At 48.4% G+C, this 142,130-nt stretch overlaps 6 protein-coding genes and 1 pseudogene across 11 annotated transcripts; 3 read left to right on the forward strand and 4 right to left on the reverse strand.

The window, feature by feature from the left end:
* Positions 1-1,107: 1,107 nt before the first annotated feature.
* On the forward strand, positions 1,108-2,880 carry LOC117903674 (protein unc-119 homolog). Its single transcript, XM_034793963.1, has 4 exons — positions 1,108-1,493; positions 1,604-2,278; positions 2,354-2,526; positions 2,713-2,880. The coding sequence occupies exons 2-4, from the start codon at positions 1,761-1,763 to the stop codon at positions 2,829-2,831; spliced, it is 810 nt and encodes a 269-aa protein (XP_034649854.1). The 5' UTR covers positions 1,108-1,493; positions 1,604-1,760; the 3' UTR covers positions 2,832-2,880.
* A 1,078-nt stretch (positions 2,881-3,958) lies between these two features.
* On the reverse strand, positions 3,959-5,279 carry LOC117902751 (protein ABHD11). Its single transcript, XM_034815136.1, has 5 exons — positions 4,949-5,279; positions 4,714-4,887; positions 4,423-4,655; positions 4,215-4,352; positions 3,959-4,155 (listed from the first exon to the last, which is right to left on the reverse strand). The coding sequence occupies exons 1-5, from the start codon at positions 5,213-5,215 to the stop codon at positions 4,008-4,010; spliced, it is 960 nt and encodes a 319-aa protein (XP_034671027.1). The 5' UTR covers positions 5,216-5,279; the 3' UTR covers positions 3,959-4,007.
* Positions 5,280-5,833: 554 nt separating this feature from the next.
* Positions 5,834-11,473, forward strand: LOC117889569 (zinc finger CCCH domain-containing protein 18). 2 transcript variants are annotated; one of them, XM_034806222.1, is made up of 7 exons: positions 5,834-6,233; positions 7,536-8,440; positions 8,511-9,575; positions 9,672-10,209; positions 10,287-10,433; positions 10,501-10,629; positions 10,703-11,473. In XM_034806222.1, exons 2-7 carry the CDS (start codon positions 7,586-7,588, stop codon positions 10,984-10,986), a joined length of 3,018 nt encoding a protein of 1,005 aa, XP_034662113.1. In that variant the 5' UTR covers positions 5,834-6,233; positions 7,536-7,585; the 3' UTR covers positions 10,987-11,473. The 2 variants fall into 2 exon arrangements, with proteins under 2 accessions (XP_034662113.1, XP_034654003.1); XM_034798112.1 differs by having other exon boundaries at positions 8,511-10,209.
* Positions 11,474-11,831: 358 nt separating this feature from the next.
* On the forward strand, positions 11,832-12,594 carry LOC117891392 (annotated as a pseudogene).
* Positions 12,595-18,689: 6,095 nt separating this feature from the next.
* LOC117890098 (thioredoxin domain-containing protein 9-like) lies at positions 18,690-19,825 on the reverse strand. 2 transcript variants are annotated; one of them, XM_034795987.1, is made up of 3 exons: positions 19,568-19,825; positions 19,105-19,507; positions 18,693-19,053 (listed from the first exon to the last, which is right to left on the reverse strand). In XM_034795987.1, the coding sequence occupies exons 1-3, from the start codon at positions 19,742-19,744 to the stop codon at positions 19,034-19,036; spliced, it is 600 nt and encodes a 199-aa protein (XP_034651878.1). In that variant the 5' UTR covers positions 19,745-19,825; the 3' UTR covers positions 18,693-19,033. The 2 variants fall into 2 exon arrangements, with proteins under 2 accessions (XP_034651057.1, XP_034651878.1); XM_034795166.1 differs by having other exon boundaries at positions 18,690-19,507.
* Positions 19,826-30,791: 10,966 nt separating this feature from the next.
* On the reverse strand, positions 30,792-31,833 carry LOC117892230. Its single transcript, XM_034798336.1, has 2 exons — positions 31,208-31,833; positions 30,792-31,171 (listed from the first exon to the last, which is right to left on the reverse strand). The coding sequence occupies exons 1-2, from the start codon at positions 31,533-31,535 to the stop codon at positions 30,846-30,848; spliced, it is 654 nt and encodes a 217-aa protein (XP_034654227.1). The 5' UTR covers positions 31,536-31,833; the 3' UTR covers positions 30,792-30,845.
* Positions 31,834-62,686: 30,853 nt separating this feature from the next.
* Positions 62,687-109,858, reverse strand: LOC117893471 (B-cell lymphoma/leukemia 11A). 4 transcript variants are annotated; one of them, XM_034800123.1, is made up of 6 exons: positions 108,841-109,858; positions 86,642-86,776; positions 70,850-71,299; positions 70,459-70,770; positions 65,180-66,205; positions 62,687-64,786 (listed from the first exon to the last, which is right to left on the reverse strand). In XM_034800123.1, exons 1-6 carry the CDS (start codon positions 108,875-108,877, stop codon positions 63,198-63,200), a joined length of 3,549 nt encoding a protein of 1,182 aa, XP_034656014.1. In that variant the 5' UTR covers positions 108,878-109,858; the 3' UTR covers positions 62,687-63,197. The 4 variants fall into 4 exon arrangements, with proteins under 4 accessions (XP_034656014.1, XP_034655988.1, XP_034656007.1 ...); XM_034800097.1 differs by having other exon boundaries at positions 62,687-66,205; positions 108,841-108,938; positions 109,165-109,180; XM_034800116.1 differs by lacking the exon at positions 86,642-86,776 and having other exon boundaries at positions 62,687-66,205.
* Positions 109,859-142,130: the final 32,272 nt, after the last annotated feature.

Here is a 142,130-nt window from a genome sequence, read left to right on the forward strand (position 1 = left end):
TCATTCTGCGTACATTTTATGACCATATGTACACATGTATTTACATATGCTTATAAATAAAAGTATGAGAAAGTGAATATTTCGATGCACAAATTGAAATTTTAGGCATCCCTCAAGTATTTACAAATATTAGTAAACCATTTTTAAAGCATTTGAATCAAAGTAAAGGTTAGAAAGTACATGACGGGGACTGTTTAGTTTTTTACTTTGTTTTGTGCTCCAAACTTCAATACACGCTGTTTTTGCTATATCTAAAGGACATGCATGTGTCATAAGTAAGTTCAAATTCAAGGAGCAGCGCGCCCAGCTCGTTTTTTTCCTCGGTATATATACGGAATATTTTGAGAAAGAGAGGCATATTTCGGTATATTTCTGAGGGTTGGCCAAAGTATCTTTGCTTGATACATCCACGATCACACTGGCACTGGAAACAACAGAAGTTTGGATTAGGGTTGTCAAATATTTTAAATATATCATATCAATGATATTTTTTTTTTTAAATATCAAAATGATATTAAATATATTCGATATTTTGATATTTTTTTTCTTGTATGTATTTGCTGAAATTCGATTCCGCGCTGCTGAAATACATAGTTGCCATATAGAAATCAGACCCTTGCATATGTTTATAGCATCTTTTATTCTTATTTCAGTCTGAAAATTGTTTATAAAGTTACCATAGTTCGTCTTACATATACATATAATACTCTCCTAGCTTTTATTCTTTTTCTTTACCTATCAAGGAAGCATCCAAAACTCTTTTTTTAAGGATTTCAAAAACACCCTTTCTTTGATATGCTTATCAGTCATGCGACTGCGCGTGTCACATACCACACAATTAATAGCTGTTTTGGTACTTCAGTTTATGTTGAATATTATAAAAAAGTTACTGACAATTTTGAACTCAAAAATGAGTTGTTTGCCGAGCGAGCGCTAGTATTAGAAATGTTTTTTTTGTTTGAATAACCAAACGTAAAATATCAAAAAATATCAACAAAAAAATATCAATATATTGATATTTCGGCAAAAAAATATCACGATATAAATATATTTTTTTGGATAAAATATCGATATATTGATATTTTGATATATTTTTGACAACCCTAGTTTGGATTTTATAAAATAGGAGAAAATGTTTAGAATTTAAAGAACACTAGATAGCTTAATGTGATCATATGCAATGCATATGTTTCTCCACAATAGTTAAAACTTAATCAGCAGCCACGGGGCAGCCGAAGAAGCAACAGCAACAGCAGAAGCAGCAAACTCAAAAGCAACAGCAGCAACACCACAAAGAAAGGAAAACATACACTCACACATAGCCACCGACCCTTGCATGTACGTTCACACACACACACCCACACAGCGCGGAAGAGCAAGGGAAAAGCAAACACAAGCACATAGAACGGAGCTTTTCCAGGAATTGGGTCGCGTTTTTGTGTTGTTGCTTTTGGCAAATGTTATGGCAACTCTCGATGCGTGTATATGTGTTGGTGAGTATTCGCTCACCCCTGCGTGCAGCCAGGGGTTAATTATCCACTAATTAATGCAACTCTCCACCCCCAACCCAACTCCTCTGTAATCCACACTGTTTTGGGTGCAGTTTGAGCGCTGCCCCGCAGGAGCAAAGAGCGTACAGTAGGAGCGACCCCACGAGCAGCCATTCCCCCCCAACCACAATAAGGAGACCATCCAACAGACGACTTTAGCCAGAGCCAGAGCCACAGGCACAGTTGATATCCATCCAGCCGCATCCAGCCATGAGTGTTGTGGGCAAGCAATTGAATCCCGTGCAATCTTCCTCCGCCAGCACAGCCTCTGCCTCTGCTGCTGCAAGTGCCGCTGCGGCGGCCGCTTCTATTTCCGCACCAGGCAACGGAGACGGTAACGGCAGCAGCGGTGGGCAGATGGGTGGTGGCGCGGCTGCTGCTGGCGCCTCGGGTGCCGAGGGCAAGCGCAAGGAGGAGTCCAACGTCAGTCCCGAGGAGGTGCTGAATCTCACAAAGATCACGGACGACTACCTCTGCTCGGCCAATGCCAATGTGTTCGAAATAGACTTTACACGCTTCAAGATACGCGATCTGGAGAGTGGTGCCGTGCTCTTTGAGATCGCCAAGCCGCCCAGTGAGCAATTCCCGGACGGCCTGTCCGTCGAGGAGACAATGCTGGCCGCCGCCGAGGAGCTATCGCTTGACGACACTGCCGATCCCAATGCCGGACGCTATGTGCGCTATCAATTTACTCCGGCATTTCTCAACCTAAAAACTGTTGGCGCCACGTAAGTGTCAACCCACAAAAACGCACATTTCTGGTGTATTCTGTAACCGTTTGTTGTTCCCTTTCCATCCCCCAGGGTGGAGTTCACTGTGGGCAGTCAGCCAGTGAATAATTTTCGAATGATTGAGCGGCACTTCTTCCGTGATCGTTTGCTGAAAACCTTCGACTTTGAGTTTGGCTACTGCATTCCGTACTCGAAGAACACTTGCGAGCACATCTACGAGTTTCCTAATCTTCCACCCGACCTAGGTAAGCGTCCACTTTACATAAGTGCAGGAGGTGTGCCAGCAAAATCTCTTCCCTCGCTCTTCGTGTGTTTGTGGGTCAAGGCTGCAGCATACGGGCGGGCCAGCATTGCTAACTGTGATTTCATCTCGCCTTCTCTCTCTCTCCCTCCCTCCATCCCTCCCTCACTCTGTCTGTCTGTGATTGCAGTTGCTGAAATGATATCGAGCCCCTTTGAGACGCGCTCGGACAGCTTTTACTTTGTGGAGAATCGTCTTGTGATGCACAACAAGGCCGACTACGCCTACGATGGCGGCATTATTGTCTAACCAAACTAAAAACCAAAAAAGAACACAAAAAGATGGCACAAAAAAACACGAAAAAAGAGAGAGAACTAGAGCAAAACTAATAACTAAACAAATAAAAGAAAATGCTAAAAAACCAGCTGTGAGACAAAATCAATGACTTCGCTCTCGCACACACACAACACACACACACACACCTCTCATGTACACATCAAATTTGAAGACATTATCAAAAGCATTTTTAGCCTTAGCACAAAAGTTGATACCCCACCATTCCTGTTTGATGTTTGATGTATTTTGTATCACTCCCGCCCACAAGAACACACACACAACCACACACACCATCGCACGCAGAACTGTGTTCATTTATGGATAATTTGTGTAACCTTTTCGACTATATTATTTGTAAGTGCAATGTGATTTCCCTCCCCCCCTAATTTACATGTATTTATTATTAGTTTGTAAGTGAAAGCACATACAAGAAACAACAACAACAACAACACATATACACACGTATACACGTATATTATATACTTACACAAATGCGGATAAAAGCAAAGACAACAAATTCGAACACTTTTTTTTGGGATGCAGCAAACGGATTGTCTCCACAACGCCCAAAGGCCCGCCCGCCCGGCTTCATGTATCTTCATGGCATTCGTTTCGTGTCTGTGTAATGTATATTTTTTAACAAAAACAAAAACTAAAAAAGCAAAAAACAAACATGAAAATTCTGATCTGAAATTCATACGCCGATGCAGAATGAGAAATTAAATTACATTTTAAATGTAACAAAAAATTAAGCAGAAAAATCTTTGATTTGTTGTGGGTGGGGGAAGAGCAATCTGAGCTGCCAGCGACCCATGGCATGGCAATCCTTAGAGCACAAAGCTCCGTCCGACTGCCAGGCAGCTCAAAAATGACTAAAATTACGATAGAAGAAAGCGACTTCGAACGCATAAAAGCAATGGACAATGGGGCAAACTTCGAGGAGATCGAATCTGAAATGCTGCTGTGTTTGTTGTGCCCAATAAGTGCACTGAGCATGCGTTGTGGCCCTACTTTATGTTGCCATCCCTTTCTATTTGGTGTTTTGGCCGCACGAAGGAGAAGTCCTGTGAAACGATCGTTCAAGAAAACAAGAAATCATTCGTGTGCTTTGGTTGTCTCTTTTTCTATTCGAATCTCTGGCTAGCAATCTCACGAGGCACTCAATGGCCTATTGAGAAATTCTGTAACAATTGAGATGAACTGCTGCGGCTGATCAAAGTGCACGAGATGGTGAGCATCCAGCCAATGGATTTCGGCATTGGGAAACATTTCCAGAACCTGTGGCCAGTCCTCGCGTCTGCAAGAGTTTGAAATGAAGTGGGTTTTGGCATGTGTGGAGTGCAAGCTCAAGCTTACTTCATGTATGGCGACCGAGTGCCGCAAATGAAGGTGGTTGGACCCTTGTACGGTGGCAGTGACGCAAAGTGCGAGCGATAGTCGTGGAAGCGGGGCAGAAATTCGCGCAGCAGCTGCGCATTGCAGGCCCACGAGAACCTGGGGGTGGATCAGAATCAGAGATCAATCAGTCAGCAGTGGACTAATGCAGATTGGCAGCATTACTCACGCTCCTGTTTGTGGATCCTTTCTCAGATTTAGCATGATAAACTCGACAGTTTCATTCGAATCGGTGGCCGCCAGCAGCTGCTGCTTGGCCAGCTTGCGGCCCTCGGACAGGGGCAGTTCCGGCGGCAGGGAGATATTAACCATGGCATCGAATATGCGCTGCATTTCGCCAGTGGTGCGCGGCACGCTAATTGGCGAGATGTCGACGACAATCAGACGTTCCGTCATTTCGGGCTGCAAAGAGATTTCTTTTAGCAATTTTGTCTGCCTGGCACGCCGCCCACATACATACATACTTGTGGGCAAAGTACATCATTGTGCGACCGCCCATGCTGTGGCCCATCAGGCAGGCCCTTGGATGGGCTCGTGTCTCCAGGAAGCGGCGCACATCGCCCGACATGTCCGGCGAGTTGTGGCTGCTGGTATGAGGACTCTCGCCATGATTCCGTGCATCCACCGTGTAGATCTGTGCATGAAAGATTTACATTTGGAAGTGGTACAACCATCGGTGCGTCGGAACCACTCACCTTCCTGTTGGTGCGCTGGACCAGGGCTTTGCTGATGCCGCGCCAATTCTGCTTGGAGCCGAACAGGCCGTGCATCGTGATGAGCGGTGCCTGGCTGGGGTCACTGGTTTGACCCTCAAACAGCTCAAAGCTCATGTCGATGGGGCTGGATGCGTACAGCCGCTGTGTGGCCCCCCAGAGTGGTGGGGCCCGGCTTGTTGCTGGACATTTTGCGTTTAATCTGCAAATTTGCAGAAAACGTAACGTTTTCGTTAGCAGCAGCACCATTGACGGATCGGCGGAGGGGGAACGGAACCAGTGTTTGCAGGCAATAGAGAAGTGGTTTAGATAAATGTATAATTACATAATCCAATCATTATTTGAACAATTAAATAATGTGTAATTTACAGTGAATTTTGTCTATGAATGTGTTATTTTGGCAAATTAATTGTTATTGTGCAAAATGTAAAATGAAAATAGTGCTGTTAGGCGCAAAAAGAGTCAAGCAAGCTTATCGATAGTGGACATTAATATCCGAAAATCTGCGAATAAATAAACAATTTAGCAAATACAAATTCAAAAATTGCACCCATTTCAGTTAATTAAGCCCTCAAATGCTTACATTGTTGTATAAAACATGCATACCATTTCGATTTTCACGAGATAGTATCGATGTGCGGCTATATTCGAAACCATCGATAGTTTCAATGGTGACAAAGATGTGTTCTTGCAGAAGTAGCTATATTTTCGGCATAAGCGGCGGCATTGGACTCGTAACTAGATATTTTTATCAATTAAAACATCAAAATCGATGAAATGGTTTAAGGTTTACGGTATACTTACAGTATATATTGAAAATGCAAGGGTATATTTCCGTGGGTCTGTCGGTATATTTTATCGATAATTCCGCGGTAACACTGCTAGAAGCGGCCATCATTGTGACGAAAAAAAAGTAAATGTGGAATTATATATTCTTGGCTGCCCTTAAGACCACCAAGCCAACGTGCTAACAACTTCAGGTAAAAGTGATAATCAAGCTGCAGCAAATATCTTCAAGTTGCGCAAGGACGGTGGGTAGAAGCCCCATTTCCGATCGGGCCCCGACACACAGCATAGCCATAGCCACACATTGAAGGCGAAAGCGACGCGCGACAGGCGGCAGTCTGACAGTCGGGGCAGACAGATAGAAGAAATTCGTCAACGATTGATTCCCGGTGGCGGTGCTGAAAGAGGTGCCGATCTGGTGGCACATTCGCGTGTCCCTGCCCGCGACCGCTCCTCTCGCCCCAGTCGTCCCCATCCATAGGTAAGCAGCAACAACAATATTGTACATATTGCAACAAAAGGCAACCAACAAATTCATTTCTTTTCAAGTATTCTATTTTTCCCACCCAAAAAAAACCGAAAAAAGATCAAATAAAACTCAAATCAAGTAAAATCAACTGCGTATGTGAAAAGTGGTTTATGCAAAAATAGCAAAATAAATGAGTATATTTGAGAAAAAAATCAAATGAAATATTAAGTGCAAAGTAAACACTTAATGGACCCTTTCTTTTGAGCAGACTCTTCTCCGTCGCGAAAAGTGCGAAAAAAGTCCGGCAGTAAAGTTAAACTCTCTATCTCTCTCACACCTTGTCTCTCTGTGTTAACAGTAACAGTGTCTGTGTTGTGTGTAGGTCTCGTAGTGTCTCTCCCACATGCCATAAAGTATGCGTATGGGAGAGTGTGTGAGTCCGAGTGTCGAGTCGAGTGTATGTGTGTGTGTTTACTTTCATTGGAGCGGGAAGAGAGCAAAAGGCTGTATTTTTCTGACTTTTTTGAAAGTAAAGTATTCCGTTACCCGTTGTTTTGCCCCCCGTAGCCGTACGGGTCGCTGCTGCCTTGCCCTTGCTCTCTCCCTCACTTGCATATCTCCCAATGTTTCGTATCTCACGTTCGCGAAAAGTCTCGAGAAAAACGAAGAACAAACGAAAGAAGCGGCACACAGCACACACATACACGTAAAGAAATTAATATCGAAATGAAAATTAAAGAAAATATAAACATAAACCAAATTAAAAGCGAAATGAAGGTAAGAATTCAACACAAAACGTAAAACTCAAAACAAAACTATTACGAAAAACTCTTAAGCCCCTCTGTACCCCCCAGAACACCCACCACCACCACCACCACCATTCAACATTCAACATTCAACAGCAACGATCCACCAAGCACATTGTTGGGAATCGATATTCATTAAGTAATAGATATTTGTTGGGTGCAATGTTTGCTGCAGGTGGTGACCCTGACCTTGGCCTTGTCCTTGGTTCTGCTTTCGCCGCCCCGATATCTTTCTCCTATCGCATCCCTAGGAGATTATTGTCTGTTTTGTTCCAGCTTAAAAGCCTTTCTTCCGTTCAACCAACCAACAAAATATTCGATTCCGATTGCTCGCTGACCATCATACCCTTCCATCATGCTCCACATTATGCGCGTCGGCCGACAGTCCGACGATTGGCCTATTGACTTGTCGATTAAGATTTATCCATCATATAAATAGAGATAAATTGTGGACGAACACTTTTCCGACTGACTTCCATTAAGCCCTCTCTTATCTCTGCACCTCCAGGAACAAAGCGAACGGAGTTGCTGCTGCCCCACAAGGGATAAGGCTAGCCCATGCACACCATGGAGTCGGATGACTCTCGCGCCAGCTCGAACCCGTCCATCTCAAGCGAGTCACGCTCGAACTCACCCATAAAGGACACGGGTGTTGGTGCGGACGAGGACGCATCTAGCCATGCGGCTGAAACGACATCCAACGACGCTGCATCGGCCGCCGCTGCTGCAATGAACAGATCCCGACGTGCGGACTCCACGAGCAGCTCCTCATCGAACTCAAGCTCCAGCTCGAACCGCAGCCAAAGGTCCAAGTTGCAGAACAAGAGCTCGAGCAGCAGCTCGGGCAGCGTCAGTGATAGCAGCAGCAGCAGCAGTTCCGGCAGCGAGGACGAAGCGGACCCAGAACCAGAACAACAACCAGATCGTGCTGTCAACGAGCTTCCGCGTGACCGAGAGGAGACCGAGACCACCGACTCGAGGCCCGACTCAGTGCCACCGACGGCTGGGGGCAGTGTCGGCTCTCCAAATGCCGCCACCAAATCACCACAAAACTCGCTGCTCTCCTCCGTGAGAAGTCGCAGCAATAGCCCACAGTTGTACAATCAGGCGGCTGTTGATCTCAACATCAGCCACGAGGATTTGAGCGATGTGAGTGAAATTGACACAGACGAGAAGCGGGCGTCGTCGAAGAACTCACTTCATCCCGATGTAGATGATGATGATGATGGGGCCATTTCCAATGACACACTGCCAGGTCTGGGCGATGATGATGAGGATGCCGATGATGCCGATGATGCCGATGCCGCTGCTGCTGCTGCCATTGACGATGGAAATGGCAAACTTAATGGCAAGGCTCCACGGATAAACAGTCCGCTGGAGAGAGGAGGCGGCGACTCACCCACAGAATCAAATGTAAGTTGAATGTCCCTCTCTGTTGTCTTTTTCCCCTGTTCTAATCTTTTCGTTTCGTTTATTTGTGCAGACTGAGGACAGCACTAATGGCAGGGATGTGCCGACAACGGCAAGGCTGCAGGAGGAGGATCTTGTCAAGACACACGACGATGATGCTCTCGACTTTGAGGCGGAGGAGGGCGAGTGTCCAGACATAGCCAGAGATAGGGACCAGGATCAGGATCAGGATCAGGACAATGCCGATGCAAAAGCCAATCAAACAAACGCAACATCAAAGGGAAAGAGAAACTCATTGTCACCCACATCCAATAGGCACTCGGACGATGACGATGGCGAAGTGGATGCCGGCGAAAAGGAGGCCAAAGAGGGTGGCACTGTTGGCGATGACGATAAAAATGGCACACTGGAGGTGGAGAGTGCCGCAGAGATTGCCGCCGCCGCTGCCAAAAAGAAAAAGGACGAGGAGGAGCTGGAGGAGGGCGAGGTGTCCGATGAGGACGAGAAGCGCCCCGAGGAAACCGAACCGAAGCCCATTTGTAGATTTTACACGCGCGGACAGTGCACCTGGGGCATGAGTTGCCGCTTCCTGCATCCCGGTGTCACCGACAAGGGAAATTACACAATGTTCGAGGGTCTCGTTCGATCTGTGCCCATGCAGGGCGGCAGCGGTGGAGGCGGCGGCGCTGGCGGTGGCGGAGGTGGTGGCGGTGCTGGTTCTGGCGGCGGCGGCGGCGGTGGCAGTGGTGGTTCTGCCCCGAGACCCGTCAGTGCGTATGCCCCACATGCTGCAGCGCCTGCGGACTATCACGATTATCGGAATGAGAGGCCGCCGCTGCATCATCGACCGCCGCCGGTGCATCATGCGCCGAGCATGTATGCAAATCATCATGAGGCCAGGCCCGTTCTGCTGCCAGAGGGACCCGTTGTGGTGGAGAATGCCTGGGAGCGGGGACTGCGCACGGCCAAGGAGATGATGCGGAAGGCGAACAAGCGGAAGGAGCAGGACATGGACTTTGAGGACAAGAAAATGAACCTAACCCTCTCGCCTGACGAGCTTGAGAAGGATCCGTACTACCTCAAGGAACGGGGAAACAACAGCAGCCCGTCCGGGCTCAGCTCACCGACACCAGCACCGGTGCGTGAGCAGCAACTTGCACTACCACTACCCATGCATCTACCAGCATCATCTACCGGCAGTCATGCTAATTCCCGCGCTCTCTTCCCCTTGCAGTACCCAATGTACGGTCCACCGGCGCCGGAGCGTTACGGCCGGGCACAGTATATGCCGATGCCGTACGAGGATGTCGATGCGTATGGCAGAATGACCAGATATCGGGAGCTGCCGCCACATCGTATGCCACACTATGAGGACGATCGTCGTCTGCGTCCCGCACGCGAGGTGATCGTACAGCGTGTGGAGTCTGCGGGTGGCAGGGGCGATGAGTGGAGCGATCCCTGGATGAGATCCAAATCGATGGGACGTGGCTCATACGATCGGGACGATCGCCGCAGACGAGACCGCAGGAGCTACACATCCAACACATCATATTCCAGTTCAAACAGTTCTCAGAGCGACTCCAGCTCGGACTCGTCTCGTTCCAGCAGTGCCTCGGACCACAAGCGACGCGGCGGCGGAGGTGGCGGCGCTGGTGGCTACGGCGGTGGCGGCGGTGGCTCGCACAAGGTGCCTGCCTCTGCCAGGCGTCCGGCAGCAGGACGAGCGGTGCGTTCGCCCAGCCAGATACCCCGTCGACGTCGAAACTCGACCAGTAAGTCGTGAATATGCCTTGGGCATGCTTGGGGAAAATGTTGTGCTAATTTCTGTTTCTATTGTGCCCATCCACAGAGGCAAGCCCCTCACCGTCCTACAAGAGAGGAGCTGGCCTGGAAAAGCGTATCAGTCCCGTCTCGAAGCGGAAGAAGGTAACGTCGCCTTCGCCCAAGAAGTTCGACAAGAGGAGACGCGGTCGCAGCTCCACATCATCGGAATCAGGTATTAGTCATGGCAATAGCTACAATCGATGGATTTAATTCGGTTTCTGTTCTGATTTGGTCAATAGATTCCTCGGATACCTCGTATTCAGATTCAGAATCGGGATCTTCATCGTCAACGACATCGTTGGAGTCGCCGCAGAAGCGTGTACGGGCCACAGACAAGGCGCTCAATGAGCGTAAATTAATTAAAAAGCGTAAGTTCAAAGTTACTCAGAGAAAAGTGAAGAATTTACATTATGTTTTGTGTATTTATTTTCATTCGATTAGCCGCTGAACAAGCGACCAAAAAGCGTTCGCCGATTTCCATTGAGATTAAGAAGCCATCGACAATGGTGGGTGTGTCTGCGCTGTTATCGCCAATTCCCTCAGGCGAAACGGACAACAAGCGTGGTCATTCGCCCATCAAGGATAAGATCAAGGAAAAGGATAAGGATAAGGACAAAGACACGGATAAGGATGGCGGCGGCAAACATTCAAGAAGAGAGGAGTTGCTCAAGCAGCTGCGTGCCGTCGAGGATGCGATTGCCAAGAAGCGATCAAAGCTCACCTGATTGCCACTGGCAACACCACCACCACCTATTCTCCTCATTGCACTTATCGTAGTAGTCATCGTTGCCCCACGCATAATTATACTTCCAACAAAAAACCCAAATCCAAATCTGAATTCAAACCGATTCGCTTGTAATCTGCAGCAGGAGCTCCAACATCAGCAGCAGTGGAAGTTCCCACACATGGAAGATTATTATTTACAAGAAATACAACCTAGATGTTATGCAACATTCGCATCGTATTCGTTATTCGATTTGATGGCTGGCCGGTGCCCTATTGGAGCCCAGTTGAGCGCAATTCAAACTACAATACGCATTACAGTGCATTTAGACACACACAAAAAACGAAGAAAAACAAATCACTTTTTCCGCTTTCCCATTATTTTTTTTTGTTTGTTTCTCTCCGCCTTGACTACCACCAAGAAATGATGGAACATTTAATTAATTGTTTATAATAGGTCCTAAATAAAGTCTAACACTTACAATGTTCGTCAATGTTCTCTTCGGAGCTGTCTATGTTTGTGCATCAAACAAAGGAATATTTGAATATAGTTTCCAGCGTCCAGGGCTCTTTCCTGTTATATGTACATCATTGCTGAGTTTTCGGGGTTGCAGTAATACAAAAATATCGAAAAGAGAGCACAGAGTAGGCCATGAAAAAGATTCGAAATTGTATCATATAGTAGGCCAAATGGTTTTAGATTTTAACATATTTTATGACTACAAAGATTCTAGTGGAAAACACGTCAGGCGAGTTGAATCGTTCCAAGTCAAACATCAGATACCTGGTCAATGCGGACTCATCTCTGCGACCAACCAATTTCGCTGTAGCGATTAAATATCAAAAAAATAATAATAGCCATCGGCTCGATATCATTTTAAAGCCAAAATGGACACACCACCAGAGGGTAATGACGTCGACACATCAGGACAGGAGGCCTGGCCAGCTGGCTTGAATTCGACAGAGCGTAAGCAGCATTTGCGGAATACTGTTCAAGCGCTATTTCAAAGCTTTGAAATAGAGGAGCAGTACTACCAGGATAGGCTAAATATGGAGAAGGATTACGAGCTGAGGCGTCACCCTATATTGGAAAAGCGCAAGCAAATCGTCAGCGGGACAGTGGACCCCGCTGGACAGATGCGAAACTGGCAAGAGGCAAAGAAACGTAAAGTAAATGTCGAGAGCTGCACGAAGGGCATACCCAGATTCTGGCTGATTTCCTTCGGTAATACCTCCATGCTGTCGGAATGGGTAGAACCACACGACCAAGCAGCACTCCACAAGCTGACAGATGTGCCAGTGGTACACCAAGACAACATATCCTTCACATTACACTTCCATTTCGATGAGAATCAATTCTTTCGGAACACTGTCCTTACGAAGCGCTTCATCGTAGACTCCAGTGTGTACCCCGATCAGCCATTACCGGTCTTTTCTGTACAAAGCGTTATCCAAAGCGTGGGATGCCAAATTGCCTGGTAGAAGAATATGAACCTAACCGTCGAGACCAACGAGAAGAAGCAGAATCAAAGCTAATCCGCAGCTGTACAAAAATTATAAATTAAACCTAAACAAAAATGCCTTATGCCGTTTGTAATTGAATAAATAGCGAGCGAGTTAGTGTGCAAAACAGGAAAATAATGGACTGGGATGTATATTTATTTGTTGCTTTTTCCACAAAAATATGTTCATATAATATGAAGAAACTCTGGAACTTTCACAAGAAACTATCGTTTTGGGAGGAGCTCTTCAAATCGCCTCGGGGCTGGTTTTTTTAATTGGCTGAAGATACGATATTGCCACCTAGCGGCGACTTCACAACATTCTAATTGGAATTGAATACGTTCCAGTCTGTTACCTCCTACTGGCCACCTAGCGGCGAGTGGCCAAGGCAGCGAGCAATGGAACGTGAAATATTTTTGTTTTCTTCCTTTGCATATGTGAAATCTGCACCAGCTGCATGGCATTTTCTTGGCCATTAGCTTGCCAATGGCCGAGATATTTCCACCCCCCCCTCCTAGACGCTTGTGTGTGTGTAATGTTTGGTAATTTTACACCCGTGTGTGCATGTGTGTGTGAGTGTGGGTGAGTGCTCGGGCAAAAACCTATTTAGATGACGAATCACAGAAATTTGGCCTCATCAATGTCCTGCCCCGCGAATCACAACTCATGCGGCCTCGTGGTGCGTGCGTGTGTGTGCCTTTCAGTGTATTACATTTCAGGGGTTTCGTTTTTTTTATACATGTATTTTTTTCTTGGTGTATACCCTTCCAGAGGGTATTAAGACTATGCCCAGAAGTTTGTGTTGTACATACATTTATTGGTGTTCTTTTTATATCGTTGAAGTATTTACTCAGGGATGATTTTGTTTATTTTTAGGTTCTAGGAAGATTCGTCTAGTATTTAATAGTACTTCGGAAAGTTCTTCTAGCTTTGTTGTACTTTATTGTGAGGCTTGGGAAGTAAGGAAGGCTGAATTCTGGAAATCTACTGAATAGGTCCTAAATCGCACACCATAGATCACATAATGCTTCCAACATGTTTCTTATTGAATTTATGGAAAATTGCATGGAGTGTAGAATATAGAGGTTAATGCATATTCGATAGTTAATTCGTTGTTTATGCATCTGTCAGGGTATCAAAAGCTTCGGCATTTCGTGTTTCATTTTTGTTTTTTTGCAATTTCTTTTTCCCCGTCATCGTGGTTCATTTTTGGCAATCACAGGCGGCCGCAAAAAGCTGTCAGGAGACATTGTCATCATCCAGCGACCGAGTCACACACACAGATGGGTAGGGGTAGGCGTAGTGGTAGGGGTTGTGGGTGTGGGTGGCCGACTGGGAAATCCACCCACCTGGTCACGTCTTCTCATGTGCGTGAAACGACAATACATGTGTCCGTAATCGACTTCGTACTTCGCTGGCTTTTGCCACTGCCACTGCCACTGCCACTTCTTCTCCTTCTGCCGCACACTCACTCTTCGTCCGACTGCCATTCCACACAGACCTCAACCTCCCCCCAGCAGCCACTTCCTCTACTGCAAACATATGTATGTATGTAAATGTATATCCATCTTGGGCCTGAGCCTAGGAAATAGTGTAATAAAGGACAGCTGAAGCTCAATCTGAGGCCTGGCCTGGTCCTTGGGATTAGCGAATTCCGTTGCCATTTTTTTTTCACACACCACAAACCGAGTTGGACACCTCTCAACCACCCACACCACCCCACCCCACCCCACCCCACCCATCTACCCAAACCACCACCCACATGTGTGTGTAAGTGTGGCAAAAGACAGAACAGAACAGAACAGAAAAAAAAACAATCACGAACAGATTTATCGCGTTCATATTCTGCCTGATGCGATATGTGCCCAAGAGGGTGGTCTGAGGGGCGGAATGTGGGAGAAAAAAATGAGTCCAACTCCCCCCACATAGCACCACTTCTTGTGTGCCCCATGCCTGCCCTCCCTCCCAGTGGGTGAAGACCACAAAATGGGATTACATTACTCAAAGAAATTTATTTTGACAGAACTAATATTTTGTCCCAGAGATCAGCCCTGGCCTGGTGACTGGTCTCTGGTCTCTGGTCCTGATGTGGCCGCCTGCTCTGGACTGGTTCGAGCTCTGATTGCGTCCTTAGAGAAGAAACAACAGGAGGAGTGGGAGAAGTAGTAGGCGGAGGCTGTGGCTGAGGCCGAGCAGGAGGCACAAGTTGGGGTTGCGGTTTGGAGCAAATGCGAGGGTGGGGCCTTCGCTTCTGTGATCTGTGGGTTTTACGAAAATTAAACGAATATGTTGAAGGCATGTCAGTAAATTTCAGGATCTTAAGATCCTAGTCCGAGTGTCCGCTCTCTTATGGGAAATTTCTATAGCCAGCAGACGTCATTTGACATCATTCTATGAATGTGCTTTGGTGGATCTTTGGGACAGTTCTTTTTGCTTTTTTGCTTAAATCTGCAAACGGCTGAAGTTCGGATCATAATCCTCCGGTGGGATCATCTCTGGTCAGAGCTTCATTTCGCAGCTATAGAGTTTGATCCACTCAAAGAAGCCGAGCGAATATTTAGATTCAATTCTTTGCGCTTTCATTTGGTTTATATTTATTTGGGTTAGATTGGCCAGGAGACTGGGGACTGGGCTTATGGCAGCTGGGGTAGATCGAAATGGCAGCCAATTTCCGAGTCCTGACTTGATAAACGCCAAAACGAATTTGGGGTTTTTGCTGTTGTGGTTGGGAGGCGGAGGGCTGGAGCCTTATTTGCATGGATACCCCAAGAATATTTATGTACATATTTATGTATGTATGTAAATGTAGCTGGGCATATCCTTTGGCGTTGTCCTGTCCGTTTCGAAGACCACTTTTAACTTTCTTTTTTTTCATTTTTGTATTTTGTTGCTATTTGCATTGCGACTGCGTGTGGTCCATGTGTGAGTGTATGGCATGTGTGTGTTGTGTATGTGTGTGTGTGTGTGTGTTGGCGGGACTTTTCTTGCTTTATTTTTCCAACAGTAGAAAACTTTTCTTTGATGCAATATGTACAAACGACCCCGGGACCAGCTAACGGCCACCAAAAAGGACCAAAATGCGAATAGATGTTGGTCCCCCGCCATACCCCACCATACCCCTCTCTCTACATGTGTGTGTGTGTGCTCCAACGTGCCCAACCATCCACCCAGCCACCCACCACACCCCTCGTCATTCGCGTCCACGACTCGACGACGACTCTGCTCGACCCTCACGTACGAACTTTGGCCATAACAACAACTGTGGCCATTACGATGCTGTGGCACACACATGTAGCGTCGGCAGCGGCGGGTCCCTTGGTCCTTTTGGACATTCCGTGCAGAGGCTCAACCGTTAGCAACCGCCTGCTACCTTGCTCGACCAACCCCCACCAACCCGCCAACCCACCACCACCGCCACAAACGCTGGCAGCATCAGCAGAAGCAGCAGCAGCCGCCATCAAAAAAGGCTTTCAATGGTAGACGAGGGCCTGCCCAGCCCAGCCCAGCCCAGCCCACTCCATCCCATTCCACCCACTGCCACCACTCCAGCCAGCCACTGCTCGACCAGCTCTGTGTCCGTGTCCCCGTCCATGTCCTCTCCTTGTCCTGTTGTCCGTTCCGTTGCCATGTCGGACAGCAATGGCGATATTTGCTTTCCCTTTGCTGGCGCTTTCCGCCATGCAACGAAATGAAACAAGTGGGCAAATGCTGAGCACGATGTAACGACCAAGGGATACTGCTTACCAAAATATATATCTTCTAGCTATCAGCATTACTTTTAGGCATTTAAGGGTTAGGTAAGTAAAGTTTGAATGTAATTTTACTGGATATTATACGGAAATACTATCATTTAGATGGATTTATATTTTTAAACCAAATAATATCCACAACTAACTCGTTTTCTCTTCTTCAATCACTAATAAAAACATGCCTTCGCGTAGTTAGTTTTATTTTCTTGTATTTAATCTTTCAATTGTGTTTAGCTCGAATTTTCTTCGAAGTTTTTAGTTATTTATTATTTTAATTTAATTTATTTTTTCTGCATACCTGCATATAAATATTATAATACTTCCAATTTATTACCTTTAGAACCCATGAACCCATATACACTTCTTTATTATGCCAGTGCAGGGTAGATGCGAAATGAAAGGCATGGCAAAACAGTGTGTGGATGAGCGGGGGAGGGGCGGAGGAAATGGAAAGACGACCGACGGTCGACAGTGAACGGTGGACTGTCCTCCCAGTCACCTCACCCTCTCCTCCTTGACTGTGTGTGTGCGTCCGTGAAAGGTGGAAGGGGGGTGGGTGGGTGGTTGGGTGTTTAGTATGTCCTGTCCTCGCCGCATGTGCGGGGTGGATTTTTCGCCATTATTGTAACAATTTTGATCAATGGCCCTATTTTTGGGGGACGCTGTCCGCCAACCCAAAAGCGACTTGCAGGACTACAATCATTCGAGGATTCGCATGGTGTATCCATTGGACTTGGTTCGGTTTCGGGTTTTTGGTTTCGGTATCGGCATCGGCATCGGCATCGGGTCCCGGGTTTGTCCTTCCACTCCTTCAGTGGGCCCTGCTGGCCTTGCTGCTCGCTCTGGCACTTTTAATAAATAAATAAAAGTACACAAAAGCGTATTTATTGTATAATTTTCTTCGCTTTTTTCACTACTATTTTTATGACCGACAAATCAAGTAAATTAACAAGAATTTTGCGAAGATTTTGCTATGCCAATTGGTTGCCAATTTTATGAAAATTTGATCGAATATTTTAGTATTGGTCTTGGAAAATATTAATATAAAATATCCGAAATTAATTTAGCTCATTGAAATCTTAATTGAATTCAGCCTTCTGCCTCTTGTGTAAATTCTATAGAGCATCCATCTAGTCGCATCCCATGAAGGTCTTCCCTCTAGTAGCAACTTCTTCGTGGCTTTATTTTTCATGTTTTCTTTTTTATTATTTTATATTTTAATATTTATTTTTGCTGCGTCTGCTACTTTTTGCCTAGGGAGTGGGTGCTGGGTGGCACAACGACGCGTGACTGTTATTATTTGTGCTTTGGCCTTATGACCACACTCGCACATGGAGACTAGACCTCTCACCACTGCCCGCCTCCCCAAATGGCCACCCCCCTGTGCCACACTGCCACTCCCCCGTCCGGGTGGGGTGGCACATATGTGCGACCACAGGCCATGACAACATTTTGGGCTAATCGAAGTTAACCCTTGGCTGCCAGTCCACGTCCACGTCCACGACCATGTGTGCCTCATCCTTTGCCTTGGCTTTGGCAATTTTTTATGCATGGCTCCCGTTTGCCATTCAATTCGTTTCGATTCCTTTTCGATGTCTCTCCTTTGTTGTTGCTGCTACCCATTAAATTTACGACACAAAACGCAGTCGAGCAAACAAACAAACAGACAAACAAACAAACAGACACACAGACGGACGGACAGACAGACGGACAGAGAAAAACAAATCGCCGCGTAGGCAAACAAACAAACCGAAAGGGCAAACATTTTTATAAAGTCGCCAACGATGCCAATGAGTGGAGGCAGAAGAAAGTATATAAAGGAGGCAGCTGTAGCCCCACCCATCCCACCCCCACAAAGGCGGCAAAGAAAATAAAAGAGTTGCTGGGGTTCGCAAAGGGGAGGGGAGGGAGCGGCGCGGTGCGGCGCGGCGCTTGTTGGAGCATCTCTAAAATGGAGGCAACTGGAACTGAGACTGAAACTTGGGACTGGGCCACATGTTTGTGGACATTTATGCAAACTTTTTCCATAATTTTTGTTCTGCTTGGGTGATGTGTGGGGGGAGGGGCAGGAGCAGGGCTTGGGTCCAGTTAGGGATACTTTTCCTATTTGACAAAGGAGTGTGCGTGTGTGTGTGTGTATATGTGGGGTTTGAGTGTGTCTATTTGGTGACTTTTACTCAAATTTGATTTGGATTCGATTTTGGGTTTATTGTGGAGAGTGTGAGAAGGGTAATCAGGGGGCGGAACGAGGTTGTGATTGTGACAAGGGGAATATTATATTATATTTATAGAATATTTTAGAGACACGAATATAGTTATATTTGAAGTAGAAAGAGAGTTCAATAAAACAAAAATAAGTGCAGCAAAATGCACTAAATAATTACTGGAATTATGCTTCTCATAAAGAAATTTATCAGACAATTTTCTTTGATATTTCCCCTGAATTTCCTCTCTTTATTTAGGTTTCTATTATTCTTTTACATGAACAATTTCAGAGCGTGTTGCGCCACTCTGGGCTGGGTGCAAGTGACTAGCATAAAACATGTTGAAATTATGCCAAACAGTGTCAAATTGTTGACTGAATTAGCCACTCAAAAGTTGTGGGAATGTGCGGAGCTGGGAGTGCTGGAAATGAGCGATTTAGTAGTGCGTGTGAGTGGCTATAACCCATAAATAAATGACTGTTAAAATGATGACTGATTGGATTAGATACCTGTTCTAGTTGCTGTTGTATCTCTGAGTTTGTGTCTTTTTGTGTGTGTTGCTGGGAGCTTCATAGCTTCTTGGATGACTTCAATCAGTCATCCAACTCGATGTCAGAGTCATCGAAATTGTTGCCATCACGAATTGTCTTCTGTGGCTGGTTGAGGTATGGCTTGCGTTTTCCTTCTGGCGGCTGCATCAGATCGCCGTCGTAGTCAATGGCCCCCGACTGGCTGATGCGCCACTCGAGCATCTCAGTGGAGAAGTCATCACAGTTGCCCAGATCGGTAAAGCCCACAATAAAGTCCTTTACCTTGCTGTCCTTCACCAGGGCAATGGTGGGCATTGCCTCGATACGCAGGCGGTGAGTCAGGAAGGGCGACTTGTCGGCGTTCAACTTGCAGAACTTGGTCTCCACGTGCTTCGAGGCCAATATCTTCAGGTGCATGTCCACAATGCGGCAGCGCTCGTTGCCGTCGCAATAGAAGTGTAGAACGATATTGTTTGACTTCTTGGACGTCTCAAAGAACTCTTTCTCGCCAGCCAGCTCCGTGTAGGTGCCGTGACCCTGCGCAAACAATTGACTCTATCTCCATCGGTTACCCCCTGCCACAGCCGCACTACTCACACATTTGAGCCACTCTTGCTTCTTGTTGTTCAGCTCCCGCATTTCGCGCAAACGCTGCTCGCGCAACACCTTCAGGTCATCACAGTCGAGGTTGTCCAGGTGGTCCAGCTGCTGGTCCAGCTCCATCTCGATCTGCTTGGCCGTATTGAGCAAATGATGCTGCAAAGGACTTGCCATGGCTGCTGACAACAACAAAAAATTCCGAATTTATCTCAAACTTATTCAAGCGCTGGCTTGTTGAACTGAATACGCCGTAAAGTATTGTGACTAAAGATTGACAGAGTGCTTGATCGATAGCAAATCAAGATCTACTTTTACTGGAAAGGCTTTAATGAAGCTAACGGCAATGAAAATTTGAATTTGTGCACAAGTGTTTCTCGTTCTTGACATCCTAATTACCAGATAAGTAAACCCTTTAGCTTCAGCTTCTTCCACCTACCAACCAGCATAAAAATACCCCAGCCTAGCCCCTACCTTTGGGCGACTCATCAATGAACCAAGATCGCCAAAGAACAGATGTGGCCAGCTGTATAAAAAACGAGAACAAAACAAATGAAAACAAATAAAAATGGCCCAACAAGGTGCAAATTAAATGAATTTGTGGTTGGCGACACTGACGGGAGTGTCCCATGCCCGCATAGGGGGTACAGGGGGAGTCCGAGGTAGAGCGACGAAGGGGACGAGCACACATATTGGATAGGGAAAAATACGCAGATGTCTTCAAAAGCGACTTTTTCATATTAAACACACACGCACACACACATGCAGACGAATGAGCCGACCAAGCGAGTCCTGTTCGTCGCCATCCTATCTGTCCATTTGTAGGTGAGAATTCTGCTTGGAGGCACATTCGCTAGCTCAAGGCTTTGGGCAAATGAACTGTTAATGTGAGCAGGATTTGGGGGAAGTTCTCTTAGCGGAGTTTTCTTTGCTAAGGGAAACAAAAATCTCCAGAGACTTTACATAAATCTCAGCAGTCAAGCGCCTTTTGGTCATTAATGCAATCAATTTCTTACTTTTTTCACATTAGCTTCATATAAAAATGTTTCATATAATATTGTGCCTAACATTGCCATATGTATCTACATATTTACTTACTTACTTTTTGTCATCTTTATAGTCTTATATCCATAGGGACAGCCTCCATCTATCTATCTATCGGATACTGCCCATTCTTATGTATAAATAAATATACAAATTTCAGTGTATCTGAACCTTCGTTGTGGCTGGAGTTGCTGCTGGCTGCCCTGCTTGTTTTTTGAATAAATGAAAAATTTGTAAACGTTCGCGATCTCATATGACGAAACGGGACATGCAAACTACAAAGGAAACAGCAACAACAGCAGCCGTGTGGCAGGAACATGAGGGCCATTTCCACTACACCACGTGCGTGCCTCTGCCTCTGCCTCTGCCTCTCTGTCTGTGTGTGTGTGTGTGTGCCAACAGATTGCCGCAAGGTAGACAAAAAAGTGCACACAAAAATCAACGCGACGCGACGCGCCTGGTCCTTATAGTATCTCCTATGTCCTGTATGTGCCCATGTCCTGTGCCGTGTGTGTGCGTACGAGCATTTCATTCTTCTGCTTCTGCTCCTTTTTTAAACATTTTTTGCATATCACAGAGAGAGATAGCGAGGTAGAGAGGGTTGGGGTGCGGCGGTGCGCGGTGCGCGAGGGGTTGGAATCATCATTTGAATAATTCGACATTTGCGGCGGCCGTCGAGTCCCCTTGGCCTAGTCCCCGAGTCCCGCTTCCACCTTTGATTTCCACCTTTCCACGCGCCACAGCCGCGCATCGAATGACGAAAATTTCGTAATAAATAAATAATCCTTTTCCCTGTGTGTGTGTGCGAGTGTGCGTGTGCGTGTGCGTGTGTGTGTGCGGAAAAACTATGCCACGAAGCAAACATCAAGCGGAGAGCGCGAGCGGGGGGGAAAATTTGCTCGCAATTTCAAAATTATGGATGAAAAGAAATGAGGCCATGCAAATGTATGTAGATACAATATGGGTATTAAGGGGTTGCCTTGTGCTTGGGGATGGGAAAGGGACTTTCGACTTGGCACTTGGGAAGGGTAGGGTAGGCGCCAGGGGGTGAAGGTGATCCATGGGCCAATATACATACTGTGTGTGTGTGCGTGTGTGTTTGCCGCGCGGTTTAAGCCGAAACCAAAATCGAAATCGAAATTTATCCAAATGGCAACGGCAACGGCAACACCTGGCCATCATCGGCAATCGATACTCCACGTCCTCGTCCTCATCCACATCCACATCCTTATCCTCATTGAAATATTTCTGGCTTTTGTGGACAGTTGCTATCTGAAGCGGCATCGCATGATGTTCGTTTCTGGGGGAAATTGATTATTCGCGGCAGCAACAAAATGCCTGAGAAAGGTCACCAGGCTGCGGGCTGCAGTTTAGCGGAAAGTTGCAGATTTTCACCATCAGAAGGCATTGATTTGATTAATATTTCATTGATTTTAATGCACTTTTGTGCATTTACTTTATGTCCTCAAATTCTTAAAACTCTTTCAAGATTCTGCTGACCTTCTATACGCATATTTAATTCATCAATTTCTATAAATAAATAGCAGAAATGCAAATCCATGAAAAAATAGTTACAAGTTGTATTTCTAAGTTTTCAATTGCTTTCTTTTATTTTCCTCTAATATCTTCCCATAATTTATTGCCATTTATTTGAGGCTACTGCTAAAGGTCAGTTCAGTGCTTCATTTCTCTCAGTGCATGCCACATTGGCATCGTTAAATTTGTGTATTTGAAAATATTTTTCAAAAAATTAAATTTCCATTCCGCCCATTTGCAGTGCCGTTGCGTTTCTCTTCGTTTCAACCCTTGTGCAAAAAATAAAAAGGAGAGAAAAAAAACCAAATCAGAGAAATTTGCCTGTTGTGCCATTTTTAAATTTTTCGCGTTTTGTTTTTTGTCAGTTGTCATTGTCCTGCCTGCCTGCCGTACTGCGCTCCGGGACAACCCTCTAAGCGCCTTAACCCTTTTTTCATCCATTTTCCACGACCCAGAAGCACACACACACCCCACACACCCCACACACCCTACACCCCACACCTAAAACCAATTTCAAATTGCAATTGCAGTTTCGCCAATGTGCCGGAAAATGCACAGCAGCATCCTCAGCAGAAGGGGGAAAAATCGCAGCAGCCGAAAAACCCAAATCCCGAAATACGAAATCCCAAATCCATCATGAGGTGTGCGTACAGTCATCATATCCTTCCGCGCTCTCAGCTCTCGGCTCTGCTGCTGTTTTGTGTGTCCTTATCCGATCCGATTTCGCTCAACTCATTAACCACTTGACTAATTGCTGATTTTCCTGCTCCGAATCCGAATCCGGATCCGGCTGCGCTCTGTCGTCTGCTGCTGCTGCTTCTGCTGCTCCTGTCTAGAGGATAACTCAAATGTAATTTCCTGTATTTTGCCCTTTTTTTTTGCCCTGCACTTTTGACCCCAAAGTTAGACAGAAAGACACACACACAGAGAGATAGAGATGGAGATAGAGAGTGAGAGAGAGCGATCACAATGGGATAATTGCGAATCGGGGATTGGCGCCTTATCGCATTACACGGGCTCCTCACTCAATTGTCCTCAGAGTCTAATGTTGTGGCATTAATCGCTCGCTTCACACCTTAACAATACCGCAGCATCCCGTGCCACAGAAACAGCAACAAATACACCAAAAAAAAAACACACACATCCTCATATTCACACGCACTTTGAACCCTGCCAACCAGTAGGCAATAGGATTGGACAGAGGATAGAGGACTGAGCACTGAGAGGCTGGACCCTCCCGGTCCACGGGGCCAGCATCCCCTAACCTTTCGCACACACAATTTTTGGTGTAAAAAACCAAGTTTTTGACATTAAACTGCACAACATGATGTTATATAATACACATAATTGCCGCTGGATGTGGAATGGGCAGAGCAACAGGAACAACAGCATCATTCATTGGCTCATTGCGATTTGCGGGGCCCAAGAGTCAAGGACCCTTGAAATTATCTGAAAAATCCCTTTTTTTTTTGTTGGTGTTCCTCTTCTGCTTCTGTGCGTGGATTCTGGGTTCTCGGGTTCCGTGTCTGTCAGAGGGAGAGGGAGATTGTGTGAGACAGAGCGAGAGCATCATTTCAGTGTTTTCATTTATTATTTTTTCCACCAATTTTTGTCCTTTTTTTTTTTGGGTGTTTTGTTGCTCATAAATTGCCGCTAAATGGCTAGATGAGCGACGCCGGGGGGGATGCTGCCTGTCATTGGTTTGTTTAGGGTTTGATGTGTCAATATTTGACAGATCAAATTGATATTTATACGTTTATGGTATAATACTCGACTCCCTCTCCCTCTCTCCCTCTGCCTTTCCCTTTCCCTTTTGTATGGTGTGTGTTTTGGCAGCGACTACTTAGAGCTGACTAATTGGTTGATTAATGAATTGGCTCGAATTAGAGGCGCTTATTACTTGCCGAGTGGACAATGGGGGTCACTACAGGCCTGGGGGTCAATCCACAGTCATTCCAATAGCCAATTGATTGGCGAGGGAGAGGTCAATGACCGATCACCTCGATGGCTCGTTGAATGGCCAGGAATGGAAGTTTTCAAACTCTTTTCGATACTTTGAATATTGGAAATGTCATGCAAGGAACTATAAAACACTTTCAGAACCCGCTTGCACTTCCTTCCTTCAATATTTCTAAACTCTCAAGAGTTTCGCGCAATCTTTTTCGCAGGCCTAAGCCGTTCGTTAGTTCGTTCGTCTTTTGGCCCGATTGTGGATCAATCATCTCGTTAGGGGATTGGGCCATTGTCTGCTCGAGCACTTTTTATCACAGCTGGCGGAGGACCGACCACAGGCAGAGCAAAGGCAGAGACCCCTCGCTGAGGGATGACGCCTCTGTCGCGGTCTACAGCCTCCGTTATCCTTCAAGGATCTGCCCTGCTCTCTGTTCTTTTCGCTGGAAAAGAAGGCGCTCTGTGCTCTGTGCTCTGTCCCGGCAACTGTTACCTTTCCCTTCCTTCCGAACGGTAACTAATCATTATAAATTATGGCTGTGGCCTCGCCAAGGGGTTAACAACTTTCTCACGATCTATACAAAAACTAAAAGAAAACAAAATAATGAAAACGAAAAGGGAAAATGAAAATCCATTAAAATGTTTCCTCTCCGATCGTTTCCGTATGCGCTGGGATGCTGTTTTTTTTTCGTTTTCGTTTTTCTTAGGGTGGTGCAGACGCAGCGCGAATGTCATGTGCAATAATTCTTTTGAAACTTCTTCCTGCTTCCTTTTTTAGGGCCTCGATGTAACGGATTTGTATCTTTGCCCCCTTTCTCAAGACGCAAAAAAAGGATCGACAGATCGCAAGCCATCGGCACAAAATTGTTTCTGTTTCCCGTGTCTGTCACTGGGATTTATGATCGACATTTGGAGAGTGCTCTGTGTGCGCTTTGGTGCGTCTGTAAAGTTGGTTGAGAGATGGGAGAGAGAGAGAAGTGGAGTTGGAAGCCTTTGCCCACAAATATCGGAATGTTTTTCGGTTTGATTTCTGCACTCAGTTTGCTCAGCAACTATTCCTCTTTACATCTGCTTGTTTAACGTATTTATTCCGTCTATTATTACAATTATTATTATTATTGGCATATGTGGTCTGGTCTCTCCCGTGACTCCCTTCCTGCTCCTGCAGTCTGTCTCGTTGTCTTGCTGTTCGGTTGTCTGTGAGTGCAGCATTGGAAAAGTGTACAATTTCATTTATGGTCTGAGTCCTGTGCGGAGCCACCCACAGTGTCCTTGTCCTTGCAGTCGTTTGCCAGAATTTAGTCGCCAATGTAACAAACGCAATGAAGAAAATGAAGGAAAAAATAAAGGGAAGGAGGCGATGGGCGAGGCGGGAGACAGCAGCGGGCAAAAGCCGGAGAAAAGTTCCAAATGAAGACGGACCTGGACCTGAAGAGGAGACCGAACCATGTAATGTGGATAACATTTCAGGAGGAGGCAGGACATCACCAGCAGCGGCAGCAACAACAACTGCAGGAGTAAAAAAGGAGCAGCAGGAGCAGAGGCAGAGGCTGAATCAGAATCAGAAGCAGGAACAGGACTTGGCGATGAAGTTGCTACGGAAATTCGTTATTGTGTTACCACAGGCGATGTGTCTGTGTCCCAATGTTGTTGCCAGTGCTGCCGCATCCTCCACACCCCGCCCCATCCACATCAACATCAACATCCACAGTCCGTTTCAGTTCTAATAACAACAGCGCACAGTGGGCTGAAACAAGAGAAAAGCGCATACAAATCTGTGGCATAATGGAGAGCGAATCGAGAGCTAACTATTACTGTTGGGTAATTTTTTGATGGTCTGCTTATGTTATTTATTGGAAGTTTAATGTATTATCGATAAATGTAACATTAATCGCTTGTTTATCGATAATGGGTTAGCTAATTCGTGTAACAATGCAACTATGACCACAAAAATACGAAAGACACAAGAATGAATCTGTTGACGCAAGTTACATAAAAACAGAATTAATATTTAATTTGAAACGTTAATCCTTCCCAGATGGTACGATGAAGCTGGAGAGTGTTCAGGTACAGCATATCGCTACTCTCTATTAGCTTCTCGGAATGAATTTTCACTACAACAAGATCTTAGATACTTAAGTTATGTGCAAAAAAAGAAGTGCGACCTCTGAAAAAATCTTTGGAAAAATAACAAAATTTCAAAAATTCTTAAAAAAAAGTAAAAGCGTGGTGCTGAGCAGTGCAATCATCCATCCTGGATGGTTAATGCGTTACATTTTGATTGTGGTTCTTTGTTTTCCAGCCACTGTGCAGTGGCAGCGACGCCGGCAGCGAGAAAAGCAGCGCAAAACGCGCGCGACGGCGTCCACCTTTTTTGCCAAGGAATAAGATGGAGCGAGCGACCTTTTGCATACACGACAATATTTTAATATGCAAAATTTCAAATACTACTTACACACACACACACACACGCAGATAGACAGATACATGTATGCATACGCAGGACATGGCACACACACACACACACAGCGATATATAGCAGACATCCTTGCTTGGTGATTCCTTTGGTCATATGCTCGACAGAGGACAAACGATGGCAAGGACCTGTCCGGAGCGCCCGGTAGACTGGGGCTGCCAAGGAGCAAACGACAGAGAGATACAGAGAGAGAGAGAGAGAAATGAGGGGGGAGGGGACGCTCGGTTGGGTGGGTTGAAGGTGGACTCATGGCCGCCCGCTAGGCAGTTGGCAGTTGCCCGGTGCGCGTGGTCGTGGGCGTGGGCGTGGGCGTGGGCGTTCTCTGGTCGCCAGAGAGTATCCAATTCGAAAAATTTTGCAAACCAACCAAGCGGAATTGGCGAGGACGACAACGACTCAGGACGACGCAGGACGCAGGACTCAAAGTCGGAGTCGGAGTCAGAGTCGGGCTGTTGCTGCTGCTTGCCTTTTTTCATTTCCTCTTCCGTTGGGCGATGTCCACCGAAGCGCATCATCAACAAGGCAACAGCTCCGAGAACCCAAGCACACATATGAGCAGAAGCAGGAGGCAGCAGGAGACAGCAGGAGGCAGGAGGAGGCAGGAGGTGGAGCATAAAACGACCCCGGGGGCCCCACAGGAGAGCACCGGTCCGACCCAGGCCCACTGCAGGTGGTACACGGACGGACCCATCCATCCGCCCTGCCGTTCGTCTGTTGCTGGGGAGTTTCTTTCTCGTTTGGTGGCATATTGAAACGTTGTGCAGACTCTCGCTTTCTGCCCCCTTTCTATTTGCATTTGGGTCGAAGACTTAACCCCTCTTGACCAGCTACAGCTGTGGGGATATACAACCAACCAGCCATCCATCTGTACATACGACAGGCAGTCAATCAGAAGCAGCAGCAGCAGCAGATCCTGATTTACGCAGGTAAAGTTGACTCCATTTGAGGCTGTTGTATTTGCATTGTTGTGGTGGCCAGGACAGGCCGATGATGTGGGATACAGGACACGGGGCACGAGATACGGGTGTGTCCTGTGTGTGGCAGGGGCCATAAACCATATATCCCATCGATCCATTCACATTTATTTACATAGGCATCGACCTGTGGTGGATGCGAATCGACAGTTCTGCAGTCGATAATGTGTGTGTCTTGCCTGGACAAATATTGTGTGCGCAGTTGGTCAATGGATGGCTGTGAAGAGTCCATCCTCTCCATCTCCAGCTCCTTCTACTCTCTGCCTGTGTGTCCTGAATCGAAGCCTTTTCGGTGCGCTCCAATGGTGGCCACTAATTGGGGCGGGTCTGGCAAATCGATTGCGTATTGTTCTACGCAGCCAGGTGGGACAACTACAAAGGCAAACGGGAAGTCGCCAGCTTGCAGTTGTCTTTGCCTCATGTGGAGTGTGGAGTGGAGCCAAGGCGCTTGTCACAGGACATTGCGGGGCTGTTGGCGCAGTTTCAGATCCGTTACCAAATTATATGATGCGTGTTCTATATACACACATATGTATATACAGATACATATATACATTCGTATCTATGGGCGTGTGTTCAGGTTGTTTTTTGGAGCGTGCTCGTGTTGTTGTTTTGACAACATGCGAGACAAAAGCGGTCCGCGGACTGCGGACTGCGGACTGTGGACCGTGCGGACTTTTTGGGAATATTTAACAGGAAGAAACCAATAAAACCTAATGATATGAAAAAATGCAATTTTCTGAAACTCGAACGCTCCAACAAACCCACACATACACACACTGACACACACACAGATATTCGCATACAATGGGGCAGTGCCACGTCCTGTCGCGCCTTAAGCTCTGTTTACACTAGCGGCACATCCAGCGAATGGGGGAAAGGAATGAGAGTAAGGACAGGGAAGCGTTACTTGAACTGCTACTTATACTGTTACTTATACTGATACTTATACTGATACTTATTTGATACTTATACAGCTCTTGCTGCTACTTCCAATACTACTTCGATGATACAATTTATTGTTGGGGTTTCTTGTGGCTGTAATTTATTCCTACACTGTGACTGCGACTTATGCTGTTACTGGTTACTGTTCTTGACTATGGCTGCTAGTTATGTTAATCACTGCTCCTAGTAACTGCTCCTGTCTTTTGCTATTGGCTACTGTTCCTCGCTCCTGCTCCTAGCTACAACTCCTGGTCACTGCTCCTGGTCACTGCTCCTTCTGCACAGTCTCGCTGCCTAGTGTGAACGCGTCTTAACTTTGATTTTCCGCTTCAAAAATCACAAACATCCAGAGCAGCGCGCTCATCGTGGTCCAAGTCGTTGCTTCCACTTCCACATCCTGCTCATCCCTTCATCATACACACACACACACACACACATACATAAACACACACATGTACATATATCCATCTTTAGCTCCTCCTCTGCTTTAGGTCCTGCCACGATTGTCCCCGCTGTCATATGTGAAGTTCTGTTGGCGTTTGTGGATTTTATATTACCGACTCGCTTCTCTCCCCTGCCTGCCTGCCTGCCTGCCAGGAACAACAAAGTGGAGCTGAGAAAAAATTGAAACGCGAACTTGGCTTCAAAAGGAAATGTCTCGGGTGAAGAGCCGGTGGGGTCGGAGAAGGAAAGAAAATGAAATGATAGACAACGGGAAAACATAAACATGGCATCCAACACTTGTCCACTGGCCTGGCAAATGGATTGAGGAGCAGTGCCACACGAGTAGGAGCTGCAGCCCACTCCCTACCTACAATACGGTGGAGGGGCATGCATAAATGACAATGTATTACCGCTAAACGGGGATATCCGAAGGGCCAGGGTTGCCAGGGTGGCCGGTGTGGCGTGGTGTGTGGCTGGGCGAACTGGATTGCCAATGGCCGAGAGTCGGGCAGCATGGAAGCAATTTTCCAAAGTACTTAGTCAGCATCTTTTACCCCTTTGACTCGATTTCCCACACTCCCTCTCTCGCTCACTCTCTCTGCCACTCATGTCCTGTGATGTCCTGGTCCGGGGTGACCGTTCGTCACACTCACACACACACATGCACAGTGGCAAGGGGTGGAGGTGACGTTCGCCCACGCATGGCATGGCGCGCCTGAGATACCGAGGGTTATGTTATGTCCTGTCACTGGCTACATCCAAGCGATAAGCCCCCCCACCTCCCAGTACCCCAACTGACTCCGACTACGACTCGAACTCCGACTCATGCCAGCAGCTCCTGCCGCTTGGTCTTGCTGCCTCAACTCCTGCAAAACATTTTTAAACATTTATTTCAATTTTTTGCCATTTTTTTTTCTGCGAACACATATTAAGCCGCAAAAATATAGCCCGGTCCCTGGCTGAAACTGTGTCCTCCTCTTCCTGCGTGTTTTTTTTTGGGTGGTGTTCTAGAATTTGCCAAGACGCAAAAGGCAGGGCTACAGTGAGGGGGTTAGAATCGTCGCTGGTCTTCTAATTCCGTCGATAGCCATTCATTGGAAACGCTTGATTGATGCTCTGCCCTTGTCTGCTGCTTGATGATAAGCGGCGAAGACTAGCCCCGGACCACCATCCCCCACCGCTGAAGCCCTTGAAGCTCGACCACCGCACAGGGAAAAGGGCTGATTTGTACAATTGCCAGGCGATTCAATTTTTCACTTTGCATATTTCTCTGTCGGGCAGAAGGAAATGTTTTTGTGCAATAGATATGGAAAAATGTGTGGGCAAAAAAATAAAAAAACAAGAAACAGAAGCAATTCAGTTAACCCATTGGTGGTGTCCTTGTCCTGCTGTTGGAAAGCATCACTAAGTTGCCATAACAATCGTGGGCCCAATCGAAAGTAATGTCCTTCCTGTCCTTATGGATTCAAATGAGTTTTGCCAAGAGCCATGCAAATGAACCAGCAGAAATTTCAAAATAAATCAAATACAAATCAAATAAGATAAAAATCAAGTAGAATCAAAATATAATTGAATAATTTTTGGGCCAACTGGTGGATGTTTCTTATCCATACAATAATTATGCGAGGACTCGAATCTTGATCCTTAAAGCAACTAGAAATGTATGTCAGATATGCGTAATACAGACAGAGGTCTATCACTTATCACTTATTTCTGTATTTTAACGCTTAAAAGTAAAATTAATATTTTCATAAATCGTTTTCAAATGCAATTAAATTTGCAATTTACTGAGCTGAAATTTTGTACTTAATTATTTTTCAATTTGTACAACAAAATATGTAGAACAATCTTATGTTAAATATGTGTATAGTCCACACCCTTTTTGTTAGGAATAATTTGGAATTTTTACTCAGCTCTGGTGCAACTTTCTGCGCTGCGACTTGCGGCGCACGTGCTCGTGCTGCTGCTGCTGTTGATCGAAGGATAGGAATTTGCGATAGGAATGGGACTTCGATTCGGCTCGTCTTTGGTTGGAGTCCATGTCCCGATACATGGCGTCTGCTGCTCGTTTTGTGGCAACGGCAAGAGAGTCCCGATGTGCATCACGAGTTGCGTCAGAATGTGTGGCAGCGGCTGCACCACGCTGCATGGAAGTGGTGTCCTGCAGTGAGAAGGTTACTTCCCGATGTGTGGGCTGTAGGAATATCGTCTGAGACTTGGTCCTCAACTTCTTCCCAGTCGGCGAGAGCTGACGGCGCTCCCGGCTCCTCCGCTGCCTGCGAACTTCGCTGGTCCTCGTCGACACCGATGAGAGGGATCCCCCCATGGGCATGCCCTGAATGGACGTCTTCTTGGCGATGGCAAGGCCGCCCAGGCTGCGGCTTTCGCTGGGACTCTGGCTGGAGACAATGCCCCGACGCTCCAGCAGCTCCACGAGCTTATCCTCGATCATCTGATTAAGATTTAGCTCGGCCATCACCTCGCTGAGTACCTCCTTGACGGCGCTGCGTATGGGAATGCTCGGCTCCGGATTGGGGCGCAACTTCTCGAGCGCCTCCTCGGTGATCAAGGCAAAGCGCAGCTTCGTTCCATTCGGCATATTTTTGCGGCAGAAAGAAAAAAAACAAACGAGAAATCTTTGGAAATTTGTGTGGACTATGGAATTTGGTTTAGTACTGTGAATTTTGGATGCTTTTAAGCTGCTGATTTCAATTCAAACTGACGGGAGGGACTAAATATGTACGTATACGACAGGGACTACTACTAGCACGAGGGAATTCCCTTTATTATTTGTACTGCTCAGCTACGATTGTTCTGGAGAGTACTTCCGTGTGTCCCGCCTTTTGTTTTGGTGACATGTGACAGGTCGTACTTCCCATTATTGGCACATTGTGCTTTGTCATGCAACTCTCAGCGCTCTCTTTTGGGGTTGGGGGGTAAAACAATGCCAAAGGCTGCTCGCTGCACGCTGCTGTCCGGTGCGCTGCTTGCCACACAAAAGCTTCCTGCACTCTGCACTCTCAATTAATAAAGATGAATAAGTCAGTTAGTTCGCAGTGTGACATGCTCACCTTGATATGCCCTAACCCTACCGCCAGCCGACCCTCTACGCAATTCGCGATCCAACCCTCAAGTGGAACCCAGAACCAAGAACCAAGAACCAAATCTCTGCTTGCATTTCCTTTGCTCTGCTCTCCCTCGTTGACATTTTCGGGTCATTGTTGCGACGGCACTTCAGGCAAACCGAAAGGAAACGTGAAAGCAAAACGATCTTCGGCCAGCGTCTTCGTGAACCCTTTCCCGGGGCTGGTGACCCATCGAGGCGACACTCAACCCCTTGGCAGATGTCAGGCTTCAAGCCTCAGACCCGAGGCTCACTCTCGAATGAAAAATGATAATAATTTCCATTGAGGCAATTATAGTCGTTATGTATGTACAGCGTACCTGAATGCGGGATGGTTTTGTCGGCTCCTCGCTGGCTCTATCTGTGGGATTAACTCGATTTACGAAAGGGTTACGCATGCATCCCCAGGCCCATGCCGCTTCGATCTTGTATGTCCCAATAAAAGAATAACTGAATTCCCATTCCCATAACCAGGTAGCCTGTGTAGCCGTCTCTCCTGTGTACTGTCTGCTGTCTACTGTGTCCTGTGTGTCTCCTGTGTGAGTTATGTATGCAATGAATCCGCACAAAAGCGCGCGCTTTGCTCCTTTGCCTAGCTAATGCGCCATGTGGAGGGTAGGACGCGGGTATGGATGGGTCTGCGGAGCGGGTTAGCGGGGTAGAAAAAGTGCTTACAAATTACGCAAATCTAGCGCGTCACGTTCCCCATTACACAACAAAAACGATCGACAGATCGGCCAAGATCGGACGTCGATTATCACGTCGATTGCCCTTGGTGCGCGTCAAAGATCTTATCGGACATAGGCATCCGAGCATTGTGCTTTTACCAGTCGCAGTCGTAGGGGTTTTTCCGAACTGATCGGACGCACTGATCAAGTCAAGTGGCCGCGACGAAGTGCCATCAATTAGGCCATTCGCATTGTTCTCCAGCGCTTGATCTTTTCGCTGGAAGCTCGAGATCACTTCAGCCAAGTGCCCTGATGGGAGATAGCCAGGAGAGGGACTCATGGGGCGATTACCCATTAACCCTGTTTAGCATCCAAGACAAAACTACAGCAAAATTTTGCACTGGTAACCCCGTTCTGCCGTTTTATGTTTCCCTTTTAAGGTGCAGGAGTCACTCTGTGGCTGCTTTGAGGTAATGCTGCAGTTCTGTGTATACCTTTTAGCGGCAAGATGACATCTCATAAAGCTTAAGATTGATAAACTCATCAAGAGGTAGCAGAATGGTGACCCCGAACCTCACTTTTGGCGTAAGCTTTGAGTGGTGAGACACACAGCCAGCGGCTACAGATCGCCCGCCACAGATTGATAAACTAATCAGAGTGGGAAAAGGTAGATGCGTTCATTATGACCCTGAAAACTGAAGGAACTTTTGCACAACGTGAAGACAACCTCGAAACGGGAGGGGTAACACCGCCGAGCCGCTTTCAGCCCTCAAGTTGGTTGAGTGGTGACATTTGCTCAGTGGTTCAGAGCCGTGGGGCAATTTGTGTATACACTCAGAGATAGAAATTAGCCAACGGATGGTGCCCCCACCGTCTGGTTAACTCTGAGAAGTCTTGGAATTTTCTGTAGTCTTTCCTTTTTATGGTTTTTTTCTGCAGCAATTTAGTTCTGTTTGATATCACGCGAGAGGCGAGTGGCGAGAGAGAGAGAGGCATTTCTGCTCGCACATAAATGTAATTGTGGAACGCCAAGCCAAGTCAAGCCAAGCCAAGGCCATGGTCCAGGCACAGTTTCCGTCCCCATTCACATCCCCGTTCCAGTTTCCCAGTCATAGGGTTGAATGGTAATGGCCGCTTTTGGTCCGCTCTAGAGTCATAGCCATAGCCATAGCCGAAGCTTTTGGTCTCTCTGCTCGCCATTAGGGGTGGACTCTCGGTGCGATTCGATTCAATCGTTATCCAAAAGTATGGCCGGGCGGGCAGTCCAGCCAACGGTGGCTGGGGAGGGGGAGGGAGAGCAAGCGAGAGGCGAGACAAGGTGAAATATGTACAATTTCAATCTACTTCCCGGGCGCTGTGCCGTACCCCCCCACTACACACCAAACTGGCAGCCACTTCAGACCCACTGGCCGTCCATCACCGGGCCACTAACACTAACGACAAGGCAAAGGCAAAGGCAAAGGCAATACAATGTTCTGGTCTTGCTCCTGGTTCTGCCTCTGGTCCTTGTCCAGAGCTGTGCAGAAGACAGAGAGAGAGAGAGAGAGAGAGAGAGAGAGAGAGAGAGGAGGGAGAGGCCCACGTCCGGAGTCCAGTTCTCACTTCTAGTTTCGGTTTTGGTTTTGGGCGCCAACAAAGGGGTCAATACGGGGTGCAGGGGGGGCTGGCTTCCCATCCACCCACTCACACCCCTGCTTTGGGCTGGTCAACCCCCTGCCACAGCCACGGACTGTGTGTGTTCGCATTCAACCCCCTTCAACAGATTGACTTTTATGTTGATAACTCCGATGTCGCTGTGTTTTGCATCGTTCTGTTCCTGCTTCCTGCTGCCTGCTGCCTGTGTTTCCCCTTTTGCCACCCTCCACTACTCCTCCTCTTCCTCCTCCTCCTTCTTTCACCCATCTGTTTTGTGTGTACAAGTTGTCCAGTCCACTAAAAGGACTCTCTCGCTCCAGCATTCCCGTTCGCTCTTTCTCTTTCTCTTTCGCTTGTTTTGTATTATTCAATGTCTCACACCCTCAAGTGGCCATTTTGGATTTTTGGCCATTTCCCTTCACTGTCCCGCCCGTGGATAACAGCCACCTACTCTGGACAGTACTCCGTTTTAGTACTCCCCCACCTGCTGGTAACCGAACAACTGATTGAACAACTCGTCCAGCTAAAACCTGGAAATGGATTAATCTTCTCAGTGCTGACCAGCAGCACTGCCAGTGGTGGCTCTTGAACCATATGAATCCATTCACACGGCAACTCCTTGGCTGGCAAATCCGTAAATTAGTTGCGTCCTTCAATAATATGGGTCTAAGCCCGAGCACAATGGCCCAATCCTCACATGCTACGTACAACTCTATTGCCCAGTCGCCAGCGAGAGAGACTGAGACTGAGACTGAGAGTGAGACAGAGCCTTATCCTTTTGACTTGACGATGTTTTTATGATGCCCACTCCCAAAGAGAAGCTCGTGCTCCTTGTTCGCCTTGGCCGTATTAAGACAAAAGGTTAAATTTAAATTTGAAATTACGACCGGGCCGAAGGTGAGGCGAGGGTTGAGGCACGGCACGGCGCGGCACGGCTCGAGCGAGCATCACGTCCCACATTCACGGCCTGCGTGCTCCATGCGCCCTGGCCATACATTGCAATATGGCTCTAACCGCCGCTCTAACGCTACTAGCTAACCCCCAACCCCAATCCACCTACCCAGAAAATATCCATCCATCCCGGAACACTGCTGGACGTAGACCGACCGGGCTCGGCGCCTTCAACTTTTTGCCACTGAAGCATATTGTTCTCTTGGAATTGGATTGTTGGGTTAGGTGTAAGGTGTAGCAGATGGTGTGGATTTTCCCTCTGACCAAACGTGTGTGTGTGTGTGCTGTCCCCAGTATCTTTCTCTCCTTCTACTTTCCACTTCCACTTCCACTTCTCCTTCTGCGTTTCTGTTTCCATCTCTGTCTGTGGTGCTGGTCGAAATTGAGGCAAAGAGTTGGCTGGTAACCCGAAGACCTCGGTGGGTGGCAAGTTGTCGAGTGCCTCGAATGAAAGAAACTTCTGCCACGGAGTGGGACGGGGCGAAAGGCTAGGTGGATTCGTCGTATGCTAATGGACATTCGAGATTTTGGTTTTGGGTATTTTAAGCAGTTCAACGCCAGTGTTCAGTGTTCAGTGTTCAGGTCTCTTCAGATGCTGTTTAGTCGGGTCTCGGGTTCTCCACTCTCAGTGTGTGTGAGTCTGTCTCTGTCTCCTTGGACTGAGACTGAGACCCAGCTTGGGGAAAAGCCGATAAGTACGCTTTATGCCCTTAGAATGCTACGTGTGGGGCTTGGGCTTGGGCTTGGGTTTGGGCTTCTGGTTCTCGTCGCTCTCGGACTCTGTGCTCATGATACTCATTTTGTGATTGTGTGATGATGGATGGGACATGTGCCAGAGGATTGGGGCATCGGGGTAGGAATGCCGATAGCTGTCGAACTTGCGCCGGGCTGAATGGCTCGATGAATGGGTGAAGAATGGATGCGATGTGTGTGTGGGTGTGTGTGTGGGTGTGGGTGTGGGTAGGCCGCAGGGCAGCCAAGGGCCAGTTGCATTTGTCCTTGTGCTATTGAGCGTGAGCTCTCTCCCTCTCTGTCGCTCCTCTTCTGTTGTTCGCTCAAGTGTGCCGGAAAAAGGATTCGAACGATTTAGCATTCGAAATAAGTTGTCCCGGATCTCGTGTCCTGTGCCCCGTGTGGGTCCTGTGGCTGTGTCTGGCATCTGTTTGTTTGCATTACTCTTACCTGATATCCACGCCCACACCCTGCTCCCTGCTCCCCATCCAAGGTGGCCATTAGATATATAAAATATGCATGCAGGATAAACATAATTCGGGGCATGCGAGTAAATACTTTTGTCAAGATTTGACCATGATTGAGTGAGTGTTTGCTTGCTGACTTCGTTGGGCTTCGTGTGGGTTCCGTTCCCATTTCTCTGGGTTCTTCCTTCACGTTGCTTGGTGTTCCTTGGGGTCTGCTTGGGTGTCACACAAAGGTTAACTAGCCATAATTTATACGCTCGATTGAATTTCGCATATTTCTTTTTGCTTTTCTTTGTTTGCGTCTGTTCGGGGGTCAACTATTTGAATAAATATGTGGCCATAGAGAAAGGGAATAGACGAAGTGCAAACATATGATTTAATGGACACATTTAGTAGATGATTGTAGTATTAGTAGGTTCCACAGATAAGCTGAGAAAAGGTTGCACGAGGGCATTCCCCATAATAAATTAGAGACCCATTTTAGTGCCTTAAAAAGTTGGTTTGAAAAATCGCAAAGACTGCCTTAAGATTGTTGAAGGAATTGTACATTTAGCTTATGGTAACAGTTATCCAAAGATCCTCGAGGACATATCCTAACAGTAAGGGGAATAATTGATTTATTTAATAATATTTAATTATTAATTGTCGCACCTTTACAGATAGCTATGGAAGTATATCCAAGATCGAATAGATGGCTTTTGGCGCAACTGCTGGCAACTGTTCCATTCGTGGCACAGAGGAAATTAATCTGCCACTTTCCCTCTGCGGGGGAACCTAAACGCTCGCATTTCGCAGACAATTTCCCAAGTAATTGGGCCACAAAAAGGCCCCGCGCTGCTGTCAGCGATTTGAATATGAATATGAAAGCGAATATGAATATGAGTCGATGAAGGCTATAGGAGAAATAAAGAATAAATAAAGAGCGCACACCGAAATAATGGCTGTGTCATTTGCCTATTTTTCGAGTGCTATTATTAACCATTTGAAATATCATACCATCATGCGGGATGTGGCATGTGGCAAGAGGCATGTGGCATGAGGCATGAGGCATGAGTGCCTGTTGTGGAAGTGGGGACGAACGCCCAGGAGCATGTGTGTTGTTGCTTGCTTTGTTGTTGCTATTTTTCTGTCCTGGCGCGATATCCATTAGCTAATATTAAAATCATTCTCTTTTTTTTTTGCGCTCGACGTAGACTGAATGGCGCTGGCAGCGCACAGAGTCCCCGCCGCAGGACTCCCACATTGCTGGCCCGGACCCCCAAAAGGAGAGGGCAACAGACAAACCCACACACACACATGCACACACACGCACAATCAACAATCACGCACTCAGCCAGAGAGAGAGAGAGAGAGAGAGAGAGAAAGCCGGACGGACGGATGGGCTGGAGGACGTACGGATGAGATGAATGGGCCTGGCCCAGGATGGCCTGTCCGGGATTCAGCAGCAGGAGTAGCAGCACTGGCAACCAGAGACGGAGCTGGGGCAATGGGCACAAATGTGCCGAGTTGGTCGTCGCATTGTTTAATGAAAGTTCTTTCCCAAAAACTTTCTACGGCTTTTCCCCATGTAACGCAAGCCGCTTACGGGAACGTGTGTGTGTTTGACTCTCCCTCTCTGCACTCTATCTCTAACTGTGTGTGAGTGCGTGTGTGTGTGCCCTGGGACATTGGCCGCACGTATGCAAATGTGGCTGCGGCCTGCGATATCTGGTATGAGCCGGCGGTCGCCTGGCTGGATGGGTGGATGGGTGGCAGGGGGTGTTCGGTGCGACGTGCGATGTCAGACGGCAGTTGACAGCATGTTTATTTGTTTGCCTCAGCCTCCACCTACGCAGCATGCCACATGTGGCAAAGAGCTTCCATGGCGAGTGTCCAGAGAGCTCTTTCAATGGCCTGCCTTCTTTTTCAACCGACCTAATCGAGTGTGTGCGATGCTCTCGATAAGTGAATGCATTCATTCATTAGATGTGTGAATAGTTCCACAAAGCAGTTGCAAAAATACGAGCTGTTAATATGCAAATTGCCGCAAATTGAGTGTTATAAGTGAGTCTATTTATTGGGTGTTGAATCAGTTGAAAGAACTCAATGAAAAGCATTCAGATATATGCCAAGATCTGTCAGAGATCAGTCAATCAGTATCAGTATTCTGTAGCATAAAACCTATTGGAGAATGTGATGACAAATCTGCGTAGATTCACTGCATAACTGAATGTCATTTGAAATCATTTAAATCATCATAGAAACAGGTAGATTAGTAGATATTTGTAACAACAATTCAGAGACAGATTGCAGATTGGAAAATGTATTTCTTCGAAGCGTTCAACGAATATGCAAAGAATTTCTAAGTTGCTGCTCCATTAGCCCATTTCATGTGAGTATTTTGAGGTATTTAAAACTGCACTCATTACCTTGATTGGCCAGCATAAAGGATGTGCAAATGGAGCCATGAATTATTCAGGGTATCTGCATACATATATGACTGCATTGGAATCTCAGATGCCAAAACGAAACGATACTCTCTGGCTGGCAGAGCTCCCCCCGTGGAGTTCAGAATGCAAATGGGCAGAATATCCCCCTACCCGCACCCATCCTTATTCACAGTTGAAGTACGAACAATTCCCGAGTTTCTCTCTTTTGTTGACCTGGCGACGTGGCACAGGGACTACCTCCACGGAGATATCTTGTGGCGCTGCCGCCAACCCGCCTTCACACATGTCCACTCGTTGGTCCGACAAAATGCTGACTACAGGACATGCGCATCCTGCATTCACTCTCATGTGAGTCCATCTGTGTCTCTGCCTGTCTGTGTGTGTGTGTGTGTGTCTGGAATGCGCCTCTAACTGTGTGTGTGAATTGTTGTAGTCAGGACTTTTGGTCCATTTAACATGTCTCATAATAATTGTGATTGGGGTTTATTTTGCATTCATTTGAATATGAATTAGCAACGTTTCGCATTTGAATATCCCAACAAGAATAGTTGTGAATAAGTGTGTCTGTCTGTGTGTGTGTGTGTGTCATGGGTGGGTGGATTGGGGGTGGTTGGGTCATCGTTGAATGGACTGGAATAGAATAGAAATTTTGCCAATTTAGCTAAAAGGGAGAATCTTGTTGCGATGCTATCTGTGGATACGACCAGTGGACACTCACACACACATGCGCAGACAGGACATCCTCGCAGCAGGACATCCTAGGTGTATGTGTGTGTGGCAGCTGGCCACGTGAGTCCTGAGTCTTGAGTCCCTGAGTCCTGACTTGGGTGGTTGACACTCGTTAAGACGCAGAAAAACTATGCAACATTTTTTACTGTCAACCGCCCAACTCCACCTCCCCCATGTCCCTCCTGCTCTTCTGCAGTACAGCAACCCAACAGATTTCCACTCGAAACTTTCCTCAAATTGAAAGGACACGAAACGGCATGGCAGGGACAGGGGCAAAGTCACGGGCAAAGGATTGGTTTGAGACAGCTCTTTCCGCCGTTCTTGCTGTCTTCTCTGTCTCCGTCTCTTGTCTCTTGGTGGTGGAGAGAATTTACTGTTATTAATTAGTGCAAAACGGCCCTTGGGGGCCCCTTTCGGGTTGCCCTTCTTTTCAGTTCAGGGTTCGTGGCTCCGGGCTCCGGGCCAGCCCTATCCCTGTCATGTGGCTTTCCTGATTAAGGATATGCGAGTAGAAGGTGGCAGGCAGGGCGCTCAAAAGATTTTTGCGGAATGTCTGGCCAGCCAAACGGGTGCCACATGAGTTGATTCATCTGTGAATATTATCCACTGTCTATTGATTGTATTCAGCACTTGAGTGAGTGGGATGTACATCAATCAGAATCGAAATTGAATTGCATTTTTGTATTTATTTTTAATGAATTTATCGCTAAAAGAGTTGTACATTTTGTACTGATATTCTGATTCAAAAATATGAGTGTGATTATGAGTTCGATTCACAGGATTTTTACTGGAAAACAAGAGCTCAAATGATGGCCAAGTTTTTGTGTGTTAATCTGCGAGGGTGACGTGGGATCTCCAACGGATTCCAATGAGGGTTTTCTCTCTCCCTCAATGCCGTGCTCTCCCTGTAACCCACTCCAATGTTTAGTACTCTGGCCCCCTGTTGATTCTGTTTCGTTTGTATTGCGGTGAATTGTATCAACAAAATGACAGAAATTGTTTTAAAAAATCGCCCATCGCCCACTGGCAGCAGAAGGTACAAAGGACACACACAGGCCAAATGGCAAATAGAGCGCATAAATATGATGAGAGAACTTGCAATAATTTCAGTGTCTGTTTTTTCGGTGTTGCATTGTGTGTTGTGTGTGAGGCGGACAACGGGATATCAATCCGCAGATACATGCCCTTTCACACTGCATCCTGCATCCCTGCATCCACCTATAACTATCTATATCTATCCTCACCATCCCCTCTCTGACACTATCTGTTCAGGTTGTGCGTTTCCATCATTGGCAACACATTAGATCATAAATAAAATTAGAGCGCGCCGCTTCAGAGGCGACTCCTGTCCATTAGGAGCGCATCGATATCAGATACGCCCGGTGTCTATCTATCTCTCTGTCTCTCTGTCTGTCTGTGTGTGTGTGTGTGTGTGTGTGTGTGAATAGGTTGTGTAATATTGATTAAATTGGTGAAACAGTTTTTTTTTTTTTTTTTTTACTGTAAAATTTCGCACACTCACCCAAAAGGCACGACGAGCCCGGGCAGACAGCGAACTCTGGAGTGGTGGCTGTGCCCATGCCCTGCCATGTGGATGTGTGGATGATATCCCATGTCCGTGTGTCACCCTTTCGGCCATTATCCATTCGATTGCTTGCTTCTGCTGCTGCTAATAATATTGACACAAAGGATACTTTCTGGTCGCGCACTCCACACAAAAAGGTATGACAGGGAAAAAATTGGAAAGCTGCTACAAAAAGGAGCAGGAGCAGAGGCAGGAGCAGGAGGAGGAGAATGAAATGCAACAGCAGAGGCAGAGGAGGAGGAACGGCTTTGATCGGTGAAGTCAATTGTAACATCGAATTGTTCGCATTGATAGATTTTGATTTATTTGCAGTTATTTATAGGCCTTCAACTCTTTCTCTATATCTCCACCCCGACCACCCGACCACCGACCGATTCGCGTGAGTGTGTGTTTTTGGGATGACTCGACGGCTCATTGGACCCGTGAGTGAGTGAGTGAGTGAATGGGAGGTGAGTGGAACTTCAGTTGCGACATAAGATTATCCGTTCTTATCCTCGATTTTTGGTTTTTACCCTTTTAGTCACATTGGACAGCACAGGATTCGATTCGCACAGGCACACGAACATTCGCAGATACAGAGAGAGAGAGAGAGCGAGGGAGAGGGACAGTCAGACACTCAGCATGAACGTGCAGAAAGGATACGGCACCCACCAAGGTGGTCCACCTCACCCGATGCTACGTGATGCACATGGTCCACATGACATCTGCATATTTCTCTTATATCTTCGTTTCTTCAGTCTCTTTTTTGCTTTTTTCCTGCTTTTCTTTTTTGTTGCTTTCCTTCAACTGCAACTCATTGCAGGCACATGACTCGCAGCGTGCGAGGGCTTTTCGTATAGTTTTGAATGGGGAAAACGAATGTTAAAGTGATCTTTGAGTGGCGAATTAATTGCTGCAGAGATTGATCAGAGATCAAAACGATAGTCTCTTAAATGAGGCATTTCTATAATGTATTAATGACTCAATAAATAATAATTAAATTCTACATATAAAACATTCTACAGGCGTTGTTGCAGTTACTCAATGTGTGGATAGTTCTTCCATGAATTTCTGCTTAAACATTCGGTAAATTTTGTGCAAGTAATCAGTCTTGAAAAGATGTTTATGCAGCTAAAATCCATTCAAACATTACTCCAGGTTTAATGCTTTATATGAATTTATTTACTAACAATTTTAATATTAATTTAATTTGAAATAAAAGCTATTCGCTTAGCTGTCTAATGCTTGCCTGTTCCTTGTCTATTATTCGTATTTTGCGTTGTTCAAACCGGAACAAGAGTGTACAAGCATAATCCTTGATGTGCTGCCTAATCCCCTGTGCATGATAATCTTCTTGTGAATTCTTGAGACTTCTCTCGGGCGGCCTCTGCGATGTGCTCACTAATTGAAAATGCTCATGCAGCGCACCGCTCAGCGGCGGTATCTGTATCTGTGAGATGCTTTTTCTGCACTCGTATCTCGTGCATCTTTGTGGCTGTGGCTTTTCATCCTTCAGCCCCCTTCATCGGGGCAGGGACTGAGTCTGGGACTGGGACTGGGACCGGTTCTGGGGCTGCCTTTTACGACTGACTGCTGGGCATGCAATGGAAATAAAAGAGCGGCATGGGCGATGGGCGATGGGTCGTCGTCTGTCCAGCCTCGAAATGGGTTGCTCCTCCTCCTCCTCCATCCGACAACTCGGGAGTTATCTCCACACATCATTCCCAGCTACATCTTCAGCTTACTCTCTTTCTCCCTCTCTCTGTGTATGTGTGTGTGTGTGTGTGTGCTTATTGCATATCCTTAAGGTAATCACATTCACAATATAATAAAACCATGTGGTGGCGTTTCTTTTTGCGTTTCAGCCCAGCCCAGCCCAGTCCCCGGTTCGCCCTTCAGTCACTCTGCACCTTCTGCCGTATGCTTTGGCGTCCCTTTTTGGTCTGCAGCGCATTTGAATGGGTTGTCCTGGCCGAAACGGCCACAGGACTCGCCTGTTGTTTTTGTATTTTCGTTTTGTGTTTTTATGTTTTTTGTATGCGTTGCTCTGCGGTGGTGTTCTCTGCTCCTTGGACCATCTTTTTCTTTTCGTTTCGTTTATTTTTTGGAAAAACTTTGTTGGTATCCCAGCTACAAGTCCCTTGGGCAGCATTTACCACCCCATTCACAGGCGGCCCTTGAAGACAACCCACGCACACACACATACACCGCACACACTCACCTCGTTTGAAATTCTTATTCTCCAAAATGGACATATGGCCACTGGCCCACACTCACACTCACACCCTCCAAATTGGGAGTGGGCCTCGCCCACTGCCTTATCCTCAGGACCAGCTCTCCCATCCCATTCCTGCACCCACATCTATCAGTATCTCTCGCCTCTCTGTGTGTGGGTTTTAAAACCTTAAACAATTTTGGCAACGGCTTGCGAATAGACTGTAAATTGGGAAATTAATGGCCCCGTTACAGCTCGTGTATTGTTTTTTAAAGGGTTCTCCCTTCTGTTTTTTTTTCCCTCTCTCACTCTCTTTTTCTCTGGGTGTGAGGTGTTGGCATGGGGGAGTGAGGCGTGTGTGGCAGGCAATGCCAATACTTGGGGCTTTCTTTAAGATGATCCAATAATACACATGTCGTTGCTTAGGGATTGCTGCCGAGAAATCAGCAAATCTAAAGGCTAACTATGTGGAATCTTAATGATATAATAACTAGAATAAAAATAAAATAATATACAAATAGAGCTCCTACTAATTGGGTCTGATTTTTGGGAAATGAGTTCTCACAGTTCTCTCGAGTTTTCTTAAAAGGAAACGGAACTGATGTGCCTCTTGCTTGACCAATAAAATATGTAACCCAATAAATGGAGTAAAATATTGTGTAAATATCTAAAAATTCAGCAGAATATTTGCTGTAAATATTTGTTAGTTCCGGTGCTTGATTCTGAACACATTTTGAATACAATTGGTAGAAATAAATTTGTTAATTATTATTTCTCCATTTGCAGACGGACTTTAGTTGTGGAAGGACCAATGTCCAAATGTAGAGATAGAGCGAGACATAGCTTATAGCTGTAGATACATAAATTAAGATATGGAAAGTTCCAGAAATAGAAGCAGACATGCAGAAAACATTTTTTAAAAGCAAATGCAAACGCAGGCAGGGGAGGGGCACAAAAAACAGCAAAACATAAAAAAACAAAATAAAAATACAAAAACCGAAAATAAAAATTACAAAAAAAAAGTAAAATAATAACCCAAAGGAAAACAACATTTGCAGATATTTTTCCCCCTTTTTTCTGCCAGCCTCCCCATGGCGGTGATATTGGAACGGGAAATTTGTATGAGATGAGGGGCCGGACAGGGCAGGACAGGACAGGATACGCACACAAACAAACCAACCGACAAGCAAACGAATAAATGAACGTAGATATATACACCAGAGCCCAGTCCCCCAGTCCCCCGGTCCCCCGGTCCCCAGTGCTGTACCCTGGACCCCCATGCCCAGTCCCGAAGCCCGAGCCCGAGCCCAAGTCCAGCCCCAATCCCATAACATTGGCAACATACAAGGCCATAAACTCACCCACACACGTACTCTATATGTGTGTATATGTATTTAGATCGAGTCAGGGTGATACATATTCAGATGCAAAAGAACGGACGATGGGCCCTTGGACCTTCCCTTTTTGGGGGGTGGAACTGCCAAACTGTGAACCGAAAGGATGGGGACAGAGGACAGGACAGGACAGGACGATGCAGGACCTTTTATATTTACATGTCTTAAAATTTTAAAAAGGACTCTGCCACACACACACACACACATACACGCACACTCATAGAGGAGCACCGGCAGTGGGGTTGGTGGCCTTGGCATCTGTTTTGCATGCACCGAGAAAAATAAAGCAAATCTTGTGGCTGATTTCTGCACATTTTAAACAGGAATGAAATATCTATTATTTGAAATTGAGTAGTTATTTCTCATGCACTAACTGCAGCCCAGAAAAAAATGCAAAAATCTAAGAAGAAAACTTCAGAATTGTGGGACTTAATTCTCAAAGAAACTAAAGATTGTGCCTGCTGAGCATTCAAACTACAGTATTTATTCTATGTGGAACCGACGATGTCTTCTTCTTTGCATATCCATCAACTCATCATAATCATGGCTGTATTTTTTCCAGTGTCGCATGAGAACCAGTACGAGTATTCGTGCGGCTTGCCTTTTTCGGGTGTAGTTTTGACAACCAAATTGTTGCCGTTGTTTTTTTTGTTGTTTGTATGGAGGGGCGCTGGGTGGGTGCTACATTGTGTATGCATGTGTTTTGTGGTCCTTTTGGGTGCCACGGTCCAAGGAGTCAAGGGACACAACAAGATAGAGAGCAGAGAGCGAGCGAGTGAGGGGTCCCAGGGTTTGCCTTGGTTCCGTTTCATTAGTTGGACTCTCGCTTTGGTACGTACACGTTTACCTTTTACTCCCAGCCAGCTGGCCTCGCAAAAGGATCCACTCACACATGGGAGAAGGATCCTTGGAGCCGGCTTGCGGCTCCGCCGAATGCCGAATTGGATTTATACGTGTATAATAAAAGTACTTGACGGGAGGGCCAAAACACTAAATGACTATAAAAAGCACTTTGAAGAGGGTCAAATGGAGATAAATTTGTATACACACACACACACCACGCTCATATGTGTGTGTGTGTGTTTGTGTGGGGAGCGGTAAGGGACATGCGACTTTGCGGAAAGGATATTTGCTTGTATCTAATGTGTTTTTATTCTTGAGCTCGTTTTCGTCTTACATTTTTACGATTCGGCCGGTCACTTCGGACGGTTGGTTCGGACGAGGGATAAGCAAACAAACACACACACACACACAGACACACACACAAACACACTCGCATTATCCAAATGTCCATGTCCTTTATGGGGAGGAGAGGGTTGTTCTGTCACTGTGCTTGTGTGTGTGTTTTGGGGGTGTGGGCAGCGGCCGTCGAAGATGGGATATTTTATGGCAACTGTTAAAGCTTTTTGCGGCAACAAGCATTTTCTTTTTCTCCTTCCTTCTTTTTGCCTTTTGATGTCACATGTCGGACCGACGGCGACCAATCCTCTAGATCCCCACCATCGGCTCGGCCTTCCATTCCCATCATTCACTTATTTGAATAGCTGTCCCTGCCCCATCGTCCATTTCCCAATTTGGGTTCATTTCGCCGTATGGGGGGAGATATGCTGGGATGGTCGGGCCGACCATTGAATGCCCTCACCCTAAGAAACTCAAGCCCCCCCCAACCTGTTAATGGGGATATTGGGCTCATTTGGAGACTGATTGAAATGCGACACACATCAGAGTTTTTCGGGGGAATTTGAATATGTAGAATAAGGCACTGACTTGTATTTATAAGGAGGTTCTCTGAGGAACATATAGCACACAGAACGTGTTAAGCGATATTACTTTTTATAGTATTTTATTTATTATTAACTCTGAATATACTTTCCAATATCCAATAATTGATCTGCATTAAAATCGTACTAATTCTGGCATGTATTTTAGTGTCTGTGGTTAAGTAGATACTGAAATGCTGAACCTTTTCACGGAAGCTAACTTATGATTCTGATTAACTCATAAAAGTAGAATAACTCTGCTGCCTATAGCTCTGATTAAGAAGCTTTAACATCTGTTTGCTATCGGTTATAATCAAATATTTATTTAAGTAATAGTTTTAAATAATATTTAACATTTTGAAGTTATATTTCTCACATGTTAAGGCACATTCAATCAACATCGTACCATTCATACTCAGCGTGGAGTTAAAGTTTTAGGGTTATCGACACTCCCAGAGAAATATACTTGGTCAGATGACCAAACGGTTTCCCCACCAGCCCAAATCCATCTGCCAAATAACTCTTTGCCCGCCGAATGCTGTTCAGAGTCCTTCATGGGCATTCCTGAGGTCTCTGGAGCACTCGCGAGAGTGCGAATGAAATTCGATACTTTTTACCATTGGCCATTGGGCTTTTTGCATCGATTTCTAATTGCGATCTGTCAATTATTTGCGAGAGTTATGGCCCAGAAAAGTTTTGGGACCGACCTCCCGCCGGGAATTGAGAGCTGGACGGACAGGCTGTCCTGGCCTGGCCTGGCCGTGGCCCATCTGCCAAATGGGCAGCGTGGAAAATTGTGCAATTTTAATGCTTTTTTATGGCTTATAAAAAAGCAATAACAACATTGACAGCAATCCATTGAGACGGTGTGTCCGGGCGTGGGCATGCCTCATGGCTTATGCGTCTGAAACTCGATACGTTTCGACCCCCCCTCCACTCCACTCTCTCCACCTCTCAGCAGTTTTCCCCCTGTGAATGTTTCCTTTTGTTTTTCCCCTCGTTTGTTACTGTTTTTCGAGGTTGATTTTGACGGACAAACATGATTAATTTTAGCGTTGATTTGGAGAGCATTTGCCAGTTGTCCTTCAAGGAGAAAAGTGATCAATCATTTGCATTTTCCGTCGCCGACTTTTCCGCCGCTAATGAAAAGCCTAATTGGGGTTTTGCCATTTGGCCTTCTGTCCAGACGAGTCGAAAGTGCGTTGCCACTGACCAATGGCCAGGTCAGGTCGGAGAGTGTGTCTCAAGGACCCTCGCGGAACCCGTTTGCCCATCTTGAGGGGTTGATGCCCGTCTTGATTCTGCTCTTTGGGTCAGATGTTGCAAGATCACGTACTCCTGGTCATCTTGATTAGCGCTGAGACAAAGTTCAATTCGATTAGGGGTGAAGTCGATGGCCAGATGACCAGCTGAATGGGAGTGGGGGAAGATCTTGGGGGGTTGCACGGACACATGCCCGACACACACTCGTACTTTCTCCGATTTTTCTTGGCTTGAGATATGCTTTCGAAACGCAAACGCAAACGCAACCCTCACCGCGCAAACGAATTTCCACAACTGAGGTTGTTTCTCAACTCTCCTGCCGATCGCGCAACGATCAGCGATCCGTTTTGACAGTCGCGTCCCGAATATTACCGCCAGTCCACGTTGCCAGGGGTCATGCGGCAGTCAACTCCCCTATTCGATCGAAATGCCGCTTAGCCAATCGCACAGAGTCCCGCCAGAGCTAAGGGTGGCTCGGCGATCCTTGAAGCCGTTCCAGATAATGCCAGACAGAGATGACTATAGAGTGACGCATCTAGGGGGTTGCAGCGAGAGAGCAGCCAATAGATCTGACATTTTAGGTAGAGTTTCATTTGCTGTGAGCATTTACATAATCGGATTATGTTACAGCGCCTGCCACACGATCGTTTGTGCAACATCTGCACTTAATTCGTCAATTCAAATTTACATTCTGAAGAGTTGCAACAACAACAAAAAAACCCAACAGCTAGTTTGGTGTTTGCTAATCGATGGGTAGGCTGGGGGCAGGCATTTAATTGAAATTGAAACCCAGATGAAAAATTGTAAAGTACTTGGAGCAGAGCCTTTTGTGGGGATATCTGAGTAGTCAGAGTAGTATAGGGAAGGATAACGAATCTACTTTCATTCTTGAATGTGATATCCTTGTTTCAACAAAAATTCCATAGCCTATTTTTGTGGGGTGGCGCAAAGAATTCCCCTGCTTCTGGGTATGCCATATCGATGGGAATGAAACCTGAAATCATGCCCAGCATTCATGATATTTGAATATCCTTGAGCTGGGCATCAAAGTGATGTGTGATGTGTGTGTGGGGTGTGTGTGTGTGGAGTGTGGAGTGTGGAGTGTGAGGAAATGGCAAATGTTGTCTAGACCTAAAACAATGAATTGCTGAATATCTGTTTGTGATTTGTTTGGAATACTTTTTCCAACCCAATCCCCGTCCTCATCCCCACACATGCACACTTCCGCCGCCTTGGAGTTGTTATTTAAATATTTTTCAAGTCGTCTCAAATTAATTTACACCCAATGCACACACACACACAGAGATAAAGGCAGACACAGGACACACACATGCATGCCGTGAGTGCCATCAAGTGACAATTAGAAGGCAAAAAACACACACAGCAAGGACTCGCACAAAGACACGAACAGGCGCGGGACGACAAAGTCGAGGCCCCCACCCTTCGCACACACACACACCCAGGACACACACGACACACGAGTGTCGCACACGGACACACATCCTTTTTGCGTGGAGAGACAGAGACACAGCCATGCATGGCCACAGGATGGCTGCTGGGGAAAACGAAAGGTTAAATTCGCTTTCAAATGGTCAGAATCTTTTAATGAGTGTGGGTCTGGGTCCTGGGTCCTGGGTCTGGGTGGATTTGGATTGTCGTGCTCTGCTCTGCTCCTGATGATGGCGGACAGGCAGGCGCACTGAGTGGGTGACCAACACAAAGGCAACGGCTTTTCTTTCTCTCTCTAGCACGCTCACACTCTCGATGTGTGCGTGCGTGTGTGTGTGTGTGAGTCGTCCTGCAAAAGGGTTATTGCTGGCGGCAAGTAAACACCACCGGCTATTCCACAGGCGGACACATGGACACATAGACACACAAAGTGCGGTCCATCGAGCCGTAAATCCACCCGATGCCGCCATTGTGCCTGCCTCTGTTCTTGTCCCAGTGTTGCTTTCTCCCTTACTCTTTGCTCAAGCACTGTACACTGTGGGCTTTCACCCACGAAGCTGAACGGCGATTGTTGAATGACTTTCAAGATGTCCGTTGGCACTGGGATTACCAATAATTAGCCATGGACTTAGCTAATTTGGGATGTATTGTACGCATCCAATTTGAGGGCTTACCGGCAGCAATTGTTCCGATTGGACTGATCTACTTAGAGTCTGTCTCTCTGGATCCCTGAGAACTGTATCACTCAAGCTTCTTACGGAATATATTTCAAGTGAATTAATTGCCTCGAATCCTGAAGGATTTTTACGATATTTGATGGGCCTTCTCCCAGGCAGCGGCTGAGAGCGGCTGTTGTGATTATTCCCAATAGTTTATCTTAAAATTCAATCAAATTTTGACTCATAAACTATCAGCATTAACAGTAAGCAGTAAGTATTAATAAATCGAATATTGAATTGAACTCATTAGCTGGGAGAGGAATGGTTTAAAATTAATAAAAACAAAGATTATAAAAGCGAGAGCTACTGCTAGCAAAATAATTGATTGGCTTCTAAGGTTGGTAGCCTAACTTTATAAATATGTAAAGAGAATGTGTGGATTAAAATACGAGCATATTCATCACCATAGACAGTCGGAAAGGCTTTAGAGCTCTTCTTGCTACGGAATATATTTATTCAATTACATACGGCATATGGAGGCAAACTTTTGCATCTTAAAGGAGTTGCTGTTTATTTTCTGAATGATCTGTGGCATGAGTCCCGCATCGATGATGGCCTGGACTTGTGCCTCGTTGCTGCGGCCTATGTTCGAGAGGAACCAGATCGCCTTCTCTGTTATGTAGAACTTGGGGTGCGAGATCAGGGACTGAATGTAGGACAGCACCCCCAAGCTCCATTGCAATATTCGCTAAAGATTATGTCAATCCCGAAAACCGCCTCAACCTAACCTAACCTAACCTTCTAATGGAAGCCATAAGATAATCATTGGATTACTACTCTTAGTTGGGTTAGATTTTGTGAGCATTGCGTTTGGGGAATACTCGTTGAAAGCTTCCAAATAAATGTGGCACTGGCGATGGCTGCTGCTCTATCTCAAGGTACACAAATGGTATTCCAATATCATTTGGACAGTGGAAAATGTTTCGCTTTGTGCAATTGGAATCGCAGTTGCGATGGGGGTTGGTGCCTCAACTTTATAATGAGAGCAAGGAACACACGCGTGCCTCAAAATATTTACACACAATGGGCCAAGGAAGCGGGCAGGGTAATGCCATCCGACCGATCCGGGGATGGTGGATGCCAGGGGGATGTCGTGGGCTGGCCGTTGGTCGGCTGGCCGGTCATCCAGAATGTTGGCCTTTGGTAATTTGTTGAGCTTCAGCTTTAAATTCAGGACATTTGATGCTTTTTCCGTTTGTCGCCTTTGCAACCCTCGCAGCAAACTTGTTTCTCCAGGGACTCTCGAGTGGGACGGGGACGGGAACGGGGACGGGGACGGGCCCTGTGACTGGCAGGAAGGGAGCGGCTGTCATGGCGGACCAGGCCCAAAAGCAAGGATCAGAGCCAGAACACGACCAGGAAACCAGGCAAAGCGGTGATTGTTTTAAAACATTTCACGTTTCGATCGCCTTCCGTCTTCAGCTGCCAGAATGGGCATAAAGAGAGTCGGAATGGGAATACGCAGGGAAACAGGAACCAGCCATGGCCATGCCATGATAGAGACCAGAGGCCCATGCAGAGGCACAGGCAGAGGCACAGGCACAGGCACGCACGCGAAGATTAAAGGTTACCACTCGTGACCTTGCCGTAGCCTAAACAGAGTCCTGAAACAGGAGGCAGCCAGCAGCAGACAGCAGCGAGCAGCAGAATGTAGCAAGCAGCTTGTGGCATGTACGTGCTCGTTGTCGGAGCCTCTAAGCCGGGGCCAACCCATTTGAGTGAGTCGTAAATCAAAATGAGCTGCATAAATGCCTACAAAATGTTTCAATGTTTTCGATTATGCCACCGCATCCCGATAAACATTTCGATAACGCCATGAACTCTGCTCCGCCATGGGCCGTGCGTTCTGCGATCCGCGATCAGTTTTGTATTTTACAATTTTTACTATTAAGGGGCGGTATTTGTACATATTTATACTTTGTACTTTTATTTCATTATTGCGTCGGAATATGGGCGATATTTGGTGTGAAAAATGGACCGTAACAAGACATGCAATTAAGTTTCCATCATTAGAGGATTCTGTTTCTATTTGGACTGCTTTACAGTTTAATCGAATGGGAATTCTTTGGCCAATTGCTTCATCGTTTTGAGGCTGCATTTGAGTCTTCGTTTTCACTTAGTTTAAGTAGGGGGCCTTCTGTTAGTACATACATGAAGCGTACATCCTGCGAACTTCTACATTATTGTACAAAAAATTAAGCACTCGCATCGAAGTCTATTTTGCCTTTTTGCTTGCCCTTTTCTTTCAGTTTTGTGACCACAAATATTTCTTATTGAATCTTCATGGCATTTACATCAGTGGTACATCAGCAGCATACATCAATGCTTAAAATTTCGCTGGTTTCTGGTTTCCCCCCTGTGCCGCTTTGACTCGTCTGTGAGTTGTTTGTTGATTTTTGCAACTTTTCGGAAAATATTCAAAGCCTCTCCTCAAACCTCAAACCTTCTGCGTACACACATACACACATAAGCTTCTATGTAAAAATATGCATATGTGTGTGGGTGTGTTTGTGTGTGTTTGTGCCAAGGGGCGCATTGCCAACCTAGTCAAATAAAACACTTTCTAAAATTTGACTTGGGCAGAAACCGCATTCATTACTCTTAGCCGAAGTGGCAAGTGGCAAAGGCAAGCCGGCAAGGATGCCCCACAGCCAGGAATTTACCGTTTTTAATCTCATTTCAAAAGTCCCTGCCACACACACACACACACACACACACACAGACTGGGGGTGGGGCGGGGGGAATATGTGTAAATATGAGCATTGTTCCAAGTCGGCTAGTGCGGCAAATGGTTGATGGAAAAATAAGTTCCTGGTCGAGGGACGGGCTGGGCGGCAAGGCGTTCCTTTTGGTGTGGGCGGGGTCTGGCCATGGCTGCGGCTGGGACTGGGGATAGATTGAAAATGATGGTCCGACAGATTTTGGAAATTACCAGCAACGGAGGCCAGAGGGCAGCCGGCAGCAGGCGGCAGTCGACAGCCGTAGACAGGAGAGCCTTCGGGGCAAGTAGCGCTGGCTGCCAAAGGGTAGTAAACGAAACGAGAGGACAGAGCTGGGCAGGACAGGACAGGACAGGACAGGACATCTCCACATCCACATCCATATCCGCATCCACATTCACATCCACATCCAAGTGGCTGGAGCAGCGGCGTTGCTGGTTTTCGTGGGGAAGGCGACCGCAGGACCTGAGCCTTGAGCCGGGTAAATATTTGTGGTTACCGAAAGGATACTTTTAGCTATGCGTAAATTCAGAAAGGCAAATTGGCAACTTCAGAGCTGCTGCCCCAATCTCCGTGTGTGTGCGGGGGTTGTGCTTGTGTGCTGTGTGTGTGTGTGTGTGTGAAGATACAATATCTTCTGGCAGTGCGATTGCGTGGGGCATACAAACAAACACCAGGCAGGCCAGAGACACATGGGGCATGCCCCCTGGGCAGCCAAAAAACCCAAAACCCAAAAACTGAACCGAACCGAAAACGAAGCAGATTGAAATGGTTTCCCGACAATCCCCCGCTTGAACCCTGAACCCAGTTGCCCGTTTGCGTTGCTGATTTCATTAAGACGGTGACCAAATAAAATTTATTAATCCTAAGGCTAATAAATAGTGCGACATTAGCAAAAAGGCATCCAACCGCAGCCAGGCAGCCAGACCCGGCCAACCGGTCCATGTAGGTCCCGCAGGTCCTGTCTCCTGCTTGCTGTGAGTTCTGTGTCCTGTGTCCTGTGTCCTGTATCGTGGTCCAGGCAACAGGGGTTGCTCTGTGCTTTTGCTGTGGAATTTAGCAGATTTTTGATGCTGTTTTTTTGGTGCAATTTGGTGGCAATTGTCCAGCATCAGTGGATAGCGGGGTGACGGGGTAACGGGGTGTCGGGATCAGTGTTTGGGGTCACAGATCAAGCCAATTAACCCCACTGATCTCGGATGCTGCACAATCTCCCCACCCAAAATGGGACAAAAAACAGGATCTCTTTTTTAACATCATTTTGAAGGGGAACTTTTGTTGGCTTTCGGCTCGTTGACCCTTTCATTTCAGGGGCAGGCCACAGCATCCCAACGCTCAACGCCCAACTCCCATTCACATTCACATTTCCATGCCCATCCCAGGGGGTAAGTCGAGTGTGGAATTTAATTAGTGTTCAAGTGCTCGAAGGGCTGGGGGGGGGTTGGCTAATGAGTTCTCAGGTGAGACCCATACCCGTACGTGCCACAATGAAAATCGCAGCTCAAATCCATAAAAATTGTAACATGTGCTGCCGGCAAAGTTAGTGCCATAGGCACGAACCATCCAAGTAAATTCTGTCCAAAATTCAACACTCATTTCGCAATTAGACTTTAATTAAGGCCCGCGACAATTGCTGTGGCCGTTGACAACCCTTTTTTTTGTGTTGTTGTTCCTTTTCTTAATTCCCTCAAATGTTATCTCTTTGGGGGATTTAGTTTAAGTTTTGTTTCGGTATCTTTTCTGTTTCTCTGAGTATCTCCTTCAATCTGAAAAAGTATTCGTGCAACAAAGTGCAACCAGCAGCAGCAGCAGCAGCAGCAGCAGCAACAGTGAAGGCAACAATCCAAGAGTCCAGCAGGCGGCAAAGCTCTGCCGCGGTGTGTGTCTCTCCCACACTCCTTTGACGGCAGGTGGACAAATGGATTTTCCAAATAAGCGAAGCGATGCAGCAGCAGCAGCGATGGGAGGGACAATGGCAAAGCCAACTCCGGGATTGCATTCGCATTCGCGTTTTGTTGGAAAACTCCAAAGAACAACAGCAACACACCTATAAAAGGGCGGGGAGGGGCTTCAAAGAGGCACGGGGAGTTGGGTGTTGCGGGGTGGTTGGGGGTTTGGGGGCTGAAAAAGAATGCAAACAACCGAGTGAAAAGTTAGAGAAGTCATTGAATGTCAGCCATGCAGCAAGTGAACAGAGCGGGCAGGGGGGAGATGGATGCTGGAGCTGGAGCTGGAGCTGGAGTGCCGTGCCATGGAGTGTGGCGTGGGCAGAGGGGCGAAAAGTTGCACTCTCCACTGGCCAGGTTTGCCGATGCTGGCGTGACAAAAAGGGGTTCGAGGGAGCAGAGCTAGACATTCACACAGGAAAATCCCCACACACACACACACACACACACATTCCACTGGCTTAATGATTCTTTTATTCATTATTTCTCTTTTTTGCAACTCCACCTTGCTCGCTCTCCCTCTCTCTCTCTCTCTCTTCCACTCTTTACACTCTCTCTGTGTGTGTGTGCGTGTGTGTGGACAGTGATGCAAAGTTAGCCACTGCCGCTAGTGGCTGGGTAGTGGCAGTGGGGAGGAGGATGCCCTGGGGCAGGTCCTTGCTTTGGGCATTGCCCGGGTAGCGCCTGGGAGCAGCTCCGCTTTGGGGCTCTTATTAACGAACCAGCGAGTGCGCGAACGAGCGTGCCATGTGTCCTGCCTGCTGTGTCCTGCATGTGTGTCCTGTGTGCATGTGTGAGCGGGGCAAAGACAATGGGAGGACAGAGAGTGCACTTGCACTCCCCCCCACACACCCACACACCCACACACACACAGCCAGGCAGACACACAGACAGCAAGACAAAATTTTGCTCGCACCGAAAAGGATGCATTGAAAGGGACCTCGACCATCCGCTCTCTCACTCGCTCGGTCTTCCTGCTCCCCACCCCTCCCCCCTGCCCGCTATCCCGCTTGCACGCTGTTCCTCCCTCGCCACAGCTCCACTCATTCGCTCTTTATAACGCCACAAAGGTTCATGGACAGTATGAGAGTCCTTAGCTGGCACAAAAGAAAGGCTTAAGTTTCCATTTGGTCTCTAGAGCACGATATCCAGCATCAGGACACGCACACACACACACACACACACACACACACACATCCCATGCATGTGCACATATGTACAGTTGTACATAATGGCCATGTGTGTGGCTGTGCCTGTGTCTGTGTCCTGCATGTTTTGGTGGAGCTATTACGTGGCCTCATGTGGAATGAGGGGTGGCCAGGGCCCATTGCCCATTGCCCGAACAGTGGCCGTAGTTAGAGCCAGGACCAGGACCAGGCCTCAGTCCGCGTCTGAGTCCGGGCTTGGGCTTGGATCCGGGTTGCCGCCGCCGCTTCCCTTCTCGCTCTCGCTCTCGCCTCTCATTTTGGTTTTTGGTTGCCTTTTGCTTGTGGTGGCAATGCGCGTGCATCCTTTACGGTTTGTTCATACCCTGCACTCGAGCCAATGCGTAGGTCAAGGGCGTATCGGTTCTTCCTTGCGATACGTGACAGAAACAGTCGGGGCATAATCTGTCATAATACAAAAATTCCTTACTTGTCCTATGCATATCTGTGCAGCGATTCCTCTTGCAGGTTTTTGACTACTTCAAATCATATTTTAGCAATCTACAGCCATAAGGAATGATCTATTCGTTCAGCAATCATAGAAAGTGTAGAGATTCAATCAAAAACTCTTCGCTGATTTACTTTTAATAAATAAAATGTCTAAAACTCCTCCAAGTTGCATTCTCGAATTACTTACAGGGCATCCGATGGTTCGCAATTTTCATTTCAATTACTGGCGAATATGAATGTGCTCTGCCTTTGGAGCCGTAGACATTTGTTCTTTGACTTTCTTTGCTTTCCGGGTTAGACACCCACGTTGCCCATTCCCCCCACTCGAGGCACCGCCTAACCAAGATTCCTCATTCGCGTCTGTGCAGAACTTTGCGGTATCTTTCCAATGGCATTGGGAAGCCAAAGTCAGAGTCAGAGTCAGAGTCAGAGTGAGAGTTGAAGACGAGACTTGTAGCCGTAGACGAAGACTTGTCTCTGAGACTGTTTTTATTGTTTTGTTTAAAAAACGAGCAAAAAAATGGAGAGTAAATGATGAAAACAATGCGAGGGAAGCGTGAAATGTTGTATTCGTTTTTGTTTGTTTGTTTTTTTTTTGAGTACTTGCGTGCTCGTTAGAGCTGAAGCTCTCGGGCATAGGATCTCCTCAGAGGATCTCCTCGGGTAAGCTCAGAGCAACGGGGCATTCACTCGTAGTATTTCTTCTCCCGGTGGATGATGATGAAGACCAAGACGATACCGCCGCCGCCATGTTTGTTCAACTGTACGCTTATTGTCGGTCCCCGGGTGGGTGTCCATGCCAGTGCCAGTGGCAGTGGTCGCACACAGACGCCGCCATTTCCCCCGCTCCGGCAAGGGTTTCAATTAAAACATCACCCGCCCCGCCCGCCACTTTGGAATTATTCAAGTGGTCAGATGGTGTTGTTCATTATTTCTGTAGTTGTTTTTGTAATTGTGCACACTCGATGGGGTTGAAACGAGTTGCAAGGAAGCAAACACACACAGGCAAACGGTAAAGAGAAAAAGAGAAAGAGCTGTACGTCCTGTGCGTCCTGTGGGTCCGGATACCCAGACTCCGGTTCTGGGCAGAAGATATCCTCGCACTCGTACATGGCTGGCTACATCCGCTCGCTCGCTCGCATTCACATTGGTGGCTGGGCTGGCTCGGCTGGCTGTGCTGGCTGCAGGAGTGCTTCAATTCGAACATAATAAATTAATTTATCATCAGAAAAGAATCTCTGCGAGCTAACAGTAAAAGTTTCACCCTTACGGCATGCGGCCACACACACACACTCACACACACGGGACGCATGTGTGCGTTACCCGTTATATATCACACTCACACACGTACTTGAATTAGTCGTTGCAGGAACAAATGTCGCCCATCGCCTTCACACATCCTCCAACCAGGCATCAGGCCAAGAGCCAGCAGCCAGCAGCCTCCTCCACACAGCCCCCACGAACCTCCAGCTGGCAAGAGAAAGCCACAGACCGAATCGCACTCCTTGTTTGGGGATGAGGTTTAAGGTCTGACGCCGGGCCCATGCAAATGGAGAATGAATAATGCGCACCAAGTGGGGTCCGTGTCCGCATTTGGCAAAGGAACTGTTATTAATTGCCCACCTTCAGTCGCTACACAACACTCTGCCAGGGGCCAATACATTCAATACTCTGCTCAACACTGCGCCGTGGTAGATATCCCATAAGACAATGATACAAGTCTGCGAGTAGAGGTAACGAAAGGAAAGTTAAGTTAATTATCGACTTCAATTTAGAATTTCCCACAAGAAGTTGCTCCGAAAAAGTGTCCCAAATTATTAATTATTTACTGCCACTCTATGTTCCGATACACGATAATTTAATTAATATATGACACATTTTTACATAGAATCTTTTAAAAACAGCAGCAAAAATGCAAGAGAAATTATTTCTCTAACGGTATAAATGGATTTTGGGTGTTGGGTTTAAACGAAAGAAAATTAAAAGTTTGTATTTTCCACGGATCCTTATTGTCTAGTACTTAACCTACTTTGGGAATCAACTAAAAGTATGAAATCATAGAACTAAATTGAGGAGTTAATGCACCTTTTTGTTACACTTTGGTACGTATAACATTTAAACATATTTGTATTTATACAGAATATGAATTCTAGTAAATAAATATAAGATAGCAACATGCACAGTGTAAAATGTGTGCAGATGTACACAGCTGACTAACGCGTTGAAAGAATCAGGGAAAAAGTATTCTTGAAATGTCTTTGTAAGAACAATAAATGAGCATGCTTAGTATTAAAAGTAATTTATTTGGACTACGTTTGAAAAGTAACAACTGCAACAAATATTCTTTGAGATATTCTCTTGTATTGTTCACTCTTGCTGTATTTTGTGCATACTTACATCTGTTTTGAAAGTATTTTTAATGCAGTAATAGACAGCATACAGCATACATGTTCAGCAGAATATTTCAGCATCCTCTCTACCAATAGAATGCTTCCCTCTTTTACAACAGACAGACCAATTCGTATTCCCTTTTTGAAACGAAACTTGCTGCAGTCTCTTACCCCACAGTACTTTTGGCTCACATAGACTGTATATCATTCGATGGCAGTTTTTACTGTAAAAAGTTAGTTCAATTTCCATTTTCCTTGTGTTCCATGTTGGGTATCCTTCTAAATCAAGTTGTTTATACAGATAACAACGTCGAAATTGTTGCATTCTGCAGATTTTCGAGGGTATGTGATGCCTGTTACATGAGCTTGCAGGGGTATAGCATACCCTTGCTCCATGCTAGAGTATCGTGTGTGTGGAAGCTATTATTTGCAGACCCCCCCCACACACACATATCCATGTGGACCAACCCACACCACCTTTTGGTCAACTACCCCCTCCTGCCAGCAGGCATTCCTCATGCGAGCAGTTGGCTGCTTGGCTCGATGTCCGTTTGCAACCACCCGCCTGGTGGCGAGGCAGTCGAACATGCTCGACAGCGAACCACTGTCGGTATGTTTCAGCAGGTTCGCACTGCCCACTGGGCTTGTGGGTGGGAGGGTGTGTTGGTGTCTCGGCTTGGTCTTTGCTCTGTCTGCCGCTGTCGTTGGCAGCGCTGTCGGCGCAGCATGTGTGAGGTTCGTTTCAATTCTGCTCGCAATCGTACATACGTACGACTATGGATGCCAATTGAAGTTTCCGCACACATGAGAACTGTGTTGGGGCGGCCAGCGGCGTGGGGATTGGTCAGTGGCGCTGGTCGAGTGTGGCCGGCGTGGGTCAGTGGGGGACAGACTGTGGCCAATGGCGTCAAGATTGGGTCACTCAACTTTCTCTCTATCGCTTTGAGGGCTGTGAGGCGGACACCAGCATGTGTGTGCGTGTGCGTTCAGAGAGCAAACGAACGGAAGTACATATGTATGTATGTATGTGTGCATGCATGAGTGTTTGCGTTTGTTGACAGCGACATCTGGTGGTTGCTTCCCCAGGGTATGCAACCGTTTTCGGTCGATCGCGAACGATCTCTGCTGCTGAGTTCTGCTGCTGCCTACTTTTAGGGTATCTTGCTATAAAGTTTATGGCACCTCACCTGGAAAACTAAGAAAAATAAAAAACACACATCTCGCTTACAGTTTTTGCAATTGTATTTTTGGTTTTTTTTCTGTTTTTGTTTTTTTCGTATTTTTGTAACACAGACAACTATTTTGTAATTATTAAATCTTAAAGTTCTTTGTTTTTTTCCATTTCGTATCCATTATTGTTATGTTCAAAAAATTACACACATTTGAAAAATATTTTTTTTTTTTTTTTTATCGGATTTTCATTTTTGGTTTATAAATTTGACTCCTCGGCTTTCCCATTGCTATTGCTCAGCCAAACTGACAACAACAATAACCCACGAGCTGTTGCTCGGGTTTTTCTTTTTTACTTTCCTCTTAATCGTCTCTTTTTTTTCTATTTTTAGTCGCTTACGTGGTTGTTTTGTTTATTTAGTATAAAGTTTTTTTTTTGTTTGTATGTTTGTTTGGTTTTTTTATAGCTACAATTAATTCTCTAAGATTTAATGATAGTTTTTAGTTTGCTTGCTGCCTATGTTTCGTTTCGTTTCGGTATCGGTTTCCGTTTCAGCTTCATCCCGTTTCTCTCTCTGTGTTTTCTCGTTTCTCTCTGTGGTTCTTTTCGTTTCGTTTTTCTGTGTGTGGAAATCAAATCAAAGTACAAATAAAAAGGATCCATATGCTTCCTGTGCGGTGGAAGGGGGATAGAAAGGGGTGGTTCAAATAAAACATAATTTGTATGGTTTTTTTTAATAGTTTTTCATGGGTTTTTGTTTTTATTCAGTTTTCGCTTCATATACGTTCTATTTATATATCTATAGGTGTACTCGTATATCGGGGTATACTCTTGTCGGCTGTCTCTGAAACACAATGCATTAAACCTGGTTCCTTAAAGTTAGCTCATCTCATCTCATCGTTATCGAATTCCATAAATTGTGCACGGTAAACTTCGTTGAGAATTGCAATGCAGCAAATCCCCGTGTTATTGCAGGGCCTTCGGCGTCCTGTCCTTCACGACTGGGACTCCCAACCATTGGCACTGCAATAGCAGGGGGATTTATTTTCTGTGTGTTTGGGGGAGGGGACTGATGGGGTGGTTTTACGGGACAAACAAAGTGTTTAAACTAATGTCATTTGTTGTTGCCTTTGAATTTTGCTCACAAACATTTTCTTTCTACTAAAAAACAATCAATTAAATATTAATCAAAATTTGGATCTCAATCTTTTCCTTTTCCTTTTTTTGTTTTTGGTTCAATCAAATAACGAAAATCAACAGCAAAAAAACAATTCATAAAAAAATCTCTCTCTCGTCCTCGTCCGTATTCTCTGAGTGTGTGTGTGTGTGTGTGTGTGTGTGTGTGTGTGTGTGTGTGTCGCCGTCCCTCTTCTGTCCGTGTCTTTCCGGTTCCGGTTGACCTTGTCTTTTACAGCACGAAAACGCATCTCATTTCGTTCCTCAGTTCTTCAGTCTTCTAAAATCTAGTTGTTGTTTGTTTGTTGTTGCTTCGGTATTTTCTCGTTAATTGCTTTCCTTTCCTTACTTTTTGTTTTTCTCTTTTTCTTTGCTTTCACTTGAAGTTTTACGTACAAATTTGTGTTCGCCTTTCAATCATTCACATTCACATTCACATTTCTAATTTGCATTTCGCCTCAATTTCTTATGGGGTTTGGGGGTTTCCTTATCGTTTCTCTTGATTTTTCTTGTATGCTTTTCTTATGCTAAAATTGTTTAAAAAAAATTTGTGTTTTACATTTATATTTATTTATGTATGTAAAAAAATTTGATTATTTTTCGTTTTTTGTTTTCTTTAAATTACATTTAATAATAGAATTTATTTCTAGGCGCAAAAAAAGAATTATCGAAAATAAAGTAAACTAGTGGGGCAGGTGGCAGGGTGCAGGGGCAGGGAGACTACTTCTGTTCAACGAAAATCGAATAAAATGAATAAACGACAATCGGGTGTCAGAAGTGGTGGAGGGTCGAAGAGTTTTTACAAGTGCTCGCCCCTTTCGGAGCTCTAGATTTACTACAAAAAATGTACATCGATAAACAAAAAAAAAAACATATCCTTCATTCGTTTCATACACAAACACACACGCATATCGCATATGCGATCTGCTCTATACATATATAGTTATATATATACTATATATTTTATATAATATTCATATTAAGTTAAGTTTTAGAGTATAATTTTTGCTTATTTTTGCGGCTCGCTGGGAGCCTGAATTTTTTGTCGTGGTTGATTTTTTGTTTCTTTTATCGGTTATCCCCGGTGTTCCCCCTTTTTATTTTATTTTTTTAATTTTTCCTTCTTTAAATGTAGTTGTAGTTGTGTTTGCTTTTTTTTGTGGGGTTTTTCAGGGATTTTCTTGGTTTTTGGTTTTTGTTTCTCACCCTTTCTGCTTTTCATGTACAAATCCATTAGCTTAGGCCTAAAAATACACTGGAAAATGTGTGTCCACACGATTACTGGCTACGCGATTATCCTCTCTCTCGCTCTCCTCCGCGATAACTTTCGATTATCCATCGTGAGCGATTCATACATATAAATATACAATAAACTATCGATCTAGTTTTTAAATTACAAGCACAAAAAAATTGGGTGGTAAAAAAAAAGATATTTCTATATATTTAGAGGGTAAGTATTTATGATTTCACTTTCGTTTCGTTTCGTTTCGATTTGTTTTTAGGGATTGGAAAAAAAAAATTGGAATCTTTAAAATTATATTACATAACGGTTATTGCTTTGGTATTAAATGCCTCTGGTCGTGTGTGTGTGTGTGTTGCCTTTTTGTTTTTGTTGTTGTTGTTGTTGTTGTTGTCGCCTTCAAGGAGCTTGGCTGAGTGCAGCTGGCGGTGTCTCTCGGGGAGTGCGGTGGCATGGGGGCAATCTTTTTGTAAAAGTTGCAGGGTATCCGTGGTGGCTGCTGCTGCTGCTGCTGCTAACCGTAACTTGATGTCAACTTGGGGCAAGGGATGGGGAAGGACTCTATATACACAGGACATGCAGTTGTGGACACCTTTAAAAGATGCGCGACATGATGCGACTGCGACTGCTGCTGCTCGCCAGTTGGTGAAGCGTTGGCGGCGGTGCCGTTACCAGCGGACCCTGCAGCGGCAGCTGCGGATGGGGATGCGGATGCGGATGCGAATGCGAGAGCGTTGGATGCTGGTGTGGATGTACCGCATGTAGTGGCAGTTGTTGCAAATGAGGGTGTTGGTGAGGATGCGAGTGTGGGTGTGGGTGCTGGTGTTGGTGTGGGTGTGGCGCGCTGCTCCAGCTGCTAAAAAGTCATGCCTCCTCCTTCAGCGAAATGGGATGAGCGGTGAGGCTGGAGGATGCATTCGAGTCGTTGTCCCCGCTAACGCTGCCCGGCAGCGACAGGTTGTGGCCCCCAACGGAGACGCCGAACTGTGGCGGATAACCGACAACGCCCATGGGGCAGCTGGGCGACAGCTGTGACTGCACGGGCATCTGCTGCTGCTGCGACTGCTGCTGCTGCTGCGACTGTTGGTGCTGCTGCTGCTGTTGGGCGGCCTGGGCATGCTGGGCAGCGGCTTGGAGTTGCTGGGCGGCGGCTTGGGCCGCTTGGGCAGCGGCCACGGCATTGGCAGCGGCTGCCGCCTTGCCCTGGTTCACCACACACTTGCGCATGTGCTTCTCGAGGGTGGAGGGGACGCTGAAGGGCATGTCGCAGAAGCGGCATCGATACACATCCTTGCCGGTGCGTCCGTGCGTCTTCATGTGGCGGGTAAGCTTCGAGCTCTGGGCACAGGCGTAGGAGCAGAGCTCGCACTTGTATGGCTTCTCGCCCGTGTGGCTGCGTCGGTGGACCGTCAGGTTGGAGCAGTTCTTGAACACCTTGCCGCAGAACTCGCAGGTGTCGTTGCGCTGGCGACTCTCCTTCTTGAGCAGCGGTCCCTGGATGAGCGCATTGGCGCCGCCCAGGCCCAGCGGCTTCAGCTTGAGGTTCTCGAAGAGCGCCTCGTTGCGGTGCAGGGCGGACATGCCCCACCAGTCGCCGCCGTCCATCTTCATGCGCTTGCTCAGCTCGAAGGGATTGGGGAAGGGATTGAAGAGCGGCACCTGGCCGGGCCCGTCCTGCGGCTGCTGGAACATGTTGCAGTTCTTGGCGAACTCGTCGCGCAGTCGGAGGGCGGCCACGGGCAGGCCGTTCATCTTGTCAGCGCCACCCGCTCCCGAGCCGGAGCCCGGACCGGAGCTGCCGCCACGATTGTTGTTATCGACGGCGGCCGCGGCGGCTGCTGCGGCGGCGGCAGCTGCCACGGAGGCAGCCTCCTTGCGGCCAGACTCCTGCAGCGCCTGCTTGTACGCCTCGCTGTACTGGGCAATGTTCGAGAGGCCGAACTTGTCCATCAGCTCGCCGACCAGGGAGGTGGCGCCCGAGCTGGTGGTCTTGGGGCTCTGGCTCTTGCCGTCGATGCGGTTGCTCACGCTGAGATCCTCGGCCTTGTAGTCCATGTCCTCGCAGTCATCCAGCTCATCCTCGTCCTCGTCGTCGCCCTCGCCATCCGCATCGGGATCGATGTCACCATCGGGATCATTGTCCCCATCGGCGTCGCCCATCTCCTCCTCGGACTCATCCGGATTGGGGTCCTCATCGTTGTCCGCCTCGTTCGTCTCCAGCGAGTCGGCATTGCTGCCGTCGTCCGGACCATCCTGGCCATCCTGATCGTCGCCAGGACTGCGATGCACCCGCATGTGCTTCATCAGCTTCTGGATGTGCGAGCACTCGAAGTCGCAGGCGGTGCACTTGTACGGCTTCTCGCCCGTGTGCGTCCTCTGGTGGATGATCAGATTGTTCTCGAAGCGGAACTTCTTGTCGCAGTAGCTGCACGCATAGCAGCTGGCCTGCTCCGCTGCGCCCCCTGCAGCTCCTGCGCCTGCTCCTGCTCCTGCTCCCACCTGGCCCAGGTTGAGGCTGCCCTTCGATGGCGGCGTACTGGCCGACCGCGGCGTGCTGGCCAGCGCGAGGCCCAGGCTGCCCAGGCTGCCGTTCTCGGAGCCCGCATCGCCGCCGCTCTTCTCGGGCGGTGTCAGCGAGTGGGGGCGCTGGTGGTGGTGATGCTGCTGCTGCTGCTGGGGTATCTGGGAGGGCGATGGGCTCGCAAAGTGCGGCGATTGCTTCTGTCGAGGACTCGGCGAGCTCGAGTTAACAATGCTGCCAGCTCCAGGGCTTGTTGTGCCCGCAAGCTGACGCAATCGCTGCGAGTAAAAATCCATCTGCTGCGGTTCCAGCTTCAAGGAGCCACTTCCTCCTCCTCCTCCTCCTCCTCCCACCAGACCAGGCGTGGTGGCACCTCCCGCCTGTTGCTGCTGCTGCTGCTGCTGTTGTTGCTGTTGCTGCTGCTGCTGGGAGCTGAGCGACGGCGGTGGCAGGGCGGCGGGTGGCACGGAGCCACGCTGGCTGCCGCTGCTGGAGCTCGAGGGCGGACGCGGCTCGCCACTGGCGACGGTAGGAACATTGGCGGACACCTGCCCGTTGGCATTGAACTGTGCCTGGGCGGCGGCGGCGGCTGCGGCCAGATTGAAGCCGTGATGCCGGAACTGTTCGCTCACCAGCTGCTCCATGCGATAGTGATCGGCGGGCGAGGGGCGGCCATGGCCGAACAGTGGCGCCACGCTAGGAACTACATTGCCCTGGGCCAGCGCCGGTGGCAGGGGCATGCGCAGCAGCTGGAACGGATTGGCATGCATCGCCTCTGGCGGTGCCAGCAGCGGATGATGCCGCATTCCGGCGGCCATTGCCGACGCCAGATTCTCGCGCTGCTGCTGCTGCACTCGCTGCTGTTGCTGCTGCGCCGCCTGCTGCTGCTGCTGCTGTTGCAACTGCAATTGTTGCTGCTGCTGCTGCTGCTGCTGGGGGGACGAGGCGCTGATGCTGACATTGCCGCTGGCGCTGGCGTGGCTGCTGCTGCTGCTGCTGTTGCTGCCGCCGCTCGTGTTGGCCAGCGATGCGGAGGATGTGGAACTGACGGAGGTGGACATGGAGACGGAGGCGACACCCGCTCCAGCGGGGCTGCTGCGCTTCATCGCCGCCTCAGCGGGCTGTGGACTGACGCCAGCCGCGACGGCGGCAGCGGCCGCTGCAGCGGCTGCAGCTGCGGCCAAGGCGCTGTTGTTGAGGGCGGCGGGTGTGGCCACAGTGAGTGTGGCTGTGGCGCCACCAGTGGCCTCCACGTAGATCTTCACGCCGTGCGAGTGCTGGACATGCTGGATGAGGCGCCACGCGGATGTGTAGCGGGTCTTGCATGTGGAGCAAGTGTAATTGCTGGGCTCTGCAACGAGTTGAAGGGGGAGTGCTGTGATTAGTGGCAGAGTCTAGACCGCAGAAATATTTGCAATATTAATTATGTGTAAATTTGGGCAAGGGGTGGGAGGGGGTACATGTGTTGCGGAGATTGCCAATATAGCGGAGGATATTGCCACACCGACACGTGGGGCACGTCCTGTGTGTCCTGCGTGTAGTTTTCGTTGCGGTTTTGTCGCGACATTTGTTAATTTGCCATGCAACATGGGGCACGCTCAGCCACCACCCCCCAGCCGACAGACAGCCCACCATGTCACATCCTGTGGCAAGTGGCAAGTGGCAACTGGCAAGTGGCAAGTGGCATGTCCTGCCAGGGGACGCAACAGATGCGCCGGCGGGCAAAATGAGAATTTATGAAAAATGTAAAAATTTCTAATAAATAAAAATATATAAAAAGCGAAAGGCGCTTCCCAATCGAAGGCGAAATGGAACCACATGTCGCCAGGACATGGCGGTGGACAAGGTGTTAATGCTCAACTATTACCGCAGGAGGAAGGGCAAGGGGGAGGGGAGCTGGATGGGGGATGAGGGCCGCAACTACCCCCGAAGGATGCGCGACGACGTTCTCTGCATCTAAATGACGCTTTAAAACGGTTTGCTGCCAGCGAGAAAAAAGGAAAATTCCCAAAAATATATAAAAAAAAGAAATAGAAAATAAAAATTGAAAGGAAGAGGGGAAGAGGAGTAGAAAGAGGAGTTGGAGTAGGAAAAACGCCTGTCGCGCACGAGACACTGCCACGGGGTTAAGCAGGACACGCATTCTCCACACTTTTCCTTTTTTTTTACTATTATTTTTGTGTGTGTGTTTTTATGACGTTACGCGCGACAGAACGAAGAGGAAGAAGCCAGAGGCAGGAGCCAGCAGGCAGCAGGCAGCAGGCAGCTTCCTCTGTCAAAGGTGAGGCATGTTGAACATGATTTTGTCGCGACCTTTTTTGCGTGTGTGTTGGGCAGAGGGGATCACAGGGATCACGGGGATCGACTGGCCCCGCATGCCTCCTGCCGCACGTAGCGTGGCAGGAAATGCAAATGAATCTGACAGACAATTCATCCTTCGGCTTCATCCCTTTATTATTGTGCCAAGGGGTTGCGCATGATCAGCAGCAGCAGCAGCAGCAGCACACGATCCCTGCTCGCATATACGTGTGTATAAGCCATCATCATTATCATTATCGGCATAAAAAAAGAGGTAAAAGTTGTCGAAAAACATCGGGCATTTGATCCCGATCCCCGATCAGAGCCCTTCCTTCTGTTTGCCAGAAGGAGACCCGCGCAAAGCACGCGCCAAAGAGGATGCGCCGGCCTGGAAGGTGGGAAGGTGATGTGTTCCTTTGTTCGACGAGTGCCACGAGCTCTGATTCTGATTCTGCTGCTGTCAGCTGCTCATCTCAACTCAGAACTGGGAACTCAGAACTCTGAACCAGAGACAATCCCTCGTTGCTTTGTTGCTCGCTTGCTGGCGGGTGGAGGAGAAGGACCGACTCAAGTGACCGTAAGGCGGAAGCTGGTGGCAAACAAAGCCATCAAGTTGCCACAGGAAATGGCAAATTGACCGCCTGCTTGTCCGCTTGGTTGCCTGCCAGCACCCGCTCCCGCGCCCGCTCCACGTTGCGTATGAGTGATGCGCAGGAGCAGCGGGGGGGCGCACGGCCAAAAAAAAAAGGAGAAAAGGAGAAAGAAAGGGTTCCCCTGTAATGGGATAATTGTTGCAGCTTTGCCAACTGTCAGCATCCCGGGGGCCATGAACGCATTTGCATGGCTCTTACTGGGAGATGCGAGGCGAGGCGAGGCGAGTCGAGTTGAGTCGACCTTTTGCTTAAGCCCTTGGCTGTATCCTTTTCCGCTTTTACTCTCTCACTCACTCTCTCTCTCTCTCTCTGTGGCAACACACAGACAAAAGGAGCCAGCAGCTCTAATCCTTTGAGACCAAGGGAAGGACGTGAAATTGCATGAGCTCTGCGCATTAGCCATTGATTCGGAAAGAAAAAAGCAAGCGCAAGGGAGGGGAAAGGTACTCTCTGCATGAGGGGATCCCATATCCCGCGTGTCCTGGGGTCAGTTCTCTCTTTTTTCGTTGTTTAGATGACACTCTGGCTTAGTGCCAGCATGAGTCAATAATTGAATGGCCTGATGCTGTGGTTAAAGCCGCATCCATCTCTCTGACCCTTAACCCTTTTGGCGACCTTCACTCGAGCCACTCCCTCCCACTCCTACAACCATCACTAAGGGGGGTGCCGGGATGAGTGCTGATGGTGTTTCATTGTCATTGCGGTCGCGACATGCTGTGTGCCAGCGAAATTGATAATTAACACTCACACCGCCACTCACTGTGGCACATTCACATTCACATTCACATTTGCTGCTGTGATTCGCTGACAGGTGGAACAGCGTGGAACAGCGTGGAACAGCGTGGAACAGCGTGGCAGAGAGGCAAAACAAGACATGTTGCAGCATTCGCAAACGAATATCCATTTTGTTGACAGTTTGTTCGTTTTATTCATTCACGTTTTTTCGTTGTTTGTTTCGCTTTTTCTTTTGCTGTTGTCCAGGATCAGATCAGACGGACAGATGGATGGATGGATGGATGGATGGGTTGCCTGTTTGCCTGTTCGGTTGCCATGGCATGCCCCTTGGCCTCGCTCACTCTCTCTCTCAGTCTCTTCACGTTTATAATTACCAAATGGCCAACAATGAATGGCCCTGCCAGGGGGGTGGGGGCTCAAAGGAGTTGGGTTGGACAGCCAACACAGCAAAAAGCAAGAAAAAAATCAAAGATAGAGAGAGAGAGAGAGAGAGCGAGCGAGAAAACAATGCGTAATTAACGCGGGGATCCCCCAGTTGTATCCTCTGCACATCCGCGCTTCCCATCACTTCTAGCTGTATCTGTGTGTGTGTGTGTGTGTGTGTGTGTATCTGTGTATCTCTGTGCGTCGAAAGGCTGTCAGTTGTCGTTGGTCGTTTCGCTGCTCCTTCGTCCATTGTCGGAGTCAAACCACTTTGTTGTATTGTCACTGACTTTTGTGTTTTGTTCTGTTCTGTTCTGTTCTGTTCTGTTTTTTTTTGTCGTGTTCGCACAAAAGTTCAAGGGTTAAGCTGCTGCTCGTCTGCTACCAGCTGAAGCTGCGCTGACCGTTGACCGTTGACCACTCTGCCACGCGACCGTTTACCTGTGCATCTCTATGCCTCTGACCTTTGACCCACGCAACGCACACACAAACACAGAGCGCGCGAGCGAGATCATGGCACGTGTCCAGCTGCTAAAAGCTGACCCTTTCCCGCACTGTTCGCTGTGATTCTTCGCCCGCTTTTGTGCGTATGTCAAGTCCAGTGTCCGCAGTGCCGCAGTGCCACATCCTTTGTCCAGTCAAGTGGCTAGCATCCCCCTTCCGCGGCACATTCCTTCGCCTGTCCAGAATGCGCTGCGTCTGAGGCGGCATTCAAATTACCCTCGAGGCACAATCTCACTGCGAGAGAGAGAAGCTTTGTTTTGTCCTCCACTCTCCGCTGCTTTGGTCGTGTATTTTTATTGCTGTCTTTGGCTTTTCATCATCATTTGCATTGAAATGTCAAAGTCAAAGGGTAAGGGCAGGGGCAGGGGCAGGGGCAAGGGCATGGCATGGAAGTTCAACTGCAAATGGAAGATGACAGTGGGGGTTGCCCTTCGGGAAGCTTCGATTGTCCCTGTGTCCCTGTGTCCCTGTGTCCGAGTGTCCCTGCCTCTGCTGCTGCACTCTGCTCTCACTCTCTCTCTCTCTCTCTCTGTCAGAGAGTTGCTGCTGCTGCTGCGCTTTGATGTCCGTCCATCCCAGTGTCCGCATCCGTATCCGCACTGCTTTCTGCTTCCTTTTTTTTCAGTCTCTGTTTTGCTTTTTTGTGTACTTCTCGGACGGACTGCAGCTGCAGCTTATCGCTGAGGGCCCGCGGCCCGATCAGCATTGCGACTTATCCACTGTGCCGCCCCTTTGTGTGGCACACACATCAAACACATTTTTTGCCCAGCTCCGGCACATACAAAAATTGTTCCGCATCTCTCCACTCTACGCTCTGCTCGTGCCCCTGGTCAAAACTGTCGCCCGAAATGACTGCGGACTGGGCTGGACTGGGTGGCACTTTGTGAATTTTAATTTTGCCACCCAAATATGCGGCAAGAATGGGCACGACACGCGCAGGAGGGGGCGGGGCGGGGCGGGGCAGTGTACTTTGTGGCATGAGGACACTCACCTGTGTGGACTGTGTTGGCCTCGGCATCGACCAGCTCCATTTTGGGCCGCTTGGCCAGGGGCTGGCAGTCGGCAGCGGATTGCTCCTGCTCCTGCTGCTGCTGCTGCGATCCTGCGAGATGGGACATGTCCTCGTCGGGGGCATACGGCTCCTGCTTGACCTTGGGCGTGTGTGGATGCTGCTCCTCATCGAGCAGATCGCAGCTGCTGTCGCCGCCCGCCTGCCGCTCAATGGCCGCCGGACTGCCGCGCATCGAGGCCTCGATGGTGGCCGCCGCCTCGCTGCTGTCCTTGGGCGTTGTGTTGTCGTTCTCTGTTGGGGGAAAGAGCGGGAAGGAGCTGCGTCAGTACACAGAAGGAGCTGCAAGAAGGACTCTCCAGTGATGACTCACCGTCAACGAGACGCTTGGGCGTGCTGCTGGCACCGTCGGCCAGCAGATCCGCGGGACTTGGTGGCGGGGTGTGTATCCTGGAGCCGCTGGCTGTGCTGCTGGCTGCCGCCGCTGCAGCTGCTGCTGCGGCAACGGCCGCTGCTGTGGCAGCCGTGGCACCAGGGCCACCGCCACTGCTGACCACCACGGATGGTGCGGACTTGCGGCCTGTGATGGGTATGCCCGAGATCGAGGGCCGGCGGTTGACGAGGCTCAGGGGTCGGCCCTCCTCCGCGTCACGGTCCATTTGGGGACCCTGCGTGGAGCACTGGCCATAGTTCTCCTTGTTGCACTGCAGCACCTTGTGCTGGATGAACTTGACAATGTCCGAGAGGGCGAATGCCTTCTGGCAGGCGCCGCACGTGAGAATGTCCTGTGCGGCAACCGCATCGTTCTCTGTGGAGTCAGAATCTGCAAGGAGGATGGGAGTCGGTTTAATGGTTGCTCTCGCTACACTTTCAGTTCATAAATATTCCCCCAATTCCGCCAATTGGCGACCCGTTTTATGGCCCATCGAATGGTGGGCCATCAATTCTGGCTTAATTCCAGAACGAAGCAAAGGGAAGGGGAGCGAAAGGGAAAGGGAAAGGGAAGGCCCACCAAAAGAGGAAGCCATTTCTGCGGAATGTGGCATGTGGAATTGAATTTACTGTGTCCTGTCTCCGTTCTGGGGTGGTGTGGGGGCAAGGAGTTGTCTCTAATTTAGTTCCTTTGCTGCTTTGCCTCTTCATTTTGTCACTTTTATGGGGCCATGTCCTCTGGCGGCAGTTGCGAGACTTTAATAATCACAAGCACCAATTCTGATGATTTTTACCCACTAATTTGTCGACTGTTCACCGATAACCGATATATTCATCGATAGTTCCCTCTTAACTAATTGCAGCAACTGAAACCATGACAACCCTCCGCCTGCTGCAATTTATTTACATATGGACAGGGGGGGATCGCTCGGCCTCAGATAAGCAGATACTACATGCTGCATGCCGCATGCTGTAAGCAGTAGAAGTGGGAGGGCAGTGCCCCGTGCATGCACTTTAATTTATTTGCCTCTGAGCTGTGTGTCCGCCTTCCGCCCTCCGCCTTCTGCCTAAATGCCACAAACAACAATAAAAACGCTGAACGCTGAGCGGAAGGAGAGGGAACTTCAGCTGATTTCAGGCCGCATTATTTGCATACACATGTGTGTGTGGCAGAAGGGGCACCAACAGTGGTTCAGTTCATAGACTTTGGTGGTGGGACTGATTGTGCCTAGTTTGGCCCATAAATTCCAGTGGCTCAGCCCGAAATTGCTTCCTCCTGCAATTAATTCGAAGCGCAATGAACTGATTCGGCTGCTGTTGTCATGGCGACTTATCTGCCCCAGAAATTAGCAACACCAGCAGCAGCGACAACAACGAAAGTCTCGCAATATATCCTGCGGCTATCCTGCCAACTTTTGTGTGTGTGTTTTCCCCCCTCCTCCCCGCGATTCCTTTTCGTCGATGGAACTTGATTGACCGAACACAAAAACTTCTGGGCAGAGCCACAACCCAAATAGAACGAGGACATCAGCCCCCCGGGGGCCAGCGTCCTTCAAATCGAAATCTCACACAAGTTTTTCCTTCTCCTTTCCTTTCCTTTTTTTGCTGGAGAATATTTTTTATTGTTTCAAGATATATTTTTTGTTTTGTATGCCATAAGCTATGGGTCCATGGGTCTATGATTATAATGAGCTTTAATCTATGTCCAACGGGGAGGGAGCTATCGATGTCACACACTCAATTACCGCATGTCCTGTGTCCCACTGCCAATCAATTAGGAAATATATCTATGAATTATTGACTCCCTGTCGCGCCTGCCACTTGTCCTGCCTCCACCCTCATGGCCCATGCCTCATGCCTCATCCCTTGTCCATTTTTTATGTCCAGTTTGAAGCAATTTGCGGCTTGGCCCGTGGCTGCTCTGGGTTCCCTGGGTTCGCCAAACAATAACTAATGCGCCCTAAGCATTTGATCATCTCTCATGGAACTTTGCCATTGTCCGTGACCGCACACACCGCACATCCTCCTCCTCCTCCTCCTCACTGACTTTTTCCTCTCGCATATATATTTATTTTCCTTCTTTTTTTGTTGCTATCAATTGATTGTTCGTCCTGTGCTCTATCCTGGAGGGGAGCTGCCACGCATACATGTGACACGATGTTGTTTTCGGTAATTTTTGCTGATTGCCTGGGTCTGGCCACAAATTTTCGCTTCATTTCGATTTGATTCGGTTTTCCTTTTTTAGGTTTTTTTTTTGGTAAAAAAAAGAGAATTTGTTTCCCTTTTTTGATGCTGATTATTATTTTATTTATTGATTGGCGATCATTGGCGTGAAATCGATGCGGCCTGCAATTGGCCCAAAAGACAGAGGCAGGGACCCAGCGGCCTACCTGGTTGTCTTTCTACCTGCTTGCCGCACGTAGGCGTGGCCAGAGACAGTGAGATGGACACAGAGGCACAGTGGCACGGTGGCACAGTGGCTGGGGGGGCGTTGCCTGCTATTTGCCTAAGCGATTAGATTAGATGTTTGTCCAGAGATTAGCCCGAAAGTAGGGGTTAAGGGTGGAGTCCATGAGGAGTCCATGAAAGAACAAAGACAGCAAAATACTTATTGACAGCCGCAACAGCAGCGGCAGCGACAGCAGTGGCAGTGGCATGCAATATTGCGCCGCCAGCTGAAGAGGGTAAAGCGTTCGAGCAGCTGGCCAGAGAACAAAAATAAAAGGTGAAAGGGTGGTGCTCGTGGTGGTGGTGTTGCTGCTGCTATTTGTGGAGCTGTCAAATGTCAGACAGCGGTGCTGACAGTCCGCCTGACACAAGTGTCAACAGCACCAGGACTGCCACTGAGAGTGAGAGTTTTTGTCTCTAAGCCAAAGCCAAAGCCAAAGCCGTGGCCAAAAGTCATAAATTGCATTAGCTTTTGGCATCGAGGAAAACGAAAACCCCTTTCTTTTCCATCTCCCTAATCGAAGCCAAAGCCGGCGACCCTTGACCAGATTGAATTGAGAGACGAAACATCAAATATATTTGCAGCAGAGTGTCATAACTGGTGGCTGTCGCGTAAGGATACGCACAAGGATGCGAGTATTTATTGTATTTATTGATGCTGTGTGATGTCATGGGCAAACTGCCTTTCCCCCCTGCTCCTGCCTTCCTTCGGGATATGTGTAATTAATTCATCCACCCTCTCAGCCAGCCATGGGATCCCCCTTTTGGCTGGCTATATTTATAAATTGAAGTGCCGTCGATTTGTTAGCCGCGTCTCTCGGCTTAAGCGAAATATTTACGAGCTGCTACTAGGGCGGGACTGTGACTGGGACCTGGGGGGAGGCCCACTCACTGCACTGGCACTAGATTCTGGACGGAGCAGCAGCCCTCAAAGTAGCACAATTAAGAATTAACATATTAATAGAAGTTTTGCGCAAATTATCAGCGACAAGAAAATATGAATCTCCCCATCGTCAGAGACACTCCGTGGCTCCCTGCCTCCGTGCTCCTTGCTCCTTCCTTCCTGTTTGTGTGTGTATTTTTGTTATTTATAACATTTTCATGTTATTGACTGGCGAGTGGCGAGTAGTTGGAGGCGTGGCAAACAGAAAACAGAAAACAATACGTTGATTGTGCTAATTTATGCCCCCATTCGTGGCACAATCCGGACAGCAAGCCAGCGTCGAAGGATTCGGTTTTATGGCCCAAAGGTTGCGTGGAAGGAGGCCATGGCTGGCGGGGAGTGTGGGTGGGTGGCTCTATTCTAGTGTGTATAACGCCATAAAAACCAGGCAGAGAGCCGCAAGCCACATGCTCGTCGGCGCTGTTTTTAGGTGCTCCTGTCCGCAAGGGAAAGCCAAATGAAAAATGGCGTCACGGCCACAGGGAAAAACTGGACCAACTATCGGGCGGAGTCAGAGAAGGAAAAGGAATCGTAGCTCAAGTTTTGCTCAAGAATCAAACTCGCGCTTTAAAGGCAATACTTTGGAGGCAATCTGAGGGATAAACACCTTGCAACCACTTCAATCACTACACAAATTTTGCCACACACAAAGGCAGCAAAGGAATTGATACCCGCGAATGGGAAACCAATTAAAATACGACGCCAAGTGCTGCTCCACTTCGTTGTCTTTTGGGTTAAATAAAAACACAACAAAAGGCCGTCAGAAATGCTGTGTAAATATTCGAAAAATGGTGCCTGGGCCTGGGCCAGGTTTTTTGTTTTTTGCTGGCCAACTCATTTAAAAAACACCAAAAAAAAAGGTTAAACAAATTCGAAAATTCTATACGTTTTTTTTCTTGACAGATAACAACACACAGTGTCTGCGGGGGCGTTTGTGTGTATGTGTGTGTGTGTGTGTGTCCATTACCCACACAAATAAGCAATAAGTTTATTTTTTGTCTTCTTATATTTTTCGGTTTTTTGACAGTGACAAAGCGACGTCAGCAGCAGCAGCAGCAGCAGAGCCACAGAGCGCGGGGCAGCTGGTAAAGTAAAGTCGACTTAATTTGTTTAAACAAATTACACACACACACACATACACATGTACATGTGAATGTTTGTATGTATTATCAGTGGAATGGAAAGGTGTTTAGCAGCTGAAACTATAACAAACACAGCAGAGCAGAGCAGCGGCGACTCCCCAGTCGCAGTCCCAGCCCCAGTGCCAGTCAAACTCCCACACAAAGTGCTGCCACTGCCCATATCCCGCCACAATGATTCCTGTTGTGTGTTCCTCGCTCTCTCTCCATGTTCTCTCTCTCTTATCAACGGCAAAAGGCCCTTCGCAAAGTGTTTTAGCATACAAAAATTTGGTTTTATTTGCCCAATGTCCGCCCCGAGCTGTTCCGCTCCTCACAGCTGGAGCTCTGGAACTCTGGAACTCTGGCGCTCTGGTGCTGGAGCTGGAGCTGCAGTGGTGCTGCGGTTGAAGCGTTGTGGTCTGCTGTGGTTCAGTAGGGTGGCAAAAGAAGCGGTTAGCCAAAAGCTAGAGCGCTGACTGCTGATAACACCCGCATATGTGCGTTTGCCCCACGATTGCACGATTTGGGGTTTCGGGAGCGAAGAGGGAGAAGTGCGGAGTGCGGAGTGCGGACACAGGGCACACGGGTAAGGTAACGCGTATCTGGACAAACAAACAAGCAAACAAATGAACAGCCAACGGACCCCGAACCCATACCCGTACCCGTACCCGTAACCGTAACCGTGGCTATGGGCATTGGGATATGCCATGCCGCCAGGTTGAGTGAATGAGCCATATGCAAATATGGGCGGCAGCGGTCGCGGCCTGGAATCAGGCATTAACATATACCATATCCATGTGTGTGCGGTGTGTGTGTGTGTGTGTGTGTGTGCGTGGGGCAAAGCTGGACACACATGGCCAACTGATAAGCCCAAAGGAAATGGGAACAAGGCAAAAGACACGACTACAACAATTAGGTATAAAAAACAACCCAAAAGAAACCAAAAGAAATGCTCAATGAAAGTAAGAATAAAAAATAAAAATTACACAAATAAATAGGAAAATGCAATAATTAATCGATGAAACCGATTGAAGATGGATTTCCAAGACAACTCCAAGATAGTTTTATTCAAATTAAAGCGCTGGAAAGCTAAGCCTCAGGACTGTACCGCTCTGGGGTGACGGGAGATTGCCAGAGCAGATTGCAGTCAACGTGCACTGCACCTTTGATGTGGCGACCACTTCACGTACATATCTGTATGCGTATCTGAGAATTCTGTAGCTGCTCTCCGGAGAGTGTTCTGGACATGGGTCTCCCACCAAAAGGAACCGACTGGGCTCTGTTTGCCCAATGCCAATGCCACAGAATGTATCCATTGTTGTGCGTTGTAGCCGTGGTACTCTCATTTTTTCTTTGATAAGACATGTGGCTTGTGTAAGTTTTACTTTTTGTCGCTAAAATATTTGTATTTGTGTTTGTGTTGTGAGGCAAGGTGCTTCGAGGTGGCGGAGTGGGGCAGTGTGTGTGTTTTATTTCCCGAAAGTCAACGACAGCCAGAGCCACAGCCAGAGCCAGAGCCAGAGCTACAGCCACGGACATATGTAAATAGCTGCGATCTATATACGAGTGCGTTTGTGGGTAGGTAAGGTTACCCCTCGCTTCTGCAGTAAGTAGGTCTACGTACTCCCCATCGGCTCAGGCTATGGGACCATGGATATGTGTGGTTGTGGGTGCGGGCGTTGGCTTATTGCTTTTGCTGTTGTTGTTTCGCTTATCAAAAACTGTCCGCACATTTGCCTGTTGTATCTATTTGGGGAACCACAGAGGCAGAGTCAGAGTCAGAGACGTAGCACCGGCAAATGATTAAAGAGAGAGAGAGAGACCAGAACAGAACAGGAAGAAGAACACACGGACCGAGTGGGGGAGTTGGTATGTTCCAAGAAATATTTCCAAGAAATTCTGCGGTTATCTGCGGCTGTGCTGGGGGACACGATACATGCGTTGTATTCTTTTTTTGTCGGTCGCTTATTGGGAAATGTTCTCGGACCGATATGATGGTATCGGACCTCCAACCCCAACGAGCCAATTCTCCACTGGAGCTCGTAGAACCCCCACAAGGTGGGGCTATATTTTGGTGGACACTTACGACTCAGCGAACGGAATCCATGATCCTCACTGATCGACAGCATTTTGTTGTACATTTTGTATGGCGGCTCCTTCTGCTCCACAAAAAAAAAAAAAGCAACGAAGGATTTTCGTTTTGTCTTTTGTTTTTTGTGTTTTTCTTTTTGGATTGCTTTTCGTTTTCTCAACACATCACAAATTGTTTTGTTTTTGGTTTGTTTCAAAAAAATTATTTATTTTTAATAATTGTAAAAAAAAAGTTTTAGTTGGTGAGGCACTGGGGGGGCGGGGGGTTACACACGATCGTAGGTAATCCAAGTGTCCTGCGTGTGGTGGGAGCTTTGAGCGAATGTCTCGTTTCGGGAACACTTTCGCGGGCAGGCGACACGAATCGGTTTCAATCGGTTAACGGCTAACGGTTACGTTTCTGTTTGCCACAAGGATCTCAACTCTCTGTTTTTGCGAAGGAAGCGCATTTGGAAGGGCAGAGCGCGTGTGTTGTTGACCCCTCAGAGGCTTCACGTGGACTGACAATTCGATGTCTTCCTGTGACGGTCGTCCACACGGTCGAGTCGAGGTCTCGGTCTCGGTCTCAGTCCCAGTCCCAGTCCCTCAGGGCACGGTCCTTCCTCTCCCCACACCCCTCCGCTCTGCCCGTATGCGTGTCTGTGTGAGAGGCTGTGCGGTCGACGCTGACGCTGACAGAGGCAGCAGCGGCAGCAGCATACGTTTTTTTATTGCTCTGTTAGTCCGTGGGCATCGGCAGAGGAGAGCGACAAAAAAAAACGTGTGGTAGCCACCACTACACACACGCACACACATGCAGAGGGGTTGCTGCTTGCCACTGCCACCGCTGCTGCTGCCGCTGCCTCGCTGCCTCTCTCTCTCACACTCTCTGGCTGGGCATGTGTGCGTGCTGCGAGTGGACCTCAAGGAAACAGGGGGATGAAAACATCTTTGGACCGACTGGCCGTCGCTGTCAGCGCCAGCGCCAGCAGCAGCAGCGACTTCGACTTCAGCGTCGCTGCCCTGCGTTGGCGCTCTCTCTCTCTCTCTCTGTCTCTATGCTCCCTGACCACCCCCTCTCTCGGGAGTTACTATGCTCTACATATGAGGACTGTCCGTCTCCGTTTCCGTCTCTGTCCGCTGCTAATCGCTGCCCAGAAAATTGAGTTGTTGCTGCAGCCATTAGACGATGGATGGTGGGGGAGCCACAAGAGGGTTAAAAGAACTAGCCCAGAAAAGAGTGATAGAGGCAGACAGAGATAGCAGGGAGGGAGAACGAGTTAAGAGACCAACATGCAATGACCAATGGCAATGGACGGCCACGGGCCAAGCCAAAAGGGCAGTTTTCCCATCCATTGGGGATGGCCAGTGGCCACCCGACAGGAGATGGGGAAAGTCCTTCAATGGCACCCAATGGAACAGGCCCTGGAGCAGCCAAATGAAGGAATCAAATGAATTATATCTAAAGCTCTCCAATTAAATAAATCAGTTTCAAATAATATTTATCGATGGCTTTAAAATTAATATCTTAAGCATCTTTAAAGCATTTTAAGCATTTCTTTAAAGAAAGCGTCTTCTAGATTTACCTTCTGGATACCTCAATCTATCCTCAATCTAAATACAAATAGCACTTGGAGCGTTATCTTATCTCATTGATGGCAGAGTTCGTTATTTGTTCTCATCGATCCAAGTTTTCTAGGACCTCCACTTCAAACTTCTAACTTTGGGATCATATTTTCCCATTCAAGATCATATGATAGCCTCAAAGAGCATCAGATATTTCCAGCATACACGGTTCAGTGAGCTATTTATGGAGACAATGCTCCACACAGATCCTGGACTGCTCTCTCTCTCTGGTTTGCTTGGGATGTGCGCAGCAGCAGCCTCCCCTGGACCCCGGGGATCTTTTGTGTCGAATGCCGCTTCTCGCGTCGCATCGCGGAAGCTGCGTAATAAGTGTGGCGACCAGCCCTTCTCCCTTACTCAGTGCCCCTTCCACAGCTCCTTCTCCCGTTTCCCATTACAGATCTCCTTGCTCTCTTTTCTAAGAATAGATGCTGCCACAGAGAGGGGCAGACAGAGAGTACTAGAGAGCGAAAGAGCTGAACAGACAGAGAGAACGCCAATGTTGCCTCCTGCTTTTCCATTGTGGTGCTGGAAGGTGGCTTCTTCTTTTGCTTCTTTTAATCCTTCTTTTATTACTTCTTGGTCCATCTTTTACTGTTGGTTCCCTTCCATTTATTTTCTCTAATTCTTATCTGCAATAATTCTTCAATTTCTTCTCCGCAAACTTGAATTCTTCATCTCCGGAACATTCCTTCATTTCTACCCTTTCTCTTCCAAGGCTTCCTCTTTCTACAAATTCGAAGCCCAGCTTTTGCTTCTCTCCCTCCCCTTCCACTGCTCTTTCTTCACCCCTTTCCACATCGAATTCTTTCTGCTTCTCGAACCATTTTCTTGTTCTTGTTCTTCGTCAGTATCCTTCCCCTTCAGTGCCTAATCCTTTCCCTTGTCAGGGGGTAAACGGTTTTTTGTGTGTTGTTTTTTCCCCCCTGCATGTCGATCGAGTTTTTTGCGCGCTCATTTGGCTTACCCCCGAGACGGGACGGCGGCGCCTGCGCAGATGCGAAGCGTGTAAAAGGATGCTGCTAATGTCCTGGCACTCCCTGCCGCGAGGAAGGAGCAGAAGGAGGAGAGCCTAGCATCGCGTCTCGGCCTTTGTGTCGCTTAATCAAACGCAATTCATCGCAGGACCAAAGCCGGGAGCTGTAGGGAGGAACCCAGGAGTAGGCCAGGAGGAGGGGGGGTTGGTGCGGGTACGTGACAGTACAGGACAGCACAGCACAGCACAGCGGCCCGCGTTCCTGTCCTGTCGCTTGTCGCTTGTCGCCTTGCAATTATTTTTTATGCAATTTTTACCGATCGGCCGGCCGTTTCCTTAAAGTTTCCTTTTTTTATTTTCGCCTCCTTTTCCCATATTTCCCTTTGTTCTGGCCTTGTTTTTTCTCCTTCTTCCTGCGTGTGTGTGTGATTTTTTTTTTGCAACCCCCGAAGGAGGTCTCGAAGGATCGTCGGGGACGAGTTCCTTGTGTGTTTTGTGTGTGCAAATTGTGCGCCCAGGTAGCCCTCGTCCTCTGACCAAGTCCTGTCCCCCGTGTGTGTGCGTGTGTGCGCGTGTGTGCGCGTGTGTGTGTGTAACGGCATTTTTTTTCTATGCAAATTTGGGTTGTCCCTCCCGTGATATTAATTTTTTATGCCCCTCGTGCAGTCCCGGTTCCGCATCTCCCCCCCACCCCAGAAGACGCATTTTTTTTTTCTTATTGTTGTTTTTTCGGGACCCGTTTTTTGTGTGTCAGTCGGCATTTGGGTTCGTTTTGGGTGGTGGCCAAAAGATTTTCCCAAGATATGAGGCCGCGGGTATGGGGTGCTCGATGTGTCACATGTGTGAGGCAGGCAAAGGAGGGTCCTGGACCGGAATGGGACTTTCGGAGTGGGAAAGCTGATGCTGCCGGCTGCTCTCGTCCTTTCGCATTGATTACCGTCGCTTTTTTAATTCAATTCAAACAATGATTCAAAAGAGGAAGATGGGAAGACAGGACTCACAGCCTCACAGCCACCCCAGACCTAAGACGGGCAATTGTCGTTACCCTTACCCCATGCCATGCGTTTTTTTGTCTCTTGTTTTTCCGTTTTTTTTATGCATATATTTTTTTTGTATTTGTAAGCTGATCGCTGCATAAATTTCACTCTGATATTCACGGCCGTTTTTTTTGGTTCCCTTTGCCCAAGTTTTGGTTTAAATGAGCAAATCCTCATCGTTCCTTTCAACGAAAATGCATTCGTTTTTAACGGAAAATTTATGAGCATGAACTGGAAAAAGGGTTACCCAACGTCCTGTCCTGCTCACCCATTGCTCCTTTTGCTTTTTTTGCTAGTTTGCTGGTTAGTTGCGTGTTGCAGATAGACATCCATTCTGTGGTGACGGCCTTCGTCTCGCAGCGGATCCTTTTTGTGCATTTTTTGTCCTTTTAAACCAAAAAACCAAAAGCGCCGTATGGAAATTTGATCTGAGGTTTAATCTGGCGGGTTACTGTAACGGTTTTTGGTAGGGAAACGGCTGAAAAGTTTACTGCCAGACAGGTTTTGAGTAGAGAAATGGCAGACAGAATGCAAATGGAAGTTCGGTTGCAATTGTGAATTGTTTGTACCGCAAGTTCCTCAATTGTCCTGAATCAATTATAGCTCTGGAGTAAAACTATGCAATAATCGCAGGAATTTCCTGCAAAATGAATAAAGAGCACGATAAATCTCAAGCACATGCTAATGGCATAAATTTGCCGCACTTCAGATGCATTTGCCACCTTTAAACAGTGCTCTGGCAGTGCATATTCCATGTTCAATCTGCTAATACCATCAGAGACATCAAAGATGGGACAGAGATGGAAGCAGAGGGAGGGGAGATAGGGAGCTGGAACCTCTCTTGACCCACAAGAGAGAACCTGCGTTGGCAGGTTGTCTTCTTCGTAGGACTCTATTGTTGTTGTGATTGGATTTGTCATCTTCACGCTTCTTGTCGGCCGAAATCAATCAGAGAGCCCAAGCCAGAGACACCTTCGAGAGGCAAAGGCTGAAGCGCTGGAGGAGTGGGAGAAGACTTTGCTAATTCCCGAAAATAAAGTGAAACACGTCACACAACAACACACAACAGATCGTACAGATCGTACAGATCATGCATAATAACCCAGGGAAAGAGCAGAAGAAAAGAAGAAACTGAAATTATTATTACTTTTTTTTTCTTTCATTTTTTTTTTTTTGACAATTATTGTTCAAGGTGCTCCTTTCACCGCACCTCAACCTCTGGCTCTGGCAAACGATGATGATGATGATGATGAAATGTTGTCTTTGGACGTGGACACAGGTCGGTCCCAAAAGGCCGGACAAAACGTGGGACGATGGCAGAGAGAGAGAGACACACACACACACACATGGATTGGGCAGAAAATCAGATACAAAACACGCAGCGGCAGCAGCAGCAGCAGCAGCAGCGATACAGATACAAAGGCTATCCTAAAGATGCGACCAGAAAGATATAACAAAACAGACACACACAGATACACAGATACAGATACAGGCTGTGGGGCACTAAATAGCTGCACGTTGGACACTGGCACGGTGCGTCTTGGACATGCCAAACGATCGACAAGCGAGCGACAGAGGTCGCCCGGTTGGTCTCTGGGGAGCAGAGAGCTCTCCACGCAGATTGTGCAACACAACAGCAACAACAGCAGCAGTATGGCAGCAGAGGGAACAAAGCACCTTCTTGCCGGGGCAAGGCGACTCAACTCGACTCGACTCGACTCCAACGCCAACGCAAACGAAACTTTCTTCACTTTTGCGGCTTTTGTTGGCCCAGGTAGCAGGCAGGCAAACGGACTGAAGCGGACTGAAGCGGAGTGGAGCGTATGACGACAATTACTCAAGTGACATCTCCATCGCATCATCTGCCATCTGTGGGTGGGGGATCTCGGACCATGCGACGGACGTGCCCATGCCTCTCGCACACGGCTGTGTGCCCCATTTCGGATTTACGGCTTGGGGCGTCGCCGCTGTTGCCAGCTTCAGCTTCAGCTTCAGCCTCAGCTTCAGCCTCAGCTTCAGCCTCAATGCGGTTGTTCCCGTGCGGTACGTGTTTGGCATATTGAATGGCCATCCGTACATATGGATGTCCGTCACTCAGTCAGTCTCCGTTCGTTTTGTCAGCTCTCAAAAGCCTCAAAAGCGGAGAGAAATCATGGGAGCAGGCTCTCCTCTGGCTGCGGAATCCCTAGGAATATTTAGGCCCATCTATTGGCTTGTTCATGCGATAATCATGTAAATAAAATCAACTTAGGGCTACTCTTTAGCAGCATCTGGGGCTGCAGTAGGGATTGCCATCTAATGGGCGTGTCATTGTCTAGTACACCCACAAGACCGAGGCTCCGTAATGATTTATCCGCAATAAAGGTTGCTATTGTTTTAGCCAGCAGCCAGGGGATGGACACGCGCACAGATGATGTCGTGCCAGCAGCTCTGTGTGGCGGCACTGACCAGGCCAAGACGCTGACAAAAGCAGCAACGCCCACGGCAGCAGCGGCCTCTCGTTTGTCGTCCAGCAGTCACAACAGAAGCTGGAACAACAAAAACAAACGACAGACGACACACAGCGAAAGGCACAGGGCACTGGGCACAGGGCACACGGGAGGTAGGTTGCATCCTTCTCGTAATCATAAATAAATTGCATTTGTGGCAGGGGCAACAGCCATCATCATCATCAAAAGTGTGCAAGCCGACGAGCGGAGAGCCCTAAAGGCCAATGATGCGACAAGTGGCGCCTCGAGAGCCTCGAGAGCTGCAGCTAGAAATATTTCACAAATAGAGCACAAAAACTAATCGAAAACCAAAACCGAATCGATAAGCAATAAGCAAAGGGAATTAATCGAACCCCCAGAGATCCATTCAGCTTTTTCCGCTGTTTCCGCTGAGAATCTCCACGCAACTTTGAAGCCTTATCCTATGATCGCAGCAATTCAATTTGTGTCCAATCTCAGCCATCGGAATCCTCCCCTTGCAGTCTCCCCACCAAATCATTAATCAAATTATTGGCAATCGAATGTCGATCGAGTGCTGTGCATCGGTTGCATATCGAATTGCCTTTGGCCTTCGGTTGCATTATTATGTCATGCCATGCCACATGCGGGTGCAGGCACCCAAAAAGGGTTAAACCCCGCACCCAGCGAACCACTCCAAAATTATTTAGCTAATTTTCAGTTTTACAATTTAATTTGTTTGAGTTTCCACATGTCCCGCATATCAAGAAATTTATTACGACCCGTTGCCCCTGCCCCTGTCCCTGGCCCAGCCGTTGCGCATGCGTCGTCCCTCGTCACCTTGGGGCGTGGCACTGGAGCGGCCCCTGTGGGGTGCTATCTATCTATTTCGGGCGTCTTATCGCTGGCTGAATGATTCAGTCGAGGTAAAGCCCGTGCCCGTGCAGCCGAAGTGGGTCAGGGAGCAGACGCTGGCTTGGACATGCGTCAGTGAGGCGTTGCTTCCGGCCTGACTCTGCCTCTGCCTGAGTAGCAGCGAGCTCCCCCTTGCCGCAGGTCATTCCTGCTGGAGACACACAAATCCCGAACATGGGGGGAGTGGGCTGAGGGCAGGGGAGGGCTTGTCTAAATTTGGCATTAATTGCTTGGAAAATGTCGCTCCAAAGAGGAGCCACCACCAGCAGCAGCACCGCCGACGCTCTCCCCCTGGTGCTCGTGCAGCGCAAACTTGGAATTGGAACTTGCAACTGCAACTGCAACGTCGTCGTCGTCGTCGTCGTCGTCTTGAGGACAATAAAAGTTCGTGAGAACTTGATGCTTATCGAACACTGAACTTGCAGACAATGCCAACCCAATGAAATGGCGAGTGGGCAGCGACAGTGGGGCTGAGGCTGAACAATCTGCAATGCAAGGAGTGGGGGCGGTAACAAAGGGGGGCATGCAACAGCAGAGGCAGCAGCAGCAGCAGCAGCAGCAAAAGGTTTAAGCCATTTCCCCGCTGCTTTGATTAGCCTGGAAAAAAGGAAAATGGATCAAAATCAGAGTGCAACGAAATGAAATTTCCCACGAAAGGAACCAACTCCATCTCTCTCGCTACAGCTGCCCTGCCCTGCCCTGTCCTGTCCTGCCAGCCCCTTTCATTCGCCACGTCACTGTATCCTTTCTTTTTGTTTTTTCTTTTTTGCACACACACCTTTTCGCTCGCAGGACTCTCTTAGGTCGTTCGCCTTGCAGTCGCTCGCATTCGCACATTTTGCTGCGACAATCCTTAATCCTTTTTCTCACGCACCAAAAAACATTCAATAAAAAGAGAGAGAGAGAGGGAGAGAGGGAGAGAGTGAGTTCTCAAGGATCCTTCTCTCGATCGATGACACGTTGCAAATATTGGACAGGACACACAGCAGCAGCAGCAGCATTGTCCTGGCGATTTTCGCCACAACGGAACGAAACCCTCAGACAGCGATCCAGGTAGCAGTAGCTGTGCCACATCTGCATCCTCATGCCTCAACAATGGCAACACGCAGTAAAATCCGAATCATGATCAATTCAATTATTGGTACTCCCCGATCGAAGGAATCGGAGGAGCCGAAGCCGAAGCAGAGGCCGAGGCCGAGGCCGTCACCTGCTGCTCGCCCGTCCATTCCGTTCCTCACTTTTCCCATGACAAAATATATTCCGCGGACAGCTCTCCCCTCGCTCTAGCTCTCTCTCAGGGAGGGAGACAGAGAGAGCTCCCATTGTCTGCGGGGCTAATCAAGTGGCTGCGGGACCAGACCAAGGGGCGATCTTTTCGCATTTTCCTCCTACGGGGCGCTGCATTGTGTCTGCATCTCTCTTCTCTTTTTTTCTGCTGAAACATGAGGCGGCCAACAAGTGTTCCGAGTCCTGAGGCAGGACACAGGATGGACGATCGGTCGATGCATGTACACATGCGCTTAGTGTAATGGGATAAGCTGCTCTGCTCCCTTCACAAGTGCGCGACGATAATGAAATTTTATACTTGTTCCTGCCTCAAAACAGAGGCACAACAGAAGAAGCAGCAGCAGCAGCAGGGGCAGTGGCAGCAGCAGCAGAAACGAAATGGTATTTGGCTGTGGGAAATTGTGGGAAAATCTTTCGTTAATCCCTGCCCTGATGAATTGTTCGATCGATTCGCAGGTGCATGCCCCATTGTTCCAAACGAATGCGAGAAACGAGAGCTCTCGCTCCAGCTCCTCTTCCTCCACTCCCAAGATTCCAAGAGATTATGGACCCGATTTGCACCCAGCGTATATCGAGGAGCTATCAAGGTTCGACTGCATTAAAGCTTAGGGAATGCCCAAGGAATTCTTTGATTATGTTATGAACATCACTGCGCAGCCCGTGATCTTTTTTTTAGAAGATCTTCTAATTGACTGATCTTAACTGGAGTTAAATGGAGTTTTTTCACATACAATTCCTATAGATTCCCATCGTTGGATCGATTCCCCCCTAAGTACTTTCCAAGTTTCTTTCTTCGATCGGTGATCAGTTCTTTCTCAAGTTAAAATCTATTCCCTTGGCTGGCCCGATCATTCATTACTCACTGGCTGGGATTGGGAGGGCGGCTGCACTTGTGGCACTTGTGGAACCAGTGATCATTAGACGTGGGAATTCTGGGCGGACGCACAATGTGGTGCCCGTTGCGGCGGTGTTGGTGCCGTTACCGTTAGAAGACTCACCTGCAACGAGAAGAAAAGAGCGAATTCAGCGCATAAATTATTAATTAAGAGTGGGATAAAAAAAAAGCAAAACACAGAAAAGAAAAGAAAACGAGCACCGGGCACCAGATTCCAGATTCCAGTGCAAATAAATTAGCAAAGCAAAGGAGCCCCTGAGAACGCCACGTGTGGCACACGCAAGAACCGTTCCACCACGGCATGAGCAGCAGCAGCAGCACCAGTGACCAGTAATGACCCCCGAGGAAAGGGCCGACACCGCTTCACCATTCATGTGAATGCGGAATGAGGAATTTTTCACACTGCACTTGAGCAGTCGGTGGTGGTGGTGGTGATCGGGTGGCGGTGGCGGTGGTGCCACTGCTTGTTGCACGTCTCAAGGAAAACAAAAGAAGTTCGCATAACTGGAATTAAAGCAGCGCCCATCCACAGGTAACAGTAACAGAAACAACAAACGCCTCAGAGCCAAAGATGCGGATACCCTACATTGGTTGTACATGCAAAGTTCCCCTAAGCGAAAGGATAGTCATTGGCATATTCTGTGCAACTTCTATTAAGATGATTCCAATTCGTTTGCAAAACTGTGTCCTCTCACTTAGGAGACATTTGTACAGATAATCAATGTCATTTGATTTACTTGGGAGTAACTTGAGTGTTTCTAGAATCATAATACCCTCTCTTTGGCAGGGTATACACGACAGTAACTGAGTAGCACGACGGCCGGCTCGTGGGTAGCGCGAGTGCTAAATGGGCCACAGAGTGAAGGGAGAAGTGGAGTGTGGAGAGTGGAGTGTCATGGAGTGTGGGGCTGCACATGCAATCGAATCTGCTGGAGTGGACACCACACACTCCCCCACAGTCCATGTTGCCACCTCCTTCTCGTGTCACCTACTCCAAAAGCCTCAGCCCCAAAGTCAGTCACCCCGAAAACAGTCACTCCCGAGATGGAGAAGCTGAAGGCTGAGTCTGAGGTGGAGGTGGAGGAATGGAGAGCTGCTCCTCTCATCAGCGGAGACAATGGTGGGAATATTCTCATATTAAGAAATCGCGCGATCTTCAGCGCCAGATGTGTCCGTGTCCGTGTGTCCCCGTGTCCGTGTGTCCGTGTGTCTTGTTGCGAGTGTTTGTATTTAGTGCAACGGCGCAGGTCAGCGCCAACGGTGCCTGCCCCAACAGTGGCAGTGGCAACAACAGCAAATGTTCATGGCAAATTCGCAATGTGTCGTGGTCGTGCCACCGTTGTCATGTCCGAGAGTGTAACAAAGACCTCGACTGAGAATACCCCCAATGCCATTGCCTGCCTCCTCCTCCCCCCCCCAAACAACGAATGCCTCATGGCCCCAATTCTTTCGTTCCTTCCGCTGTTCCCGTTCCCATCCCCTCGTCGCCAGGTTGCGACGCCCCCGCCAAGTAGCGCGAATAAACATTCATGCAACTGCAGCAGCAGCAGCAGCGGCAGAGGCAACAGCAGCAACAATAATTGCATTACACATAAAAATAAATTGTAATGAACTTAGGGAAGAGCGAGGGACGACAACAGAAGAAGGAGGCAGAGGCAAAGGCAGCGGCAGTGGCAGCAGAGGAGACAGCGGCCAATGTGAAAATCGATGCGGAAGCATGCTACAAACAGCGGCATGGACCGGCAGCAGCAGCAGCAGCAGAAAGGGCAACAACAGCTATAACAAATTTCACCTTAGCTTTGTTTTTGGGTCTAGGAATTTTCCACCAATTCGTCCAAACTGTAATTTGTTGTAACCCGCCAGAAGAGCATTTTCCCCCTGGCTTTTGCTCCCATCCCTTTTGCTGTTGTTGGCAATAAATATATTTAAATACGAGTGCAACATGCAGCAGCAACAGCAGCAGCAGCAACATCAACATTGATGCGGAAAGCGCTCGAGAATTTCCATTGATGGAAGCCCATGTGATGGATTGTTTTTTGGGAGGATTTAAATTTCCAAAAGAAACGTTTTAGGAAGTGAATTCACAAGTGTTAAAATTATAATTTATTAAGTAGAAAGCTACGAAGTTAAAGGAATAAATTATGCTAAAATATAAATTAAGAATTAAAACTAGTAAGAAGAAAACAAAAGCAAGCTGAAAATATTTAACATAAACAAGAAGGAAATGAATTGAATGCCTTTAATCTGTTTAGGGATTTCTCACGATGAAAATAATTCGAGAATCTGCCAGAACTAAAGAGCAATGAAAATGGCAAAGAAGATTCCTTTATTTGGAAATAAATAAGAGTACCCTTTGGAAGTAGAATATAAATAAATGTGAGAAATGAAACGGCAAGAAAGAAACGAAAGAGTTTCCCTACTCTAGGGACTCTCTGTCAGGACTCAGCGGCAGAAAAACTGAGCACGCAGATTCCACCCTTAACTGTGAAGCTGCACTGGAAAAGAGAACAAATCAAACTCTCTACCCAATCCTTTGCATAGGTGGAGACTTTAGGGATTCATAAAGTTATCAAAAGGCAAGTCCTGCCAGAGTCACACACTCAGCCACACACACAATGTGGCATATACGAGTATGTGCAGCCCATTCCGTACTCCCACTCGTATGTGGCTTGGATTTGTGTGTGTGTGTTTGAGTCAATTAATTAGCCATGATTCTCACGACCTCAAATTAAGAGGAAAGCCCATAACAAATAGGAAAATCCAAGCACCAGCAGCAGCAGCAGCATGCAACAAGAGCAACATTCAGCGGATGGGGGGATGGCACTGGCGACGGATTGTGGGGGGGGGGGCGACAATGGACAACGACGGACAATACAATGGGCCCTACAATGCCCCGCGGGGCAGACAGAGAGAGGGAGAGGTTAAAGAGTTAGCATCTTGCAGGCAGTTCAAGTTGCAAGTTGCCAGTTGCCAGTAGCAAGCGCCAAGCGCCATGTGGAATGGGAAGAAGCTGCCACTGGCACTGGCACTGGCATTGCCACTGTGGGGATTTGGATTTGTATTTGGGAGATTTTTAGGGGAATGTCAAGCGGCTTTTGTAGGCGGCAGTGGGTGTACGGGAGCGTACCTGGAGATCTGATTTAAGCCCGAAATTAGGAATAATGGCAATGGCCTGCACATGACATCCTCTTCCCCCCCACCCCCTGCACAGGGTGGGAAAGGGAGGTAGACGCCGTAGTCCGGAGTCCGAGTGGAGCGTTGACAGGCAGCAAATGCGAACAAGACAGCATCGCTACCCACAGCAGACAGTTGGCGGCACATAGATGGGACTGAGACGGAGACTGAGACTGGGGCAGGGACTGGTGCTGGTGCTGCTGCTGCTGCTGCTGGGGGCACGTTGCACTGGGGGCACAGTGAAATTATCTCACGGATAATCCGAACAACACGTTCAACCTTTTCTTCGCTCTTTCTCTCTCTCTCTCTCTCTCTCTTTTTCTTTTTCTTTTTCTTTTGATTTTTGTGTGTTTTTTTGTGTTCATTGTGGAGCTCGGCCGCTCCGTTTCTTGAGCGGATTCCCCCAAAGCGGAAGGCAGGGGACGGAGGGGCAAGTTCCGAGTGTGGGTGATGGGATCTCACCCTTTTCGAGGGGGGGTGTGGGTTGCGGGGCACTGCGGGGGCGCCTCCAGACAGACCATTTGAAACAATGGCAAAATGCACCTGACTGCGGCCTGGAATCTCTCTCGCTCTCTCTCTCTCTCTCTCTCTCTGGCTCTCTGAAACCTGCAGCAGAATCTGGGGCCCAAGTTGCAGCAGCATCCAAAGCGGCAATAAAACTGTAGCTAAAATGTTGAAGATGAAGCTGGAAAGTGTTTCAGCTACATGCCACAGCGACTTCGTCTCTGGCTCTGGCTCTGGCTCCAGCTCTGTGACTTCGACTCTCTGTGGTTGGTCGCTGCTTGGAAAACTGTTGCGGAAAAGTTATTTGCTGTTTGCTTAGCGGCAGTCGCAGCAGCAGCAGCACCAAGAGAAAGGGTAACAGATTCCCACACTCCCAGCCGGATGGATGCGGGGGCGGCAGGCGGCAGGAGGGCTGACACACCGCAAACGGTACTCCGGGGCCTGGCCCAGAGTGTTGACAACGACACAGAGACCATTGTGCCATGAATGGAGGTGGCATGAGGCATGAATCTCTGTGTGTATTGGTGTGCTTGTGTGCTTGTGTGTGTGTGCGACTGATTGATGAATGTCAGCGCCCGAAAGTGTTTTGTGTGTGCGACATGGCAGTTGGGGGCAGGTGTCATGGGAAGCCCTGCGAGCCCTGCGAGCCCAGCGGCATTGAAGGTCACCCTTTGGAGTAGATCTTTGATTTAACCCCCTCCCCCCTCACCCTTCAGGCACTCCATCAGAATATGTGGCACAAACCCTGAAAGAGGCGAGCGAGCGAGGGCTCCGCTTAGTGCCGCCACTTGAAGGCCTTCAAATATGTTGCAAAAGCAAACAAAAGCAAAGCGAACGTGCAGCGTGCAACGTGCAACGTGCAACATGCTGCAACCTGCTGCAGACACACTAACTGTACCATGCAGCGGCGGAGTAACCTACAAATAAAAAGGCAAGCATAAAGGCCCACAAATCGACAGAAAACAGCCAAAAGTTGAAAGTTGAAGTCGTCGCGTCTGCGGCTGAAGTATCTGCCAGATACGTAGATACTCGCATACTCGAGAAGATGCTCGCAGGCGGCAGCAGGCGGCATGCCCCAGAGCCAGACACACTCCGCGTGATCGACCGTGTGTCGATGGACAGATGGACACTGGACGAGGTGCCGGTTGCCGGTTGCCTGGTGCCTGGTGCCGGGCCATTGCCATCCATATGGATGAGCGAGCTCTGTTTGTATTACGTTTGAAAGTCATGTTGCAGAGATATCCACCACGAAAAAAATGTATCTGCATATCTGCAACGGGGCACCTGTGCTGCTTGCCACCCGCTGCTGATGCAGCCATCGCTCGTCGTCACTTGCATATCAATGTGGCCAAAAAAATATAAAATGTGACGTCTCTCGAAGCTGCACGATCAGAGACGGACCCAGAGCTGGAGCCTGCCTGCCATACACACGGCCTAGTGCGTCCCTAGGTCTCCCCCCTCCAGCTTCCCCCTGCTGTCCTACAGTGACGCAATCGAGGACAAGACTACATTATAGAATAAACAAAACAGCGAACGACCTGCGGCAGCGGCAGCATCGCATAGCGTAACATTGAAAGTGCAACATCGTGTTGGTTTCGTTCGCTCGAATACCCTGTAGAGGCAGCGGCACAGCAGGAGCAACCATGTTGAGACAGTGGATATGCTGCAGACCCCAGTGATGCCCCACAAAAATCAACAAAATAAAGACCTTTTGCTTATCCTTCCCAGATATTGCTGACTTCTATTTCTGCATCTTTTTGGCACATTAAAAAACACCAAAACCTACTCCTACAGGATATGCCCCTGGTCGTAGGGTTCGCTTGTGGCATTCGTTGTCTTTTGGATTTCTTTTGCGACGACGACGACGACGACGACGTTTGCCGTCTGCGGTCGGGCAATTGAATTCATTGAATGCCCAGTCGTTTTGGGCCCGAGAGATACTTACAACCGATGCCTGGGTGCTGCCTGCTATGCCTGCCTGCTGCCTGATTTGCTCTTCTGGCTTAAAATCAACCACAGGCAGCAGGCAGCAGCCAGCAGCAATAGCAGCCACAACAGTCAGCGACAAAAGCATTCGACAAGCCGAAGACTGGGGGCCCCGGTTCGCGGTTACTTTTGCAATTTGTATTAAGGATGATTCCCAGCCAAATGGGGCACACGGGGCACGTACGGGGGGGGCAAGGGCAGATGAGAGACACGTCTGCGGTCTGTGCGAACATCGCGCATTTAACTAAAGCTTCACTCCAGCTCCGTTCCCCGCTCCCCTCCCCTTTGTTGCTCTCAACCAGAATACAAACCAATCCAATTTTCGGCTGCGCATTGACAACATTTGCATTTACACGCACTTGCCGCAAGTTGGACATGCCGCAAGCTTCACACTGACACACTCCCACACACGGACACGGCAACGGCCAGAGTCCCCCAGCCCTTCCTCTGTGGGTATCAATCGGATTTGAGGCATGAAAGAGAGTCCGGGCACAATGGGGCCTAAGCCATGGGGCTGGAGCATGGTGGGGAGACATGTGTAATGGAAGCAGACTAAGTACGAGCATAAATTGTGTGTGTGGCAGCTTTGCTGATTGTGCATTAGAGTTCTTATATGTATGTACATATTATGAAGGTAATTGCTATCGATTATTATCGTTGTATTATCGATTTTTCGTGGAATTATTCATGGTTCGATTTCCTAACTTAATTTTTGTATCGAATAATTAAAGTCGATGAAGTCACGCTATGATATTTATCAACAAAAAGCACTTTCCATCGATTTAGCTCACTTGAGTTATCGAGTTATCGGTGAAAAAATCGATCAATCGATGGGAAATATAATTCAAAATAATTTCAATCGATTTACCACATATTGTAGTTTATTTCCCGCTAAGTACATCGATATTTTCTGTGGGTAAACTACTCAAAATACTCTTCCCCTTGCCGTTCTTCAACTATTCTCAATCAATTCCCACGCACACTCTTGCCTGATGGCAGCCCCACCTCAATACACGCCCCCGCCTCTCACATAACAACTTCCCATAAACTCACGCCGAAGAGCTTCAGAAACGGAAGGAAGTAAGTGAGATGACAATTTCTCGCACTCTCGCCCTTTGCGCCACGCATTGACACCTTTCCCAATCAACTCAACTCGTGTCGGAGGAAGGAGGGGGGACGCCAAAGTGTGTGCGGGGGGTGGTGCGGCATGCAGGTGAATTTCAGTGCAGCTGCGATTTGTTTCACTTAGTTTTGCCGTCATCGTGGCCCGTCGTCAGCCTCTCCCCGCCACTCAACTCACTCATCCTTCATGGAACATTGGGTTGGAAATTTGCGTACGGCGGCATCGCTGGGATTTTGGGATTGTGTAAGACATGCACGCAACATTACCGCGACGGTGGCGCCCCATGCCCCTCCATGTACAGTGCATAGATGTCGTGTAAGTCAGCCAATGACAACAGCAACAACAGCAGCAACAGAGAGACAAGAGGCAGTGGCACACACAGAGTTTGGATGTCAGCTTGGATTTTTCGGGCTGCTGCTGCTGCAAGTTGAATGCCATTCAAGCATCCATCCATCAATGCAGCAGAGTCCTGCACAGCCATCCATCGCATCGTATCGCATCGTATCAGTGGAGCCGCAGTCAAGGCTACTAATTAGGTGAAACATTGCTCTACTCTGCCGCACTCTACCCTCCCCCTGCGCTGCTAATTAAGCGACCAACAACGAGGAGAGAGAGGGAGAGACTCAGCGCCAGTCCGACAGAACACCGCAGAACGTACACGAAATGAAAATTCTGCGTTTGCTGCTGCTGCTGCTGCTGCTGCTGCTGCACGAAAATTCCAATCGGTTTCCCAGCCACAACATACAGGCAGCCAACCAACCAGCCAGCCACTGACATCCACTGCTCGGACATTGACAATGCGCCCTCAGAGGTTTTTTTTTGACATCGACTGCCGCGGACTGCCGCGGACTGCCGCGGACTGCCGGCTTGGCAGTAAGCAAACTATTGAGATGTCATCTGGATTCAAACACACCGACGAGCGACCGAGCAACCGACCGAACGAAGAGCCCAACGATGCCACAGAGAGAGTCACTTTGGCCAGGCTAACGAGCGGCTGGAGCAGTGGGATCTACTGGCCATGGCTCACCTTTGCTACTGGCATAATTAGAGGACCATCCCATCCCATGCCAGAGCCGAAACTCAACCTCAACCTGAGACTGAACTTCAATCTGGAAACATGTTGCGATTACACGCGTTGGCCATGTAATGGGGCCATGTTCGGATGTTGGGCTTGTTCTTCTCTGGAGCCCTCTCTGATCTCTGATTGAAATGCCAAAAACAACTGACGGCGATTATCCATGGACCGACGGACCCTGGGAGCGCAACAGGCAACAGGCAGGTTCAGGTACCTACCCGAGCCACAGACCACGGCACAGATCATGGCTAGAAGAACAACTCACCTGCAACGAAAAGAGAGGAATACTTTTATTTATTAGATGTTTATAAAAAAGAATAACTAATATTGTTAACATATTTGTGGCATGACATTGACCATTGGCATTCGGAATTTGTTAACGATTAAATGGTTTATTTATTAATTAAAATAGTGGAACCCAATGGAACTTTTAGCACAAGAAAAGAGTCTCTGTTGACAGACTGAAGATGCTTTTTTTGTTGCTTCATTCAAATTCTCCCACGCATTCAGCTGCCCAGATCTCAACCCAGATCTCGGTGGATCCGAGATCTTCCAATCTCGAACAAAACAATTGAAAACTATGGTCTTTGGTCTCCATGCACGTCTCTGAGGGGTTCTATTCGGATGTGTTTGCTCTCTGTGGTTCTTGTGGTTCCTGTTTTTGCTCTTGACTGTTTTTGTTTGTGTTTGTGTTTGTGTTGCAATAAAATGAAACGTAAATGAAATCTATTGTATTCTATATGAATAATGAGACAATTTTAATAATTTATAGACAACTTTCGGTTAACCGCAGAGCGAGAGCCAGAGACACAGAGCACCAGAGACGACACAGACTCTCCATCTCCATCTCCATCTGCAATGGAGAGACAATGGAGGAGCCACACCACGCCACCACACAGCACCACACAGCACCACACAGCACCACAAAAAGTTCGATGATCCTATGGAAAAGGGCCAGTCGAGAAGTCGGATATGGATATATGGTTTCCTTCTCTCTCTCTCTCGCAATCGTTGGGCTTTGTGTCTGTCTCCTGGAATCGTCGTTAGCCATGATAACAAATCGCGATTGGCATCGCTTCCGATCTATCCCCGACCAGCAGCTAGACAAAGGTGAGAAAACTCTCGGGCCCCACCGACAATTCATTCATTCATTCAGTCATTCATTCAGGCACTCATTCATTGACCGCAAGAGCCACAGGCTGAGGCTGAGGCAGAGGCCCATGCCCATGAGGGCCCAGGGCCCAATCGTTTGTAATTGTATCTGTCGCAGCAATAAGTCAAAGTTGTCGCGCGGCTCTCGGTGCGGCTGCCACAGGAGCGGAGGAGCATGGGACAGAGTGTGGCATGGACCCGTGGTCGGTCCATGGTTCGTAGCGTCTCAGTTACACGTCTCCTGGGTTACATGATCTCATGGCTTCCAGCCATTTGCCTGCTGCTGTTATTGTTTTATGGCTTGGCTATTAGCCAGCAGGAAGGGCTAATCTCTGCCAGCTTCTGGCGCGCTGGTCAGACGCTGCCAGCTCCTCGTGTTCGGGGCAATTAAATGGCTTCGCCCCCAAGCAGCACGATCCCCAACAGGAGCACAGGTGGGGCAGCGATAGAGAGGCAGAGAGAGAGAGCAAGAGCTGACATTTATTTATAGAAGTGCATTGCGGTTGCAATCATTTGCAATTGCACAAAGGAAATGGAAAACGAAATGCAATTGCAGAATTCTGTGACCGTTCAATGATTGATTCAATGACACTCTAATTTATTCTGTAGAAAAGTTCCCTAAGTGAAAGGATACATTCCTTTAAATAGTCGTGTAAATGCCAGATTTAAGGGTTTACTTTCCTCTCGAACTCTGAAATGTGGGCGGAGTCCCAGGCACACATCCCCCAGATTAAGGTGCGGCGGTCATTCGTGGACCCATTCGACCAGTCTCCACTCCATTTCGGCTGGCCGCTTCGATTCCCATTCCTGCCTCTCTCACTCTCTGTGGAACCTTTTATTTCTCACGCTATTTGGGCTTCCACCCTCCACGTGGGTGTACATCCGTGCATCCCCCTTCTGGGCCCAAAATCAATAGCGCCCCAATCGTCGGGTTACGTTTCAGTGGGAGGGGTGGGGTGGGGTCTCCCATGTGCTCGGGCCACGGCTCGGACTCGAAGTTGGACTCGTCCTTGGACAGCCGGATGCGGCACTTAAACGATGTGGCATGCCGATGGCAGAGAGCAGCACAGCGTAGGAGGTGCAGAAGTGGTGCTGAAACCGAGAGCCCGCCAGGGACACAGGGACACACACACAGACCAAATGTGGAGCCGATGACGTTGATAGTCCACGTAGTCCACAGTCAGATAGAGAGAGAGAGAGAGAGAGAGAGAGCGGAGAGGAGTGGAGTGGAGTGGAGATACATACATGGATACATATGTGCCTGTCGGCTGTGGCAAGGAGTCTGCTGGGTTGCAACAGCGAATGCTAAGCTTCCTTCATCCTCTCTCCACACTCTGGCCACCACTCGCTTCCGACTCACTCGACTCTCGCTGCATGCCGAGGCAACAATAAAAACTTGAATTTTGTTGATTTTATTTGCTTGGAAGGAGTTTTTGGTATCCTGGTCTGTGGCATGCCTCCTCCCCGCCTCCTTCCTGCCTGCCTGCTGCTGTGGCAACTGTCTCTCTCTCCGGCAATCGCCCCAACTTGAACTTTATGCCGTTGCGGCTGAGTGATTCGTGTTGGAGTCGCCCTCTCCCAGCTCTCCCCAGCCGCACATCGAAGTGGACCTTGGACGATGTCTGCAGGAATCGGAGTCGGAGTCGGAGTTGCCACAGAACTGAGGAGTCGTTGCTCCAGCTGCAGATGACTAGATAGCACGCGTCGTTTTTGCCACTTATTGGACAGTCTCCAGCAGCAGCAGCAGCAGCAGCAGCAACAGCATCCGAGCAAGGACCAAGGACCTCGACTCTTATGTATTCTGCTGGCCATGTCCTGGGCTCCTCTCTGCCACTGCCTCTGCCTGTCTGTTTGTGTGTGTGTGTTTGTGGCATGCAGCATGTAGCCAGACTATGACTGCAATTTGGAGAACTTAACCGCAACTGGCAGCAGCAGGACACAGGGGGAGCACCGCAGGGCAGAACACAAATTGCGAACAAATGAAAGTAGCGAAAATGTTCGACTCCACAGACTCTTCGGACTCCAGCTCTGTCTCTGTGTCTGTCTGTCTGTGTCGGTACTGACTCCTCCTTGGGTTTGCCTCTCCCTCTCCTTCTTTGTGTCCTTCTCTCCCTACCATTTATGTGGTACATGTGTTTGGGTGTCTGTCCTCTGTCCTCTGTCGTTTGTTCTCCACTTGTGCCCTTCCTTTCCTCGTTTTGCCTTCAGCTTTCTTCTGTTCTGAGCCATCGCTTTTTGTTGGCTAGTTTAACAGGAGGTCAAGTGAGCGGTGGAATGGACAGCCACCCACCCACCCATTCGATCCGGATTTCGCACGAAAAGTGCTGACGCACACACTCACTCGTGGGAGCGAGTCCTGGTCATTGCCACTCTCTGTCTCTCTCTGTCTCTGGGCGAGTTCTAGTCTCTGCCACTGTGATAGGTTCAAATAATTGAAAAGCGTAGAAAGTTTCTGCTCGAAATCAATAGAAGTATTTCTTACAGAGGATGGCAAATACGTGGATGTCTCTCCCTCTCTGTCTTTCGCTCCATCTCTGCCTTGTGGGCTATTAGCCTTAGCCCTGTCATCCATTGGCTGCAGGCCACACACTCGCTGCTCCATGTGTGCCCCACCCTTTCGGCTAGCTGCTGCCATATTCAAATATGCGGTTTGGCACTCTTGAATTCTACAACAAATCGTTCAACGGACCAGCAGCACCAGCACCAGGAGCAGCAGCCCAAACAGCACCAACAACAGGGCAGCCATAAATCACATACGCACTTATGCACTCATTCACTCAAACATTCACACACACACTTATTCATATGCACTCACACTTGCACTTGCATTCATTTGCTCACTCAAACATTCATTTTACCCTGTGCCGAGGGGTATCCCCAATTTGACGAAAGCTTTTGCTAAGGTAACAGCAAAAAAACCGAAAATATATTGAGCGGATCTGATAATTTCAGTCTTTTTCCACATATCTCTCACAGTGTGGCTTAGCACTCGCTATTTGTATCTATCCCATCCATATGTGGCTTAACAGTTTCGTTTTCCATCTCTCTCACAGTAACGTTTAGCAGTCACTCTCCCAGTGTGGCTTAGCAGTAAGGTCCCAATTCTGCCACACGAAAGATGCACATTCCAGGGTACACATTGGTTCGTCATTGCAGGCCCCTTCCGAGGGCACTTTCCTTCCTCATCTCGTTCACATTTGAGTTTGAATACCGCTCGGGACTTGCATTTTCTTACACACAATTGTCTCTTTTCTTTGGGGCCTCGCACAATGCACACAAGGGCTGCTCGTTCCCCCCTCCCCTCAGGGCAGGGTGCCTGGGGGGCTGGGGCTGGGGCACGAGGCTTTTGTGAATTGGTGTCCAAGCGTTTTATGTTTCAATTATGCGCAACTTGGGCCCAACAATGGCGACTGTGTACAACCCCTACCCCTACCCGTGCCCCACCATTCTGCTACTCCTGTGTTCGTGGAAATGATGATGCAAAGTGACTTTGGGCCCCGGACAAGGAGCAAAAGGATCTCCATGCTGCCTGCTCCATCACCATCTCCCAGCTGTATCTTTCTTCTGTGCATTTGCCTTTTGCTGTGTGTGTTTGTTGATGCATAAATTCCTGCAGCATATGAATGTGTGTTGGCATGAAACACGCACAGGAAGTGGCTGTATGTGTGTGTGTGTGCAACGGTAATTTACATCCATTGTAAGGACTTTGCACTTTTGACTTCACTTCGGGGTCCAGTCCAGCACTCGTTCTGGACCCCAGCCAGAAGTAGGTGTCCGGAGCTCTTGGCAGCAGAATCACAGAATTTCCAGGATTCAATTGCGATTCAATTACGCCTCAGATCAGTAGCCCTCTGGCTTCCCTTCTCTTCGAGGGGTGGACAACCCTTTCGCAATAAGTTTGCCAAGGGGACGGACAACCAATGCAGTGGCCCCGTCTCCCGCTGTGACGACCAGAGATTCTCAAAAGTTTCTTGAGAAATGCTTTATTTTTTTTCTCTTTTTTTTTCTTTATGGCGATTGCAAAATGGCGTCGCCTCTGCATTGATGCTGTGGCTGCTGCGCCGGCGCAGACGCAACAATGCGACGCCGGCGTCTTGGCCGAGCCCAGAGCGAGATGGAGATGGAGATGGCGAGGCCGGAGACCGTTGGGCTTGGCTTTGTGCCGTTCCGCTCTGCTCTGCTCTGCTCTGTTGTCCGCTGTTTTGTATTGTATTGTGCTTTCGGCTTGATATCAAGGTCTGGCCAATCAAAAAGTCCAACGCACACAAACCGAGCGGGAGAGCAAGCGCGCAAAGCGAGACAGAGAGAGCGAGACAGCTGACGTACAGCACACAGCACAGTCCAAGGGGTGGGGGTGTTATGGGGGGGCCTACCAACCGATCGACAGACAGACAGACGGAGACAGGTGTGAAGCAGAGAGTCAAAAGCAATAACAAAATCGTAACACGGCGGCAGATAAGCCACACGAAGCAATCACCGAAGGGGGGTGTGCTGTGGTGGGGAAGAGCAACAAAAACCTGCTCAATGCCGCCTCTTGCTTGCCTGCCCAATTCCAATTCCACTTCGGCTCGCGCTCACTCTCTCACTCGATCGCCACCGAAGCCACGAAGCCGCAAGATACGAAGATGATGACGCTCGCTTTGTGCCATCCCAGGGGCCAAGCGAAGCAACAACAAGACGCAAACGAAGCGTAACGAAAGCCGAACAAAACCGAAGCGAGCAGAGTTGGGTGTCGGTCGTCAGGTATGCCAGTGCCAGTGCCAGTGTGTGTGTGTGTGTGTGGGTAGGGCAGACCAAAGCTGGACAGAGGCTTAGGCAGAGGGGGATCGATCAAAAGCAGGGCAGAGTCCCAGTCCCAACCACACCATCACGGCAAATACACGACATGAATCTCCTCTACCCGTGACTGATTCCAGTGGGGGGCTTCCGAGCAGTGGGAAAGTCACTGGCGAGAGGGCGGCAGCCAACGGCGAGCCACAGCCCCAAAGCCCCACAAAAGTAAATAAGTTATCAGTGGAATTGTAACTGGAAACTCTCCCGCTCTCGCTCGCTCTCTCTCACTCTTCTTTCTGGCACAAGAAAAGCAACAAAAAATGAATGAATAAATAAAAGGGGAGGCGTCAACATCGCCAACAAAAGCAGCAGCAGCAGCAACAACACACAATGAGCAAAAAAAAAACGGTGAAGTGTGTGGAGGAGGAGGAGGAGAAGTGGAATAAGGTGGGAAGAAGTGCAGATCAGATGAACAAAGGCAGAAGGAGATGCAGATGCAGATGGGAAAAGGAAGAGGAAGAGGAAGCCAGCAGCAAACGTTGACAAAGATCACAGACGCAGAGCAGAGCGCTCCTTTGGAGACAGACTCTGGATGCAGACTGCAGAAGAGAGCCAATTTACTCACACACACGTCAGCGTGGCAGAAAGGGGGACATGGGTGTGCATGGGTGTGTGTGTGTGTGTGTGACGCATGTGAATTAAGCGCAGCGAATGGCGATTGGCGATTGGCGAACAAGCGCGTGCCCCACCATATAAAATGATTCCCAATGCGAAACCGTGCAATGGGATGGGCAAATAATATCAGACAATTACACGACACATGTACGTACATACCACATGTACATAAATGGGGGTATATTTACATATGGACATAAATATACTTATGTACATACCTTTAGTAAATAGTTGTGATAAAGTAGGCCCAAGGGACAGGTGATGTTGGACATAGAAAATAAAAGTAGCGAAGGACAAATTAGAACAGAAGAAATCATAATGATTGCGAGTACACTCACTTTAGAGTGAGACTCAATGAATGCACTCGTGAATAAAAGTATGAAATGCCCAAGAAATAATAAATGTACCACTCCACCCCCCCTTCGATCATTCTACTCCTTAAACTCGAACTCGAACTCGAGTAAGACTCCGCCAAAGCCAAAGCCAACGCCGTGGCTCCTCCATCTGAGGCTTCATCTACCCAGTTCCATCTCCATCTGCCAGCCAGGCTCCAATTTAAGGTGTGCAATGGCAATGTGACAATGGCATCTTAATGATAATAATTATGCTGATAAGATGCGTGGGGCACAGAGGCACAGGCAGAGACACACACACACAGACACAGGATGAAGGGAAGGGAGCGGGCATGGGCCCATGCCATGGGCCGATATAAATCGCTGGCAAACGGAAATGGGGAGTGCCATGGACCCGAGATCCATCCACATGCATTTGAAGGTGGGGTCTGCCCCTGCCCCTGCCCCTGCCCCACCCTCCCACTCCTCACTGTTGGATGCGCGTCCCCTGGGCGCAGCACCAAGAAGACCAGACCTCAATCTGAGAAGCGTAGCTGTTCGTTTGGGGCCATGATTGATTTATTTATTTGAGCCACAGAGCAACGCACGCGTCGCAGTGCGCCGCGTCTTTGGATTTGGATTGGGATTGGGATTCGGATTGGGATTCGCATCTTGGTTTCGTTTTAAAATCAGTAATCATTGAATTAAATTATGCCACAGCTCAAAAACGAAGGCGAACAACAAAAAAATACAGCGACCAGAAGTAAAAAAAAGACCCAAAAGACATAACAAACAGAACCGCATCCATCTCCAGCACATAGCCATCCGTCCGTCCGTCCAGGCAGCCGACGCGTCGGCCGCACCCACACCCACAAAACGACAGCAGCAATCACCGGTGTACCGGTATAAGTCTGAGGAGGAGTTGGTCACATGCCACGGCAACAACAGCAACAACAAGCACAGCTCATTGGCTGTGAAGTTTTTATTGAATTCGCTGCCAAAAACACCCACATGGGTGTCCCAACAAAATCCCAAAGAGAAGAATCCATCCACAAGATCCACGTGAAATCTAAGACAACAACAAAAATATATCAAAAACCTAAACAACAAAGAACTGTAACCGATATACGGGAATCAAAAACAGTGCGTTTCGAATGTGTAAATCAGTTTGCCATTCAAAACGTAAATATTTGCAATAAATGATCGAAGTTAATGGAATTTTGATGGCTTAGAACGTACATATATCCACAATTAACGATTTATATCGATCTTCGATAGCTGATATTGATCAACGATAACAGAATGCTGCACTAAAAATATAATCGATTATAATCGATTTATTACTATTTGATTTCAATAATTTATCTCCCGATATTGCAATTGAAACTGCAGATTTACAACTGTGTAACGCACTGTACACAAAACAGTGCCGGACCCAAGACCCACCTCTTCTCGCTGGGTGTGGACTCACTTTTGGGGTCCACCACCACGACCGATTGCGTGGGCCGTGCATCATTTTCAGTCTGTGGCCCAAAGACCTGGGGACCCCAGGCCCAAGCCACCGATGAGCTATTTATAAACGCAATGAATGAGCAAACGAATCAATGAATGAGTGAGTCCAAGTCGCAGCCAGCGAAATAATAATTGCTTGGCTCAATTAAAAAACAAAACAAAAAGAAGCGAAACAAACCTCAGAGTAGAAGGAGGTGGAGGTGGAGACGGAGACGGAGACGGAGGAGAGACAAGACCAGACGAGACGAGACCCCATGTAGACCAAAAAGACAAAAGGTTTACGTCCCATCATCATCATCATTCGCAGGGGCAGACTCTTCTTCAGAGATGATTCTCTTCCACGTCTTTAACGGGGACGGACGCTGGTTCCAACTTTAACTCTTTTTTTCTGTTTTTGTTTCGTTTTGGTGGCTCTGTGGCATGACACTTGCGTAGGCGCTGGCCAAGCCCTTACGGATGGATCCTAATGAATGACTTCTCTCCCTGGGTCTCTCTTTGGCTCTGAGACTAATCATACCGATTCCTCCTCCTCAGACGATGGCTCTTCCGCCCTTCCTCCCTGTTGAGGAGTTATTTGATCTTGGCCTAATTTATGCAAAATAATTATGATTTATTGTGCCATAATTTCGGCTGGAATATTTTGATTTGGGGATCTTCGCGCGTTTCCGGTGTTTGAGCGAGTGTCGGATTCGCTTGTGGCACGTGCTCCGCGATTCCGGGGGCTAACAGAGGGCAGAATTAGGGAAAAAATCAAGATAGAAGAACTGGAAATAAGAGCGGGAAATGCTATTGAAATGTGAACTCGCGCCTAGGCGAATGGGGAGGCGCGTGCGCAGGGGTAGGGCACTGACAGGATGCCATGCCCTGCCCCACCCCAGCCCAGCCCAGCCCAGCCAGTCATCAGATGTTGCCTCCACGAAGCATTTTGCGGTTTGTTTTGCTCGCCAGCTACGTGGCAAAGGAAAAGAGGAGAAGGAACTGCCGGCAAAGAAGGAATACACAATTGTGTTTACTTACAGACAGAGAGGGAGAGAGAGAGAGAGAGCGGGGGCGGAGGCGGGGCCACCCACTGGGAGCTATGACAAAGGTGCCAAGTTCTAGACACTGCAGCCACCACCCAACCCACCACCCACAACATTGTGAAAGTGAAAAGTTTGCCAAAGTGCGAGGCAAACGAACGGAAAAGCGACGCAGGCGGTGGTCTTGGTGGTCTCTTCTTTATCATACAACAACAAGCAAAAGATGGGAAAATAAGAAAAAAAGAAACGACACGAGGAAAGGAAAACCAAGAGAAAATCAAAGGAAAGGCAAAGGAAAATTAACAAAATTCTGAAGAAAGGAAAAACGGATAAAAACACAAAAGAAAAATAAAACACATGCAAAACATAAAAAACTGAAGGGCAGTAAAAGAAAACGCGAGTAAAAGAAAAAAGGCCAAAAAGGACACGAAAAAGGACAAAAATAATGCAAAGAATTTGCGTAGCAAAACAAAAGAGCGTTAAAAAGGAGGGTGGATGGTGGGGCAGGGTGTCAAAATATTCATTAACTTGTTGGCTTCTGTGGGTGGCGTGGCGTGGCACTGAGACATTTTTTTGTTCTCTTAACTCTACTTTTCATTCCATTGATGAAGGAAGTTTGCTATGCTGTTACCACTGCTTGGGAATTTAGTTTCCAATCCGAAGCTCCACTCTTTATGCTGTTAGACTGCTTAAATTTTGCTGTAGTGTTCATAGATTGATCTTTTCGACTCTTCAGCCTCTACAGCCTCATCTGAAATTCCAGTTCCTAAGTCCAGCTGCTCCACTTGTTCCACTTTTCATGCCAATCCAACAGCTTATCCATTCCACTGCTACATTTCTCTCTCAACCATTTCTGAGACAGATTTTGCTTTGATTGCAACGAACATTGCGTATACGCCACGGACCCTGGCTATTGGTCAACAGAACTCTTTACATTACGCATTAATTAAATGCATAGCCAGGCACCTTTTGCTTGTATTCATTCTTGGGCACTCATTCAATTCCTTTGGCATTCACACAGATTTTGTAGTGTCCATTGTGCCGCTGCCTGACTTTTCTGCCCGTTAAAAAACTTCTTCGCACAGGCAAAAAGGATCTTCTCCAGCAAATGTGCACCAAGAAAAGGAGTTGCCAAAGCAAAGGGGCGGGGGGCAAGGCCTAGAATAGAAATGAAAACAAAGCAAAACAAAAGCCAAAAAGCGAATTGCGAAAACAAAAGCGGGAGCAAAACAATTCCAGAAAATATTATGAAGCTCCATCCACAAACAAACAAAAAGTGGCGGAGGTCCTCGGGGACACCAACAAGCGGATGCACCTCGGCGTGGAGCACGAGTGGCGGCGCGGCGGGGCGGAGACAACTCTCTGCCGCGTCAGTTGAAGACAGTTTTTGGACTCCCGGATGATGGGACTCCGAAAACCCCCCCACCAAACCCTGGGACACCCAGCGATGGATTCGAGCAACTCCCAGAGTCCGCCGCAGCGGAAGTAACTTGCTGGGCCGCTGTTGTGGCTGATTATGCTGCCAGTGGCAGTGTGGCAGGAACAGAGACGCTGTCTGGACTCCCGGCTGCTGCTGCTGCTGCTCGCATATGAGTCCTGGCTGGCTGGCTGGCTGGCTCTGGCGTCTCTCCCGCAGCGACCGGCGCTCTCGCTCTTGCTCTCCCTTGGCGGAGCCGGAGACCCGTTTCAATTTGCACATCTCCTCCATGCAGCGTGCACCCCACCACCACTCTGTGCAGCAGTTTAATTATACATAAATACAAGAGTTGGCATTCAGCCCAGTCCTAGTCCCAGTTCCATTCCCAGTCCTTGGCATCCACACTCCCCTTCCGTTTTTTTTGTTTGGTGGGGGAGCAGGGGGCATCCCAAAACTGTGGCCGCAGCTGGACAAAAGTTTGACGTCCACATGACGACACGTTGACACTGCGGGTGCACAGCCAGTGGCAGGAGGCAGGAGGCAGAAGGCAGTTGCTGCTGCTGCTGTTATTTGTTATAACAATTGCAAATGCCAAAAGCCCAAAAGCAGGAACAAGGAGCACCAGGAGCACCCATCGGTGGTCGGTGGTTGTCATGGCGCCGCCTGAAACAGCGGCAGGATAACAATAAAAAAACATCGACATGGAGGCAGCGGCAGTGGCAGCGGTCTGGTCGCCTGGTCGGCCTGTCGGTCGCTTTCGCCCATTTAATGGACACTGTTTGGTCGATAATCAAATTAAAAGAAACGAAGCGAAAAAGGCACGGAAAACAACAGCAAAAATAGCAAATGCAAGGCACAGCCAGGCGCCAGGACGATGACGAGGACGAGGACACGCCGCTCGACCATGAGATGCCCAACCTGCAGCACTCCAGCGGGGTTGTGGGGAGGGAATCGGTAGCGGAATCGGCATCGGTCATCGAATCGCTCGAGGTCAGGTGGGTTGCTGCAGGTGCAGGCCCTGCCCGACTTCCAGCTGCAGCCAGGAACTGAACGATAAAGGCGAAACGGACGCGTGCCGCTCGATTGGCGCTGACCAGGAGCCACGGCCCAGGCTGCAAGTGCATTGAAGCCGAACGGCATGCCACGAGCCATGAATACACTCATTTCGAGGCTCACTTGAAGCCTTCAATGGGTGTCAAAGGGCATTGGAAATTGCTTAATTTAAACGTTCACAAATATTCCCACTCCAGCACGCTCTTCTCCCACTCTCTGTGTAATTGTCACCCACTCCCCTATTTTTTTGGGGCACTTCTCAATCACTTGTCGTACATGAACCAAAGACTTGTTCTCGGAAATTACTCATCAGTGAAGCACACACACATCCCATTCCATCCCACCCATTCCGGTGCCCCAGCGCCTGTGATAAGCGAGAGACCACAACCACCCATCCCTCCGTGCCCATAAACACCTGTGATAAGAGACAGCGAGGCAGTGGCAGAGGCCGTTTGGGGCCATTGGGGTGACGGGCATGACGAAATGCTGTAAAATGTTCATCTGCTTCCAAAAGATTCCAACAAAAAGATTCCCAGACCCCAAAAAAGACAACAAAAAAACCCAAACCAAGAACAAGAGAATCGAAAATCAAAATTGAAATTGTAGCAATTAATTATGATAGGACAGACCTAGCCCCAGCCCCAGTCCCAGTCCCAGCCACATCCTCTACCCCAACCCCACCTCTACCTACTGCGGGAGTGTGGGAGGGAGGTTCGAACAACAGCAATTTTCGGGGACAGCAGAATGCTGAGAGATATCGATAAGGGGGGACAGCAAGCAGTCTTCTCGGAACCAGACCTCAGGCCCAGGTCGGTCCAAGCGATCGTCAGCTGTCGCTCTACTTTTTATCAAGAAAAAGCGCAACACTAAATGTGGCAAGTGGTGGGGTGGAGGGGGGGGTCGGTACTGGCTTGTTGCTTTTTGTTGACTTTGATTTGTAAAACAAATAAGCCATCCACAAAGAGCAACACAACAGCAACAAAAAAAGAACCGAAACAAACAACTTTGCGAGCAATTAAAATTGTTTTAAAAAAGAAAACTTTCGTGGGAGAAGGGGGGTCGGTCCGTGACTCTCTCTCTCTCTCGCTCTCGCTCTCACTTTCCTCGACTGACCGAAGTGCGTCATTGTCCACTCCCGCTATCTAGATATCTATCCGATAACACTGCTTGCTCTCCACAACCCCCTCACTGACCCCCTCCCCGCTCAGGGCAACAAAAAAAAGTGTGTGTGGAAAATCTGTGCAAAAAATGAAACCACCAAAAGCAGAGCGAAACAATCCACAATATTTTTTTATGGCGGGCGGCTACAATCCATATTATGACAATGATATGGGGGGGATACACCCATGGGCAGGCATCGCTCGACGGCCGTGCCGTGCCGTGCCGTACCGCTGCTTTATGGGTTTACGGCCACCTTGATTTCCCTTTGAAATAGCGACGGAGCTCCCCAAAAACGATCCGAGAGACCCTCGGCCATTGGGATAGGGCATTCGTGGAATCGAAACAAAATCAAAAAGGGTATGCCAGACTGGGGACTGACTTTACAGCCCGACAACGCCAATGCCACAAAAATCAGCACAAGCCAAAAAAAAAGCGAAAAAAGCGAAACCAAAATGTGAAAAATCATGGCGGGACACACCTCGAACGAGCTGATGGACGGACTGCGCTCTGATTTAACGCATAGCGATATCGCTCGGCGATAACTCCCACTAGATACAAAACGAGAGAGACGGGGGGAGGAGACGTGCCGTTCCATATGGCTCTCGTGGCAGGTGGGAAGGGTGCACTGATATGACCAAGTTTTTATTAGGTTCACATGAACTTGGGGATAATCTGTTATGGACAAAGTGGCAAACGATTTAACCAAAAGGCACATTTATCGAACAGAGACGATAAATTATCGATTATCCATGGAGGTCACTGATTGCAGGTGTGTTTTCTGCATGTCCAATGATTTGATTATGGAAATTGGGTCAGAGATTGAAAATAGCAAAAGGCTTCTAGGAGTAATGAAGAAACTAAAACGAAACGGAGGGAAAATCTTCTTATAAAGTGTAGATTAAGATACACAATCTATAACTAAAAGTGAATGGAATGCAAATAAAAGTCAAACTATGACAGGTAGTGACCCCGAAACATAATAAATGCAGCTTTTCCATGAGTCAAGTTCTTCCCAAACCATTTGATTCAGAGTTGCAGTTGTTCTTGACAGCCCAAGGGCGATATGGAGATGACAGCTGGGAAAGCTTTCATCGTGCGCCCAACCAGCAAGATGAACATCCAATTGGAATCACAATCCCTAACAATAGATCCCATAATAGGAGCACATTCCACTGAGAATATTTGATTCTTTCCAAAGCAGCGCCACTTACCTTGTGCAATTCGGACCGCTGGCATTTTAATTCTCATTTTTCTTTCCAATTTCCAAAGATTTCCTTTTCCAGGCTGCGGACACTCCTACACACACACACAGGGGGTGCCCCCCGCGACGGTCCTTATGTGTGCTGTCAATGCCAGAACTTGGATTTTCGAATTTCGATTCCTACCCACGATGGCCCGATGTTTGTTTTAAGCTTTTGTTTTGTTTTTGCTTGTAATATTTGTTGCTTATTCCTTGTTCTAGGTCCCGTTACGTTTATGTTACTATTGCACTCGGTTACCTTTAGCTCATCCTTCAAGTTTCACAACAAAAAAAGGACACACACTCACACATTCAAGACAATACAATGCACACACACGCGCGCGATAAATGCAGTTGGATCTTTGATTCCCTTTCCATATGTAAATATCCTTTGTGGGCTACTCCTGCGATGCCATCTTCGATCTGTGACCTTGGCTTGGACGAAGGCAAAGGCGAAAGGGTCACTCTTTCTATTTGCTGCTGCTGCTGCTGCTGCTGCTGCTGCTTCTTCCTTCCTGTATCCGCTTCCGTTTTTCTTCGTATTAGGAACCGTTTCTCTTCTTATTGGCCTACTCCTTGCTCTCCTCGTCTCTCCTTTGCGGTGGTGCGGTTTCACGGGGGATTAATCTAATGCTGCTGCTGCTGCTGCTGCTGTTTGTATATTTTTTCAGTTGGTAGTTTTTTTTGGTAGCGGCCTCTGAAAACAGTTGTTCGTTTCGTTTGTTTTATTTTTGCATTTGCATTTGCCACCCATATTGTCTGTCGGTGTGCCTGTGCCCCGTCTTTCACGTCTCTCGTCTATCAGATATCGCTACCCCTCCGACAATAGGAGCTGGGAAACAGCTTTATCATTATTCCAATTGGAGTTGCTTTGATCCTCCTTCTCTGTTTTGGTTTCTTGTTTTCGTTTTCGTTTGTTTTGATTTCTTTCTGTTTTCACACTTGGTCACACTTGAAAAAAATTGCACTTCTTTTGTTGTTGTTGTTGTTGCTGTTGTTGTTGTGGTTGAGTTGAATATTATTTTTTCGAGGATGATATTACGTTTAGAGAGAGGGTAGAAAAAATAGCTAATATTAGTTATTGTTTATTTATTGTTGCTGCTGCGGCGGGGCTCCAGTTGCGGCCTGCTGCTGCTGCTACTGCTACTGCTGTTTGTGGCGCGACGGATGGCGGGAGCTTTTTTTGTCGTCGTCCGGTTTTTGTGTGGTGCTAACGGTAACGGCGGAAGTGAAGTACGCGACTGCTTTGCGACTGCTAGCGGCGAGCGCGTCTTCGCTGCGGCTGCGACTGTGGCGCTGTTCAGTTCAGCCTCTGCTTCTGCTGCCACGGCAATGTGCCGTTGTGTATGCGCGTGTGTATGTGTGTTGTCCAACCAACAAAGCACAAAGCCCAACAACACACAACCGACAACCGTCGTCGAACTCCAACAGCACTCCAGCAACAATACCAACAACACCAGCCAAGGCGACAGCGAACGGCGAACGGCGGCGAACACGAACCTGGTCGTTGCAGACCGAAAAGCTTGACACGACGACTCTACTCTGCTGGTCGGTGTTAGCTAGTCTGTGCGTGTGTGAGGGTGAGCAAGAGCGAGAGAGCGAGAGCAGAGTGGCTCTGCTGCTGTTGCTGTGGCTGTGGCTGTTACTGCTGCTGCTTGGAAATAGTAGCTAGCTGGCTGTGTGTATGTGAGAGAGTGAGTTCGACTAAGCTCAAGCTAGTTAGAGGCAAAGGCGAACATGTCCGAACGCGTCGATGTCCTGCGAGCGACTGCGGACGCACACGTTCAGATAATTCAATTTTATTTAGGGTTTTGCACTTTAATGCCAATCTGAAAATTTGATTTTGGCTAAGCGATGCCGGCGTGGCGCAGCGTCAACGGCGACGCTGCGTTGGCCTGCCTGCCTGATGCTGCTGACGCCAACGCAGCAAGCTTTACCGTTGCGCCAGCCAGCCAGCCCTTTGATTGTGGTGGTTGTTGTTTTTGTTCGGTGGTGGGTTGGGTGGGTCGGCGCTGCCGCTGCTGTCGCTACTGCGTTTACTTATTTGGTTTGCGCGCTGCCACTCGTTGGTCCGTTGGCCGTCACACACATGTGTGTGCGTATGTGGGGGTGGGTGGAGGTGCGAGGCAGTGCGAGCAAGCAGGCATGCGAATGCGAGTGAGGAGTGAGCCAGGTTCGACGCAGGCAGCGCGGGCAGCGAAGTCGCCGCTGATAACACACACCCGTAAACACACACATGTATGTATGTATGTATGCTTTGGAGAAGGGGTAACTATTTGGCTGGGTGGGATTGCTGGGTGTATGTGTCGGAGTCTGAAGCTGTGTCTGTGTATGGGTGGAACGGACAAGACTGGCCAGCAATTTGATTGTCCAGCAGTTTGATTGCAACCCCTGTGAATGCGGCTGCGTCGACTGCAGCGTCAACGGCAACGGTGACAGCAAAAGCAACGGCGACAGCGGCCGGCTTTTATGAATGAATCAAACAACAACAAAAACAACAACAAACAAAAACAACAAAAAACTGAATTTAAAGCGCGCGCGCACCTTTCCGCGCGCCCAAAAATTAACAGCAGCCGCAACAGCCGCAGATTCAGAAATTCAGATTTAGCCTCTGCCTGGAAACGACGTCACTCACTCGAGAGAGAGAGAGTTAAAGGAAACTCAAGAGGCTGCTAAAGACGCGAAATTTTCCCGGCTTTTCGCGCGGTTTTCCGTCGTGGAGCTGCTTTGTATTGGGGGGCACGTCCTCGCCACGCGGATGCTCGGTTGCATCTAATCATTGGGGGGCCGCCGCAGCTGCAGCCAGAACCGAGCGCCAACCGAACTGAACAGCCGGCAACGCGGTTTGTTGTCGTGACGAGTGGATGGTGTGGTGTGGGGAGAGGCGATCGCAACAGCAGTGGGTGGAGGGAGGGTGGGCGCAGTGGATCAGTGGTGAATGAATCAATGAATGATCTGGCATTCACTTGGGGCAAGCGAACACCTTCACCCCCCACGCCACCCTGCCACTGCCATCGTCAGGTGGGGTCAACAATAATCAAAGCCTGGCCAGAGAGTAAGCGAGAGAGATATAGAGCTGGAGTTGACTGTTGGTTCGCTGCGAACCGCAACATCGAACAGGTTGCAAGGTGGCCCCCAAACTGGACGCTGCGCTGACGTCGACGTCAACGTCGCTGCAGCCATTAATGTCAGGCTGGCTCTTTTTTGATATGGGAAATCCAGCGCACACTCATATGTGTATTTTTCGAGTGTAGGTGTGTGTGTATGTAGTGTGTGTGTGTGTGTGGTTGAGTTCTCGCTGAGGGGCCAAAAGTGAATGCGAGCTTTTGTTTTACTGTTAATTGTGAATAGTGACAGTGTGTGTGTGTGTGACTGTGTGTGTGTGTGTGTGTGTGTGTATGAGTGGTCTCTGTGGGTGGGAGAGTGGAAGGGGGTGCATTGGGTGGGGTTTGGCGAGCACACACATGCGTTTATTGAGTGCGTATGAGTGTGTCCAGAGGCCCCATACCGTGCACACGCATGATGGTTGCTTTCTCGGCGAGGGGATGGGTTGGGGGGTTGGGTTGTAAAGTAGAGTCATGTCCACATCCATAGCATATATATCGGCGCTTATGTGCACCCACACATGCATATGCAAACACACACACGCATACACACTCACACACGACATTCACACACGAGCGTCGCACACGCGCGTTCGTCATCGATTGGCCGTCGGTGCTCTCGCATATTTGTTTGACAATCGCCGCCCCCTTTCGGCCCACACAGCCTCCAAACCACCCCACCCACAACCACACAACCCCTCATCATTTCCCCCACCTGCTGCTGTCGCTGCTGCTGTGACTGCCGGCTACGATGCTGCCTCTCACGCCGTACAGGTAGCCAACCGACCGACCGACCCACCGACCGACCGAGAGAGCGACTCTCTCTGCCGCTCTGTCAGCGTAGGCAGCGAGTGTTGACTGAGCGAGAGCGAAGCCGTTGCACTGTGAGAGGAAAAGCCTTCAGCAGGGGGGAGGGTTCATGCCGAGAAAGCCGAGCCAGAGCCAGAGACCGTGCCCGAGTCCGAGAGATAGAGAACGCGAGAGAAAACAATGTGTGCCACGACGATATCGCCGCCAAGGTGATGGCTGTTGGCGGGCGGCGTGGGCTGAAGGGGTGGCTGTGTGGCTGACAGAGGGACGCGTAGGACTTCTGCTGGGCAGTCGGATGGGGTTAAGTGCGGCGGTAGAGCCATGGCTCTTATCAGTCGCCTCGCCAGCGCTGGCCCAGCCGGCACGGCGCGAGGACGCACGGAGCGTGGAATCCACACGAAGACAGAGAGGAGACGGGCCTTCCCAGAACACAAATCGTGAATGGGCTACGTGAATGTATCTATTCCCATCTATTGTTATCTATAAATAATTCAAAAGGTTATCTAGGGCTTTGCTGAATTCAGATTTTGTTATGGAAATCTGCGAACGTTTGAGCGAGTTACTCAATAGCAGACTTTAGATTTTAGAATGTTATCAGAGAGATAATCATGGGGTCAGGTACATTACAAAATGCTGAAGTTTGGACTGTGACAGATCAGAAACAAAATAGATGCCATCGAAATCAGACATTTACTTTCAGTTACTTCACCTGCAAACCAGATGGAAAACTCCCTAAAATGCTTTACCAAACTTGAGCTACTTTCTGTAGCAAATCTGCCATAAGCGAACAGACAGGCCAAAACCATTTCAATAACCCATCCCCAAAACGTTTATACATTTGTGGAAGAAGCTTTGCCATATGCTAAGATCGAGTTAAGTTTACTTTTGGATCGTCAAATAATATTCGCTTCTCCTGTTTACTGTTTGGTTATTCCGATTCGGCACGATCAAAGGGTAGCAATTACCATCGTGAATCCAAATCCAAGTGCGAGAAACCTTCGGAGCGCCTCAATTGCAGCACGCAATCAACAGCCTCACACATTCACGAGTGCGAATGCGAATCCGAATGCGAGTATATCCATTAAACATTCATCTCATTCGAATATGTGTACGGCTAAAGGTACCTATGGATGGATGGATGGATGGATGGATAATGTATGCATATGGAGGCAGGGCTCTCTCGGGTATCGGCATCGGCATCGATGGACGGCCTCTGCTCTAACCGATTCATTGTCGATTGTCGCCGTTGTCGGCAAGATGTGAGAAATATTGTTTCCATTTTGTTTTTCTTGTGTTTATTTCTTGACAAAAAGCAGAAAAAACCGAAATAAAACAAAAACCGCGAGCAACAAAAACGAAAATTACAGAATTGCCGACAATTACCGCCTTGAGGGGCGGCGGCGGGCAATTCGCATGTGACATATGTGCCACAAGAAAGGGGCAAAAACGCAGCTTCGTGGGAGGGGTATGGGTAGAGGCCGAGCAAGGTAAAATCCAAAAGGAGAGGAAGCGGCGCAAAGATGCTTGAGATTTAGAGTGCACTCCGGCAGTCCGCGGTGCAGTGGCACAAAACTGCAGCGCATGGAAGTGCAACCACTGCCACAGAGACTGCCCCTGAAACTGCATCATTATGGCTGAGGCAGCTGAGGAGCTGCCATGAGATCCTGCGGCGTCGCCATGTCCAGCCAGCAGTAGAAGTGTCGACAAATTGGTTTGCCTCGACCCCCATCTGTAATCTGCAAAGCATCGACGTGGCCAAGAGTCAGCTCCAGATCTTGGCCAAGGGGCAGTAGCAGACAGGCAGCAGGCAGCAGGCCAGCGCAGTCAATCCATCCATCCATTAGCATTAAGGCCGCTGCCGCTGCCACTGCGTTGCCTGGCCAAAAATGATTGCCGGTTGGCTAAGTGGCCATCCAGCCATCCAACGATCGCAGCTCAATCGTTTGGCCAACGGCTGGCCATTATCACGGCTACCGGTTCTTGGGCCTGTGCCTGGTGTGTCTGTTTCTGGGTCCAGTCTTGCTGTCTCCATGCCCATGCCATGGCCCCCGCAGTCATTGTGCCACCGCTGTCCGTGCCAGGCATCTGTGGGGCACCGCCAGCTATTAATTGTCGCGTGAACAGCTTTGTTAGATCGATTTGGGGGTCACATACACACTGTCCCGCTGTGTCAACCATTTGCTCATCCATCGGTTACTCAACCCAGCAACAGCAGAAACGGCAGAAACAGCGACGCCACCCGCCACCTGCCACCTGCCACTGCCACTGCCACCCATGGCACCATTTGTGGCACCGATTCTCAATGCCAGCGGCTGGCCGTTGATCGATTAAACGAGCCACTGACAGGCGGAGGTGGGACAGCAAAAGGATACGGGGCAGCAGCAGCAGCAGGCAGCAGGACTCACAACCAAATGAGTTAATGTCACACCAGAATTTCCAGGCAAAAAAGAGTTTTGTTTTTGTGTTTTTGGGGGTCCATTCGTTCCATTCCCGTTGACATATTGTTGATTGACGCAATCCACGGAGGCCACAATCGGAATCGCAATCGCAGACCCAATCCCGGGGCCGCGTAGCCATGGCTAACGTCGGCCGGGCGGGCGGGCGGCTTTGTGGTTTCGGTTATGGGCTGGCTGTATGTTTGGTCGCTGGGTCTCGGTCTCTGGCCCGGCTGCTTCTTGTTGTTTCCGAGGACTAAACAAAGTTTATCGATTTAACAAGCAGCGGGCACCAGCAGCAGCAGCACCAGCAGCAGCACCAGCAGCAGCAGCAGCGAGCGGGCCAACAGAGTGCCACATTTGGATATAGTCTTCTTCTACTGCTCTCTGCTGTGGCCCCTGTCCCCAGCCCCTTTGTTTAGATGACCCAACAAACTCGAGCGTTGGCCAGGCAGGCCCAAGAGGGGGCCAGGCCCGCGTGTCCTGGCCACCCAAGTGATCGATTATACATTCGATGGCCATGAAGGAGCGCTAACAACAAAACCGCTGCATGTCCTCATTGCCTTGCGGTGGTTGCTCCTGCGGACCCTTCAGCATTGTTGGTAGAGGAAATCGCTGAAGAAATCAGTGAATAAATCGCTGATGGAATATAAAGTATTCCTCGATTGGGAGCCTTCTTTCACATCGCTTCCATTTCAGTTCAGTTTGGGTTCTTCCCTAAATCTTTTCAATTGCTTTTCCCTCAATGTTCTCCTCGCTGCCGTTCAACGTTTTCCCAGCACAAGGACCTTCGGCTTACCCCCTTCAAGCTGTTCGGCAAACATCTAAGTGGATCGAAGAAAACATTGTCAGGGCAAATGTTAATTGAATGCCGAGCACAAGTGCATCGAAGCCACTTGAATGCCGATGGGCAGTGTCCTCCCCCTGGCCACGGCAGTAATCGGAGACGAAACCGCTTCAGGGTTTCCCAGAGAGAGAGAGAGCGAGAGTGAGAGATTTTCCAACGGTTTTTTCTTCATATTTTTTGGGAACTCTTTTTGCCGATCTTCGAGTGTGTAAATTCCGCTTCGGTTTTCAACTGCTTTGCGGTTAGCCCGGAGAGAGAGGTCCACTTCAGAGTCTGGATTGTGATTCTACTCCTACCCCTGCACACCCCCTACCCCTCTCCCACAGATGCCGTTACTCAAGTGGCTTGTGGTGTCATCTCTTTTGCTCTCTTTCGACTGTGATGCGATCATCTTGAGGCGGCTGTGCCCTGCCCCGATCCCCCCCTATGCTCGACCATGTACACTGTCCAACTGTGACAATTATTCAGCGTTCTCTCTCTCTCGCTCTCTCTTAGGGAGAGGGGGAAACAGTAGCATTTTTAGCCATAAATAAGAGCAGTGACAACTGAGCGAGGGGATGGTCTTTGGGGTCTTGAAATGTTCACTAAGACTGGGGAACAAAATAAAATAAAAATGGGAATGGGAATGAAAATGAAAATATTTTGGAATTAATGGAATCTCAAGTGTGTCCACAAATGGAAGAACATTGACAAAAAGGCAAAAGACATGACATGATGGGGTCGGTCTCGGTCTTGGTCTTGGTCTCAGAGCAGAATACAGAGAGATCACAGCATTTCGTTTTGGATTGGGAATGGATTGTGGATCTGTGGACTGCGGACTGTTGCCTGTGGAGTGGAGTGGAGTGTCATGGAGTACAGCCCCACGGCCAGTCGGTCGGTCGGTCGGTCGGTCCGTTCTGGCTGGCTGGCATCGCCTCATGGACAAACATATGGCAGACACATGGCGACGAGACCCAACTCAGGGACTCTCTCTCTCTGTCGCTCTCTGAAGACCACATCGCGGGCGTAATGTTATTTTAAGTCTCTGCAATGTGCGGAGATCACACAGGGGACAGGCCTCGAAGATGGAACAAACTGCCAGCAGCCGATGTGGCACTTCCAGTGGCAAGTCTTGGCATCGTTTTTGCTTTTGGTTTCATTTGACCAGCCCCCAACTCGGCTACGCAGACACGAATGGAGAGAGAGGGAGAGTGACAGGGGGACAGGGAGAACTGTCTCTTCGTAGCAGGGGGTGAACTTGAAAATCTCATCGCTAATGTGCGAGCAAAGATATTTATACATTTTCCACATTTATTATTTATACGTTTTCGGTATTTTGTTCACTCTGAAATGTCAACTGCAAGTGCCAATAGGAGGAATATGCCATCATTCTGTGGTATCCCAAAAGAAGGAAAGAAATTATTGCAGTGGAGATTCTGATAGGACCAAGACCTGTCTTAGATCTGCTGCGATTTCTATTAGTTCTTTTTAATGAAGGCTTAAACTTGGATAAAGATTGTGCAAGAATTCTTTCAGCTTTCAGGAACTTTGTTCTTTACTTGAAACAGCAATCGAATCGTTCCAAAACATTTATGCAAAAGATTTCTTGAGGAGAGTTTTCATGGCGTAGGATCAGCCCTCCCCCCAAGAGTTAGCCAGCGGAAAAGTCGAACATTTCCCGTGGGTTTTGCGTTCCTTTTGCTGCGTGCTCTGGGAATGGGAGCAGGAGCTGCAGCTGAATGGAGCAGCGAGTCACGATGCCACAGCCAAAACGGGGGAGCGGCACGGCACAGGGCCCAAATGCTGCAGTTGGAGGGAACTTTCGGGGTCTTTCGGGGTCTTTTGGTCTGCATTGATTTTGGCTTTGGGTTCATAGCTCTGGTCTTAGCCCTGGTCTGGTTTGGTCTGGTCTGGCTCGGTCTGGTTGCCTGAGGCTCGTTCGCATATGCCGTAAGCGGGTTTATCTTAATTGCAATATCTGCCACGGGATGGGATATCTCTCGATGGCAATCTGCTGTGTTGTGTGTGCTGTGTGTGTGTGTGTGTTTTTGGCGCATCATAGTGCACAATGCGAAAAACTTATCTACCGCTTGGGCATAGAGTCTACTCCACACACACACACACACACACACACACACACACACACTCACACACGTTATTGTATCTCTCTCTCTCTCTATCTGTCGCTTGATGATTCAGGCAGCGACTTGGGCTGGGGGAGATCTGGATGGAATGGAATGGGGTGTGTCATTGCGATAGATGATGCGAGTATGACAAATGAGAGAGGATCACACCGAGAGAGAGAGAGAGAGAGAGCAGTGAAATCTGGCAGCAGCTGTAAAGGAACAGCGATGGGTATTGGAGGAGGGGGAGCACAAGGGTATACAAGAGTTCACCTCAAGATCGCTGGGTGCCCAAGCTCCCCCTTCGCCCGATTCTCTACTCTCTGGGGCACTTATTACATCTCAAAAGTCTTTTGTTTTCCTCTGTGGTGTGCTGTGGTGTTTGCTCTTTAGCTTAAGCGACGACAACCCACGCAGTCTGCTGGCTCTGCTGCTGCTCTATGAATTCGAATGACTATGGCCCCGGCCACAAAATCATCCACATAATGAATGAATTGCTCTGTGCCTGCTCGGTCTGCGACGGCGACTGTGCTGACTGGGTCTGGCCACAAATGACAAATGGGACTGGCGAAAAAATGCTGTTAAGGTGGCGCATGACACCGCAACGCGAAGGCCTACTGGGCCTGGTCTCAGTCTGGTCCAAGTATTTAGTCGCCAAAAGTTGATTAAATACGCGCACACAAAGGCCTCGAATTGTGGCTCCTCCTATGGAGACATTGCCCATGGAGACAGCTCCTTCCTCCCTGTCAGCTTTTCTTTTTGGGGGATAACTTCCTGCTAGTCCTACACTCTTCCAGCAGCAATGCCACAAGATCGTCGTTGTCGTTGTCGTGGCCGTGCCCCTTATTGGTGTTGCTGGTGCTGGTGCTCCACATCAATGAATATCAAATGAGCTGCGGCTATGGCTGGGGCGTACCTGGCGTTATGTTATGTCTTGCTCTCCATTCGATGCCCCCGATATCCACGATATCCACGATATCACTGCTGCGTCTCCTGTCCCCTTCCCACCGCTCTGCCACACGCACTGATAGAGACAGAAGGCAGCAGAAAGAGACGTTTTGGGGAGACAAAGAGCGTAGGCCGGGACAATTTTGTACTTGTAAGCGATCGCACTTTGTGTGTGTCTTTTTTGTTGTTTTTGGGTGTGCACACGCGCCCATGCCTCATGGGATAAGCATAGGTTGTGCCCCAGCGACGTCCCAATCCCAGTTCCAGTTCCACTTCCACTTCCAGACAAAGTCTGCCCATGCCCATGTTGGGCAATTGACGGGGCATGCCGGCCACGCCCAACTTTCCTGGTCATCAATGGCACACAAGACGACGACGACGACGCCAACAACGACTTGGATGATGATGTTGCTGTGGCTGTTGGCTTGGGCCAAGATTTAGCTGGAATTGAGTTTAAGTTCTGGTTTCTGATGTACAATATTGTCATGCTCCAGCGGCCACAGCGACAACGTTGAAAACTAATCATATGGCACCGATATGCGTGTGTTTTTACTCACTGATTGAGCTTTCCCTTCTGCGTTTCAGCTGCCTTTGGTTTTGGGCAATTTCCCGCTTGAACGGACAACGGACAGCGGACAGCGGACAACAGACAGCGCAAAATTGAAAGTGAATCTGTTGGCACATCAGCTGGACATGCAGAAAGCCTGGGCATGGCCCATCTCTCTCTCCTATGCCCCGTGAGTCGACACTTTGCATTGAGATTTTGAATTAGTCATGCACACGGAACGGAACGAAACGGAACGGACATTGCCTAATCAATGGACCCAATGGATTGCCCAATGTGTGGCAGCTGTAAGATGGTGAACAGATCCTAGGACAAGGCAAAGCAAACGATCTGTTTGCTGTGTCTGTCTGTCGATCGATCGATCCATCCGATCCAGCGATGACTTGCTCTGACAGCCAAGGCGGAGGTGTGGGCTCAGAGCAGCGCATTGCCAGTTGGTGGCCTCGACCCATGGGCTCATTATTTAAACGACGCTGCTTTGGCTGTTAAAAGTCATCAATAAAGAAACCGTAGGGGCTAGCCAAAGAGATGACCACCACCAGGGCCACACTCTGTGGACTACGGACTGTGGACTGTGGACTGTGGGGCAACGCAGACTGTGGGGACTGTCGACTGGGCTTGGCAAATGCAAATGTGAGTGGGTGGGCAGTGATCTTCTCAGATCTCTTGGGGATCTCTCCCTCTCTCGCTCGCCAAACCGCACCCACAAATACACACCACAACCCGAAGGCGGATGGGAGCAGTCGAAGTCGCAGTCGCAGTCTCAATCTGAGAGGAAAGGCTGAGGGGCAGAGGCGCAGTGGGGCAGTGCAGACTGCCAGCTGGAGCTTGAAAGGAAGATACAGATTGTCGCCGAGATTTCATTGTAAGAGATTGAACAACTTCTGGCTACCGAGAGACACACTCGCAATGAAGTTCCTTCATCCATTAGCTAATGGACTTACTCCTGATGTCCATTGCCCCATTGCCCCCGAACGAAAGAAGTTCTAACTCAATTTGGGTCGAGGAGTACCTTGATATCAAAACAACCCCCCTGCCATCCAAAACCCTGTGCCGATAACCACACAAAAATTTCAAAAACAAAACTTGGCATTCTTTTTTTTTTGTTTTGTATTTTTTTTTTTGCTGGCGGTGCTGGCCATTTGTGCGGGTCGCCGCTTTGCTCTGTACCTGACGACTGTTGGGGGCTTCGGCTTCGACTTTCCCTCTCCACCCCCTGCCACGAATGATTGCCACTGCCACTGCCGCGCGCGGGTGTGCCTTTTCCATGTGGTTCACACTCGAGTGCCCACAATTAAAATACAGCATGTCCAACTGATAAGCCTTCCTGCGCAGTCTTTTCTTTTCCTTTTGCTTTTCCACTGCTTTTCCATGGCATGAGACCTCCCCCAGTTTGTCAAGGGAAAAGCACAACATAAGCATAAATAAAAATCAACAACAACAACAGCAACCAAGCAGGGAATTCTTTTCCAGACGAAGCAATAAATACACTTCGGATGGGATAGGTTTGGGCGGTTGAAGAAAAAATACAAAATAAATTAAGTACACAAATATATTTTCAACATTTTAGCATTTAAAGTAAACATTAAAATTAACTCATTTTTTTTATTTTGATTAAGAAAATGTTGATTAAAAAAAAAACTCTTCTTTGTCATTATAAAATATAAATTTGAATTAGCCCCAACTTTGTATTTATATTAAAAAAAATAGAGACAGTTTTATATGTAAAGTTATAATACAAAATTTGGAAAGAGTTCTTAGATTGAAAGTTGTGTGCTGGAAGATTTTGCAACAATGAATTGTCTGGTAATTTTACAGCTAAATAATTTAGTTTAATTTCGATCATTTCAGCCTTTAAATATTCTTAAAAAAAGACTTGTTTTTATTTGTATTCCACTTGCAGCAATAATAATTATCTACGAAAATAATCAGTTGAAAAAATACTTCAAAATACTTTCCTTTCTGCCACAAAAAATCCCAGCAGCCCGCCACAAAAAGGGTATGGCAAACACACACACAAAAAAAAGAATTGAAAAGTTTGCGCTTGAACACAAGAAAATTTAAAGGAGGACACGCACCACACATGACCAGGATACATCTCAACCTCCGGCCTGCGTCCTGCGTCCTGCGTCCTGCGCCCTGTCCATGTCAACAGCCACTCAACTCCTGCCCCTGCCCCTGCCACTGTCCAGGGCCCACATTCAAAGAGTCTTTGAAAAGTTATGTGAACGCAAACAAAACTTTTAATTTGGCCAGTTTGAAAAGGTGAAAAGAAAATTCGTGTGGGTGGTGGGAGGAGGCCGTACAGCAAGGCCGATAAGGCTGACCCCCGCCCAGAGGTGGGTGGAGGGGAAAGGAAAGGAACTTAGCCCCTGGCCCCGTATGAAATATTTATGCCGGACTCTCGGATGTGTGGCATCATCATCCAAGCATATGGGCTGGGGGTGTGAGTGTGGTTGGGTGGGGGATGGGGCTGCCATCATCTGGAGCATCCCCAGGATGGACTTCAATCGGAGCTCTTTTTGTCTTCAGATCGATCAAAGCAGCTTCGATTGTCTGGCTGGCTGCTCGAGTTGTGTGGGCAGCAGAACATTGCAACTGAGGCAACATACAGAGAGCGCGCGCTCTACATGCCACATAATGGGGCAAACGTAGCTGCCGCTGCCACTGCTGCTGCGGCTGTTGCCTGTCTCTGGATGTGTGCCAAAGTGCAGTCAGAGAGCCAGAGCGGAAGTCATGACTAGCCAAACACGAAGCGATGAGATGAGGATGAGGATGAGCATGAACCAGGAGCCAGCTCTAGCTAGAGGTAGAGCTCGAGGTAGTTACAGGGGGCACGGACAGTGACAGGGGACAGGGCGACAGGGGACAGGGGCCATGGATCTGCCGTGGATGACTGCGATGAGCACAAACTGAAATAAGAAAGTTCGTACATTATTTCGGGCAGACACCGAAAATTGCGCGACCGTATAATTTGTGCGCGTGAAAGTGAGAAAGGTCCCAATTACTTTGAAGCCAGAGTTGTGGGCTCTTACAGTGCGCTACAGTGCGGTACATTCGTACATGTACCCCACTAGCTGACTGTGATCTGCTCTAGTACTAAAAACAAAAAGGTACAGAGAGCCACATGGAAATTTGTCATAACCACGATTACGATTGCTTGCCACAGGACTTGCCTGCCCCAAGCACCACCAATGCGCTCTGGTGTCTGGTGTGAGCAGACACGAGCATGCTGCAGCACCTTCGAGCTTGTGTCCTAATCGTGCCGCAGATAGATTCGTGAGTTTAGCATACATATGTCGGATGTAAATCATTTGACAATTCCGCAAACCCCACCGTGTGCTACCGTTTCGCGGCTGCACCACTGACACCTCCGCAGCTGTAGGCAAAAATAAAGTTTTTCTTTCTTCAAATGAGGAAGAGAGAAGAGAGAGACGAGAGAGACGAGAGAGAGACTCTCGCCTGGCAGCTGCCTTGTGGGCGGTGGACAACGGCGCTGCTAACGAGACAAGGCTGCAATTAATTTATATCGATGGAGTCATTAATTATTGATATTGCGAATGCTTAGAATATAGATCCAAGAAGATCCAAGATCCACTGGAACTTATGGCTGAAAAATTGTCATCATTTATTGAACTTTCAATGTAAATATTTAGCCGATCGCTCGATTGGCCGCTGACTGCATCGATGGACGAGGCTCCCAGTGCTGTCCCTGGCCATTATTAAATATTGCCGGGCATTCGATTGTGGCAACGTCGTGGCGGCTTCCTCTTCTGCTGAATGGCCAACTGGAGCTGCTCGCTGCTCGCTGCTCCTGCTGTGGTTTTCGTGATTTATTTTTTAAGCAAATTGTCGCCAGCGAGCAGGCGGCTGGCAAAACTGTCGTCAAATGGCTGCCATGTAACGGGGCCACCGCGGGACTAGCGCTGGCATATGGCATACGGCATGGGGGTGGATGTTGCTGGGACAGGGAAGGGGAAGGGGAACGGGGTGAATCGTGCATCGGCCAGGCAGAGGCATCTATGGAAGATTACCACCTCCCTGGACGGCTGCTCCTCGCCCTCGCCCCCGCCCTCGCCGGCGCTCTCTCCCTCTCCTGCCGCTGAGCAAATGTCGCATGTGATTTCCCAAACTGTTTCCACGCTCGCTGCCCACCAAAGGCAAACACAAATGTTTGCTTAAGACGGGCTGGGGGACTGGTTGGGGGCCTGAGGACAGCCGCTGATTATCATCAAAAGATCGGAACTGAGCAAAAAGACAAACGAAGACGCTTCTCGTGTGAGTGGCTTCTCTCTCTCTCGCTCTCTCCTACCACAATGCACTGAGAGAAATGCAAATGTGTCAAATAATATTCAAAGCTATTTTGGGCATTTTTTGTGCTCATCTGGAAAGATGGAGGAACATTCCTTTGGCTGTCTCTTCATTGCTTAATTGCTTTGATTTTCTTCCAGTGTACCTTTTGTTGCATGGCTGACTGTCACCGCTCTCAGCTCTCCTCTCTCTCTCTCTCTCTCTCCACACACGAGAGACACACACTCGGCGTCGTGCCTCTCCGCGTGGCAAATTAAAGTCCAAGTGCGAGTCAAATTATTTCTTTACAAGTGAGTTACTGTTTTCATTGCGGCTCTTAATGTAACTAACTGTTTAGAAATATTTATTATTACTCGTATTATTGCTGAGGCACTTGGTTGCTGCCTGCCTGCCTGCCACCATTTGTTGTAGGTGACGTTACCTCGTTTAATGGGAATGATGTTGCTGTTGCTGTTGCTGTTTGACGTTGCCTCGACGCAACGCTGATGATGATGACGACTGCGACTGCGACTACGACAATTATTAAAAATCACTCTTCGCCAGGCTAAGCGCATCTAACCGCCTCCAACCGCTAACCGGCAACCGGCAACCGGCAACGAGCTAGCTCTCTGCTCCCTCTCCAGATGCCCATGGCCCGATAAAGTAAGGTACAATTTTTATTTCTTTTATTTGCTTTACCAGAGATTAATGATAGAAGGAGCACGCGGCACTGCGTGTCCCCTAGACCGCATAGCAAAATCTCCCCAAAGGGAAAGCGGCCAAGCAAAATTATCTGCTCTTATGTAGATCACAAAGTCAGTGTCAACGGCAATCATTTATTGAAATGGACATTTCTATGCCATAACAAACGGATGCCATAGCGTTCAGGGTTCAAGATTGAGGCAAAAGGATCAACTTACAGCTGCGAAAGTGAATACGAATACTCCAAAAACCCAAAAGAAGAGAGCATTGTCTTCCATTTATTAAAGTAATTCACTTTTCTTGGTATTCTTATTGAAACTTAAAGTTAAGAAAACCTTCTAGGTTGCTGCCTGAAACCCTTCAAATATCGATTCAAACAATCGACTAGAACTGCTCCTTCTCCGGCCAAAGCTTTGCGGGTCCAAGGCTTTAAAAGTGTCCGCCAATCTGTGTTGATCTGGTGGCTGAACCATCTAATTTGGATTTTCAAGAGTCTCAGGCCCAGTGGCCAAAGCGGGGGCTAATTGCCAGTGCAATGACTTCCGCGACTCCACTCGAATGCAACTCACTTTACACACACACAAACGAAATTGTCATATGCTCGTAGATGAGCGGACAGCGGACAACGGACAGCGGACAGTGGGCAGGGGCGCAAGAGCAAATCTACACACACACATGTGTAGATACCGAGACGCAGATAACGCGAGTGCCAGTGGGGTGGGGCCGGAGGCGGGCGGGGGTTGTCTTGGCCGGGTCGGAACTGAGACTGGTCGTCGGTCGACGGTCGACTGTTTCGGGCTGGCTGGCTGGCTGGCTGCCCCCTTGTCGCTTTCGCGGCTCAGTTAATGTTAATGTTAATGTGCTCCAAAGTATTCTTGGCTATCTATCTGTGGCTCTTGTGCGTGCAATTGTGACCAGTGGGTTAAACCAATTTCACGCCGGTAAAGCGCCAAGAGCGTTGCAACCCCATCTATGGAGACGGAGGAGGCGATGAGAGAAGGCGGCGACAGAGACTGGTGTCATCTACCTTAGAGAGCAGATGGCAGTGGATGGCAGTGGATGGCAGTGGCGTCTGCGTGTAGTTTGTGTTCTGGCTAAATGTGCATGACGTACACTTTTTGGACGCGACTCCACGAATGTCGCCAACGAATGGCACACACTGATCTCTGGCGGCCTGGAACTACAGTGGAAGTTGGAGTTGAAGTTGGACCACAGACCAGAGCAAAGTGCTCTGCCATTCAGTCAGTGGAGCGCGAAGAAGTTGTGGCTCTGGGCCGGGGTCCATTATCATCGGGGCGGGCGCTGGTCGCTGGCGGCTCCACTAAGTATTGTCAATGCCTCCATGGCATATGGTGTATGGCCTGGAGTGGCAGACAAAAGACAAAACGCAGAGAACTCATATTAGGCCATTAAATGAAGAGCGGCGATAAGAAAGTTCAGCGGAACTGAAGCGAGCAATTTCAGGCTTAGTTTAGTTTTAGTTTTAGTTTTAGTTTAGTTTCGTTTTTGTGTGTACTTGCAGCAGAGACAGGCCTAGAGTGTGCAGAGCTGCGGAGTGGGAGCAATGTGTGTCCACTATAGAAGTATCACGATTCGGCCTAACATGCATACACACATGTCGGAATATACCACATGGATACTCGTAAAGCCAAAGCGCAGCTCGTCTCGCAGCGTGCTCGAGTCTGGGGAACATAATTTCCAGCCAAGGGGTTAGCAGCGGAGTGAGCACAGAGGAAGGAGACAGCAGAGACCCGGCTGAGATCTGGGGAAAGACCAGGCCAATCCTACAACCAGAGTGTGCAAGAGCCGCAGCCAGAGAACGGCCTAAACAATTTTATTGATTAATGAACCATAATTAGAGACATTTACAATGAGCCACAATAATTCTTCATTACCCAAAAAACCCCAAGCGAGATCGAACCATGCGCCACACGCTTCATACACCAAGCACCAAGCAACAGCCAACATCCTCCTCCTCCTGCTCCTGCTCCAACATATAGTGGTCACCCACAATGTGCAACTGTCGGTGGTGCAAGTCCAAGTTTGGCCAGCAACCACGAGCCACTACTGTGGCGAGGCCTGAGGCGACACCGCTACGCAGTTGCAGGTTACAGTTGCTGCCAGCTCCAGTCTCCCAGTCTCGCGTCGCCGTTGCCCGTTGCCCGTTCCACCCGCACTGCCAATCGCAGCATCACCTTCAGCCTCCAGCCTCCCAGCCTCCATCTGCATTGTACAGCCTTCGCTTGATCGTGGCTCACGCGCACAACTCATTCAATTTCAGCACAGACACGATTCCAGCAGATCGCCTGGCTCCAGCTTCAGCTCCAGCTCCATCCACAGCCTCAGCCTCAACTCCATCTCCATCTGGGATCTGCTTGGATCAGCTCCACTTCAATGAATGAATTTGGCGTCTGCGTATTGCCAGCATTCGCATTCCCATTCTGCGTTGCTCTCTCCCTCTCCCTCTCTCACTCCCGCTTGGAACGTGTCAATCGAACACGACAAACAGGACGGACACGGGACGGACAGCCGTGCTTGGACGCACTCACCCAAGGAGTGAGCGGGGAGCAGCTGCAGCCGCAGCCACAGCACCACCACTCTAATCACTTCCGACTACGAGTCCATAAATCCTCCTCTGCAGCAGCTCCTCCTCCACCTTTACTGGGCTTTGCTCCACCTGTGCCTGTGCCTGCGCCTGCTCCACTGGGAAAGGCGCTTTTCCCAGCCAAGCGAGACGCCAAGTGGTCAGCGGAGGGGCCTGAGTGTGGCATGCGGCGGTTGGTCAATTGAAAGCGTTGCAAGTTGAGTGATTAATCGGCAGAGTGTAGGCGATTCAGAGTGACAAATGTGGGAAGAATAAGAGCGAAATGCCATAAATCTCAGCCAGTAAATACCAACGATAACTTATCGATAAATATGTGTATTAGCGGGAATTGAAAATTAATAAAGGGAAATCGCAAGATTGCACATATGAAGGGTTTACCTTTTAGCAATCTGTTTCCGATTTATTTATGGGCTATCGATAAAAGCTGATTATATCAAAAAAGTATCTAAATATCGAAATTAACCATTGGAAATTGAACATATTCGTAGCATTCAACCATCCATCTGATGATTGTTGCAAAATAAATATGTTGAAAAACGATTTTCATCGACTATCCATCATTTTCGATTGCTCTATCTTAGAGAAAATCGTCTCATAATAGTTAATTGATAATAATCGATAATTCTGTGTAACTCTGCAGTCTGCTGCACTGCCGCACAGATCATGGCAGAGCGTGGAATGGCTTAATTAAACTGCCGATGGGGCAGCAGCCTCTTTGTGGCCCTTCTCTCACGCCTTTCTCCCTGGCTCCGCACACTCTGCACGCCCATCTCTTTTCAATTATTTATATGCGATTTGGTTTTAGTGTAGGCCGGCGATCGATTAGCGATCAGCAGAGACATCGCCACCGTTGGCTGGCTGGTCTCCGAGATGGCCGCTCGATAACCGCAGAGCCGCAGATGCAGTTGCAGTTGCTGTGGCAGTGAGAGCCTCTTGCCACGGTGGAGACCAACCAATTTACTATGCATATTTATTTGGGAAAATAAGTAATCAATGGCGGCAATGGCAATGGGACTGGGAATGGGAATGGGAATAGAAATGGGAATACGCTTAGAAATGGAAATGAAAATGGAAATGGGCACAGGAAGCCAGCCGATGGTTGGTAGCTAAAACACGACACCCAATTGAGGAGCTTCGGTTTGCCCCTCCCCCCTCTCTCTCACCTAGCTTTTGCCACTCAAGAAATGTATAAATAAATAAAAGCTGATTTATGTAATTTCACAAATTGCGAGCAGTTTGTGCCACAGAAAGAGAAACAGCAACAGAAACAGCTACAGAAACAGCCTCCGCCTTAGCTTCCAGTTCGAGGCCCTGCTCCCATGATCCAAATCAATGGCAATTATTAGGCGGCCAGTAATCGTGTTGGGCTGACCAAGACAGCAACTGGGACTGAGACTGAGCTTCGACTTGGACTATGGCAGACCTGACCCCCGACTAAGGACGGGGACGGCCAGCAGGCAAATGGCTCAAAGGCAGTCAGGCAGCCACAGAGCAGAGCAGAGTCGAGCAGAGTCGAGCCACAGCGCTCGCTTCGAGTGGCCAAAACAAAGAGACGACCCAGGCCCACGATGATGATGATGATGGCGCGGTGCGAAATTTAAATTTTCGCTCGAAACGCTTCTGGGGACATTGTCGCGGTTTGGCCCAAAAGAAAGACAGAGAAGGGGCAACGTTGGGGGCAGAGACAGTTACAGGGAGTGGGGCAGGCACTTGCTCCAAAGCCAAAGCCAAAGCAAAGCCCAAGCGTCGGCGCAGACGTGGGAACTTACTTAGTTGTAGACCAAGTCCAAGCCTGCCTCATGGCAACTGCAACTGCAATCGCCAAGCGCTGCCCTGCCCTGCTTGCCGCCTGCTGCCCCAACAAAGCACTGAAAGAAAAATGAGGACAGTGCTTTAAGTTCTGGCTGTGTTCATTATTTAGTTGCTGATTATTTTTGCTTATTTTCTGCCAGTGCAGTGTCTGCCCCGTGGGCTGAGCTGCACACAACAGGCTTGCCACAGAATATCGCGCACGAATTGAGGGGCAAAACAATGAAGGCGAAGCGCTAGCTGAAAACTGCCGCCACTGCCGCTGCCCGTGCCGCTGCCGCTGCCGCTGCTGCTGCTGCCGTTGAGGTTGCTCCCAGTGGTGACTGCTGACTGCTGCCCACTCCCAGTAACCGCCAGCCACTGGCCTAAGAGCCATAGCCATAGCCATAGCCAGTGCCAGTAATGCTGTTGGCCAGCCAACAATGGTTCGCAGCTATATGGCTCTATGGCTCTGCTGTGTGGGGATCGATTAAATTGGTCGCTAAAGGTCGAAATTAAATCACGAAATAATTGTTACACCAAATAAGTTCTTGCAAGTCTTCTTCCTATGCTGATGCTGAGCTGCCTGCTGACTGCCTGCTGCCTGCTGCCTACCTTCTTCATCGTGCTGGCACTGAACTGGCCTCTTGATCTATCTTCGCCTTGATGACCGTGTCCCCCGTGTCTCAGTGTTAGTCTTGGTCTTAGTCTTGGTCGTAGTCCATTCCCATTATGAGACAGTGATGCTCGAATTGCTGGACCCCGGTACAATGCCCTTATCGAGCCGCAAGACGCTGCAAGCTGCAAGCTGCAAGTTGCCAACCGGCAACAGAGGCATCAGTGGCAATCGAAGAGCTCGGAGCTCGGAGCTGGGAGCAGACAGCTAGCTGGGAGGAGGCAATGCAGCCCCCAGGCAATTACCTCGTGTCACAATAAATTGTTTCTCTCTCTTGTTTTTATTTGGTTTCTGTGTGTTTTGTGCGGCTGGGGGACAAATCCGAAAGAAGAGCGGTCACAAATCTTCCTCTTGTTTGACTCGCTGTGTAATATGTAAATTGAAAATGCTAAACGCCAGACACTAGTCCTAGATGCAGTCATACTTAGCAGCAGATGCAGATACAATCCGATACAAATGCATTAACAATATCGGACAGGGAAACAAACTGCGACCACAGCCCCCAACTCAAGCTTCAGCCCCATCTTCAGTCCCATCTTCATCTTTGTGAGGCCGTGCGAATGTCGATTAAATTAGTTCAATGGTCAGGCCGCATTCGGTTTCTGATCGCTGTCGAAGTCGAAGTCGGTCAGTGACTACTGGAATTTGGTAGCTGGCACAGATAGGACTTGTCATTGCGTGTTTTGCTTAACCCTTTCTGTCATTTATTGTGTGAATGCAACAGGCTGTGTCTGGCTTGACCAGCTGCAGTCTGGGATGCCTTAGCCACAGATGCAAATTTATGCAAATATCAACATATTTTAGCTGACACTTTTAATGCCACAAATGTGCGCAATATTTATTTTATTCTACATATATTTAATGTTAGTTTGTGCCAAAATATGTCTCTGCATAATTATGTTTTGGTGTCCAAACTTTTGTCTCAACTTTCAGCTAAAAAGTGTCAAAGAAATCCCCAAAACTGTTGACGCTCCATCGATCGGCTGTTGCATTAAAGTATATATTTTATTCTGTTGCTAATTCTATTGCTCTTCTATTGCTATTAGTAGATTAGTTCATAAATCTGTGACGGACTACAGTCGTAATCCACTGAGGTGAACCCTTCTCTTTGCCTTTCTCTTTGCTAATTGAAAACGAAAAATATCAGTGGCAAATCTGTGAATATATTCCCCACCACGAGGGGCAGACACCCACCCCCTTGGGATCCTGCAGAATCAAAGAGTAAGAGAGAGAGAGGGATAGAGCTGGGAGTGCGAGGAGTACGAGTGCAATTGACAAACGATTGCTGGCCGTACAAATTGAGTTATTGTAATTGCACAAAACGTTCAAATCCATCTTCGGCCTCTCGCTCTCTCTCTCGCTCTCTCTCTTTTGGCCTCTCTGTGCTGTGGCTACCACTCTCCATTTTGGTGTGGGGTGCTGTGGGGGTGTAAGGGAACTCAGTGCCACGACTTCTTGAGTGGCATGTGAACGAACGTCTCGCCGTTGCTGCTGCTGCTGCTGCTGCTGCTGCTGCTGTCTTGCGAAATGCGACCATTCCATGCATCGTTGCCTGGGGAAGCTGCTGCTGCTGCTGCTGCAGATGGAGAGCTGATCAGAGCAGAGTCAACCCATGCCGGTCGGACATCGGACATCGGACATCAGTTAGTGGGTGAATGATGCCACCGAAATCAAGGTGCAATGCAACCGAAAGTCAGCGCCAGCCCAGCACTGAATGAGTGATTGTAAGCGAGTTGAGTTGGGGTCAGGTGATGGACGACTCCAACTGCAACTTCAACTCCAACTGCAACTCCAACTCCAACTGCAAACTTCGACGATGCAGGCAGTGGCAGTGGCGGCGTGCAATGGTTTTTGTTGTTTTGTTTGCCATCTCCGCATGTTTGTAAATTACACACGATCATTAAAAGATTGTATTCATGTCGAGTTATTTCGCGCACTGCTCGGATGACCTGCGAAGTCGGTTCGTGGGGAGGTAGCTTAGGCCCAAGGGGAACTGCGATCCAGCTGCGGTTGGAGCTCGAACTGCACCTCCTCTCATGGCTGCCTGCAATTGCAGGGTATTCCGCATGGCCATACCCATCTCATGGACAATGTTCTCACTTGTTGCGGGGTTTTGGGTTGCATGTCGGTCGGGCATGAAGCGGCATCGCCTGTCATATGCGGCAGGCCAGGCTTTTGGCTTCGACTCTGACTCGACTTGGGCTTTAATGGAGCAGCACAAGCGGCGTCTGTGGCAGGCAAAGCAATTGCAACGGCGGCCACATTAGCGCCACGAGGAAGCAATGACAGCAGGACGCGGGAGCGGGCGCGGGCGCGGGGGCAACACCCGTTTTGGGGGGAGCCGCGACATACCACCACAGCGGAGAGGCAACAAGGTTGTTTGTCCGACATGATGATGAGTGTTTTAGGCGGCTCTGCGGAGCTGTAGTTGTAGGCTGGAGTCGTACCGGGGGTGCAGGGGAAGGAGCTACGATATAATCATGACTGCCCAAGATGTAGCCGAAAAGTTGCAGCTCAACGTTTGGCCGAAAGTCTCTGTGTCGTTGGGTCTCAAGAGTGAAGCGATCTCGCATGTAAATGAGCATCGAAGCACCCAAAGAGCTGCAAGCCGATGCCTCATGCTGGATGCTGGATGCTGGATGCCTGATGCTGATGCTAAAGTTGAGTTTGAAGTTGGCAACTGTCGAATATTCGATGATGATCGCTGATGATGCTGCTGCTGCTGCAGATACAGATACAGATGATGATGATGATGATGATTGTTGGCTGGCTGGAGACGTTATTGTGCCAAGGTAAGAGATCGTTGCCAAATTGTTTTTCAAACGAAAATTCTTAAAATAGAAGGTAAAAGGCATAAGCGGCAAGCGGCAAGCGGTCGAAGGATTTGTTTATGCCAGTCACTGCCGAAAATCGACACAAAACCTCTCGCCAGACGCCGTCCTACTAGACTACATAGAAAGAGACATGGCGAAGCCCGAACAAAAATCAGTTTCACAATCGCAAGCTCCCAGCACCAACACTGCACGAGCACTGAGCAAAAGGTGAACTGCGCTCCGGGTGAAGGAATCCTTAGAATTGTCAAAATATTGTATGCCAGGCCGGAGATTCACTCACGAGTTTCCCCCCCGCTGCCGCTTGCCGGATCTGCTGGATAAATACCAAGTGGATGTCCAGCCGAACAATTGACACATTTGGCCACAGCAAACCAGCAAAGAGCTGCGAAATGTATCTGCATCTGGAAACTTGTTTCTGTGTCTCTGTGTCTCTGTTAATGCCGCCTCTCGCAATTTGTCTTCCGAGTGCGAACTTGACTCGGACTCCATGCTGGAGCGTGGGCAGACACACAGCGATAGAAGCGGAATTGTGGGAGCGATTGGACAATGACTGCGACGACTCATCTTGGCCCGAGGGGGCAACAATCAGTTGGAAGAGGCGCAGCACCAGACACGCCGGGGCAAGCCCACAAAATGTTCATAATTTTTAAGTTGTCAACGGGAGCGGCTTCTGCACTCAACGCCACAGAGTTGGAGCCACAGCGCTAGAGCTAGAGCTAGAGCCATAGCCATTGCCAGCCAATAAAAGCAATTGTGCCATTTGCTAGCTAATGTCTGGCCAAGTCCATGTTAAGAGACGCTCCTCAGTCAGTTAGTCGGAGAGTCAGCCAGTCAGTCAGCTAGTCGGCTGGTGGCTGTCCAAGCCTCTCGTCTGGCTGTGTGGGTAAATGCCATCATGTGCATCATGGACTGGAGGGAGAGACCAAAGAGTCATCGTCAGCATTTCCTACTGCATCACGTTTTCGCCGGCTAGCCAGCAAAAGATTTTGACTTTTGATTGCCAGAAGAGAGGCGAAAAGCAGCAGCCAGCAGCAGCAGCAGCCAGCGCGAAGAAGAGCCAGGCAAATTTTCAGTCAACCCAAAAAAAACAAAAAACAAAATAAATAAACAGCAACAAAACAAAAGCCTGACCGAAACGAAGCCACAGCTAAAGCCAAAGCCAAAAGCAAAACCAAACTGAACCCGACTGGCGACTGGTCATAGAACGATTCCAATTTCAATTCCAATTCATGACCGCTGGTCATGCCTCTGCCACTTGGGTGCTTGTCCACTCCACTCCATACACTCGACCTGGCCAAAAAAGGGACAACCTGCTGCCCTCGTCCTCGCTTGGTCTAGTCTCTCCGTGCAGAGACCAGCACTGCTCCCAGACTTGGTCTATTTGGAACACCATAAAGTTCAAGCAATTTGAACTTTTTTCCCCCATTCCACCTTTCCTCTGTGCTGTTCACATGGCAGCACAGAGCCCAGAGTACAGAGAGTAGCTAACTGGCGAGTCGTGAAATTCACAGCAGTCACATTATGTGTTGCAGAACCCCAAAAAAGGGGGCACACGGGATGGGGCAGTGGCCAGAGAATGGCTGGACATGGACACAGAACAGACGGGACAGAGAGACAGAAAGCTTCACAGCTGCACAGCAATTTCTCACCCAGATCAATAATTACCAGAGCTATCAAACATGATCCTCCTCCTTCGCAGAGAGTACATTGGAATCTCAATTAGTCGGTTGGCCCGAAGGGAAAGTCCATTAGGTAGTCCTGGCATAGATCTTGCAGAATCGAGGGAGGCAGGGCTCTTGTAATCCCATCGAAACGATCTCACATATCTAATGGATTTGGCACACATTGCAATCTGCTGCGAAAGATGTCCCCAGATTCTATCTCATCCAACTAGTGCACAGCATGTGTGTGTGTCGATTGAGAACAAACAGAATGCGAGGATCACTGAGGATCAACGAGGATCTACGGGGATCACTTTGGCAAATAATATTACGTCCTCCTGCTGCTGCTGCTGGTCCCCAATTAAAATCAATCACATTTTCGTTGGGCAACGGACCGAAGGATCTGCACCATAAGAAGATAAGCCATTGAAAAACGATCGTCATCAGATCAGATCCGAGCATCTTCATGTGGGCACTGCGCATCCATTCCCCTCTCCTACTCCTACTCTTCCCTTTCTATTCTTTTCTTTTCTATTTTTGCTATTATTTTTTACCGAGGCCCAAAGAAAGGACGGCGTGCGAAAATGTAGACAAGCATGGAGCAGCCTTGTGGAGAGAGAGCGAGCGAGTGGAGTGGAGGGATCTAGGAAACCCTAGATCATTGTATAATATTTGTAAAAAATTGATGGAAAGAAAGACAGAAGAATGGAGAGAACCGCTAGGCATTTGTTCCTCGAGTATGCAAGATCGTCCCACGTCCGGCGCGGGTCCGTTCTTCGATCCGCGCAGGATGTTGGTACCGCTATAAAAACCGATCCTGATCGTCTTAAGTTTCCTTTTCTATTCGCCATTCGACGGTCGACATTCGCCGTTCAACGTTCGCCTTTCGCCTTTCGCCTATTGAGGCCAGAGATAGAAGATGGAGGTGGATACTCATCCCCACTCAAGCACTGAGATCCTTTTTCTGTTGTTTTCAATCACCAAATAACTGTAAATGAAAGGAACTCGCATGGCAGGCGGCCTGAGGATGAGTGTGGAGGGGTCAAAGCGGTCATGGGAGCGACCTGTAGAGGACCTCAGCGAAGAGACCTGCTGGAGGTTGGTTTTTACCCTCGAAATGGGGCAAAATATTGTTTACTCCAGAGTTCCATTGCCATTCCGATAGTCCCCATGGAGCAGGCATCAATCTGTGGCTTGACCCTTGCGTGGGAATTATTATGATAATTATCATCGAAAACATTCGCTCTCTTGGCCAAAAGAACAGACACCTGATGCAGCACCGCTGATTGGGAGGAAACGCCATGCGGCGTGAATGCCAATGAATGACGAGGACGAGGACGAGGACGTGCAGCATGTGTGTTACAAATTTCCAATTGCTACGCTCAAACGGGGGGCAGAGTCGGGGAAAATGATGAACAGGTTTGTGCGCCGATTTCCGGTGATTTCCCACAGTCCAGTGCGGAGTCCCGCACCCGCATCACAAGTGCCACGGCGCAGGATCTCTCTCTCTCTCTCTCTCCCATCTCTGTCTTAGTACCGTTGCTGATGCTGATCGCATTCGTATTCCTATAGCTGTGTGTGCATCTGTATCTGTGTCTTTGATCTATTATTCTATTTTCAGCGTGTTTACAAACACATCACAGCTCCGGCAGCAGCAGCAGCAGCGCCAGGACCAGGACCAGGACCCAAAACCTGAAACTCGAATCTGAATCCGAAATAGAGGAACATTCTCTTACCTGTCGAGGGTTTTGAGGCCCATCTGGTACCGTTAAGCGTGTAGAGAGCGGTCAAAGGGCATCATTGAGGGGTTTGAGATTGTTCGTGGGACGTGGGACCAGGACGCAGCAGGACATTGCAGGTTGGTCGTTGGTTGCTGGTCTCATCATTGCACTTGGCAGTCGATTCATTTTTCGTGTCGACTGCGGTCAGTACACTTCCTGCTCCTCCCAGGACATTGGCCCTAATCTACTGTTCGTTCCGGAGAGCGGCTGCTGCGGCTGCTGCGACTGCTGCGGCTGCTGTTCATTGAAGAGCGTTGATGAGCGAAAATTGCTTAGCTCACGGCTGGCACATCGGAAGAGCCGACAATTCCCTACCAATTACTGACGGCAAAATCAAAAAAAAATAACAAAACTCCGAAATGGAAAACAAAATAGAGGAGAGAAGAATAATAGAAAGGAATAAAAACCGCAGCGACCAAGTGTCCAACAATTGATCCTTTTTTGCGGATCTACACCTTAATTGCTGTTGTCGGAGACCTGAGGGAACCTGAGGGAAAACAATAATGGGACAGGGGAAATGCCAAGCCCAAGACCCAAATGGCGGAAAAAACTAATGAAATTTTCGGTGGAGTCAAACGTTTTGGTCATTCCAAATCAATTGACTGGACAAGACCCACACAACAGCAAAACGTCGGCAAAAAATGCATTGAACGGAAAGAGTTGATGGGATTTGCTCGGGCGGAAGAGTAGATCGTGGCGGAAAATCAACTAATGAAGGTTTTCCGATAGTAATTGGTTGGAGATTTTCGGTAAGGGAAGTATTAAGAAAGGGAAGTGAAATTTATTGTAAAAGCCAAAAAGGAAGACAAAGAATTGCATGGAAATAGCTCTAAGAAATTAACTAAATATAAAAGCCACAAAAGTAAATTAAGGTTTGGTTTGATTTCTGGGCATCACTCCGATGAGCCACTGTTTCAGCTAAGCAGCGCTTCAAACCATAATTATTCGAGTACTTTTACCTTTGACCTCTCATGACATGACAGCACTACAAAGCCAGAGCAGGCTGGTCTATTATATTATGCCCTGCAGTCCAGTGCCTCGTTATACTCTTAATTATGCATAAATGAAATATGAAAATCGAATCACACAGAGACCCCGGCGTGGCTCTCTCGTTTTTTATGTGATCCGTTGTGACCTGTGAACCCAATCTGAGTCAGGGTAAGGGCAAAGCTGCTGAACCCTGCTGCACAAAAAACAGGGAATGGGGTGCGAAATTATAGTCGGAATTGACAATGCGGATGTGGATGAGGATGTGGATGCAGATGGGATCAGATAGAGTGGCGGGTCATTTGCGTTTCTGGCCGTGGAGTTACCCTGAAGATGCGGCCACCGAGTGCCCGTACCCGTACCCGTACCCCGACCCGTACCCCACCCCACCCCACCCCATACCTCTCCCATGGCGCGATGCACCCCTTGCCCGCTGTACCCTTATGGCGTGTGTATGCAAAGGACGCATGTAAATTAATAAATTACAGTCAACTAATGAAAGGAGCGAAACGGAAGATGGGAAGTGCATTCACTCGCTCTCTCTCTCTCGCTCTCTCTCGCTCTCCAGCATGGAGTTCTGTTTGCATAAAAAAATATCTGCTGCTGCTGCTGCTGCGGCTGTCCCTCTCCCTGTGTGACCGGGATGGATGGCCATGTCAAATGCCTATAAAAAATTGTCTACGACCTTTGTCTGCCATCCTCCGTTTTTTTTTTTGTTCTATTAGTTCCGGTTTATTAGGGGTAAACTCTTTTTTGGCAGCCCTTTCACCATTCGGCAGGACATTGCACCACTTGGGACGAGGATGAATATTTTAAAATATTTACGAAAGAACCAAAACGAAAATGGAATGGGCAGAACTAGGCAGGAATCAATGCTGACAATGGAGTGTCCCAGGCCATGCCATCCAATGGGTTATTCAATATTCGCGGGTACAGGAAGTGGCGCATATCGACCATGAGTGTGAGTGTGAGTGTGAGTGTGAATATGAATATGAATATGAGTACGAGTACGAGTACTGCATCTGCAGCCATGGCTTGCAGCGAAGATTCTGTCGTGGGAATTGAAAAGCGCCGAAATAAATCAAAGTGCAGCAGCAGCAGCAGCGCCAGACCAATACTGATGCAGATACAGATACGGGATATATGAGCCGCAGATACATTTACAGAACTGCAGATCTCTCGGCGGCATCATTAGCAAGCGGATGCAGGCCTCACTGCTCCACTCGAGAAATGTAAACCGAAAAAGGGAAGGGAAGTCGCAGTCGCAGACGAAGTCGAAGCGGGGAGCCAACGCACCCAAATGGACACACATGTGTCACATGGTCCAACTGCACAATGGAGTGGGCTGCAAATGGATGTGTCCATGATCAGCCCCCGAGAGAGAGAGCGCCCTGCAAAGTACATCCTCATTCCATCGTGTGTCTTCCATTACGCTCCCCATTTCCTTTGGCAGCATATCCTGCCCTTCAAAAAGGATCTTCCACAAGGAAATCACAGAAATCTCAGAGGGGGGATAGCAAATGATATATGGAGGGAAATATAATAGCCGAACCAGCACAAAAAAACATAAATAAATACATAAATAATTGAGTTACGTTTTGGATATGGAAAGAGTTTTTTATGGCATTAAATATTTGCTGATTGAGCAATTTCCTAAGCCCTTTTCGATCTCAACTTCTCTAACATTAACAATACAAAATGGTAAATAAATAACTTTAATTGAAACGTAAACTGAATGCAGATAAATATGCGAATAAATTGCATTAAATTCTGGTACTGCACAAATAATTGTAAAAATAAATATAAATAAACAAATGAAAGCCAACAGGCCACAAAAAACGTTTGGGATTGACTCGCAAATCGATTGAGATTGAGTTCCACATTCAGATTCAAATTCTGTGTGAAATTCCAGTGAATTTTCTTGACATGTTGTCCGTCCCATTGCCAAGGTTGTTTTGATTATCTAAGCTCAGCCTTCGACTCGCTTTCACGTTTCTATTGCATGTGTGTAACGGGATTATGTGAACAACAACAACAGCTACTAGCCGCGAGGGGGAGAGAGCGCGAGAAGCGGAATGCAAAGTACAGTAACACAAATCGAAATGGACACTAAAAATAGCCACCCTCCGCGATGGCAGCGGCTGTGGCGCATCAATATCGGGGCAGGGAATACTCCGGGACCCATGGCTGAGGATGCGGCTGAGAATCTGAAGCTGTATCTGAATCTGTGTCTTGGGCTGCGCTGCGGCTATCTTTTGCCAAGGGGGATGCTGCTGCTGCTGCTGCTGCTGCCTAAAACGTTGGGCTAAATGAAACACACACGAACACACACACGATCGAAATGACGTCAAGTAAACAGTGGAATAGCGCAGCAGTAATGTCAATGTCAAACGCACTCGCACTCGCACTCGCAGTCGCACTCTCTGGCTGCCTGCCTTACACAATGCCATTGACGTCGATGGCAATGGCAATGGCAATGGCAGTGGCACTGGCGATGTGCAATGTCGGGGCTTCCAGGCCTCCGTACCAGTTGAAGGCGTGCACATGTGCGTGGCCATGCAACGTGCAGATAGAGAGGCTAGAGGATGTGCTGTGGCGTGGACACCGCCGCACAGGAGACTCCATCTGCCCCACCCCACACTGCTAGACGTAAAACCATTTGCTCTGACGTGCACAACACAACCCCCAGATGTATGTAGCTGCTGTGCGAGTATTCTGAGTCAGGAGTTGTCGCCTCAGTGGCATCCTCACTCACGGTCATCAGCAGCAGCAGCAGCAGCAGCAGCATCGGAGAGACTGCATCAGAGGTCGCATCATCTTCAACTCCAGCGTCCACGCATCTGTGCTGGAGTTTCGAATTGAAATTTGGAGCTGGAGAACTGCAGTCCGACGCGTCGGATGCGCATGTTTATTTTAGTCACTCCATCTTCGAGTGCCTGTGTCTGTGTGTGTGCAGCGTCCCAGCATCCCACTGCAGTCATAAGAATCTATCTATTTTGGTACCAAAATGTTTCGAGGGATCTGCTCCCCCATCTCCACTGCACGCCCAATGCCAAAGTCAAGTTCAACGGCGATCGCAGCGGCCTCACTGCATGTTGAAGTTTCCCATAATAGACTTTCCCAGCCATAAATGCTGGAGAGGTGGCAGCAGAATTGGGCAGATTTGTACCACTGGTAAATCCTGGAAGATGCAACCAAATTCTGTCAACTTTGGCTGAGTGAAAAGTTCATTAATTCAAGCTCGGGGAAAACCTTCTTCAAGCTCCTCGAGAAGATTGCTGATGCAATGTATTTCCCCCTGAATATCCCTATGGAAGATCATATTTTTTGTTGGTCATTTTGCTGCTGCCTTCATTTGACTTTTGGGTAAAACAATACCCACACACACAAGGGGCACACACAGACAGGCAAACATCAAGGCTGGTAGAACAAAGGACGAACCGTCAAATTGTTTTATTGGCATCTGACGCATTTTGGTGCGGCGATAAAATCAATTTGCCGCCCGCTAAGTCCTTCTCCAACTCCAACTCCTGCCCTTGCCCCTGCCCCTTCTAATGCCCATCCTGTGTCCGATGGTCCGAGGGTTTGATCTGCAATGTTATGGGTCGGTCTATGGTTGGTTTGGTTTGGTCCGACACTGACCCCGGACCCCGCGTGAGGGGCGTGAGGTATTTGCGTATGCAAAATTGACGCCGCATGCAGCGTTCCACGCACGATTTGTCTAATCCATATTCAAATTCCAGGGACGGGACCCTCAAACCCTCGAGCCCGGCAGCCGGCCGCTGTCCATTGAATCGAACACTCTGTTTGCGGTTCAGATTTATTTTTATTGAATTGCTTTGCTGCATCCAGCACACAGCAAGGAAAAAATACGCCACAAAATAACAAAAATTAGCCAAAAGACTCGAGGGCTGAAAATGGTTTTTGGGTTTTGTTTTCGGGGCTCTGGGTGTTGTGTGTTTTTGCGTGTGTTTGAGGAACGTTGTCTGTGGCAGGGACGGGGCGGGGATGCTGGTCGGCTGGATGCTCTTCAAAAATATCAGTTTTCTTTTTGGATTTGGTGGATTCATAAGCAGGGGGATGAGCCATAACTTCGAATGATAGTTACTCTTTGGTTTTTGGTACACAGCGCTACAAGAATCCACACAAAATTGGGGCATAAATCAGATTCAGATAATAATTGACTATTGCATATAATAAAATAAAATAAAGGAATATAAATGCCGAAGCGTGGCTAAAGTACATAAATATATTTCCAAAATATAGCCACATTGATTTTTAAACCAAAAATCACTGCAGCGAAGCATAAATTCTACGACAATTGTGATTGTATAGCCAATAGCTTCATAATTGCTACAAAAATAGTTATTTCTGATTGCAAACATAATAATGATAGCATTGTAAATATATCCTCAACATTTTTACATAGCTCTTAGGTAAAGTCAAGTCCTACGAAACTGCTGGAGCTGAGGGCTAATTTACCGGCTGGACATGCTGTTTTTTTTACCTTCCTCTTTACGGCTGCTAATGCAGATCCATTATTGCCAAACTTCTGGCTGACACAGCTGCCTTTTGGCTCTGCTGCGGCCGCAGACTCCAGAACTAGATCCAATCCAATCCAACCCATTCCCCCTGCTGTACAGAGTCTTTTGTTGCTGGGTGGCCAGCAGCAGATCCAGAGCCAGGATCCATTGTCCGCTGATGCTGTGGCTGCGGCTGTGGCTGCGGCTGTGGCTGCGGCTGTGGCTGAGCCTGCAGGAGGCTGCCCAAGTCCAAGGCGAAGAGAGCTGCCAGGGATCCTGCGTCTGCGGCGAACGTGCAAAATGCCAGAAAATTGGTAGAGGGATATCCTCATATGCCGATTTAATATTAAACATGCTGGCTCTTCTCGTTGCAGCCTTGCTTTTTGCGCCATCCATGCCATTCATTTTTTACGAGTATTTGCGTCGGGACAATGGCAGGCGAAAGGTCAGCGTTCGGTTTTTTCTTTATTTTTTTTGTTGCTCTTCCTCCTCCTGCGTCCTTTTTGCTTTCGATGTGCCTCATGTGTGTGTGTTGGCTCCTTTGTTTTGGAGATTTTTTGCGGTTTTTATGTAATCTCACGTTTGACGTATTGGTTTCAATGG

Source organism: Drosophila subobscura, chromosome A (assembly GCF_008121235.1).
Source record: "Drosophila subobscura isolate 14011-0131.10 chromosome A, UCBerk_Dsub_1.0, whole genome shotgun sequence".
NCBI classification, from domain to species: domain Eukaryota; kingdom Metazoa; phylum Arthropoda; class Insecta; order Diptera; family Drosophilidae; genus Drosophila; species Drosophila subobscura.

Excerpts from the sequence above, each read along its gene's own strand:
- LOC117889569 (XM_034798112.1), top strand. The coding sequence starts at position 7,586 with ATGCACACCATGGAGTCGGATGACTCTCGCGCCAGCTCGAACCCGTCC. Across the intron at positions 10,210-10,286 it reads TCGACGTCGAAACTCGACCA|AGGCAAGCCCCTCACCGTCC; the intron begins GTAAGTCGTGAA and ends GCCCATCCACAG. Across the intron at positions 10,630-10,702 it reads GCGTAAATTAATTAAAAAGC|CCGCTGAACAAGCGACCAAA; the intron begins GTAAGTTCAAAG and ends TCATTCGATTAG.
- LOC117893471 (XM_034800097.1), bottom strand. The coding sequence starts at position 108,877 with ATGAGAATTAAAATGCCAGCGGTCCGAATTGCACAAG. Across the intron at positions 86,777-108,840 it reads AGCGGTCCGAATTGCACAAG|GTGAGTCTTCTAACGGTAAC; the intron begins GTAAGTGGCGCT and ends TTCTCGTTGCAG. Across the intron at positions 70,771-70,849 it reads GCCCAAGCGTCTCGTTGACG|AGAACGACAACACAACGCCC; the intron begins GTGAGTCATCAC and ends TTCCCCCAACAG.
- LOC117892230 (XM_034798336.1), bottom strand. The coding sequence starts at position 31,535 with ATGCCGAATGGAACGAAGCTGCGCTTTGCCTTGATCACCGAGGAGGCG. Across the intron at positions 31,172-31,207 it reads CAGCGAAGTTCGCAGGCAGC|GGAAGAAGTTGAGGACCAAG; the intron begins GGAGGAGCCGGG and ends TCTCGCCGACTG.
- LOC117903674 (XM_034793963.1), top strand. The coding sequence starts at position 1,761 with ATGAGTGTTGTGGGCAAGCAATTGAATCCCGTGCAATCTTCCTCCGCC. Across the intron at positions 2,279-2,353 it reads CTAAAAACTGTTGGCGCCAC|GGTGGAGTTCACTGTGGGCA; the intron begins GTAAGTGTCAAC and ends TCCATCCCCCAG. Across the intron at positions 2,527-2,712 it reads TAATCTTCCACCCGACCTAG|TTGCTGAAATGATATCGAGC; the intron begins GTAAGCGTCCAC and ends CTGTGATTGCAG.
- LOC117890098 (XM_034795166.1), bottom strand. The coding sequence starts at position 19,744 with ATGGCAAGTCCTTTGCAGCATCATTTGCTCAATACGGCCAAGCAGATC. Across the intron at positions 19,508-19,567 it reads AGCAAGAGTGGCTCAAATGT|GGTCACGGCACCTACACGGA; the intron begins GTGAGTAGTGCG and ends TTGTTTGCGCAG.
- LOC117902751 (XM_034815136.1), bottom strand. The coding sequence starts at position 5,215 with ATGGTGCTGCTGCTAACGAAAACGTTACGTTTTCTGCAAATTTGCAGA. Across the intron at positions 4,888-4,948 it reads TCCAGCGCACCAACAGGAAG|ATCTACACGGTGGATGCACG; the intron begins GTGAGTGGTTCC and ends TTTCATGCACAG. Across the intron at positions 4,656-4,713 it reads TGTACTTTGCCCACAAGTAT|CCCGAAATGACGGAACGTCT; the intron begins GTATGTATGTGG and ends ATCTCTTTGCAG.